This window comes from Tenrec ecaudatus, chromosome X, assembly GCF_050624435.1.
Source record: "Tenrec ecaudatus isolate mTenEca1 chromosome X, mTenEca1.hap1, whole genome shotgun sequence".
NCBI lineage: Eukaryota > Metazoa > Chordata > Mammalia > Afrosoricida > Tenrecidae > Tenrec > Tenrec ecaudatus.
Window position 1 is genome coordinate 1,287,109 of NC_134548.1, and position 144,179 is coordinate 1,431,287.

A 144,179-nucleotide genomic window follows, 5' to 3' on the forward strand; every position below is an offset into this window, starting at 1 on the left:
GACTCTGCACCCGCCGGCCTGTAACTGCAAGTCCATTCTGCAACCGACAAGGGCCCGTGGGGACCGCCTGCCCCCACGTGGTCACTCTCTGCAACTGCAGGACGGCGTGGCACAGCCTCCCACCATTTGAGGACAACACCTTGTCACCTGCCAGGTATCACCTGCGTGAGCGGTCACCTGAGTGGAGGGCCGTGGGCGTGGCCGCTGGCGTTGCAAACTAGAAAAAGAGCATGCGGCTGTCAGAACGGGCTAGTTCACGTGCACTGTTCATGTTCTAGGAGGAAAACACAACGATATTTGCATTAGGGTTGATTCAGACGCATGCTGACCCTATAGGCAGGACCCTATAGCGTTGCCCCTGTGTGATTCTGAGGTTGATCTTTAAAAGCAACACGCAAACCGCATTGACACGTCATGCACGTGTCTCACGAGTCAAAAGTCCCCTCGTATCACGGGGCGCGGCAGCACCACGTTCAAGTCTAGAGTGTTTTCTTCTCCTTTGTTTTTCATGTGTTTTGTAAGTGGTGGCAAATAGAGACACCGTAAGACAATCTCCAGGGGAACCCACAGTTGCTACGTGTATCATTAGGTGGCATCGATGACTCCGTTCTTGCTGTGCATCGATCGTTGATTCGCTATTCCAAATGACTCCAGCAACATTCACATACACTCCATGCCCCCCAAGCAAAAATTATTTTTCTGTCTCCAATGGAAGCCGTTGGTCGAGTTTGGCTTGTTGGATTTTTTTAAATCATTATATTGGGGACTCATATAACTCTTATCACAATCCATCCATCCATCGTGTCAAGCGCATTTGTGCATTTGTTGCCATCATCATTCCAAAAACATTTGCCTTCTACTAGGGCCCTTGGGATCAGCTTCTTGCTTTCTTTTTGAAAATTGTTTTGTTAATGTCGCACGTCAATACGGTTTGCGTGTTGTTTTTAAAGATCAACACCATCTGCGGTGCATTTCAGAGGATTGAGAGTGAAGGGGTGGAGATTAGCCTGTCAACTAGGTCAAAGCTTGAGGACCTCATTTGGAGGAGCTAAGGAGATCAATACCTCGCTGGAGGCAGGACGCAGGCTCAGTCCCTGTGAGACATTCCTGTTAAGAAGCCACACGGAGCTGCACTGACGGAGCCGGAGCCCTGGAGCTGGAGGAGCCACGTGGAGGCCACGCCGGCGCTGAGCTGCTTCCATGGCCACTGGATCCACAGACTCTGCACCCGCCGGCCTGTGACCCTCCTGCATTCGGCGACATTGCATGTGTTTCGTGAGTCTGAAGAGGAATTTATTCACTGGTATCGAGCATATGGGCCAATATCGGGCTTATGGACTTGACCTGCACTGGGATGTTTTCCCAATATTCAGTTGCTCTTGCATTAAAAGGTCTTTCTTAGACACACATGAGTCTCCCTGGATTTATTTCTCTAGTCTACCCAGACTCACGCACATAGCTTTTTAAAAAATCATTTCACTAGGGGCTCTTACAACTCTTATCACAATCCATACATGCACCAGTTGTGTAAAGCACATGTGTACATTCCTTGCCCTCATCATTCTCAAAGCATTTGCTCTCCACCCAAGCCCCTGCCATCAGCTCCTCATTTTCCCCTCCCTCCCTGCTCCCCCTCCCTCATGAACCCTTGATAACTTATAAATTATTGTTATTTTTCATATCTTACACCATCCGACATCACCCTTCACCCCCTTTATGTTGTGCTGCCCCCAGAGAGGAGGTCACATGTAGATCCTTGTAATCGGTTCCCCCTTTCCAACTCACTCACCCTCCACTCTCCCAGCATCGCCCCTCACACCCTTGGTCCTGAAGGTATCATCCACCCTGGATTCCCTGTACCTCCAGCCCTCATATGTACCAGTGTACAGCCTCTGTCCTATCCAGTCTTGTAGTGGGGGAGGAGGAAGTATTTAGAAACTAGAGGAAAGTTACATTTTTCATCGTTACTACGTCACACCCTGACTGGCTCGTCTTCTCCCCAAGACCCCTCTGTGAGGGGATCTCCAGTGGCCGACAAATGGGCTTTGGGTCTCCACTCTGCACTTCCCCCTTCATCCACTATGACATGATTTTTTGTTCTGATGATGCCTTATCCCTGGTCCCTTTGGCACCTCGTGATCGCACTGGCTGGTGTGCTTCTTCCATGTGGAATTTTTTGCTTCTGAGCTAGATGGCCGCTTGTTTACCTTCAAGCCTTTAAGACCCCAGACACTATCTCTTTTGATAGCCAGGCACCATCAGCTTTCTTCACCACATTTGCTTATGCACCTGCTTTGTCTTCAGCAGTTGTGTCGGGAAGGTGAGCATCATGGAATGCCAGTTTAATAGAAGAAAGTGTTCTTGCATTGAGGGAGTACTTGAGTGGAGGCCCAATGTTCACCTTAATACTAAACCTATGAATATATGCACATAGATCTATTTCCCCGTCCTCATATATAAATATATTTGTATAGGTACATGTCTTTATCTAGACCTCTATAAATGCCCGTTGCCTCCAAGCTCTTTCCTCTATTTCCTTTGACTTTCCTCCTGTCCCACTGTCATGCTCAGTCCCCACCAGGGTTTCAGTAATTCCTCTTGGTTACATTACCCTTGATCAAGCCCTACCAGGCCTCCCACACCCTCCTCACCAACAATTTGCATCACTTGTTGTTCCCTTGTCCCTGGGTTTATTAACAACTTCCTTACCCCTCACCTTCCCCATCTCAGTCCCCCCGGAATTGTCAGTCCTGTTGTTTTCTCCTACAGATGATTCATCCAGCCTGTCTTTTAGAGACAGACCTGCAGAGATTATAACATGCACAAAAACAAGACAGACCAAAGCCAAGCAACAAGATACAACAAAAGTCGGCGCTCGGAATCTTTACTGAAGTAGACAACCTCATTGCCCTCCCACTCTCACAAGCAAATAAACATTTGTGTCGGTCTGGGTTGACTAGAGAAGCCAATCCAGAGACACTCATATGTGTAAGAGAGAACATTATATCAAAGAGCAATTGGTTATTGAGAAAACATCCCAACCCAGATCAAGTCCGTAAGTCCGATATTACCCCATATGTCTAAGACCAATCTATAAATTCCTCTTCAGACTCCCGTAGCTCATGCATGATACCGAATGCAGGAAGATCACAGGCCGGCGGGTGCAGAGTCTTGTGGATCCAGTGGCCGTGGAAGCATCTCAGCGCCGGCGTGGTCTCCACGTGGCTCCTCCAGCTCCAGGGCTCTGGCTGCCTCGGTGTAGCTCCATGTGGCTTGTCAGCAAGAAGGTGAAGCAGAGAGAGTGTCTTCCACCTCCAGGGAGGAAGACAGGAGTTTCCAGAATCCTCAGGAGAAGGCCACGCCCACACAGAAGCCTCATTGGCTGTGGCACGATTGACAGGCCAAGCCCCACCCCTTTGCAAGTTGACAGCAGGTGATGTCCCTGCTACGGAGGTCTTCCTCTGCTTCACTGCCCTTGCACATTCCAAAGCAGGATGCCCTTTTCCAGGGACTGGTCTCTCCTGACAACCTGTCCAAAGTACATGAGACCCAGTCTCACCAGAGTCACTTCTCAGCAGCATCCTCCCTGTACTTTGTGCAAGATGTTTGCTCTCCCGGACGTCCACGCTGCTTTCCAAATCCTTCCCCTGCAACGTGATTCGAAGCCATCGATTCTTCTTCTGTCTTCTTTATTCAACGTCCAACCTTCACCCTTTGTCTTCAAAGAGACATCCGTGCTCTCTCACATTTTGAAGAGGTCTCGGGAAGCAAATTCATCCAAAGCGACAAATCATTTACTTTCTTAACTAGTGACTTTGAACGCAAGCAAGTTAAAATCCTTGACAACATGCATGTTCTCTCCAGTTACCACCATGCCATGTGTTGCTTCCCTGGCGGCCTGAGAGTCAGTTTGCTAACGGCAGGGTCTGCAGTTCAAGACCACCAGCCGTCCCAAGGCGGCAGAATGAGACTGTCTGCTCCTGTGAAGGTTGGCCGTTTGCGGAGTCACAGGGGGCAGTTGCACCCCATGCTTTAGGGTCTCTGTGCATTGGGCTGCTCTCAATAGCAATGCTTGCTTCTTTGGAAAAATACCAGTTAATGCAAAGCAAGAAATAGAAAGCAAAGTGGAGATTTCCATTATTCCAAAGATGGGGAGGTGTTGATGGGAACACAGGGATGATTTCTCGAAGGAACGCAGTGCACTGTTTGCCCCGGGCCTCGCGCGCGAATACCCAATGGGAACCTGGGTCAGTGAGCCAAGCCCAGGCCAGGCGGAACCACGGAGCCCAGCGGCCACCAGTTCAGGCGCCTCTGTTTCCGCACGGAGTCCTTCCGCTGTGACACCGACCGGTCCTCAAACCGGAACCGGAAGTGTGTGCTCGCGCTTTGGCTTCCCCCGCGCTGCGAAGACGCCGCGGAGCCGGGCGGCGCGTCTCGGGGCGCAGTCGGGGTGCCGCGCCCCCGTCGGGGGACCCCGGAAGCGGTGAGGCAGCGGGGCGCGGACGCGGGCGGGTGCTCCCGGGCCTGGGCGCGCGCGCGCCGCCCTCCTGCCGGGCCCCGCTTTGTCCGCCTTGGGCCCCGCCCCCCCACACGCCGGCCTTGGGGGGTCGCCATCGCGGCGGCCGGTCCCCCCCCCCCCGTTAGCCGAGGGCCCCCCCTTGCTGGTTCCTCGGGGCGACGCGTCTCCCGGGGATGCTGGTTCCCATGGCGACGCGTCCCCCCCTCCAGTCCCCCCCGCCCCCCCAACCTGCAGGGATTCCTGGTTTGCGTTGTTTCCCGGGGCGAGGAGCCAGCGCAGGAGGGGGCGGCCTTGGACGGGAGGGCGGACGCGGGGGTGCAGCGATCGCCTCCAGCTGCCGACGAGCCGGATCCCGGCGGGGCCCCCTGTGTTCCTGCAGCTGCGCCCACCGCCCTGCGCGGTTGCGGTTTTCCTGCGACCGGTGGCTGCGTGTCTCCCTGACTCTGTGTGTGTAATTGTGTGTGTGTGTGTGGGGGGTCTTTGTGGAAAGGCCCCTCTTACTTCCTGGCCCATTTTTGAAAAAGGTTTTTGCAGCTGGAAGCGGTTCTGTGTGTCCTGGATCCCCCCCCACCCCCAAAGCAGGATGATTCCCTGGGAGAGCCGGGAACTGTGCAAGCTGGAAACCTCTCAGGAAAGGGAGGCACCAAGGGATTGTGTTAAAATGAGCAACACCCCCTGCCGCCCCCCCAGGACCCATCATGAGAAGCCGTGCCAGGAGGGTGAGGGTGAGGTGGGGGGAGAATAGGGGGACCGATCACAATGATCCACACATAACCCCCTTCTTGGTGGGCGGACAGCAGAATAGTGGGTGAAGAGAGACATGGGTCAGGGGAAGACATGACGAAATAATAATAATTTACAAATTATCCAGGGTTCGTGCTGGAGGGAGGGGAAAAAATGAGCCGATACCAAAGGCTCACGTAGAAAGAAAGTGTTTTGAGAAGGATGGTGGCGACCTGTGTACACATGTGCTGGACACAATGGATCGATGGGTTGTGATAAGAGCCGTACGAGCCCTCAATAAAATGATTTTTTTTAATGCAAAATAAAATGAGCAAAGGAAAAGTCCTGTCCCTGTCCAGAGTGGGAATTCGAGAAAGGCAAGGCGGACCCGTTGCGTTCCGACAGCTTTCTTCCACTGGGTTGGTTGTCCTTTATTTTGCTGAGCAGATCCTTTGGATGAGCGAGGCTTGGTTTGCCTTTTATTGCTGGTGATATTGATAACGTAGGAGCCCTGGCAGCTTAGTGAATTTCACACCTCTAGGCAACCAAGGTCAGTGGTTCCAACCCACCCGCAGCTCCGAAGGGCAAAAGCTTTCTTCTATAAAAATTTATCTTTTTATAGAGTCAGGGTCTCAGCAAGTCGCAGGGGCGGTTCAGACTTGCCCTGCTGTGTTGTGGAGAGTCAAGGTCGATTCAACAGCAGTGAATTTGGTCTGGCTTCATTTGGCCGCTCCCTTACACAAGAATGTGTCGCTGAAAACGAGTGTTTGAAGACAACCAACGCTTTGTAAAAAATACTATCAACAAAACTCACGGGGTCGATTCTGACTCATGGCGGCTGTAAGAAAAACCATTTTACTGGGGGCTCTTACAGCTCTTACCCCAACCCATGCGTGCATCGTTGTGTCCAGCACATTAGGGCAGACGTTGCCATCATCATTCTCAAAACATTTTCTTTCTACTTGAGCCCTTGGTATCGGCTCATTTTTTTTCTCTTCCCTCCCTTAGGAACCCGTGATAATTTTTTTTTTTCATGTCTGATACCGACCGCTGTCTCCCCTCAAAGCGGCTTTTGCATCCCCCAAATCTCAAAAATGCTGAGAGTAAAAACCATCAGTGAGTGAGCACCATTTAGCGTCTCAACCTTGTTAGAAAAATTCGAGTCCTTTCTGCTCCTAGAGAGAGAGAGATAAGAGTTTGCTCTCTTTGGATGAAAGTTCCCTGCGGAGATGTGGAGCCCTGGTGGCTTCGTGGTTGTGTGTTAGCCTGTGGTCGGCAAGATCAGCAGTTCAAAACCACCAGCCAGCTGCTCCTCACAACCAAGAGGGGAGTTTCTACTCCAGTTAAAGTCTCGGAGATCCCCGACGGGCAGTTCTCTGTCCTGTCAGGGTTGCTGTCAGTCGGAGACAGGACTGGAAAGTGCACGGGCTTCTTATCAAACAAACCTCCGTTCAAAACTACTGGTTCAGAGTCTCCGATAACAACACGGTGTTCCGTCTCGCTTTCCTGGGGAGATGGCGTCGTGGTGGTCAGGGGCCAGGGCGTTTGTTCTAGCTCACAGGCCCCCCTCACCCCCCGTGCCTAATAGAAGGCAGCACTCTCCGATCCTGCGTGACGTCAGCGTTGCTATATTTGAGCGCCTGGCGGCGGTCACTATTGAATAACTCCCTCCTCTTACTGACCCCGTGCCAGGCGTGGTGTCCTCCCCAGGGGCAGGTCCCTCTTGATCCCATCTCCAAGGTAGGTGACGTTAAAGCCTCGCCCTCTCTGCTGCTCAGGGGCATTTGGTTGTAATTCCCTTCAGACAGATCTGTCTGTCCTTCCGGCAGTTCACATGGATTTCGCGCTGGGCTGCTAATCACGAGGTCAGCGGTTTGGGACCACCGGCCACTCCTTGGGGAAAAGAAGAGGCTTTTCTGCTTCCTTAAAGAGTTGCGGCTTTAGAAGCCCATGGGGTCGGCTCTGTGCCCTAGAGTCTCTGTGGATCGGAATCTCCTTGATGGCCATGAGAGAGAGAGAGAGAGTGTGTGTGTGTGTGTGTGTGTGGGTCTCGCTGCAGAGGGCTGGGAGCATGTGTGCAGTAGGTGGAAGGGGGTAGGAGCATCTTCGTGAAGAAGAATGAGGATGTCAATCTCTGAGCAAGAAAACCCCCAAGAGCAGCCGTCTCCCTCGATGAAAGGTTTCAGGGGAGGAGAGGAGCCCGTCCTCAGGGTGTAGGGTAGCCATGGTGAAACATACAACTTTCCTCTAGTTCCTAAATGCTTACTCCCCCCCCCCCACTATCATGATCCCAGTTCTACCTTACAAATCCGGCTAGACCAGAGCATGTACACTGTTACAGATAGGAACCGGAAACAGGGAATCCAGGACAGATAAGCCCCTCAGGACCAGTAATGACAGCAGAGATACCAGGAGGGGTGAGGAGAAGGTTGAGGGGAACGGGGGAGCCGATCACAATAATATACACATAACCCCCTCCCTGGGGGACAGACAACAGAAAAGTGGATGAAGGGAGACACAGGACAGTGCAAGACGTGAAAAAATAATTTTTAAATTATCAAGGGTTCGTGAGAGGAGCAGGGAGAGGAGAAAAATGAGGAGCTGATACCAAGGGCTCAAGTAGAAAGCAAATGTTTGGAGAATGATGATGGCAACAAATGTACAAACGTGCTCGACATGATGGACAGAAGGACGGATTGTGACAACTGTACGAGCCCCCAATAAAATGATTTTTTTTAAAGAAAGAAGTTTGGATTGAAGCAGAGCCAGCAAAGTATGGTTGGGGAGGGGGCTTCGTGTGAGCCCAGACGGAGGCAGCACAGCCTGTTTGGAACCAGGCTGACGATGCTGAGCCCTTTAGAGGCCCGTGGGCAGCCACTGATGACCACGCAGCACGTCCTGTGCTGCCAATAGGATTTGGGAACGATGACCATGAGGGAATGATGGCAGGCAGGAGCTTGTTAGGAGCAAGTGAAGACCAAGGGGAAACCTTTAAAAAACAAACCAAAACTCGGTGCCATCGAGCCGATGCAGACTCAGCCGACCGTGTAGGACAGGGTAGAACTGCCCCTGCGCGTTTCTGAGACTGTAACTCCCTTTTGATGTTGTTTGCTTGCTCTTTGCTCAGGATAAGACCCTGTTTGTGCCAGCGCAAAAGTACGCATCGAGCGTCAGTGGGAGAAGGCCCCGCCGACATCCAGAAAGCCAGGGAAGACTTATCCGTCATGGAATGACTAATCGATGCTTGCACCCCTACAGAGTCTGTCAGGAGGTCGGCTGGCCAAGCGTCAAGTTCGATCCAGCTGCACCAAGGTCTCAATGGTCTCCGCCTGCGCGCTGGGCTCCGTCAGACTGTGTCCTTTCCAGGTGGGTGAGGCTGTAACGTTTTTCCATCAGTACAAAGCCCTGTCTTTCTCCCTCAGAGCCCCTGGTGGTCTCGAACCTCCAAACTTGTGGATCTCAGCCCAACACATAAGCACTGCACCACCAGGATGCCGTGCGAAGGCCTCCATGGGGGGCTTGACTGTGGATCAGGGAGACCGTGCAGAGATGTCTGACGGATGCCGATGGTCCAGAGCGCGTCCGCTGACAGGATGGTGGTGCACAGAGCTGGAGCCTGGGCCGCACTGAATGCCTGCCATCCTTGCATGTCTGTGTGGGTGCCCAGGGCATCTTGTTACCACGTGGGTTTCCAAAGAGGCACCTGCTTTGTGCTGGAGAGTAAAGACACTACAAGCAAAACTACGGACGAGAATCAGGGAGTTGGACGAGAATCAGGGAGTCGTGGCGTCCAGGGTACCCATTGGCCGATTAACCTCCAGCTCAGCAGTTTGAAAGCACTCAGCACTCCGGAGGGGGGTGCAAGGGTAGGGAATGAGGCATTCTGCTCCAGTAAAGTGCTGCAGTCTTGGAAATCCACAGGGATCGCTCTACCCCGGGCTCTTGGTTGCTCTGAATCAGAATCGGCGTGACAGCAGAGAGGTTTTGTTTTGGTTTTTTCTCCGTATTAGAACACATGGAGCCCTGGTGGTCTGGGGTGGGGCTGCTAAGCACCAGGTCCGCAGTTGGAAACTACCAGCCGCCACCCAGGAAAAAGGCGGCGTTCCACTCCCTCAAAGCGTGTCAGTCTTGGAAACCCACTGGGGGGCGACCCTACCCTGCCCTGTCGGGTCGCTATAAGTCGGACTTGACCCGGTGGCTGGGAGCGATTCCAGAACCAGTCGCAGGAAGGACCTGGGAGGGAGGGAGAGAGAACATTTGCACGGAGACCCAGAAATGAAAGCATGGGCGTCGGATTAGGGGAGTAGGGGACACGCAGGGTGGAAAGAAATGGGAACCAGGTTGGAAAAAACCGGATCCTTCGAGAACATGCAACGGTTTTCTGGTTGACTATTGACTGATTGACTATTAGGTTCAGGAATCGTCTTGGTCAGTGAGAAGCTTAGAGACTGGCTGTGTCCTCGTTTGAGACAGGAACATGGGGCGCTCCCGGAAGAGGAAGAAAGTCCTGCTGACCGCACACCCCCGGGAGCAATTCCCTGACAGGTAGTGTAGAGCGGTGTGGGCTGCGTTCATTGCTCTTGAAAACCCACCTGTGGAGATCTCAGAGACGAGCAGAGATAAACTCGCAGACGCTCCTAAGAAAGAGCTTTCTAGAGAAGAGCAATTGAATATGGAGAAAACTTCCCAGCCCCGTGCAGGTCACGTCCATCAGTCTGATGTCAGCCCATCTGTCCAGTATCGATCTATAAATCCCTCTGCAGACGCAGGCACCTCATGCAATGACACGGATGCAGGGGGACCCCAGGCCGCCGGGTGCAGAGTCTGTGGGTCCAGTGGCCGTGGACGCGGGTCAGCGCCGGCGTGGCCTCCACGCGGTCCCTCAGCTCGGGGCTCCGCGTGGCTCCGCGTGTCTCCCAGGGCGGGAGCGTGTCCGCCTCCGGCGCGCGATGAGGCCATCGAGCTGCGAGCTGACTGACAGGCTGGACCGCACCCTTCGCACGTGGACTCCGCGTTACGTTGGGGGGGTTGGGGCGCAGGAGGGGCCCCCACGATTCCACGCGCCCCCCCGGAAGGCGGGCTGCGCTTCTCCAGCCTGACCAGGCCCGGCCGCTTCTGCTCTGGGAAACGGGGTTTGGGTTTCGCTGTGAGAACGAGACCCCGGAGGAAGCCCAGCGCCCGGCCTGCTCGCCCCTCACTGTGTCCTTTCCCCTTCCAGGTCCCGCCGGTGCCTCAGGGTCAGCTGGGGGGCCATCGGCTCATCCGGAGCCCTGAGGAAGGCGCGGACCGGACACGCTGCTTCTGCGCCTGCACCGCACCGCCCCCGGAAGTGACTTCGAAGACACGGACCTAACTCGCTGCTTCTGCGCATGTGTCACGCTGCCTCCGGAAGTGACTTCGAAGACACAGACCGGACTCGCTGGTACTGCGCCTGCGCCACACGGCTCCCGGAAGTTACTTTGAAGACAAGGATCGGACACGCTGTTTCTGCGCCTGCGCCATACCGCCCCCGGAAGTTACTTTGAAGACACGGACTGGATTCGCTGCTTCTGCGCATGAGCCACACGGCTCCCGGAAGTGACTTCGAAGACACGGACCGAACTCGCTGCTTCTGCGCCACACCGCCCCCGGAAGTGGCTTCGAAGACACAGACCGGACTCGCTGCTACTGCGCCTGCGCTACACGGCTCCGGGAAGTGGCTTCGAAGACACGGACCGGGCTTGCTGCTTCTGCGCATGCGCCCCACCACTCCCGGAAGTGGCTTCGAAGGCGTGGGGAGCAGACACGCTGCTTCCGGCCCTCGCTCCGCGCATGCGCCACACCGCCCCCGGAAGTGGCTGCAGAGAGCGTCCGGCATGGGGAGCGCCAGAGCGGTGAGTTCCCGGCAGAGCCTGGCTCCAGGCGGTGGGGATGGTGGCGGCCGCTGGGTGCCCGGAGGCTGTTGGCCCCGGGAAGGGACCAGGGGCCGCAGAGCGAGCAAGGGGCGGAGTCGCCGCCTGGGAAGCCCCGTGGGCTTGCACGGCCGCTCGTGGACTGGCTGCACGGGGCCCAGGGGCACCTGTCGAGGACGGGGGGGGGGGGGTCCCTGTAAGGCTGCGACGCGTGCGAGACACGAACCACACGACTCACAGGTCGCGGTGACCGTTCCAATGCTGTTCCTGCAAAGCCTCAACTCTTCGTGGCTTAAAGCCTGTGGCCTGAGCGCCTCCATCCATCAGGAAATGCTCCTCAGGCCACAGGACCGTGACAAGCTACGTCAATCACATCTGGATTCTTGGTTAAAAATCACACATCTTGCAGCCAAAGCGCTGAAGCACAAGGGTGATAGACGCAAGCCTCCTAACGGTAACGGAGCACTTTCCAACGAGGGCGCATTGTTCTCCCTGTGAAGCCAATAAATCATCAATACATTTCATTATCCAACATTACTTCACAGGCTTTGCTTGTCCTTCCTTAGGCTGCTCCTCTGGGGCTTTCACTTCTGGTTCTTACTCTTCCACTAAGTTCCCATAAACTAAACTCCCCAAAGTCTTTCTGTGCCCAGGTGTGAGTGGCCTCACAACAGGTAGCTTTGCTGCAGTGGACTTCAGACATCACGGAGGCCCTCCTCGTGCTAACCTTTCCGTAAAACTTAAACTACTAACAGGAACTTGTTCACCTTCTTTGTTAGCTATTCTTATGCCATTTTCATTACAAGCCCCTGTATGAGGTAAATCAGGGCCAGGAACTCTATTTCTCCTCGGGTGATTTCCTGGAGGGGGGTGCCGCATTTTACCCCCATGTGGTAAACAAGATAAGGAGGGGAAACCGTGGGAAGAGGATGATAAACTTTTTTAGAGTCTTGCACAAACGCTTCCAAACGAGCCTCTGAGATTTCTGTAGGTTTCGGTTGCAATAGCTCAGCCTGCTCAACATCTAACGTAAATTCCTTAAGGGGGGTTTCTGGCTTCCAGGTTCTAGTTTTATTATACAATACACTTTGCACGCAGTCAGGACGTGGATCTCTCAAAGCCACAGGAAGGGGAGTAACCTCAACTTTTGGGGAATCTTCCTCAGTTGACATCAGTTGTTTCCTAAAAGGGGAAGTGATCAAAATTATCAAGAATCAGAGAGCAGCTACAGTCATCAGTAATGATATCAGGCCAATAATTCCAAAAGGTTCACGGGAGAGACTTCCTTGGTGCAGCCTTCTTTGAACGCTCCTCCTCCATGCGCTGACTTTGTCAAGGCCCATGGTTGGAAGTGGTCTCGGCCACAGAGGGTCTCCAGGAGCCCGGATTGCCCTGATGGCAGTGAGTGAAGTGGTACTAAAGGTAGAAAGGTGGGATGCCTTCCCACCCCCTATCCCCCCAGTCCTTTTTTTTGTCTTCTGGAAATCTACTTGCCTTTCAGCTTTCGGGGAGAAGGACTTTCTGCTCCTGTGAAGAGCGCCAGTCTCAGAAACCCAGAGGGGCAGTTCTCCCTGTCCTGGAGGGTGGTTGTGTTAGTCTGCATTGACCAGAGAAATTCATAGACACTCGTGTGTAGAAGAAAGAGGTTTAAAAAAAAATAAAGTTTATACACAAGAGCAATTGAACATTGAGAAAACATCCCAGCCCAGTCTAGACCAACTCCATTAGTCCGATATTAGCCCATATGCCCGATACCAATCTATAAAGTTCTCCAGACTCATGCAGCCCATGCAATGATGCCGAATGCAGGAGGATCACATGCTCGATGATCACAGCCCTGGGGGTGGGAAGTCCTGTGGGTCCAGGGGTGTTTGTTGGAAGCCACTCAGCGCTGGCGTGGTCACCACGTGGCGCCTCCGGCTCAGACATCTGGCTGCATCAGGGCAGGTCCATGGGCTTCTCTGGCTCCCAGGGCTCAGGAGAGCGTCTCTCAGGGAGAGAGCAGAGATGTGTCTTGCATCTCCTAGGGGAAAATATAGGAGTTCCCAGAAGGCCATGTCCACACAGGCCTCATTGATTACATCCTTACAGGCCAGACTGAAATCCTCCCAGGTCCCAACCGACACCACGTGGTGTGACTTCCAGTCGATGAGAGCTGGCATGGCTCCAGGGCCTTCAGTCTGCAGTCTGAGTCGGGCAGGTGTGTGCAGAGCTGGGTCCCCAGCTGGGTCCCTGTCCCCTCACCTGCGTTTCCAGCTGGTGTTTATTGCCCGTAAACCTGGGGCAACAGAGTCGGCGTCTGAAAGGACAGCGGTCTCTCTCACTGGAGAAGCCCAACTTGGGGGCCGTGCGGTCTCGGTGCTGGGAGAGAATTGCTAAATGGCTGGATCTGTTTCCATTGAATTCTTTTCAATGTAACGGGCAGAAGCGACTCAACCCGGATGGCGCGGCGGGTTCCGAGCAGAGCTGCTAACGACCAGGTCAGCGGTTCGAAACCACCAGCCGCCCTGTGAGACACACGAGGCCCTGTGCTCCAGCAGAGTGACAGCCGGAGGATTGTCAGTGCAATGGAATGAAATTCCTCAAAGCCCAGAGGGATGCCTGTTTGCACGGATGTAAACGCAACCCTAAAGCGTCTTGGGCTGGTCCTTTGACCCCTGTGGCAGACAGCCTTGTACAGCACCCACCCTACACTGATGGATGCATCGCACGCAGAAGATTGGTGCCATCCTCACCGCAATCCAGTTCAGAAATTTTCTGAGCACACTCGATGTTGTGGGCTCCCCATTCCCCCGCACCCCAGCCTCCCATGCCATGCCCCTTAGGCGGTTACTGCCCTTACGGACCTACCTCTCCAGGATTTCATGTACAGGAAATCTTCCGAGGAGGTACCCCACCCCCCCCAAAAAAAGAGATTTCTACCCCCCCACACACAAAGCTGAATATTTAAACTTTTTTTACAGAACAACCTTATCACCTTCAAATTACGCTCCATTACACTTAATACAATTGCCAAGTCTGGGGGTTCTCACAACATTCCACTCATCAGTGTGTCCAGCATACATATGTTACCATTATCATTTCTGGGGGAAGCGGCCTATAAATCCAACCTTGGGATGGGTTCCCCCTTTCTCCCCCTACCCCTTCCCTGACCATGCCCCTATCCTGCTGGTATCATTACTGTCAAGATTGGTCCCGAGGGACTTATCTGTCCTGGATCCCCTGTGTTTCCAGCTCTGATCTGTACCAGTGCGCATGCTCTGATCTAGCTGGATTTGTAAGGCAGAATTGGGGTCCTGATAGTGGCGGGCAGGGAGCGGGGAGGAGGAAGCGAGCATTCAGGAACTAGAGTAATGATTTTGATTCGTCATTGCTACACTGCACCGTGGTTGAATCATCTCTTCCTTGTGGCCCTTCCGTAAGGGGATGTCCAGTTGCCTACAGATGGGCTACAGGTCTCCACTCCTGATAGGACTTTTTTTGTTCTGGGTCTTTGATGCCTGATAACTGATCCCTTCAACACCTCGTGATCACACAGGCTGGTGTGCTTCTTCCATGTGGATTTTGTTGCTTCTGAGCTAGACGGCTGCTTGTTTACCTGCAAACATTTAAGGTCCCAGATGCTGTATATTTTGATAGCTGGGCACCATCAGCTTTCTTCACCATACTTGCTTATTCACCCTCTTTGTCTTTAGCCATTGTGTCAGGAGGGTGAGCATCATGGAATACCTGTTTAATAGAGCAAAGTGTTCTTGCATTGAGGGAGTCCTTGAGTGGAGGCCCAATGTCTGTCCACCTGCTACCTTAATACTAAACCTATAAATACATGCACGTAGATCTATTTCCCCATCCTCACATGTAAATATTGAGTATGTACATGTCTTTCTCTAGACCTCTATAAATGCCCTTTGCCTCCTAGCTCTCTCCTCTATTTCCTTTAACTTTCCTCTTGGCCCACTATCATGCTCGACCATTCATTTGGGTTTTGGCAATTCTTCTCGGCTACGTTGCCCTTGATCAGGCGCCAACGCACCCCGCTCTCGACGTTTCCATTGTCCTTCTCGTTGTTGAGGGGCCCTGCTGGCCTAGGGGTGACAGGTTGGGCTTCGATCCACAAGGGCAGCAGTTTGAAACCACCGGCTACTCCGCTGGAGAAACGACTGGGGCTTTCCACCCCCATCAAGAGCTACCGTCTCGGGAACCCACAGGGCTTGCGACGAGTCGGCATTGACTCAGTGGCAGTGTTTGGATTTTGGTTTGCTCCCCATCTTCACACACACACACACACACACACACACACACACACACACACACATACACACGTGAGGAACCGTGGAAGCACTTAAAGCAGGAGAGTCCTCCTCTTTCTTTCAGTGTCGGGAAGCATCGTAGGAACCTTTAGCACAAACAGTATCGAAACGTGCTTCTCGGCTTCTCCTCCGGAAGGAGCGGTGCTCTTCCAAAGGGGGTGTTTCCATCCCTCGCAGCTCCCTGGAGAACTCTGCGCTCTGCCAGCTCCCCGGTCCCTGAGGGGCGCGGGCTCCTGGTTCTTAGAGAGAAGCCAGGACCAGGCCCTGCTAGATCAGGGCCACTTGCTGAAGGGGTAAGATTTCCCGGTGATATTCGCGTAGGACGGCATGGCCCTTGCTGCCCTTGAAGAGTGAGCGGATGCCTTGTGCCGATGGGAAAAACAATGGGAAACGCTTGGATACACCTTTCCTGGCTTTCTTGTTTCTCGCTGGGATAAGTTTTACTTTTCTTAAACATTCCTAACACTGGTCCCTCCTGATCATCTTGGGGCCTCGGACCTGCTTGAGAATAATTGTGCAGATGACGCTTCCTTCCCGAAGCCAAACCCACCGCCGTCAGGTGGATCCAGAGTCCCCTCGACTCCACAGCGCACAGGAGAGCTTCCCTGTGGCCTTCTTCACACCGAGTCTTCACGGCAGGAGCTGTCTTAACCCGCTGAGCCGACCTCTCTGCCGTCTGTGGAACTCAGTGAACAACCTTAGTTTCTGTTAGTATTTTGGGCATTTTTGTTTTGAAGGCGCCTTCATGAGACTGAGACCAGGGTCAGAGGCCCAGTCGGGCGCTGTCACTGATCGGATCACAGAGACACAGTCTGTTTTCATGCACGTGAGGACTGGGGCCCAAGTAGTCGTACTTTTTTTTTTTCTTTTTTTAAAAATCATTTTATTGGGGGCTCTTACAGCTCTTATCACAATCCATGCATCCATCCATTGTCAAGCACATTTGTACATTTGTTGCCATCATCATGCTCAAAACCAGAGTCTCACAATGTAGGCTCGGATACTACTCCCCCCTTCGATTTTGCATTATATGATTTATAGTCTTCATGACTGATGTTGGAATGCTTCTTCCATGTGTGCTTACTTAGCTGGCATCTAGTCGTACTTTTTTTAAAAGCTTTTTTTCTCAATATATTTTATAACCGTTTTATTGACACTTCATCCACCTATCATACAAAAGCAATAGCGCAATCATTTCGAGAGGAGCTGATCAATCAATACCACGGTCAATTTTTCCAGAACACTTTCTTCCTTGTACGGATGGTTACTAATGCAATTATCCTTTTCAATTGTGGCAAAAAGGTACCATACACAGGGGCACCGCGAGCCAGCTCCACAGAGGAGGGAGCTGGTGGGCTGGTTCTGCCTGACCACGTGGGGCCTCTGTCACACACCAGGGAGTCACGTGCTGTCATGCACGCGGAACCTCCGGAAGCTGCACGCTGGAGAACAGTGTCCGGAAAGCTGGTGTGCTTTTGCGCTCTGCATTTCACAGGCGACTTGACAGGCGCGCGGTCGGCACTGCCCCTTAGAAACCAGCGTTGACGCTGGCGTCTGTCGCCTTCAGCGTGCATGTGGTCACAACCACATGGGATTCACAGCCTCTTCTCAGCAGACACTGGGATCCCTGCTGCTCAAGCACAGTTCAGTTCTATCTCAGTGCCAGTTCTTGCTTGTTGGCTTTAATTTTGTGTCTTCTTAATCACTTTACTGGAGGCTCATTCAGCTCTTATCATAACCCACCCATCCATTGTGTCAAGCACATTTGAACATCTGTTGCCAGGGCATGTCGACATGCACGATTCTCCCAAGACGTACTATTTCCCCCCAGCAGGCGTGCCTATCCCCCGTTCTCACAGACGTTAACGTTTGACTGCTCCGATTCTTGGGTGACTGTCCGGGTGGGACACTGAGCCAACACAGGACACTGCCGCCCCCCTGCAGGAAACAGCACGGGGCAGCACATCCAAACCTACGGCTTCATCATTGCCCAGAGAGCCAGGCACCCTGCACAAAACTCTCTCCCTGTGCTCACACCAGCCATTCCCTCTGCTGGTGCGCCGGGTTCAACTGTTTGTTTCCGATGCCACGCAGGGCTCACGGGCCGCACCGACAATGGCGGGGGGGGGGGGCGGTTTACTCAGTCTCCCTCACTGCCAGGAGTCACGTCCCACCCTACGGGCCAGGGTAGACCTGCCCCCTTGGCTTGACCAGATGGTACCTCCTTGCACAGCAGTAGAAAACCTGGGTTTTCTACCCGAGGGCAGCCGATGGTTTTGAACACAGGTCTGCGGCCCAGCACACGGTCGCTACGTCACCAGGGCCCCCAGGGTGGATTTTCCGGGGCAGCTAGTCATTGACCACAAGGCAGCATCAGTAAAGAAGAGGGTACACTCACGACACAGTGTCCCTCCCGCCCTCAACCTCGTGGTTCCCCTAGATCTTTGCCACACAGTCTTGGCGTTGCCGCTCCTGTTCTGTCCCACCGTCTCGGCCTCCTTCTTGTCAACGATCTGGAAGGTGCTCTTCCCGTGGACCGTGGAACACGGTGCCGTGTTTAAGGAAGCGAGTGTAGTGGTGAGAGATGAGGCTGCTCGTGTGAGTCTGGGTGGACGAGAGAAACACATCCAGAGACACTAGTGTGCGTATAAGAGACCTTTCTATTAAAGAGCAATTGTACATTAAGAAAACAGCCCAGTCTAGTCCAGGTCAAGTCCATAAGTCTGATATTACCCCGTATCTCAATACCAGTCCATAAATCCCTCTGCAGACGCATGCACTTCATGCAATGACACGGATGCAGGAGGGTCACAGGCCGGCGGGTGCACAGTCTTGTGGATCCAGTGGCCGTGGAAGCAGCTCAGCGCCGGCGTGGCCTCCACGTGGCTCCTCCAGCTCCAGGGCTCGGGCTGCATCAGGGTCTCCATGGGGCTCGTCAGCAGGAAGACTGTGTTAGTCCGGGTGGACTAGAGAAACAAACTCAGGGAGGCTCATATGTGTGTACGGGAGAACTTTATATCAAAAAGTAATTGTTTATTTTGTTTATTAAACATCCAGATCAAGTCCGATATTATCCCATATGTGCGATACCATTCTATAAATTCCTGCACAAACCCCTGCAAAACATGCAACGACGCCAATTCCCGGGAGGGAGTGTGGGTCTGGCCTCCAGCCAGGTGTTTATGTCCATGGCGCCTCCAAATGGGGTCATCAAGCTGCGACCTGACTGACAGGCTGAACTCCACCCCTTCACACAAGTACTCTCCTTGGCATCAGATCATGTCCTGACCACACTGGTAGTTGTTCCGATCGGTAGAACCGTGGCAGAGAACACACCTTCTGTCGAGTGCCCAGAAATTCTCGGTTCTGCATCCGGGTTGGCGGTCCGTTGATGACCCAGAGCGTGTGGGCTGTTTCAGGGCTCCGTGGTCCCCGAGGACGTGGCCGTGGTCTTCAGCCGGGAGGAGTGGGCTCTGCTGGACCTCGCTCAGAAGAAGCTCTACAGGGACGTGATGATGGAGACGCTGACCAACCTGGACTCCGTAGGTAAGCATGGTGTGCGTGTCATCAATGCCTGTTCTTTCACAAACAAACGGTTTGATGCACCGCCTTCGTCGGTGTATTGGGGCCGCGGAATATGAAAACCCTGTTAAATCAGAGAGGCCTGGTCCCATGGATTTCCCAGGAACATAATGTTCCAGCTTTTAAAGTGAGTTTTCCTTCCTCCACTTAGCCTGAAGCACTTTAAATGTTGTGAGCGTCAACCTTGGCCTCTGTGCTAGTCCGGGTAGACTAGAGAAATTCATTGATGCTAAGAAAGAGCTTTATAGACAAAAGCAGTTGGGAGTTGAGAAAACATCCCAGCCCAGTCCAGATCAAGTCCATGAGTCTGATACCAGTCCGTAAATCCCTCTTCACACTCACGCAACACATGCAAGGATGCCGAGTGTGGGAGATCACAGGCCGGCGGGTAGTAGGTCTCGCGGGTCCAGGGGCGCTGGGGGAATCTCAGCGCTGGTGTGAGTCTCCACGTGGCTCCTCCAGCTCTCTGAGTGTCTCCAGAGCAGGAAAGGGACGGCAGAGAGTGTGGGTCTGGCCTCCAGTTACTGATCTCCATGGCGCCTCCCAGTGAGGTGATTGACAGGCTAGACCACCCCTCACTCAAGGTGACACGAGAGGAGTTCACTGCTGCAGCCTCCCAGACCACCTCGAGGGACTGACGGGTTGGGAACCTGCAGAGTTTCACAGTGCTAATTACAAGCGAGATTCCTTTGTTTGAATAATCCCACCTGTCTGGCTTTAAAGACCCTGAAGTGGAAAGACATTGGTTCACTCTCCGCAAAACTGTTTCTCGCTCTGCACCGGCGTTTCTGCATGAGCACCGTGCCAACGCCCCCTTTCGATTCCCTCGAGAACCAAAAAGATTAAATAAACCCCCTGCCACCGAGCCAGTGCTCCCTCACAGCTCCCCCCTGTGGGTTTCCAAGACAGCAACCATTAGCAGGAGAAGGGAGCCCAGTCCCTGTCCCGCAGAGCAGCTGGTGGCTCTGGATGCCGACCATGCGGATCACAGCCCAGCGCTCACTTTCCTAGAGAAGCAAGGGGGAAGGTCTGAGCACAGTGGGGGGAGGACTCCTCCAAAGCCGCTGTGCCGGGAAGCACAGCGAAGCAAGAGTTTGAAGCAGCAGCCCCGCGTGGAGGGAATTACTTCCAGACCAAGCAGACGGTGTCCTTAGGCGTGAGGACCCACCTCCACCAGCTGCTTCCCCGAGCTTCCTTCCTGACTTGAACGATGCTCTTTGTGGCTCTTTGCCATCGAACGTCACACCCGTGTTGTGTGCAGTGTGTGTCTTCCTCGCTCTCCCAGTTACCCTGTTTGTGCCGCCACCGTTGCCAAGCCTCGCAGAAGGATTTCCTCATAAGTTGTTTGTGAGCCCTGGACAGCGTGCCCCCGGGAAATGGAGCCGAGCCTCTGTCCATGGAGTCTTTCCTTCCCCCTGATAATTTTCCTTGTCCTTTCTTACTGGGAACCTCACCTTGGATTCCCGGAAGCAGTCTCTGGAGTGCGTGATGGTGGAGAAGAGTTATCCAGCGAGGAGAATGGCACGTGGTCCTCCTTGATAGGGGAAATCACCAAATCGCACAGCAGTAAAAGTGAGCCTGCAAACCGGGGGATGCATTTAAGGTGAGTATCATGCAAACAAGAGGAAACAATGTGTGTTGCTCTGGGTTCATTAAAGAAACCCACAGAAACTCATGTATACGAGGACTTTTAAATAAAGGGTAAGTGCACATCAAGAAAACATCCCAACCCAGTGCCGCCCAAGCCCACAAGTCCAACATTAACCCACAAAGTCCTCCTCCATCTCACAAAACACACGCAATGACGCCGACTGCAGGAGGAAAGCTGAGTCAGTGAGTGTGTCAGCATCTCAGCGCTGCAGGGTCTCCACACGGCTGCTCCAGCGCCCAGGGGTGCACTGGGGCAGGTCCATGTGGCTTCTCCTTGGGGGTGTCTTTCAGGAAGTGAGCCTTGCAAACTAAAGCAGGAAACTGACTAAGGCAGCTGCACCCTGGTCCGATCATCACAATGCAAGAGACCCAAGAACTAGAACAGCGAGGTTCCCTGAGCCATTTATCCCTCTGCCCTTCAATGAACCCCACGTTTGTCGGCCAGATTGGCACAATAAACTTAAACTGTATCATGGTGCCTTGGGACAAAGGTCCTGTAACAGTGACCTGCACACGCATACACGTGTTTACGTGTGATTTTGTGCATCCATCTGTCAGGGCTTGTTCCATTCACGACAGTTCAGCCAGAATCGAAATCAAATAGCGCCTAATAGCCAAGTCTTTTGCTGTCTATTGAACCAACTAGGAAACCGTCGGCAGTACCTGACTCAGAGACGGCAGCCAATCTTTTAGCTTCTAGCACGTGCTGTGAATTGTACTGTGCATGCTCCACAGTCTCACCAATCACGCAGCCTCCTGCAGGCATCCTGAGAGTTTCAGGAGGCTGGTGTTGGGAATGGGTCAGACTGGCTAGAGGGGTCGAGGCGTCAGGATGCGCCATTTTATAGACGTAAGTCGGACAGCAGGTGTTTGAAACATGCTTTCCTAAGACGTGGCGTTCAGAAGGACTCCGGTGAGAATTGCACAGGGAGAAAAAATAATGCACAGGCAGTGGTCGTGATTCTATTGGATGACGTCACCTACAGGGCACGCCAGGGGGACATACCGTGCACGTCCGTTCTGTTTTAACGGAATTTCTCTCCCAACAGCGTGCTGCCTGTTTCTAACAGAAGTTATCCAATAGAGAACCTCTGTGAAAGTCAAGGCAGTCAGTCCGGGGAAACCGAGAGCCGCCTTTCCAATCTGCCTGTGCTGCAAAGAAATCCTCGTGAAGGAAATCCCCTGGCCTGCGGTGAACGTGGGAAAGCCTTCACAGTTCAGTCGTTAGATAACCGTCCTCGTACCGGACCTCGCCCTGGACGCAGCATCTGTCGGTGCCAGGGATGTGGAGAAGCCTGCAGTTGCCCCTCTCAGCTAGCCTCTTCCGGGAGCATTCTGAATGGGAAAACCCCCCACAGATGTAAGGCATGTGGGAAGGACTGCATTCGTACGTCCACCCCTACAAATCCTGTGGCCACACTCGCTGGTGAGAAGTTCCCTGAAAGTCGCAAACGTCTGGAAGAATTCCACGGTTTATCCTCCTTCTGGACACATCAGAGTACATGCAAAGCCTATTGTCAACATTCCACCCCTCCCTCCCTGCGTGTACCTGAAAAACCTCACAAGAGAAATAAACTTTACGTGTGCAAGGAATGTGGGAAAGCTTTAAGTGACGCCTCGTCCCTGACTCAGCATATGCGAACCCACAGTGGGGAGAGGCCGTACACATGCACGGAATGTGGGAAAGCCTTCACCCAGCCCTCGAGCCTCACCATACACCGAAGAATCCACAGTGGGGAAAGGCCGTACGTGTGCAAGGAATGTGGGAAAGCCTTCCGGTGCGCCTCCCATCTCACCACGCACATAACCACTCACAGTGGGCGGAGGCCGTACAAGTGTCAGGAGTGTGAGAAAGCTTTCAGTCAGTCCTCATCCCTCACCCAGCACAAACGGACTCACAGTGGCGTGAAGCCCTACAAGTGTAAGGAATGTGGGAAACCCTTCAGGTGTTCATCCCACCTCAGTCGACACATGAAAACGCACAGCGGGCTGAGGCCTTGTGAGTGTAAGGAATGTGGGAAGTCTTTCATTGACTCCTCGGCCCTCAGCAAACACTTAAAAACTCACCGGGAGAGGCCTTATGAATGCAGGGCATGTGGGCGAACCTTGAGACAAGCCTCCAACCCCCCTGTATGTGGAAGAACGTACAGTGACGAGCGGCCTTACCAGTGTAAGGAATGTGGGAAAGCCTTTAGCCATTCCTCGCATCTGACTTCACACGTGAGAATCCACAGTTCGGAGAGGCCCTACATCTATAGGGAATGTGGGAAAGCCTTCAGGTGTTCCTATTGCCTCTCTGCGTAAGAAATTAACACGGAGACAGGCCTTCTGAGCATAAGGACCGTGGAAAAGCATCTAGTCGTTGCTGACACGCCACTACCAATGTCAGAACGCTCAGTGGAGAGGGGTCTCATGGATGTGTCAGATGTGGGACATTGTTCCGTGATTGCTCAGCACCCATTCAACATATAAGAGAGAAACCTGTGATTGTGAGGAGTGAACCCAAACAGTTCCTTATCCCTCCGTCCTCAGTGAGCCTGTGAGCAAAGAACTTACCGTGGGGAAGCCTGAGGAATGTAAGGAATGCTGACCCGTCTTCAGGTTCTCAGCCTTCCTCATGCTGCGGCCCTTTCATACAGCTCCTCATCTGGTGGTGACGCCCAACCGTCACATTATTTTCGTTGTTACTCCATCACTGTCATTTTGCTACTGTGATGAATCTGGCGGCCCTGTGAAAGGCCCCCCAAAGGGGTCGCAACCCACAGGTTGAGAACTGCTGGTCTAGAAGAGCTTAGAGTAGAAAGCAATAGGTTTTGGGGGTTGGGGAGATTTTGTTGGTTTTTTTACTGCCATCATTTCAAAAGGGAAGTTTCTGAATGTGTACAGTTAAAGAACTGATTTTTGAAGTGAGTGTGTGACCCTTATTAGCAGGAGGAAAAGGTCCTTATCAGTACTTTGTATCTGACTCAAGGGAGTGTGTCCTTGTGGTGAGGCCGTCTTCGTGCATGTGTGCGCTACCTTCTCATCGCACGACTGGTTGTGCTGCCTTAGTCTCTGATTATTACATTTAAGGCTATGCCGTCTGCTCTTGAGACAATGTGGTTTTATAACTTTCAGTGCCCTTGTTGGTGTCATTTTTGAAACAATTAAAGCTCCTCATTTTGTTTGTCTTGAGTGTTTTGTGTACTTGTGTAATGTATGGCCTTCCTTCTTCCCCTGTTGTAAGGGTAAATGCTTTATTTTTCTTCGTAAGTGTCAAGTTTCTCACAGGTTCTTCTCTGATACAGTCCAGATAACCTCCTTTGTGTCATCGCTTGATCGACTACTTTTTGTCTCCAATGACAACACCTGCCTATGATTATTGCTACTCCGGTGATTAGGAAATGGAGTTCTCCATTCCCATCTCTTCTCATTGGAATTCATCAAGAAGGGGCTTCCTCTTCCGTTCATCTCACTTATTAATTAAGATGTGTATAGCAGTACGGGAAATCAACAGATTACAAATGATTCTGTTTCTAAGTTGAAAATGTAGGTTAAGTCGGAACAGGTAAGTGTTTTTCATCGTACATCAGGGAGCTTCAAACAGCTCATGGAACAGGGGATTGAAAATATCCTAAAAAACTTCGGCAAACTTTTTGAACCGCCCCCCCATCCAATTTATACCAAACCAAAGCCTACTCTGATGCAGCTCATTTTGACTCAGAACAAACCTAGGTAGGCTTTTCAAGACTAGGAATCTTGACGGCAGCAGACAAGCTTATTTTTCTCCAAAGGCACGGCTGTGGGGTTTGAACCACCAGCCTTGTAGCCAAACATCAAACCCAAGGGCCGAGGGCTTCTAAATACAGCATGAAGCGTACCATTCTGCGTGTGGAATTGTAAGGACCTGCGTTCAGATACAAAGGAACACGTTTAACAGCAGTGCAGTTGAAATACTTTAGGGTGTTCGTTTACAAAGTAGCACTCACCAGCTAATTATGGGTCTTTGCTGCTGCAGTGCACCTGTCCCTCTCGGTCAGTGACGGGAGTCTCAGAGGTTGCATGCGTGGACACTGGGTATCAGGGACAGGGAAGAGCATGGGGGCGGGGCCAGACAGCCCCTGTGGCTCCAGCCAGTGAGAGCGAGTGACAGACAAGCATCTGATACCAATGGTCAACGGACGGTAGACTTGAGGCCCTATAGGAGGAGGCCTTAATTTCCAAAAGGCTGGACACAGATCAGGACCCCTGGTCGCATAAATGGTGGTGCATTGGGCCGAACGCACAAGGTCAGCAGTTCGAAACCAGGAGCCGCTGACCGGGTGGAAGGTGAGACTGTCTGCTCCTGTAGAGTTACTGTCTCAGAAACCCACAGGGCAAGTTCTCCCCTGTCCTGTGGGTTCGCAGTGAGTTAGTATCCACCCCACGGCAGTGAGTAAAACAGTTTGATTTGTTAACGACTGGCTGTATGTAAGTTAGACTCTTGCAGCCCAGGGACGTATAGAAAAAAAACCGTATTATTGTTTCCCGTTTTTGTTCAAATTGTTTGTGATCTGGTCATTAGTACTTAGAGATCTAAGTACCTTTATTCTTTAATAGCTTTAAAAACAAAAACAGAACATGGACCCTTGATCATCTGTGCATGATTTCTGGCCCACCCTCAAGGCATGTCTTGCCCTTTTTCTGTCCGAGGCCCAGCTTCAGACTTTTTCTCTATGACGCCCTAGTTCATTTTATTCAAGAATGATATTTACCAGCAATCATCTGAACATCCAGTGTGCCGATTGCTCCTGGGAGAACGTGTGCCCACAAATGACTAGACGGAATGTGCTGATTTGGAACTCAGCCATGGGTCTGCAGAGGGACAGGTAGCCATCTGCTACCCCACAGAGAAGCACCGTGGTGCCGCCCCACTCTGTGTGTGCTCGTGTTAGGTTTATAGATAGATATAGATGGGCATTTGTGTGTGTACACGCACACGCACATACAGAGATTTAAACTCATCTTAAAATGACCTTTCTGTAAATTCAGTGCATTATTGAACTCCAGCAGGCTTAGAAGATGGGAGCAGGGATCTCCAACGCTGAAACTGGTCTTCTTAGATGGAGAGAATGAACTCCCAGACTTTTACAAATTGGGTATCATTTTAACATCCAGCCTTGCAAACAAACATGCCTGCCTGACTGTCTGCCTGTTTGGCCACCTGTCTGTCTGAAGGATGTTGGTTTGACTTGTCCGTTCCCGCCGAGCCCCAGATAACAAGTGGAGGGAGATGCCTCTGTGAGGCACTGGTGTCAGAACTAGACAAAGACCAAGGACTTGAGACGACCGCACATTGCACTTGGCATGTGATGTGAGATGACTTAGCCTTGAGCTGAGCCAGTACATCGTTGATGCAGCAAAGCTCTGCGTGACGGTCAAAGGGAGGTCTTGCCGACTGTTGTGTTAGCGACCGGTGGACATCTTACTGACGTCGTCAAAGGGCTTGAAGCATACTCACGGCAAGGCCCCTACTGTTTGTAGTTAGCTTCAAACTCACTGCCATCGAGTCGATGCCAACTCGGCGACCCTGTAGAGCAAGGTCGAACTGCCCCTCTGGGTTTCTGAGACTATCACTCTCGATGGGAATAGAAACCCAACTCTTCCTCCCATGGACAGAGTCAGGACTCAGTTTTCAGTGAATGCTGGGAGGTGGGAGGGAAATAAGCAAGTACATTTAACAATAATCGGGCAAGGACTTACATAATTTTATGCCCTCGCCACACAAAAGATTCTGCTTCCACATCCCTATACTCTGTCGTGGAATAAACAGACCCTCCCCATGAGCTATGGGTCTCCTCCCGTCCTGATCCCTTGCACCGTCTCGTCTTTCTCAGCGTCTTTGGTGTCACCTCTGTCTTCACCCTGGACCCTCAGCACCCAATAGCTCCAATCTCATGCAGCCCTCTCCTCGTGCCGGCTCACCCCGCTTCATCCCCTTCTTTGGGAAGGTGCTAAAGCTGCCGGTGGTAGTTATACCATCTGGCGTCCACTTGAGAGGATTAGCAGTGAAGGGGTGGAGTCTGGCCTGACAAGATATTACCAATGAGGCCTGTGTGGGCGTGGCCTTCTGAGAATTCTGGGAACGCCTGCCTTTTCCTCCGTGGAGGTGGGAGACACTCTCTGCTCACTCCCTGAGAGGTGCTGTACTGACAGACACATGCTGCTACACCCAGGGAGCTGGAGAAGCCACATGGAGCTACCCTGATGCAACCAGACCTGTGGAGACGAAGAAGCCACCTGGAGATCCCTGTCAGCACTGAGATGCTTTCAACACCACTGGACCCACAGGACTGCCCCCCACCCACTGGCCCATCTTCCTGCATTCTCCGTCATTGCATGAGTTTCATGACTCTGAAGACGACTTTGTACATAGATTTCAGCCATATGGGCTGATATCAAACGTGTGCACTTGACCTGGACTGGGCTGGGATGTTTTCTCTATCCAATTGCTTTTATCTATAAAGCGCTTTATTATACACATGAGTATCCATGAATTTGTTTCTCTGGTCTACCCCAGACTAACAACACATGGCCCACGGTCTTGGCTGCAACTCACCCGCTCAACAGTCATGACGGAACCCACTGGCGTGTGATTGCGATTGACCCGAATACATCGATCACGTGGGGATGGACTGGAGTCCTCAGTATTGCACATCCCCTTGCCTCCACATGCAGTGGCTCTCCTTTAATGATCAGGATTCCAAGAGTCGTGGGGGCATGGTAGGTTACACGTTGGCCTGTTCACCTCAAGGTCAGCAGTTCAAAAGCATCAACTGATCCACAGGGAAAGATGCTTTCTACTCTCATAAAGAGTTACCATCTATTGATGAACCCCTCCATGACCCATCATGAGAGTAACAATACCAGGAGGGTAAGGGTAAGGTGGGGAAAACAGGGGGAATGAATCACAAGGATCTATATATAACCCCCTCCCGGGGGATGGACAACAGAAAAGTGGGTGAAGGGAGACACTGGCCAGGTTAAGATATAAAAATAATCTATAAATTACCAAGGGCACATGAGGGGGCAAGCAATGAGCTGATACCAAGGGCTCAAGTAGAAATAAAATGTTTTGAAACTGATGATGGCAACTTATGTACAAATGTGCTTGATGGATGGATGGATGGATTGTTGTAAGAGCTCCCAATTAGCAATGTAGCAGCAACGAATTACTAAACCCGAATGAGGGCTGAACATGAGGGTGGGACAAAAGGAAAGCATGAAAATATGTTTGTGTGTATATATATATATATATATATATATATATGAATAGATCTATACTCATATTTACATGACTAAGAATTAAGGTTGCAGATGGATATTGGACCTCGACTCAAGTACTCCCTCAACACACGAACACTTTGTTCTAACAATCCAGCACTTGGGGGGGCGGGGGGGGGTTTGGAAACAATCCAGCACTCTTTGATGCTCACATTCTCAACATGATCACTGAAGACAAAATGGGTGCATAAACAAATATGGTGAAGAAAGCTGATGGTGCCCGGCTATCAAAAGATATCCTGTCTAGGGTCTTACAGGCTTGAAGATAAGCAAGCTTCCATCTAGCTGAGAAGCAGCAAAGCCCACATGGAAGAAGCACACCAGCCCGTGTGATCATGAGGTGTCAATAGGATCAGGTATCAGGCATCAAAGACCCAGAACAAAATCATTCCAGGGGAGCATGGGGTGTAGATCCAATGCCCATCTGTAGACAACTGGACATCCCCTCACAGAGGGGTCACAGGGAAGAGATGAGCCAGTCAGGGTGCAGTGTAGAACCGATGAAACACATAATTTTCCTCTAGTTCTTTGGTGTTTCCTTCACCCCAATATCATGACCTCGAATCTACCTTACAGATCACATTAGACCAGAGCTTGCACGCTGCTACAGATAAGAGCCCTCAACACAGGGAACCCAGGACAGACAAACTCCTGAGGTCCAACAAGGAGAGTAGAGATACCAGGAGGATTAGGGGAGTGGTGGGGGAGAAAGGTGGAATTAATCACAAGGATCATCCTAGAACCCCCTTCCAGGGGGATTAAAAAAAAACCCAGAAGAGTGGGTTTGGGGAAACGGAGGACGATGTAAGATATGAAAATGATAATCTAGCTTATCAAGAGTTTTGGAGAGAGGGCGGGCGGGTGAGGAATAGAGAAGAATCGGGGAGCTGATATCAAGGGCTCAAGGGGGAAGAGAATGCTTTGAAAATGACGATGGCAAGCACACCAGCCAGTGCGATCACGAGGTGCCAAAGGGACCAGGTATAAGGCATCATGCAATATATATATATACATATATATGTATATATACATATACACATATACATATACAATATATATGTATGTATGTGTATATGTATATATGTGTATGTAGATATATGTATATATATATATATATGCCATATTGAATGAAGGGGGAAGTGCAGAGTGGAGACCCAAGGCCCAAGTGTCGGCCAATGGAGATCCCCTCATAGAGGGGCTTAGGAGAGGAGATGGGTTAATTAGGGTGTGAGGTAGTATCGATGAAGAACACAGCTTTCCCCCAGATCCTGGATGCTTCCTCCCCCCAACTACCATGACCCGAATTCTACCTTGCAGGGTTGGATAGGACAGAGGCTGTACACTGGTACATATGAGGGTTGGAGGTACAGGGAATCCAGGGTGGATGATACCTTCAGGACCAAGGGTGTGAGGGACGATCCTGGGAGAGTGTAGGGTGAGTGGGTTGGAAAGGGGGGACTGATTACAAGGATCCACATGTGACCTCCTCCCTGGGAGAGGGACAGCAGAGAAGGGGGGAAGGGAGACTCCGGATAGGGCAAGATATGACAAAATAACGAGGTATAAATTACCAAGGGCACATGAGGGAGGGGGGAAAGGGGAGGGAGGGGAAAAAAAAAAAGAGGACCTGATGCAAGGGGCTTAAGTGGAGAGCAAATGCCTTGAGAATGATTGGGGCAGGGAATGTATGGATGTGCTTTATACAATTGATGTATGTATATGTATGGATTGTGGTAAGAGTTGTATGAGTCCCTAATAAAATGTTTAAAAAGAAAATGACGATGGAAGCATAGGTGCAAAAGTGCTTGACACACATGATGAATGTCTGGATTGTGATAAGAGATGTAAGAGCCCCCAATAAAAGTATTTAAGGAAGAAAAAAAGAGCCCCCAATAAAATATTTTAAAAATATTTTTCAATTATTAAAAAATAAAAACTTACAATCTCGGAAACCCACAGGGTGGGTTCTAGCCGGCTTTATAGTTTCAGTGACTGAGTCCACTGGATGGCCGTCAATGAGGCCCCATCCGCATGGGAACAGGCTCCAAAGAGTTTTAGTTTTACCACAATCACAGCCCTCTGCTGTTTGACCACTGTCAGCCAGTATTCCGCTGGCTTTTAAACCCAGCAACCAATCCTGCCACTCTCCCGTTTGGCATCTGTGTTTCTACCTCACCTGCTTCGATGTTTCTATTTCAGTTTTGTCTGTTTATTCATTCATTTCACATCAAGACTTTCTATAAGGCGACCACTTCTGAGGACCCGCTGCTGTCATCCCACTGTGCCTTCTTCTACGCAGCCTTGGTGCTCCTGTCTGGCTCCTGGTACAGCACCGGCTGTGCTCCATCTCACTTGCTGCACAGAGCACCTCATGGGACAGAGCTTGTGAGTTTTCTGTTGTCTGTGCCTTTCAAGGGCCTCAGAGTTTGAAGCACAGAATGTGTGGGTGAACTCATTACTTAGAACACACCAAGGTCCTTTTTTAAAAAATCACTTTATTGGGAGCATAACATTCCTGAGTTCGAGCGCAACAAGCAGCACCGTACAATGGCTACCAGTCAGTCTCAACACATTTCTCTCTTCTTGGACTCCGTGATATCAGCTCCCTTTTATACCCTCCTCCTCCAGGAGGCATGATTACTATTATTTATTTTTTGCCGTGTCTCACGCCATCCAGCATATCCATTCACATACACAACTGTGGTTCACTCCCCTGGAGCGGGGGCTATAGAGTCATCAATGGACTCAGCTCCCCCTTCTCCCCTCGCCCCTCACTTCCTGTTCCCTCAAGGAGCCATTACTCCTGTTACTGTTTCTGAAGGGTTATCTATCTTGGCTTTCCTGTCTCGAGTGATCTTAATTCTACACATGAACACACAAAAGTCTAACATGATGAATGAGGCAAAGCGAATAAAAACCGTGACCGTCGGGCAGGAAATATTAAAGAACTAGAGGACAGTTATCTGTTTCATCAATGCCACACCGCACCCTGGATTTGTCACCCCTTCCATGTGGGCCCTCTGAGAGGGACTGTCCAATCATCTCGCAGGTGGATTTTGGTGTCCACTGCATCCATGGGCCTTCACATGGATTTGGTTGCTTGTTTGAGGAATGATACCTTTTCCTGCCAACCTTCAAGGTTCCTCTTGTGTCACCATCACACAGAACAGGGCCAGTCACACAGCAAGCAGTCCTTCGCTGAATGCGGACCGTATGAAATGATAAAGATCAGGATGAAAGGTGAGTGAAGTCCCGGTCACTCGGTGGGTCGTGCGTGGGGCTGCAACCCCAGGGCCAGCAGTTCGAAACCACCAACTACTCCTCAGGAGGGACACGAGGCTCTCTATTCCCGTCAAGAGCTGCATCCTCGGAATCTCACAGGGGCAGTCTTGCCCCTGTCCTGCAGAGTGGCCGCGTAGTGACCATTATTCTTCAGAAGCAATGTGCCTCTTGTGTGTGTCTCTCTTCTACTGAATGCCACTCACCTTCAATGAAGATCCAGTCGTTCAGGAGACGCGGACCACAAGGTGGACATGGATTCCCTCTGGGTTAGAATACAGGTCCAACACGGGCCTTTGGGATGAGGGGCCCTGTCCAGGTCGCTGGGCTGTGCGCTGATCTCTGCTACCCACAAGGTCGGCAGTTCAAACCCAAACCTTCCAACTTCTCTGCAGGAGAAAGATGACCTTTTTTTTCCTTTTTCTTTCCCGTCACGTTTTTATTTTTAAATCAGTTTATTAGTATTGCACCTTTCGGTTCCCCTAAAGATTCATTCTCAGAAACCCAAAGGGGATGTTCTATTCTGTCCCAAAAGGGGGTCACGGTGGCACGGAATCTGCTCTGTGGCAGCGAGTTTGGTTCTGGAACGTTTCGGGGTTTTGTTGGTCTTGAGAAAAAGAACCCCCAGGAAGCAATGATGGAATCCTTGGTGCTGGTCATGGCTGAATCTCAACAGATGGCTGATGGTAATAGTCTGTTTTTTAAGCAGCAGTTCTCCATAAGGTCGTTTGTCCTTGCTGTGCAGAATCCTCAGGGATGGCTTTCTTATCTAGAAAGATCCTCCTTCAAACAAATACCCACCTCCTGGACACACAAAAGCCAACTGTAATCCCTTGTCCTCAGGCAACTCTTAAAGTAGTCCAACACACCCCCTTACAGAAGGGTCTTAGGGAGCAGACGAGCCAGCAGGGCGCAGTATACCAACGATGAAACATACAACTTTCCTCTAGTTTTTAATGCTTTTTCTCTCCCCTCCCCCATCATGACCCCTCGACCTGACACATCCAGCAAGATCAAAGTGTGTACATGGATACAGATAAGAGCTGCAAACACAGGGAATCCAGGACAGATAAGCCCCTCATGACCAATAATGGGAGTAGTGATACCAGGAGGGGAAGTGGAAGGTTGGAGGGAGTTCCAAACTCATGACCATCACCGGGACTCTGACTCACAACAACCCCATATGACACACAACGGATTCTGGGGTCTCCAAGGCTGTAGACCTGCACAGGAGCAGAAAAGGCCATCTTTCTCCTACAGACCCAGGTGAAGTATTATGTCAATAAAACACTACAAGCACAATTGATGATGAAAAGAGCATATAAAGATTGTTAAAATTAAAACCAAAATTGTCTCCTGCACGTTCTCTACAATAAACTGGTTCTAGAACAATCAAAACACCTGTTCAACATACAGCACAAGCAGATCTACTGTGAACTCCAGTGATCCAGGGACTGACGCCTGGTTGCTGGTGAGATCTTGCCTTCAAGAGAACCCCCACCCCGCATCTTTGGAACCCTACATCAAGTGGACACCCCCCCCCCATTACCTTGTGGAAGAGTTGGAATTCCTCCAGCTTCACGGACAGGAGATCAAGTCTCCATTTCGTGCACCAGTATCCCACACCCTGAGTAACCATTCCCAGGGGATATTCTCCAGGCTTTTGCTTGTACGTATTTGAGAACTCGAGCAGGTCTTTATGTGTGTAGCGCACTTCTTCTTGGATAATCCTCTCAACCTCACCTGTAGGAGGTTTCTGAGACTTAATTTTAGTGACAGGTCTAGCGGAAATAATGGGTGGTGAGGGTGTGTCCTGGGTGCTCTCAGCAATATCTTGCGAGGCATCTTCCTCAGGTAATGCTACTGATGCAGCCCCACCTGGCACATCAACTTGAATAGTTTGGCTAATCTGCTCAGGTATTTCTAAGGGCTCAATATCCTCTTCTTCTGGATCATCAGCCCATATGTTCCCATCCCATGTTTCAGGGTCCCAACTTTTCCCAATTAATGCCCTTACTTTGGTTTCAGATACTACTCTAGATCTGCAATTCAGCTGCCGTTGTAATTCAGCCACTCGTATAATGAGACTCTGGACCTGGTTCTCAGCAATGTCAGCTCTTTTACTAGAGGAGAGAAGGCTCTCCTTTGTAGCACAGATGGAAGTTTTCAAATCTGTTAGTCTGCACCTGAGGCGTGCTTTTGAGGCTCTGAGATCATCCCTCTCCTTAATCACACTTTCCATCGTATGAAGGACCAGCCAACCAGCTTCCCTATACTTGTCATTATCACAAAACTCCTGGAACTTATCAAATATACGATTGTCTAGAGCAACTCCTTTATCCTGCACGTCATCTACTTTAGGTATTATCTTTGCTATTTCACTCCATGGATTAGTATGGGTAGTAGACGTATCCCCGTCAAGATTAAATAGGTTGGAAAACCAATTTAAGAAATCCATATTTATAGTTTATTTCTCTAGAAGCACTCCTGTACCAAATGTATTGGACAGGGTTCTCTAGAGAGACAAACCAGATTGCTAGTAATTATATATAAACATATTTATAAAGATAGATATATAATTCAAGAAATGAACCATTAAATTATATACAGATAGATAATACAAGAAATTAACAGTTAAATTATAAAGCAGTGAGACACCAGCAGTCCTTTAAGGCTTGAGAGCCGCCAGTTGCCAGTCCCCTTCTGTAGAGAGAGCTGGGCTATATATACCCAGGCAGCAAACAGCAAGGCAGGTCCCCAACTGTCAGTCCCCAGCTCCAGAGATGAACATTCCAATCGTGTGGGCTTAAAGGGACCTCAACTTACAGCGACACAGTCCACAGGCTAGGCATCCCACAGGTAGTGTACCCCTTTAACTGAGGCACAGAACAACAAAGGTGAGGCTCACCGAGCCATTTATCCCTCTGCCCTTCAGGTAATCCTACTTGTGTTTATCTGCCAGGCTGGCACAAACTATCACACTTACCCTCCCGACACAACTATTGAAGCCATGAAGATAAACGAGCATCCATCTAGCTCAGAAGCAACAAAGCCCACATGGAAGTAGCACACCAGCCTGTGTGTCCACAAGGTGTAGACGGGACCAGGTACCAGATATCAAAAAACGAGAAAGAATTATTGTAAATGAACTGAAGACCCAAAGCCCATCGGTAGGAAACTGGAAACCCCCTTACTTAAGGGTCGTGGTGAGGAGAGGAGCCAGTCAGGGTGCAGGGTATCAACGATGGAGCATACAACTTTCCTCTAGTTCTTAAATGCATACTCAGTGCACTATCATGATCCTAATTCGACCGTAAATATCTGGCAAAAGCAGAGAATGTACATGAGTACAGATAAGAACTGGAAACATAGAATACAGGACAGAGAATCTCTTCAGGACCAGTGGTGAGAGTGGCGATACCTGGACGGTGGAGGGAATTTGGGGTAAAGGGGGAACTGACTACAAGGATCGACATATAACCACCTACCTGGTTGATGTACAACAGAAAAGTATGTGAAGGAAGATGTTGCACAGTGTAAGATAAGAAAAAATTATAATATATAAAGTATCAAAGGTTCATGAGGGAGGGGGAGTTGGAGGAGGAGGAAAAATGAAGAGCTCATATCAAGGACTCAAGTAGAAAGAAAATGTTTTTAGAGTGAAGATGGCAACAAATGTACAAATGTGCTTCACACAATGGATGGACCTATGGATTCTGATAAGAATTGTATGAGCCCCCAATAAAATTATTTTAAAAAGGAGGGTCCTGAGAACCTCCACCCCCCTCTGCCTTCACCTTCCATCTGCTGACCCTGAGTGCTTCACAGCCCTGTGACGACCACCTGCACTGTACGCACTGTCCTGTGACCTCCTGCATTCTGCATCATGTGGTTGTGTGACTCTGAAGTTAGGACGAGTATCAGGACTAGTATCACACGCTAGTTGTGTGACTCTGAAGTTGGACTTCAGTTGCATTGGGCTGGGATGTGTCCTTGGTATGTAATTACTTCTTGATATAAACCTCTTTCTTACACGTGTGTCACTGGATTTGCTTCTCGAGTCAACCTCAGCCTAACACAATAAGGTATCAAAAATGTTCAATTATAGCACATTTATCAGGCTAAGGGAAGATGCACTGAAAACTGAAACGGGAGGAAAGAAAGAGGAAGTGCAGGATCCACTCCATTCGTCTGTCACCTAACCTCAGACACCTCTTAGAAAGAAAATCGTGACTAGACAACAAAAACGAATGACGACTATCAGAGAAGCTAAAATGTGTAAGAGTCCTTATGTAATTGTGATACATTCTTGATAATTCAAAGGATTCCCCTACTCTACAGGTACAACAATCCAGGAATCAGCAATACATCAAACCCCTCGCTCCTGTGCGGTGGAGAAGCACAATGGAGACACCAGCAACACAGTGGGGTCCAGAGCGGTGGCAGGGCCGAGAGTGAAAGCAGCAGCACTCACTGGACTCTTCAGACTGGACTTCACTGAACAGACGCACCAGAGCTGAGACTTGAGGCTGCAATGGGCACATCCAAAGGATCGCTGAGGAGAGATTTCCCAGACAGAGGAAACAGCCAGAGAACAAGCCTCAAGGTGGGAATTAGGCTCCTGTGTTCGAGGAAGAGCCAAGGGCTGGGCGTCACTGGAACAGACCGAGATGTGGAAGAGCAAGGGGAGAGGAACCTGACCTGTGATTTGTGGTCAGAGGACAGATATTCTCATTCTCGGGGACTTGTTGGAACTGAAGAGAGTCTGACTTCTTTCTCATCGGGGAGCAGAGCAAGGTAACATTTCAGAGCAGAAGAGGAAACTGATCACACAGCTGCCCAAGTATTGGTGTGTACAAAAGAGGCAGGAGGAACCCTTGAGTTATGGACAAAAGCAGGGAAAAAATTATAAGTTTAACCTGTGTGGGTGTCTAAAAAAGTTAAGAAACACAGATCCACATGACACGGCTAGAACCACACACCACATTTCCGATCATAAAGCAAGACTAGCAATAAACAGAGCCCACTGCAGAGTCAAGTAGAGAAGATCAAAGCGTAAATTTGACTTGAACCTTTAAAACTTTGGCAGCAGATTCCGACACCTGTGGGGGGAGGCCAGATGCTCAGACATCCCCCCAGAGTGAGATCAGTTACCAGACTCTATGGCAGGCCCCACTCCCTGCTGTCAAAGCCAATGGACGCCTGCAGCCATCTATCTGGTTCCAGCAGTGGGGCTTACACCCTACTGACAATGGCTCCTATGGAGATGTGGGGAATTAGGTCAAAGTTAAGCCGCCATCCTAAACTAGGACCTGTCCATCTTGTCACATGTAGAACCCCAATCCCTCCCCTTCCTATTGCCTGTGTATCCTTGGACCACCCATCTCTCCTTGCTGTATTGCTTATAGGACAGCCCCTTCCTGTGACGTAAGTCCTCACCTGTAATTAGGGGGCTTGCACGTCCCCAGAGAACATAAAAGGGCCCTGGGCTACCATTAAAGATCTCTCTCTCCCTCCACGTGGACCATCAGCGGGGCTGAGGTGAGCATGCTACCATGAATCGTGTATGACTCCATTTATTTCAATACTTCACTTCTATCTCTGATGCTCTCTGTAACTTTACTATGATCTTTTCTTGTTATCTCTGTACAATTGCACCTACCGGACCCGTAATGATGTGTTAGGGGCTGGCTCGCCCAGACACACACCCCCTTGGATGCGTGCTAGAACTGCTCTGGTGTCTGATAGTTTCTGTATTTGGGGTGGGTATTTTTTGTTTCCTTTTGGTTTGTTCAATGAGGGGGTGTTTGGTCAATGGGGTCACCCTCTTGAAGCTAAATTCAATCGTATTTTTTTTTTTGGTACAAGAAACCCAGACTACATGAGCCTATATCATAAATAGAAGTTTTTAGGGAGGAGGGGGTACAGTGTTGGTATCGAGGTGAAGTGGAGATGTCAAGCTCATGTGAAAAAGGAATGTTTGGGAGCTGACTGTGGAGCACACGTACAATTCTGCTCACATGAGTTTACTATGGAGTGATATATGTATTAATTCCCAATTAATACAATTTTTAAAAGGCAAGAAATACCCAAAACGGACAAAGACTAGCACAGGTGGCCCAGCACTCACCATTTCCTGGCTGCAGTTTGGAGGTCTAAGGGTGTGTGAATGGATTACATGGAGTTCGAGCCCCAAGCTAAGAAAAAGTCCTCCTTAGGTAATGGTGCTCCTCAATACTTGCCATCATGAGATCACTGAAGATATGGGGGCAATAGGGAAATGGAAAGAAACCAGAAGATGCCTGCCTCTCATGCTATCACACAGAATTGCATATGGCGGTCTTAAAGATTCGTCTAAAATCAAGCACCTGTCTAAGTCAGACATCAACTGTCCACCTGGAAGGACATCTAGGTGATGGTACAAGGATTGTGAATAATAAATTCATAATACAAAGGAAGAAAGAGTGTCCGAGTTTAAATTCTTGGCACAGCGTGCGGAGAAGACAATGGATGACAGTGGAAGACAAACGTCCATTTGTAGGATCCTCACCTGGATTAAATCTTCCCCGTGTCCTTTCAGACTGTCCTCTAGGGGTGTGAATAGCCTAGCTATCAGACAGAGAACAATTATGACAGTTATATAATCTGGTGTCCATTTGGGACTTGAGAGGATTTAGAGGGAAGGGTGGCGTCTAGTCTGTCAATCGGGGTGGCTATCTTACCTATGAGGCCTCTGTGGGCATGGCCTTCTCCTGAGAATCCTGGGAATTCCTGGATTTTCTCGTTGTTGGGACACAGACTGCCTCTCAGCTCACTCCTTTGGATAAGACACATGACACTATGCTGAGAGACCGCATGCCCTGGGACCTGGAGAAGCCACAGGGAAACCCCTGCAATTGCTGAGACCCTTCTACCACCACTGGATCCAAGGACTTTCTACACACTGGCCTGTGATCCTCCTGCACTCGGCATCACTGCATGTGTTTCTTGAGCCTGTGAGGACTTTATAGACATATGGGCTAACATTGGACTTCTAGGCTTCGAATGGACTGAGTTGAGATGCTTTCTTTTCGTTTTTAATAATTAATTATTGGTGGCTTGTATAAGTCTTATCACCATCCACACATATATTCATTGTATCAAGCACTTTTGTTTCCCTCATCATTTTCAAAACATTTGCTTTCTAATTGAGCTCACTTACCCTTCCCTCCGCACTCTGTCCCCCATGAACCCTTGGTAATTTATAAATTACTGTTTTTTCATATTTTACACCGTCTGATGTCTCCCTTCACCCACTTCTGTCTCTCTGACAGGAGGAGGTTACATGTACATCCTTGTAATCTCTTGGCCCTTTCTCGCTAACCTTCATTCCACCCTCCCAGTATCAGCATTCTCGCCAGTGGTCCTGAGGGGTTTATCCGTCCTGGATCCCCTGTGTTTCCAGTCCCTATCTGTACCAGTGTCCATCCTCCGGTCTAACCAGATTTGTAAGGTAGAACTGGGAACATGATAGTGATGGCCGTAGGAAGCAATTAGGAACTAGAGGAAAGTTGTATGTTTCGTTGTTGTAACATTGCACCCTGACTGGCTCATCTCCTCTCCATGACCATTCACTAAGTGTCCGGAGCCATGAGGCCCGGCCATTACTTGGAATTTATTAGCCTGAGCTCGGAGTATTCTTCCACCCCAGCCCTCGTGACAGAGCACTGCAGCTGTGTTTGACACACTTAGCTTGCTAGACATAGATATGGAAGTCTCTGTTCTGTGGTCAGCATTCCCAGGAAGTACCCAGCCTGTAAAGCTTAAGCAAACGTGGTGCGATGTTCTTTAGATAAGCACCTGCATCCTGCTCCCCCCTTTGCTGGCCCACATAAGCTGTAGCTCTTTACTCAATAGACGAGACTTGATCAGGCTATTGTCTTGTTTCCATTTCTCATGCCTCTTGTCACCACAATTCCCACTCCCTCCTCCAGGATCCGTGTTGAAGGTCCCACGGGACAGGACAAGTAAGGGGACGTCTAATTGCCTACAGATGGACTTTGGGTCTCCACTCTGCACTCCCTGTCATTCACAATGATGTGATGTTTTGTTCTGATGATGCCTCATACGGACGAAGCGATCTTAATTGTACACATGAACATAAAAAAATCTAACATGACTAATGAGGTAAAGCAAATAAAAACCGTAACCTTCATGGCAGGAAATATTAAAGAACTAGAGGACAGTTATCATGTTTCATCAGTGCCATACCGCACCCTGGATTTGTCATACCTTCCGTGCGGTCCTTCTGAGAGGGTCTGTCCAATCATCTCACAGGTGAGCTTTGGTGTCCACTGCATCCATGGGCCTACATCTTGATTTGGTTGTTTGTTTTAGGACCGATACCTTTTCCTGCCAACCTCCAAGTTTCCTCTTATGTCACCAGTACATAGAACAGGGCCGGTCACAACACAAGCAGTTATTCACTGAATGCGGACCAGCTGAAATGACAAAGATCAGGATGAAAGCTAAGTGGAGCCCGGGTCAATCGGTGGGTCGTGCGTGGGGCTGCCAACCCCAGGGCCAGCGGTTGGAAACCACCAAATACGCCTCAGGAGGGAGACGAGACTTTCTACTCCCGTAAAGAGCTGCATCCTCGGAATACCACAGAGACAGGCTTACCCCTGTCCTGCAGAGTGGCCGGTGTGTGTGTTGTGCAAGGAATGCAGAAGCAAACCCATACGTACCCAGTTGAGTACATTGCTTTTTGTGAATGTCACCTTCACTGCAGATCCACAGATGTTCCGGACACTCAGGCCACAAGGACATGGATTCCTTCTGGGTTAGAGTACAGGTTCAACATGGGCCTTTGGGATAAGGAGGAGCCCTGTGCAGATCGTTGGTCTGTGTGCTGATCTCTGCTACCCATAAAGTCGGCGGTTCAAACCCAAACCTTCTACCTGCTCTGCAGGAGAAAGACGAGCTTTTCTTTCCCCTCACATTTATTGTTAAATCATTTTATTGGCATTTGCAGTTTTCAGCTCCCTATAAAGATTTAAAGTCTCAGAAACCCAAAAGGGCCATCCTGTTCTGTCCCATGGGGGGCTCACCTTGGCTCAAAATCTGCTCTGCAGCAGTGAGTTTGGTTCTGGAAGGTTTTTTTTTTGGGGGGGGGGTTCTTGGTCTTGAGCAATGAGGGAATCCTTGGTGCCGGTCGTGGCTAAAGCTTAACAGAAGGCTGATGGTAATAATTTTTTGTTGTTTTGTTTTGTTTTTGAGCAGCCAACTCTCTACAAGGCTGTTTGTCCTTGCTGTGCAGAATCCTCAGGGATGACTTTCTTATCTAGAAAGATCCTCCTTTACACAAATATCCGCCTCCTAGGCACACAAAAAAAACCAACTGTAATCCCTTGTCCTCAGGCAACTCTTAAAATAGTCCAACACATCCCCTTACAGAAGGGTCTTGAGGAGGAGATGAGCCATAAAAGGGTGCAGTTTGTCACTAAGGAAACATACACGTTCCTCTGGTTCTTTAATAATTCCCCACTCCAGCTCCCCCACTGTCATGACCCCAATTCTACCTTACAAATCTGCCTAGGCCAGAGCAGCTACACTGGTACAGACGAGAGCTCACAACACCGGGAATCAGGACAGATGAACTCCTCAGGACCAATAATGAGAGTAGCAACACCAGGACAGAAAGGGGAAGGTTGGGATGGAAATGGAGAACCAATCACTACGATTCAGTGATTGACATCTAAGCCCACGCCCCCAGGGAGTCAGAAAACATAAAAGTGGGTGAAGGGAGACACTGGGTGGTGTGAACCTTTAAATTATAAATGGTCAAGGGATCACCAAGGAGGTAGAGTGGGAGAAATGAGCTAACACCAAGGTCTCAAGTAGAAGGAAATCTCTATGAGAATGATGTGGGCAACCAATGTGCAAATGTGCTTCACACCATGGATGGATGTATGGATTGTGATGAGTTGTATGAACACCCAAAAAATAATAAATAAAATGGTCCACACAGCCACAAAGACCACAGAAAGAAAGCAGGGTTTGGGACACGTGTAACCATCAGCCAGGTTCCAAAGCCAACTTCATGCATTAGTCAGACACTGCTGGGAGTTAGGCAGACTACTGGGAGGAATGGAGAGGATTTAACAGCCAAAAGATGTGAAAGGAACATGAAATTTCACAAGCATGGGGGAAGGTAAGCCCCTACATGGTACAAAAGATTGGGAACAATTCTGACCCTCCTGGGACTGGAGAGGAACAAAGCCTGTGAGATAAAATTCCAAGGGTGTGAGAAAAAATTGGACCCTCTGAACAGGTAAGTGTAAAATCCCGACACAACCCAGAGAAAGGAGACCTTTGAACTCCGAGATCACTAACCAACAAGAGATCTGGGAATAGCAGGAGTCAGGTTTACTCTTCCCACCTGTTTCCATGTCAACAGTGACTTATCCCATTCCGCTTAATGTTTCTCAGAGTGTCTTCCAAATTTCATAGCTCTGCTTCTGATTATGTGCATTTTGTCCTTACCTTGAAGGGTGTGAGACTTACCCTCTGCTGTTTATCCAATGATACTCAACCTGTCTACTCTCTCAAATGCGCAATAACCTCCTCTAAAATTGTGCGTCTGTTTCCGTAGAGAATTTGCAGTTCCCTCTTACAGGTGGTGATGTTTCCAGTGTCTCCCCTTCGTTTCTTGTGTACCCGATGATTTGTGGTTCCATGGTAGACATGGACTACCCACAGAGGATGCAGACACCTGCAGATGAGTGGAAGAGACCGGGGAACACCCTCACTGCACCAGAAAACAGGTACGTGAAACCCTCACTCAAGTATAAGCTGAGGGGATACTTTCAGAATAACAAATGTGCCGAAAACCTCAGCTTACATACGAGTATCTAGAGTATATCTCAATCGGAAAGAACTGAAGAAAAACGCAAGGCACAGGTTTCATGAGTGAAAGATTCTATTGGAAAAAAATATTCAACAATGTAGGAAACATCAGAAGAGGATGGAATCAAGGAATACCGAGGATGACTAGGCTAAAGGCTTGAACAGGTATGGAAGGAAGAAGTCTAAGACGCCCTGAAGGCAGTGGCCCCAATCCTCCAGGAACTGACAGGATACCAGTAAGGTGATAAAGCACCAGGAGCACTTATTAATCTGCCAGGAATCGAGGACAGAGCTTTATGGACAACTGACTGGAAGACGGCCATACTTACACCCATGCCAAAGACAGGTGACCACAGAACGTGCCAATTAGCAATAATGTCATAATTTCAATCAAAAGCAAATTTTTACTGATCGTAATTCTACGATGGTTGAAATGCCAGAAATCCGAACAGATCAGAAGAGGATGTCTCCTTTGGGCTATCACTGATGACATGAGGCATTTCTTGGCTCCAACCATCGAACACCAGAAAGATGCCTACCTGTATTTTACTGACTACGTACACGCATTCGATGGTGTACATCCTAACAAACTGTGGGTCAGCTTGAGGGAACTGGGAATTCCAGAATACCTTTGTGCTCCTGCACAACCTGTACAGAATCAAAAGGCAGTTGTTGGCAGGGGACAAGGCGTGAGGGAAGAGGGAAGGGACAAGGAAGGAGAGAGGGTGCGAAAATCAAAAACAAAACATATTCAGGGATGGGGGTATAATGAGATACTGTCCCTGATTGGATGCCATGGGCTGCATGACTACCCAGAATGCCTTTCTTTGTATATTTTAGATCTCACAACAAAAGCTTGCTGCCCTTGCAGTAAGCAGCCCAATGAATGAACATTGTGCCACCAGGGCACCCGTGGGGGCTGTGCGCTGGCCTGTTCACTGCATGGTCAGCAGTTTAAAGCTACAAGCTACGCTACGCAGGAAAAGATGATGCTTCTATTGCCAGAAAGAGTTTCAGTCGGATGGGGAGAAAATGGCAACCAGGTTGGACCCATCCCTCCGGAGCTCCTGATGCCAGACCAGAAAATCGGGAGGTAAGGCAAAGGAAACGGGAGGTAGAGACCTGAAATTCGAACTAGGATACCAGGGTTTCTCCTGAACCCCTTTTTGCGTGGGATTTCCACTCACTAAGCAAACCAAGAATGCTTTAAAGTACTCTAGCACTGGTGAGCCCACAGGCGCTGGCTGTGCCCTTGCCGGGAATAGTGATTTCTGCAGGCAGACAACCGAGAGAGGACAGAATCCCAAACACGTGGGAAACCTCACTCTGGAGCTCTCCATGTGGTTGGCTACCTTGAGCCCATGGCCAGTGGAGTGGTGGCAGGTAGCCATAATTTACAGTAAAAGAAAAAATATTGTATTACCTTAGGAAGATCATGGTGTGGGACAAAGTAAGCAGAAAGTTGGGAGTCCAGGGAGCAAATGTAGTTCCAATTGACCCAGAAGGAAATAACCCCCATATTAAACTGGATTTCTCCCTCTGAGGGCCAGCCTGACAGCCCCCAAATTGGAGCACATCATAAGCAAAAAAAAAAAAAAAGGTGAAATACATGAAATATATATGATTGGTTTAAAACTCAAACCCAAGTCTGGTTGCTCAGCTCCAAGGAGCACATAGGTGGAGGCTGGTAACATAAATCAGCATAAGAAGCAACCTAGATAAGGAACGCCAGCACTCAGCCACAGGGCCTGGCGCCTTTGAGCACAACAAAGACCTGCTGTAGCAAGAGTCAGCTTTAAACAGCCAAGAGCTGCAGCCCAGTGACTATGAGAGACAATTACATGAGTATATTCTAGCTGGCCAGGGAGATAAAAAAATAAAATCATCAGGCTCAAAGGGCTTGCTTTTTAACTTTTTTGTTTTCTCTTTGCCTCTTTCTTGGTCTCTCACATTCTACTGCTCACCTCCAGACCATTCTCTTAGCCTAGGTCATTTACACCTGCGCCACACCCAGCTAGGTGAGCTCCACCCTGTGTAGCTAGATATCCTAGGGAAAGCCCTGCTGACTCCCACCAGGGGATACTCTGCTCAATTTTTACCGGGCGATTCCTGCCTGTGTTAGCTGCTGCAGGAACCTCTGCCCAACCTCCAGAACACCAAAGCAGGCAACCCTTCTCGGTCACTCCCCTGAGAGGGAAGCCAAAGGAGGATAAAGTGGTAGATTAATTCCATAGTGAAATAAGCTATAGGCAGTTCGAAGAAGCACTCCTACAAGTCTCCCAGAGAGAGCCAGTGCTCTTCGACTCCCAGGAAAAATGACACCTGGCTCACCTAAAACCGCAATGAAAACAGCCATCAACCCCAACGACCTCAAAGGGAAAAAATAGGAGAAACAAAAGGCAATGCCAGAAGATGTACTGAACATAATGACATGCAGGGAGAAAGCAGACATTGAGCTGCCACAAAAAGAAATTTTCAGAATGCTACTTGGAGTCACAGAGGATATGAAGGAGACAATGAGAACAGAAATCTAGTAAGATCATCGGAGAAGCTGAAGAAAACTTAAATGCTATGCCTGATGCTATGAAGCAAAATAGCATTAGAATTATTGACTTACCGGAAGGAGACACAACAAAGTCATCTGCAACAATACTGAGAGAATTCAAGGGAAAAGCTTCCACAGCTCAGTGAATGAAGACCAGGCAACCATTCAGGAGGCTGAAAGAACCCCAGCTAGACTAAATCCCAAGAAGTAGTCACCAAGGCTCATAATAGTTAAACTATCCAACTTTGACAAAAAGGAGAAAATCATGAGAGCAGCCAGGGAAGAACAAGCAATCACATATAAAGGTTCCCAAATAAGAATATGCTCAGACCTATCAGCAGAAACTATGAAGAAGAGGACAGAGTGGAGTAACATATTAAAAACATTGAAGGAAACCAATGCAGAACCAAGAATACTCTACCAAGCCAAATTATTGATCAAGACAGATGGAGAAGAGTCTTCCCAGACAAGGAAAAACTCAAAGAATACGTTAGAAGAAACCCAGCCCTACAAAAGAGCCTTCCCGACCCAGTAGGGGCAGAGCAACACTCACCAAGTATAAAGAAAAGAGACCACCACATAGAAAAATCTCACCCAGAGGGTAAAAAATAGAAACCAGATCTAAAAATAGCATTGACTTACATATAGAAAGACTTCAAAGCTGCTGAGGTAAGTTTTAAAAATAAAAAAAGGCAAATGGCGCATAGGGAAAAAGCTACGGTACACGAATATTCAAGGGGTGAGGACCCAGGTGGTGTGGCGGGGACCAAACTAAATACAGGGATACACATGGTAGACAACTAAGAAAGGAGGTGGAGAAAGGAAAAAATGAAGAAAAAAAAAGGGTAGAGGTGGCACAGGGCACTAAGCCGCCCAAGGGGAGGATATTGTTTGCCTCCCCATAGGGAAAGCGGCACCAGACTTCAACCCGATGCTCCAAGATGTGAATGCAACATGCCGGCGTGGAGTGGGGAACCAGTGGAGAGGTCTGGGAGGCTGGCCACAGTACCAAATAGTAAGTGGATGCCTGTCCCTCCCCCAGAAGAATTTATTTCAAAGGACAGCATTGAATCTGTAGCTCCGGGAGAGGGACATATCTGATCCAAGCACTCGGGAGCAGATGACGGGGGAGTAGGAGTAGAGCACATCCTGGCCCACCAAGGCCTAAGGTCGATGACACCAATTAGAGCAGCCAGTCCACAGAGAGGACCACACGGCCAGCTCCACCATGAGACATGATGTCCCTCACTGACCCATGGCTCTGTAGGGGACAGCACTGGAGACACAGTATGGGAATTGCGCCCGACCTGATCCCACCATGCCGAGGAAGGCACTGGGAGAGTGCAGCGGAACAGCAAGGGAATGGAGTGGCAAGGTCCCCAGGGAATGCGGAAAGTGGACTTTGGGGCCAGGGCATGGTGCCCCAACAGACTGGACTGGAAAACACTCCTAAAGGCCAATAAACGGCCGTTGAAATAACTAGAAGCTTTTCTTTCTTGTTTTATTCTTCTGTCAGTGGTATGTGATGGTTGTTCTGTTGTATATAGTTGCTTGGTTTTGCTCTGTCTATATAAGATAGGCTGGACCTTGAAGTTAAACCCCAAACTATTAGGGCCATCAATGAGGGAATTGGGACTAACTTGAGAACTTTGGCGCAGGGAATACACAGGCTATCAGAAATAGGGAAAGACACAAACACAGAGGAGGCACAAATTGACGAATGGGATATACTGAAGATAAAACACTTGTGTACATCTAAAGAATTCACCAAGAGAGTAATAAGAGAGTCCACAGACTGGGAAAACATCTTTAGCAATGACACATCAGACAAAGGCCTTATTACTAAAATCTACAATACTCTGCTAGCTTCCAAAAAGAAAAAAACCAATAGCCCACTTGAAAGGTGGGCAAAGGACTTGAAAAGAAATTTTACAGGGACAGAAATTCGAATGGCCAACAAACATATGAGAAAATGTTCCCGATCTTTAGCCATAAGAGAAATACAAATTAAAACAACAATGAGGTACCACCTGACACCCTCAAAGGTAGCCCAATTCAAAAAATCAGAAAGCAACAAGTGTTGGAGGGGCTGTGGGGAGACAGGAACTCTCATCCACTGCTGGTGGGCCTGTAAATACGTACAGCCACTATGGAAATCAATCTGGCGATACCTAAAACAGATGGAAATAGAGTTACCATATGACCCAGCAATCTCCCTACTGGGCATATACACAGAAGAGGCAAGAAACAAACCAAGACCAGACATCTGTGCTCCAATGTTCATTGCGGCACAGTTCACATTTGTAAGGAGTTGGAAGCAACCCAAATTTCCATCAACTGACGATTGGATTAAAAAACTGCTATATACATACAATGGAGTACTACGCATCACTAAAAAGCAGTGATGAATGTATGAGGCACATAGCGGCATGGGAAGAACTGGAGGAAATCATGCTAAGCGAAGTAAGTCAGGCACAAAAGGACAAGTACAACATGAGCCCGCTGAGGTAAGCATTAAAAAATTTTTTAAAAAGCAAAAGTGGCATAGGGGAAAAAGCTACTGTATACCAACATTTTAGGGGTGAAGACTGTGTAGTATGGAAGAGACCAGACCAAAACCAGGGATGTACATGGTAGACAATGGTGGAGGAGGTGGGGAAAGGAAAACAAAAGGATGAATATAAGGAAGAAAAGGGTAGTGGGGTCATGGGGCACTAATCCACCCAAGGGGAGGGTATTGTTTATATCTCCACAGGGAAAGTGGGACCAGACTCCAACCCAGTGCCGCAAGGTGTGAATGCAATATCCCGGCGTGGAGTAGGGAACCAGTGGAGAGGTCTGGGAGGCTGGCCCCAGCACCATAAATTAAGTGGATTCCTGCCCCTCCCCTGAAAAGAATTTGTTCCAAAGGACGACATTGATTCTGCAGTTCCTGGAGATGGACATATCTGATCAGAGCACACGGGAGCAGATGAAGGGGCAGGAGGAGAGAGTGGAGCACAGCCTGGCCCACCAGGCCGTGAGGATGATGTTCCTGATTAGAGCAGCCAGTCCACAGAGAGAACAACATGGCTGGCCCCACTATGAGACATGATGCCCCTCAGTGACTAAGGGCGATACAGTGGACTGCACCGGAGACACAGTGTGGGAATTGTACCTGACCTGATCCCACCACACCGAGGCAAATCACTGGGGGAGTGCAGCGGAACAGCAAGGGAATGGAGTGGCAAGGTCCCCAGGGAATGCTGAAAGTGGACTTTGGGGCCAGGGCGTGGTGCCCCAACAGACTGGACTGGAAAACGCTCCTAAGGGCCAGCAAACGATCCCTGAACTAACTACAAGCTTTTCTCTTGTGAACTGTTTTGTTCTGTTCTTTGTCAGTGGTTTGTTTTGGTTGTTTTGTTGTCTGGTTGTATACTGTTGCTTTGTGTTCCTCTGTCTAGTTTCCGTGCATGTTAGTGACTCCACAGGTCTGTCTGAATAGGACAGGCTGGATGAACTATCTGGATGAAAAACAACGGGACCGACAGTTCCGGGGGGACTTGGGGTGGGGGGTATGGGGGTAAGGAAGTGGTGTTAACAAACACAGGGACAAGGGAAAAACATGGGACCCCAAATGGTAGAGAAGGGGGAGTGGCAGGCCTGGTGGGAAATGATCAAGGGTAAGGTTGCTTAGAGAAGAGGTATACTCTAGCCCAGGTGGCGATGAAGCATGGTAGTAGGGCAGGAGGAAAGTCAAGGGAGATGGAGGAAAGAGCTAGGAGTCAAAGGGCATTTATGGAGGTCTAGACAGACAGGTACATGCAAATATATATAGGAGGATGGGGAAATAGATCTATGTGTCTATATTTATAGGTCAAGTATTAAGGTGGCGGAAGGCCCTTGGGCCTCTACTCAAACACTCCCTCAATGCATGAATACTTTCTTTTATTAAATTGGAACTCTATGATGCTCACTCTCCCGATATAACTGCTGAAGCCAAAGTGGATGAACAAGTAAATCTGGTGAAGAAAGCTGATGGTGCCTGGCTATCAAAAGAGATAGTGACTGGGGTCTTAAAGGCTTGAAGATGCACAAGCAGCCATCTAGCTCAGAAGCAACAAAGTCCACATGGAAGAACACACCAGCCTGTGTGATCGAGTGGTCCCGAAGGGATCAGTTACCAGGCATCAAAAAACAAAAAATCGTATCATTGACTGCACACCTCCATGATAGGATCGCTGAAGACAAATGGGTGCATAAGCAAATGTGGTGAAGAAAGTTGATGGTGCCCGGCTATCAAAAGAGATAGTGTCTGGGGTCTTAAAGGCTTGAAGGTGAACAAGCGGCCATCTCGCTCAGAAACAAATAAGCCCACATGGAAGAAGCACACCGGCCAGTGCGATCACGAGGTGCCAAGGGACCAGGTATAAGGCATCATGCAAAAAAAAAAAAAAAAGATATAAGTGTGTGTATGTATGTGTACATATGTTTATATGTATATATGTATGTATATATGTATATATATCATATTAAATGAAGGGGGAAGTGCAGAGTGGAGACCCAAGGCCCAAGTGTCGACCAATGGAGATCCCCTCATAGAGGGGTTTAGGAGAGGAGATGGGTTAATTAGGGTGTGAGGTAGTATCGATGAAGAACACAGCTTTCCCCCGGATCCTGGATGCTTCCTCCCCCCAACTACCATGATCCGAATTCTACCTTGCAGGGCTGGATAGGACAGAGGCTGTACACTGGTGCATATGAGGGTTGGAGGTACAGGGAATCCAGGGTGGATGATACCTTCAGGATCAAGGGTGTGAGGGACGATGCTGGGAGAGTGGAGGGTGAGTGGGTTGGAAAGGGGGAACTGATTACAAGGATCCACATGTGACCTCTTCCCTGGGAGAGGGACAGCAGAGAAGGGGGGAAGGGAGACTCCGGATAGTGCAAGATATGACAAAACAACGATGTATAAATTACCAAGGGCATATGAGGGAGGGGGGAAGGGGGAGGGAGGAGGGGAAAAAAAGAGGACCTGATGCAAGGGGCTTAAGTGGAGAGCAAATGCCTTGAGAATGATTGGGGCAGGGAATGTATGGATGTGCTTTATACAATTGATGTATGTATATGTATGGACTGTGATAAGAGTTGTATGAGCCCCTAATAAATTGTTTTTAAAAAAAGATAGGCTGGATGAACTATCTGGCGGAAGAACAATGGGACTGACAGTTCCAGGGGGACATGGGATAGGGGAAGGTGGGGGGAAAGGGAATGGTGTTAACAAGTCCAGGAACAAGGGAAAAAATGTCCCAAATTGGTGGTGGGGTGTGTGTGGCTGGCATGGTAGGTCATGATCAAGGGTAATGCAACTAAGAGGTAGAGCTGAAACCCAGGTGGATATGGAGCATGATAGTGGGACAGGAGGAAAGTCAAGGGAAATAGATGAAAGAGATGTGAGGCAAAAGACATTTATAGAGGTCTAGACAACGACGTACATATGCAAATATATATATACGAGGATGGGTCCAGGTAGCTCAGAAGCAACAAAGTCCACGTGGAAAAAGAACACCAAGCTGTGCAATCACGAGGTGTCGAAGGTATAAGGCATCATCAGAACAAATAAATCTTACCCTAGAGAATAAAAAGGGGAAATGCAGAGTAGAGATCACAGCCCATTTTTCAGCCACTAGAGATCCCCTAGCAGAGGAGTCTAGGGGTGGAGATGAGTCAGTGAGGGTGCGCTGTACCACCGAGGAAGAATACAGCTTTCCTCTAGTTCCTAAATGCTTCCACCACCCACCCCGCTTCCCCCGCCTATTGTGATCCGAATTCTACCTTGCAAGTCTGGATAGAGCAGAGGAGGTACACTGGTGCAGACAGGAGCTGGAAGCACAGGGAATCCAGGGCGGATGATACCTTCAGGACCAGAGGTGTGAGTGGCAATAATGGGAGGGTAGAGGGAGAGGGGGCTGGAAAGAAGGAACCAATTACAAGGATCTACGAGTGATCTCCCTGGGGGACAGACAACAGGAAAGGGGGTGAAGGGAGACGTCAGACAGGGCAAGATATGACAAAATAATTATTTATAAATTATCAAGGGCTTATGAGGGAGGGGGAAGCAGGAAAGGAGGGGAAAAAAGAGGACCTTATGCAAAAGGCTTAAGTGAAGAGCAAATGCTTTGAAAATGACGAGAAAAACTGTACAGACGTGCTTTACACAACTGATGTATTGATTGTGATGAGTTGTATGAGCCCCTAATAAAAGGTTAAAAAAAAACCCAGCCCTACAAAAGAACCTACCTGACACGAAGCACAAATAAAAGATATCACCACACATAAAGCATCCTCACCCAGAGGGCAAAAAACAGAAAACAGACCTAAAGATAGCATTGACTTATATATGGTAAGACTTCAAAGGCTGCTGAGGCATTAAAAAAGAAAAATGAAAAAAGGCAAATTGGGGGATAGGGAAAAAGCAATGGTATACAAATATTCCTGGGGGGAGGACCAGGTGGTGTGGTGGGGAGCAGACCGAATACAGGGATACACACGGTAGACAACTGAAAAAGAAGGCAGGGAAAGGAAAAAATAATAAAAAAGAAAACGGTAGAGGGGCACAGGGCAGTGAGCCACCCAAGGGGAGGGTATAGTTTGTGTCTCCACAGGGAAAGAGGGATCAGACTTCAACCCGATGCTCCAAGATGTGAAGGCAACATGCTGGCGTGGAGTGGTTAACCAGTGGAGAGGTTTGAGGGGCCAGCCCCAACCCCAACTACTAAGGGGACATCTGCCCCTTGCCTCAGAAGAATTTATATCAAAGGACAGCAAAGCATCTACAGCTCTGTAATAGGGACATATCTGATGAGAGGATATGGGAGATGAAGAGGGAGGAGAGTGGAGCACAGCATGGCCAGGGGGTTGATGGTACCAATTAGGACAGCCAGTCGACTGAGAGGACAACATGGCCGGCCCCACTATGAGACAAGATGACCCTCACTGAATGATTCATAACCCCACAAGCGACAACACCGGAGACACAGGGAATTGTACCTGATTGGATCTGACACACCGAGGCAAAACATCAAGGGTAGTGCAACAGAACAGCAAGGGAATGGAGCAGCAAAGTCCCCAGGGAAAGCTGAAGGTGGACTTCGGGGCCAGGGCGTGGTGCCCCAACAGACTGGACTGGAAAACACTCCGAAAGACCAACAAACAATCCTTAAACTAACTACAAGCTTTTCTTTCTTGTGTTGTTTTGGTTATTGGTCTGATATTTTGTTGTATATTGTTGCTTGGTTGTGCTCTGTATTGTTTCTGTGCATGTTACTATCTCCGCAGGTCTAAGACAGGCTGGATGAAAAATCAGAGGAGAAAACTGGACCGATAGTTACATGGGGACATGGGATAGGGGGAGGTGGGGGGAAAGGTAGTGGTGTTAATAAACCCAGGGACAAGGGAACAACATGCGATCTAAATCTGTGGTGAGAAGGGTGTGGGGGGCCTGTTTGGGCATGATCAAGGGTAATGTAACTAAGGAATTACTGAAACCCTGGTGGGACTGAGCATGATAGTTGGACAGGAGGGAAGTCAAAGGAAATAGAGGAAAGAGCTGGGAGGCAGAGGACATTTATAGAGGTCTAGATAAAGACATGTACATATGCAAATATATTTATACATGAGAATGGGGAAAAATATCTATGTGCATATATTTATAAGATTAGTATTAAAGTAGCAGAGGGAGATCAGGCCTCCACTCATTGGCATTCTATGGTGCTCACCTTCCCGACACAACCGCTGAAGACAAAGTGGGTGAACAACTTCAATGTGATGAAGACAGGTGATCGTGCCCGGCTATCAAAAGAGAGCGTCTGAGGTCTTAAAGGCAAACAAGCGGTCTTCTAGCTCAGAAGCAACAAAGCCCACATGGAAGAAGCACACCAGCCTGTGTGACGACGAGGTGCTGAAGGGATCAGACATCAAAGAACAAAAAAAATCATATTTTTGCTCACTTCCTGATATGATCGCTGACAAATGGGTGCATAAGCAAATGAGGCGAAGAATGGATCAGGTAACATGACAACAAAAATCTTACCATAGTGCATGAGGGGGGGAATGCGAAGTGGAGACCCAAAGCCCATTTGTAGGCCACTGGACATCCCCTTACGGAAGGGTCGAGACAGGCTGCGACATAGCAATGATAAATAATACAACTATCCTCTAGTTCCTAAATGCTTCCTTTCCCCACCGCCGACTGTCAAGATCCGAATCCTACCTTTTAAACCTGAATAGACCAGAGGAGGTACACTGGCACAGATGGGAACTGGAAACACAGGGAAGCCAGGGCAAATGAACCTTTCAGGACCATTGGTGTGAGTGGCAACACTGGGAGGGCATAAGGAGGGTGGGTTGGAAAGGGGGAACCTATTTCAAGGATCTGCATGTGACATTCACCCTGGGGAACATACAACAGAAAAGTGGGGGGGAGACGTGGGACAGAACAAGATATAACAAAATAATAATTTTTAAATCATCAGGGATTCATGAGGGAGGGGGAGTGGAAAAAATTAGGACCTGATGCCAGGGGCTTGGAAGGACAGCATGTTTTGAGAATCAAGAGGGCAATGCATGTACAAATGGACTTTACACAATTGATGTATGCATGGATTGTGATGGGAGGTGAGTCCCTAATAAAATAATTTTTAAAAAATAAAAAAAAATGAGTTCCCCACTCCACAGGGCAGTTCAAGATTGTTCTGCAGTGTCACCGTGAATAAGTCGCCTATGTGGCAGTGAGTGTGCTACAAAGATACACATACATACACACAAAAATACTTAAGTACATACACATAAATATATACACGTACATACACAAAAATATATAAAACCTACACAGGTACACACACAGACATATATATACATATACATATTTGAACACTAAGAATCTTTTGTGTTTTTCAAAAAATAATCACGTTCTTCAAAGCACCCGACTCTTCACCTATCAGGTCTACAGTGTTCAGGATTGATATAAATAGGAAAAGGAAAACTAAGACAAATTTGGATGATTTTTGTGGCCAACAAGCTGGTTTTAAGCAAAACAATTATCTGTCTTCCAGACGCGTATCACATCACTGTTGAAACCTAAACTACTGAAGTCCGTTGGGTGATGACTCGCACAGGGACTCCACAGGCAGAGAAGACGTGCCTCATAAGATCGTACAGGCTTTAAAATCATTTTGTATGGTCACTGCACCATCTTTCTTCTTGAAGTGCCTGGTGGGTATAAAATGCTGGCTTTTCCATGAGCACCCTGATAGCTACTGCACCATGCCATCTTGCTGCCATTGAGCTAATGCAAGCCCGTGGGTTTCTGACACTGAAGCCGTTTACAGTAGACAACCAGTCTTTCTCCCGCAGTGATACTGGTACTTCCCACCTGCAGGACATGAAGATCAAAGCCCAACATGTGGCCACTACATCACCACAGCCCTTTATTTTAATGTGAAAGATGATTCAACACATCTGGGTGCATCTCTGCAATCTTCCTAATGCACCGAACCTGTCATTACAATCGAACTGGAGGAGCTGACACCAAGGGCTCCAGGAGAAAGAAAAAGGTTTAGAAAATGACGGTGGTCACATACGGACAGACGTGCTAGATAAGATTGATGTATGGGTTGTGATAAAAGCTGTAAGAGTCCCCAATAATCTATTTAAAAAAATCAAACTATAATTAGTTCATTCCCACATAGGAGGGACTTTAACTTACAGATAGACGAAGAAGAATGTGTTCATAATATGGAGGATGCCGGTACTGAATTTCTCAGAAACACCAGCACTCCAATTCATAAGTATTTGAACAAACAAGTAAAAAGAACACTCCATTAAGAAAACATACCACAAAAAACATACCACAAATCATATACTCAATAGGTATCAATGGATACTACAATTCATAGGATCAGATATGAAGAAAACCAAATATGTGAATACCTCAAAATATAATAGTGATAATTATATTAAAAGTCGAAATAATAGCATGGAAAGTCATCATATATAAAAGTGAAAGAAAATACTCTTGAATCAAACACAAGGTCAATGTAATTAATTACATTCAAGTTTTAATTATTGGTTAAGGGGATTTTCTGAAGCATTCTTGTTAAAAGCCAAAGATATGAAGAAATAGGTTAAAATCCACAAAATGGCATTTATCTTCAAGGCACAAAATACTTTAAATCTTCTGGGAATCAACATTCCTTTCTTACTAAGAAACACTGCTAATACAACACTTGGTGATTTATGTTTGAAATGATAGTAGCAAGCAGGAGACCTCGGATTTTCAATCTCTCAACTATAAGTTCTTGAAATGATGTAAAAATCTTCTCCCAGTCCTTATATTCTTAAGACCTCGCTCCTGTAAGTTGTGATACCAAAAGTGGTGTCAGACCTTAAGGATCTCCCACAATACTTAGGGCTTCTCTTTGCTGTGAATTTCTCTGTGTCTTCTGAGGTTAGAGGATTGCCTAAATACTTTGCCGCAGTCTTCACATGCATAAGGCATTTCCCCACTGTGATTTCTCAGATGGATCTTTAGCGTAGAGGAAGAAATGAATGCTTTCCCACACTGTTGACATTCATAAGGCTTCTCTCCACTATGGGTTCTTAGATGGACAGTGAGAGCTGAAGACTTAGCAAAGCCTTTGCCACATTTACACTCAAATGGCTTTTTTCCACTGTGTATTCTTTTGTGCCTTCTGAAAGCAGTGGAATCCCTAAAAGGCTTCCCGCATTCTTTACATGCATAAGATCTTTCTCCACTATGAGTTCTCTTATGTGCAGTCAGGTGTGTGGCTTCTCTAAAGGCTTTCCCAGGAACTCTGAATTTATGTGGTTTCTCTCCACTGTGGGTCCTTATATGTATCTTGAGGGCAGGTTGAGAAACAAAGGCCCTCCTACATTCCTTGCATTTGTAAGGCTTCTCCCCACTGTGAATTCGCAAATGTGTGTTAAGGTTGAAAGATCGATTAAAGGTTTTCCCACACTCTTTACATTCATAAAGCCTTACTCCAATATGAGTTCTTCTATGTACCCAGAGAGCTGAGGACTGTCTGAAGGTTTTACCACATTTCTCACACAGATACGGCCTGTCTCCACTGTGAGTTCGCATGTGTGCAGTGAGACCTGAGGAATAGGTAAAAGCTTTCCCACATTCCCCGCATTTAAAATGTTTCTCGCCACTGTGAATTCTTTTATGCAGAGCTAGGCCTGAAGAAGAAACAAACTGCTTCCCACATTGTTTACATTCATAAGGTTTCTCTCCACTGTGAGTCCTTTTATGAATATTCAAGTTTGAAGATTGACTAAATGTTTTCCCGCACTGATTACATTGATAAGGCTTCTCTCCACTGTGAATTTTTTGATGACAAGCAAGGTTTGATGAGCAATAGAAAGCTTTCCCACATTCTCTACATTGAAAAGGTCTTTCTTCACTGTGGGTTTTTAAATGTGCATTGAGGGTTGAAGAAGTTTTGAAACCTTTCCCACATTCTCTACATTTATAAGGCCTTTCTTGACTGTGGGTCTTTAAATGTGCCCTGAGGGTTGAAGTATATTTGAAAGATTTCCCACATTCTCTACATTCATAAGGCCTTTCCTCACTGTGGGTCTTTAAATGTTCACTGAGGGCTGAGGAAAATTTGAAAGCTTTCCGACATTCTGTACATTCATAAGGCCTTTCTTCACTGTGCATTTTTAAATGTTCACTGAGGGATGAGGTAAATTTGAAAGCTTTCCCACATTCTCTGCATTCATAAGACCTTTCTTCACTGTGGGATTTTAAATGTACCCTGAGGATTGAGGAATATCTGAAAGCTTTCCCACACTGCTTACATTCAAAAGGTTTCTCTGCACTATGAGTTCTTGAGTGTCTGGTGAGGGCTGCAGGAACCCTAAAGACTTTTCCACATTCTTTACAACCATGCCGTTCCACACCAGTGAGTTCCATCACAGGAGTTTCATGGGCAGACACACAAGGGGCATCCTTCTTCTGATCCTGACATGTAAGAGGGTACCTCCCTTTACGAGTCCTTACAGGAGTGCTTAAGTGACAAAGACACCTGCAGGATTCTCCACATTCCTTACACGGACAGGTGGTACATTCAGTGTGACATCGAATGTGCTGGCTATGAGATGCCTGATCCACGAACGCTTTTCCACAAGTACAGCATTCAAAACGATTGGGTTGGGGAGCATTTCTTTGTGGCACATCAAGACATGGAAGCTGGCCAAAGGGCTTCTCACAAGGATAGCCTCCATTTCCTTCAGCACCACTCTTTGCTTTATGGATCCTGTTAAAAACAGGCAGCATACAGTGAGAAAGACATATGTCCGCCTTTCACGACGACCAGACACGGTTACTGTGTATGGTATTTACGCCAACTCATCTCATGTTAAATGGGCTAAATGATCTGCCAGAAATGCAACAACTTCAATCACGGTTTTTCAAAAGTGAGACTTTCACATTATTGCGCTCAAGGGAAATGTTTCAAATATTCAATACATTAAATTCATGGATATATTTTTATTATAAAAACCATATGAATACTTCATTTCATGTCTAGTCTTTTCTTCAGGATCCTGAATCCCCGGGGAATCATAGCAGAAAGTGTACTACTGCCAGGATGCTGGAGAGGGACACATTCCAAGTAGCAAAAGCTGCCACCGTTTTTGGACAGGACAGCAAGGAATGTTTCTTTCATGGGTCACTATCTGATGAGAAACAAATCTGGTTGCTATGGAACATCTACTCTATCCTCATTTAGGCTGGGAGTCAATCGTAATTGGGGACTCACTAGAAGCTGATTTGAAGTCATGATATGCAAAGTTCATGGAAATATTCCATAACTTTTTATACCAATGTTCTGTGAACTTTTTGAATCCTAATCATAGAATCAGAAATTGTTTTTCTTGATACCTTGTGAATTTTCTCCCAGGTACTGGCTACCATTGCATGGATGGTACTCACCTCAAAAGCCTAACATGGTATCTCCGCTGGTCTTTACTGCCACGTGACTGCAAGATTTCCCCTAACATGGGGGATCCGGAGTTACTGAGCATGAATGCTGCCAGAATATGTTCAATGGATAACTTTCCTCCATCATTAAATCTTCCACAACCTGATACAGTAATACAGGTTGAGAATCACAATACAAAGCAAAAAGAAAGGATCAAGAATGAGAAAAAACAAGAACAAATAACTCATAAACAAAGATAGACCTGGCCACATTTTTGAAATTTCACCATGTTAGGAAGGTTTAAAATAACTTATGAGGAAATACTACCACGAAGATTGAGAGTGATGGAGACACAAGGAGCTGCAATTACAGATCTACATAGAAAGACAGTGTCCAAAATATATATGCAACTCTTGAAGGGGAGGCAGGGTCTCACGACAAAGAAGTGAGGTTTGCTCATCAGAGCAGTGTGCTCAGCCATCGGTGGGCCTTTGTCCACCCAACACATACATACTGATCTGTAAACTGCTGGACTCAAGTCTACTTCCCAACCTGCAATGCTGGTTATCCCAAAGTTCCCTCCTTTCATCCTGCTTCTTCTGCAGTATCCCTGGATAAAGCTGATCTCCATGGTCCTTGCTACTCTGGGAAAACGAGCAGGTATAGTGGGAATTGTACCTGTCACCAATGCATTCACTGCAACATTGCAGTGCAGAACAATGGACATTTTCCCAACACAAACAAATACTTCGCTCTTCACTCTCGGAAGATGGGCAGCTGTATGTTTACTTACAGCAAAATACTCAGGCAAACTTTAACAGAAAAAAGAAACATTTCAACAGTGTCTTTAAACAAAAGGGTTCCAGAAGGAACCACATGGTTTGCAAATGCACACACCTACACTGTTTCCTTCATGAAGGGCTCTTGTACCAGGGTCTTTAATTGCCACAGGGAGAAAGGAGCACACAATAAAACTTTAGGTTCATGGGGAAACCAGGATAGTGAGCTTGTCAAGGGGCTGTAACGTGTATTTAAAATCGCATTTCCACTCACTCATTCTCTCTCTCACTCACTCTCTCAACTAACTCTAACTCACCCACTCACTCATTCTCTCACTCTAAATCACTCTCTCACTCACTCACTCACTTATTCTCTCACTCACTCACTCTTACTCTAACTCACTCTCACTTACTCACTCACTCACTCTAACTCACTCACTCACTCTCACTCTCTCTCTTACTCACTCTCACTCTAACTCACCCAACTCACTGTAACTCACTCTCTCACTCACACACTCACTCACTCATTCTCTCACTCATTCACTCTCTTACTCTAACTCACTCACTCACTCACTCACTCACTCTTACTCTAACTCACTCACTCACTCTCACTTACTCACTGACTCTCTCACTCACTCACTTACTCTAACTCACTCACTCACTATCTCACTCACTCATTCACTCTCTCTCTTACTCACTCTCACTCTAACTCACCCACTCACTCTAACTCACTCTCTCACTCACTCTCTCTCACTCACTCACTCATTCTCTCACTCATTCACTCTCTTACTCTAACTCACTCACTCACTCATTCTCTCACTCACTCTTACTCTAACTCACTCACTCACTCACTCATTCTCTCACTCACTCTAACTCACTCACTCACTCTCTCTCATTCACTCACTCTCACTCACTCAAACAAAAAATAAATAAAATAAAATCGCATTTCCATTCTTCAGCGCAAATACTCAAACAAATGGCAACAGTGAAATATTGTTATTTACTGAGGGTAGGGATGAACCATTCTTACCTATTGAAGCTAGATTTTCCAACGTTTCCACCATCACATCTTGGTAGACTTTCTTCTGATAAGGATCAAGCAAATCCCACTCTTCCTGGCTAAAGACCACGATCACATCCTCAATGTCCACTGGATCCTAAAACAACCACGCATTCAAGATGAACACGGTATCATGTGTTCAAATGTTACAAGAACAAATAGCGAGGCTGACAGTTCTGGGGAAGGAGAATTCAGAAAAACGTAACACAAAATTCTGAGTTCTATCAAGGGATGCTGGATACAGTACAGACACAGTCTCATCCTCCCACAAATTGCCAATGACATCTTGCACCACAGCTTTCCAGCACAGTGACATCCCCTTTCCTCTGACTGTGACCCACTGCAGTTGTCCTCCCCTCTTTTTATAGTCAGGGACAAAGTGCAAGTTTCACATGTCCGTGAAGAGTGACACTGGTGAACTCAGGGGCAGTGCTACTCTGTCCTCCAGGTTGACACTAAGTTGCACAGAAAGAAGGCATGACCTTGAAGAGATAGAGAATAATCTATAAACACTCAAAACTAAGCTGCAAGATAAAAATGGGATGGAATATACGAGACCTGTGGGACAATCTTCAAAGGGAGCGATCCTCTCATTCAGAAGATCGCAAAGGAAAGACAACACAGATGCCCAGCAGTCAGGAAAGGTCATAACACCTGAGAAATTTAGAAAATTAACTATGCTCACCAAATCAGATTCAAGAAGTTCAGGAAACACAATCAAAGCTAAATTCAAAAAAATCAATTGAGTGCTACATGAAGACTACACATAATCTAACAGAAAACACTAGTGGAAGGTTGGCATACTAGGTTACTGAATTGCTAACTGCCAGGTCAACAGTTCAAAACTAACAGATGCTTCAGGGAAGATAGATGAGGTTTTCCATTCCTGTAAAAACCAGCAGCCCTGCAATCTCACAGCAGCAATTCCACCCTGTCCCATAGATTCTCTGTCATTCCTGACTCGGTGGTAGTGATAATTCATTGAAGAGGATGCTTAAGAAACCATGGAAGCAAAATGCAAGTGGCATGAAGCATATAATCTTTAGGATAGTGAGGAAACAAGACAAGTTGAAATTCTGTATCCAGCACAATTACCCTTTTGGAGAAGGCAGTGAAAATAAAAACAAGCATTATTGACAATGATAAAAATACAGTGTAAGCATCATGCATTGCTGTCTAGAATGAAGAAAGAAACAGCAGCTGTCCAAGATTTGGCAGTTCCTAAAAACAAAGGTTGACAACAGAATGACCCAGCAATCTCTAGGCAAATACACAAAAGATCTCAAAGCAGAGTATCATGTACAACCACTGAGGAAAGTGATATGGGACTATCTCTAACCGCTGGGGATAGAAACGCCATGGGCCAGCTGTATCTCTACTGGGCATTTACTCTAACGAATGAGGGAGCCTTAACAAGCACAGATCAGCACTCCCATGTTCCTCACAGCAATGTTTACGGCAGCAAGAAGCTCGAAACAGCCTGGATGCTCATCAGTTGACCAATGAATACAGGTATTATTATGTATACACAATGGAATACTACATGGCTAGACCTGGAAAACATTACTCTAAATCATTCACGAAGGATAAATAATGCCTGAGATCAAGACTAGCAGGATAAAAGCAGGACAGACCTGGTTCTCGCATACCAAAAAGAATACACAGTAGGGATTCCCGGGGGTGGGAGGGAACAGATAGGAAGGTAAAGGAACAGACCAGAAGGTAGACCAGGACTGACTCTGGTAAAAGGGAGGATGAATCCTGGTTAGCATCAGACTTAGGGACTTCAGGTGGCCTGGGCTGGGATGCCTTCTGGATATAAGACTGTTTCTTAATTTAAAAAAAAAGTGTTTTATACATACACGAGTGAGCACTGGGTTTGTTTCTCCAGACAACGCAGCCCAATACAGCCTCCTTTGATCACAGACCTGCCCGACCTGGGCAAGTGTGATTTACTCTACGTACACAAGGCTAGTAGCCAGTACAAAATCACCTGACATAAACCCTCATTTCAACAGGCTTAATAAGAAAAAGCATATGAACATATCAACTCTGGCAGAGAGATTACTTAACAAGGTCCAACACCTGTTCAAAATAAAAGTAATTAGCAAAGTGGGCAAAGAGTTTAATGGCTTCCTAATGAAAAAGAACATCTACCCAAACCCTACCACTGACATCAAGTTTACGAGCAAAAAACCAGATTTATCTGGAGAAGATGGGAAAGAAGGCAAGGCGTGTCCCAACTCACCACTACAACCTGACACTGTGCGAGAAGTCTGGGGTAATGAAAGAAAACAATAAAGGAAGTAAGGCAAACAGACTTTCACGGAAAACTCTAAACAATCGATAAAAATAATCATGAAATCAGTATTCATATTAAACTTCCTGTACAAAACATTAATGTCCAGTTCAATCTGCATGCAATTTAGCATACCAGATAGCAATTAAGCAATTGTCATTTGTAACTCAAAACACACAAGCATTTACACGGGTAACACCAAAAACGAAATACTCTAGAGGTCAGAAAACAAGGTAAGAAAATGGCAAAGCTAATGAATGAACTCAAAGGTCAGACTAACAGGAGACAAAAAACTATTTCCTTGAGGTGATTTCCACCCAGAAATATGTGGCTAGTGGGTTGTATTAACACTTAGGGGTCACCTCAAATCTTGTGATTCAAAAAAGTTACTACGCTTTATTCATCATTGTATTGGTAGCTCTTACCGATGTGTTAATTTTCCACAATTCAAAGACATGAACACAATTTCACAATGGCTACTGCAATCTGTTTCACACCATTTTTCTGTCTTCTTGAACTCTTTCCTATCAGCCCCCCTTTGTCCCCTCCCTGTCCTTCAATCAAATTATGATGGAGACTTGGAACCTTCTGTTAGGTTGTTTCTAAACCAATTACTTCACTGTTTCTCTTTAGTGAAAAGTGTCTTCCTTAAGAAGCATACACAAACTTTCTCCAAGGAGAGAGAGTGGTCCCATGAGGAGAGGCCACAACACAGTAGGGTATGTAAGTATATGGGCACACAAATACATGACTGATGGCCGTAGACATAGGTAGAAATCTGCAGTGAGCTTTTTTTGTTTCTGTGGGGAAAGGGTTTTTGGGTTTTTTTTGTTAAACTTTTATTGCTTATGTGTACCTGGTCCGACCAACTTTACTAAATTTGAATGTTGAAATGGCTATTTATTTATTATTATCTCCACCGACATCAATTTGCACAAACTCGTTAACAAAGGCAATAAAAGAGTTCTATCCCCTGCTTTGGGGATGTTAACTGCACTGAGTGGCCTTCCTTCCAGAAGAAAGGATGTTGAAAATCAAAGACACCTGGAAATTAGTCTGATGGAAGAGGCACATCTCTAATCAGAGCACACGGGAGCAAATGAATGTGGAGGAAGAAGTGGAGACCATCCTGGCCCAGCAGGCCTGGAGGACAATATCCCCTCTCCGAACAGCCAATGCAGAGTGGGCTGTATGGCGGATTTCACTATGAGACACGATGTCCGTCGCTGACCCAAGGGGGACACATGATGAACCAGGGTTTGGATTGGACCTGTGTGCTGACCGGACCACAGTGAGGCACAACACTGAGGGCAGAAGGGGCGGGGGGAGCAGAGCAAGGAGCTGCCAAGGGAGTACGAAGAATAGACTTTGGGGCCAGAGCGTGGTAACCAGTCTGACTCAACGGGAGGATACTCCTAGAGGTCAAAATCGGACCTTGAGCAATTTACAGGTTTTTCTTTTTAAAAATTAATGAATTTTTATTATTTTGGTTACTGGTTTTCATTTTTGTTGTCATTGTACTCTCCTTTGTTGCTTTGTCTTGCTACGCCTTGTTTTTTTGGTGCATATCATTACATCTGCAGTTCCACCTAGATAAGATGTGCTCGATGAAGAGTCTGGAGGAGAAAACAATGGGACCTACGGATCTGGAGGGACATGGGAGAGGGGGAGGCGGGGTAAGAGGACGGTGTTGACCAATCCAGGGACAGAGGCAAACCAAGTGATACAAAGTTACTGGCAAGGAGGGTCTGAGAGGCCTGGTAGGGATTGATCAGGGCATTGCAACTGAGAGCAATTACTGGAATCCAAATGCAGGTTGAGCATGACAGTGGGACAAAAGGAATTCATGAATAAGGAGGGTCCAGAGAGCTGCCGAACCTACTTCCTCTGACTGAGAAAGTGCAGGGTGAGGAAGGATTTCAACGTGATTGGGTTGTGAACCAACTCCACTTGACTTCAAACAGGGAGTGCAACGCTGGGCTTCCTGAGGACAGTTCTGGGCGGAGGACCTTGAGGTGAAGTAGGAGAGCGCCACTGTACAAGGCCCCAGGCTGTCCTGATGGTCACGATCTGAGATCTTTGATCATCTCTCTGAATGATACAATTCACTAGCCTGCAGATTGTGAGTCACCAGCAGATAAGAGGAAAGAGGAATAAGTGCTTCATTTTTGTATTATTATTTCTGGGCTGTCCTCATGAGATTCAAACACGTGAACATCATCAGAGCTGATCCAGGTAAGACAAAACAGACCATCTCATTTGCCGGCAGTGTTCTAAGGATAAAACAAAACGACCAATGCTCAGGAATCACTGACATTCAACGATGTGGTTGTAAAGTTCACCGGGGAGGAATAGGTGCTCGTGAACCCTGCTCAGAAGACTCTATATCAGGATGTGATGTTGGAGAACTATCACAACCTGGTTTCCATCGGTGAGGACAATTCTGAAGTCACTGGCTTTTCCTATCTAAGGTGCTAGAATCTAGCAGTGTCTGTGCTGTTCTGAAAGAGGTCAATTCTCATTGCATCCTCTGGTCCTAAGTTAGTGGGTAACGTCCTCTACCCTTGAGAGAACACCTTTTACTTTGTTCCTTTGGACATGAGTTTCCTAGAAATACAACATTCTGCAGGCTTTATGATCCTTAGGTAAATTTTTGTGTGTCTGATTCTGTAACTGCTCATGAACAGGTTATCGAGTTAACACCCCAGTAGCTTTTACTTAATTGGAACAAGGAGAACAGTGCTCTGTATTAGAAACAAGCTATAGTGCGGAAGAGAGCTGATGGTATCCACCTATCAAAGGATATAGTGTCTGGAGTCTTAAAGGCTAAAAGGTAAACAAGCGACCATCTAGTTCAAAAGCAATAAAGCCCACATGGAAGAAGCAAAACAACCTGTGACACCACGAGGTGTCAAAGGGATCAGGTATCAGGCATCATCAGAAAAAAAAATCTTGATAGTGAATGAGGGAGGGAGCGTGCAGTGGAGACCCAAAGCCCATTTGTAGGCTACTGGACATCACCTAACAAAAGGTTCTGGGGAGGAGACAAGCCGGTCAGGGAACAATGTGGCAACGATAAAAAATACAACTTTCCTCTAGTTCCTAAATGTTTGCACCAATCCCCACTATCATGATCCCAATTCTACCTTGCAAATCTGGCTAGACCAGAGGATGGACACTGGTAGGGGTAGGAACTGGAAACACAGGGAATCCAAGGTGGACGATCCATCCCTACAGTACAAGTGGTGTGCATGGTGATAATGGGAGTCTGGAGGGAGGGTGGGTTGGAAAGCAGGAACTGATTACAAGGATCTACCTGTGAGCTCCTCCCTGGGGGACTGACAAACAGAAAAGTGGGTGAAGGGAGATGTAGGTCAGGGAAAATTATGACAAAATAATAATTTATAAATTATCAATGGTTCATGAGGAAGGGGAAAAATGAGGAGCTGGTGCCAGGTGCTTAAGTGGAGAGCAAATGTTTTGAGAATGATGAGGGCAATGAATGTAAAATGTGCTTTACACAATTGATGTATGTATGGATTGTGATAAGAGTTCTATGAGCCCCTAATAAAAAGATTAACAACAAGAAAAAGAGAAAACAGAAAAAAAGAGACAGGCTATAGTGGACTTTTTCAGGTGTGTGGTCAAAATACCTTAAGAAGAACTGGCCAGGGTGATTGATTCAACTGGTAGACCACACAGCCATGATAGGTATGGCTGATGCATGAAAGTGTGTACGTCTTATTCGAATGTGAGAACTTTTCGCAGAAGTTGAGAGAAGTACTCCTGTAGCTCTTCTGAGATTACATTTCTATTTATTTGATTTACACTACCGTATGTTTGGTTCCATAGTGTTCTTTCTTGAAGATTCTCAAACCTTTACCTCTTTTATGTTCTTCCACCTTAGTATGAAAGCCCATCTTGGACCTCCACTCAAGGCCTTACTCAATGCAAGAACACTTTGTTCTATTAAATAGGCATTCCATGATGCAAAGCTTCTGAAAGAATCGCTGAAGACAAATATGTGCATAAGTAAATGTGGTAAAGAAAACTGATGGTAGAACAACATGGCTGGCCCCACTATGAGACATGATGCCAATCAGTGACTAAGGGCGACACAGGGGACAGCACCGGAGACACAGTGTGGGAATTGCACCTGACCTGATCCCACCACACCGAGGCAAATCACTGGGGGAGTGCAGCGGAACAGCAAGGGAATGGAGTGGCAAGGTCCCCAGGGAATGCTGAAAGTGGACTTTGGGGCCAGGGTGTGGTGCCCCAACAGACTGGACTGAAAAACGCTCCTAAGGGCCAGCAAACGATCCCTGAACTAACTACAAGCATTTCTCTTGTGAACTGTTTTGTTCTGTTCTTTGTCAGTGGTTTGTTTTTGTTGTTTTGTTGTCTGGGTGTATACTGTTGCTTAGTTTTCCTCTGTCTTGTTTTCGTGCATGTTAGTGTCTCCACAGGTCTGTCTGAATAGGAGAGGCTGGATGAACTATCTGGAGGGAAAACAACGGGACCGACAGTTCCAGGGGGACTTGGGGTGGGGGGGTAGGAGGCGTAAGGAAGTGGTGTTAACAAACCCAGGGACAAGGGAAAAACATGGGACCCCAAAGGGTAGAGAAGGCGGAGTGGCAGGCCTGGTGGGGAATGATCAAGGGTAAGGTTGCTTAGAGAAGAGGTATACTCTAGCCCAGGTGGCGACGAAGCATGGTAGTAGGGCATGAGGAAAGCCAAGGGAGATGGAGGAAAGAGCTAGGAGTCAAAGGGCATTCATGGAGGTCTAGACAAAGACATGTACATGCAAATATATATAGGAGGATGGGGAAATAGATCTATGTGTCTATATTTATAGGTCAAGTATTAAGGTGGCGGAAGGATCTTGGGTCTCTACTCAAACACTCCCTCAATGCATGAATACCTTCTTTTATTAAATTGGAACTCTATGATGCTCACTCTCCCGACACAATGGCTGGAGCCAAAGTGGGTGAACAAGTAAATGTGGTGAAGAAAGCTGATGGTGCCCGGCTATCAAAAGAGATAGTGACTGGGGTCTTAAAGGTTTGAAGATAAACAAGCGGCCATCTAGCTCAGAAGCAACAAAGCCCACATGGAAGAACACACCAGCCTGTGTGATCGAGTGGTCCCAAAGGGATCAGTTACCAGGCATCAAAAAACAAAAAATCATATCATTGACTGCACACCTCCATGATAGGATCGCTGAAGACAAATGGGTACATAAGCAAATGTGGTGAAGAAAACTGATGGTGCCCGGCTATCAAAAGAGATAGTGTCTGGGGTCTTAAAGGCTTGAAGGTGAACAAGTGGCCATCTAGCTCAGAAGCAAAAAAGCCCACATGGAAGAAGCACACCGGCCTGTGCGATCACGAGGTGCCAAGGGACCAGGTATAAGGCATCATGCAAAAAAACAACGATATAAGTGTGTGTATGTATGTGAACATATGTGTATATGTATATGTATATATATACCATATTAAATGAAGGGGGAAGTGCAGAGTGGAGACCCAAGGCCCAAGTGTCGACCAATGGAGATCCCCTCATAGAGGCGTTTAGGAGAGGAGATGGGTTAATTAGGGTGCGAGGTAGTACGGATGAAGAACACAGCTTTCGCCCAGATCCTGGATGCTTCCTCCCCCCAACTACCATGATCCGAATTCTACCTTGCAGGCCTGGATAGGACAGAGGCTGTACACTGGTACATATGAGGGCTGGAGGTACAGGGAATCCAGGGTGGACGATACCTTCAGGACCAAAGGGTGTGAGGGACGATGCTGGGAGATTGGAGGGTGAGTGGGTTGGAAAGGGGGAACTGATTACAAGGATCCACATGTGACCTCTTCCTTGGGAGAGGGACAGCAGAGAAGGGGGGAAGGGAGACTCCGGATAGGGCAAGATATGACTAAATAACGATGTATAAATTACCAAGGGCACATGAGGGAGGGGGGAAAGGGGAGGGAGGGAAAAAAAAAAGAGGACCTGATGCAAGGGGCTTAAGTGGAGAGCAAATGCCTTGAGAATGATTGGGGCGGGGAATGTGCGGATGTGCTTTATACAATTGATGTATGTATATGTATGGATGGTGATAAGAGTTGTATGAGTCCCTAATAAAATGTAAAAAAAGAAAAGAGGAGAAAAAATGATTAGGGCAAAGACCGTACAGATGTGCTTTATACAACTGATGTATGTATATGTATGAACTGTGATAAGAATTGTATGAGCCCCAATAAATTGTTAAAATTAAAAAATAAATAAATAAAATAAAATGTAAAAAAAAAAAAAAAGAAAACTGATGGTGCTCGGCTATGAAAAGATATAGCATCTGGGGTCTTAAAGGCTTGAAGATAAACAAGCGGCCATCTAGCTCAGAAGCAATAAAGCCCACATGGAAGAAGCACATCAGCCTATGTGACCACGAGGTGTAGAAAGGACCAAGTACCAGGCATCAAAGAACAAAAAATCTTGGGGATGGACAACAGAAAAGGGGGTGAAGGGAGACGTCAGACAGGGCAAGATATGACCAAATAATTTATAAATTATCAAGGGCTCATGAGGGAGGGGGTATTAGGGAGGGAGGGGAAAAGAGGACCTGAGGCAAAGAGCTTAAGTGGAGAGCAAATGCTTTGAAAATGATGAGGGCAAAGAATGTACAGATGTGCTTTACACAACTGATGTATGTATGGATTGTGATGAGTTGTATGAGTCCCTAATAAAATGTTTGAAAAAAGAAAAGAACAAAAAAATCCTATCATTATAAATGAGGGTGAGTGCAGAGTGGAGACCCAAAGTCCATCTGTAGGCAACTGGAAACCCATTACAGAAGGGTCGGGGGAGGAGAGGAGCCAGTCAGGTTTCAGGGTACCAAAGATGAAACATACAACTTTCCTCTATTTCTTTTTTTTAAAGGTTTTATTAGGGGCTCATACAACTCTTATAACAATCCATGCATATACATACATCAATTGTATAAAGCACATCTGTACATTCTTTGCCCTAATCATTTTCAAAGCATTTGCTCTATTGTTCAAGTGCATAACATACTAACCCACTACATGAACCCAATTCTACATTATAAATCTGGCTAGACCAGAAGATGTACACTGGTACAGATAGGAACTGGAAACACAGGGAATCCAGGACAGATGATCCCTTCAGGAACACTGGTGAGAGTGGCTCTACCTGGAGGGTGGACGGAAGGTGGTGTAGAAAGGGGGAACTGATTACAAGATCTACATATAACCTCCTGCCTGGGGGATGGACAACAGAAAAGTGGGTGAAGGGAGATGTCAGACAGTGTAAGATAACACAAAATAAGAATTTACAAATTATCAAGGGATCATGAGGGAGAGGGAGCATGGAGGGGGAAAATGAGGAGCTGATACCAAGGGCTCAAATAGAAAGAAAATGCTATGAGAATGATGATGGCAACAAATGTGCTTGACACAATGGATGGATGGATTTTGATAAGAACTGTATGAGCCCCCAATAAAATGATTTTTTAAAAAAGGAGGGTCCTGAGAACATCCATCCCACTCTGCCTTCATCTTCCAGCTCGCTGACTGATTCCAGAGACCTGCAATTACCACCTCCACTGTACCCACTGTCCTGTGACAACCTGCATTCTGCATCATGTGGCTGTGTGACTCTGAAGTTAGGACTAGTATCGGACTTATGGACTTGGTTGGACTGGGCTGGGATGCTTTCTTGGTATGTAATTACTTCTTGATAGAAAACTCTTACACATATGTGAGTGTCACTGAATTTGTTTCTCTAGTCAACCCACCCTAACACAATAAGGTATCAAAAATGATCAATTACAGCACATTTATCAAACTAAGATAAGATGTACTGAAAACTGAAACGGGAGGAAAGAGGAAGAAGTAGTTCATGGGAACTCTGCAGGACCCCCTCCATTTTATTGTCAACTAACCTCAGACACGTCCTAGAAAGAAAATAGTGACTAGAAAACAAAAGTGAATGACAGATTTTCAGAGAAGCTAAAATGTGCAAGAGAGTCCGTATGTAATAGTGATATATTCTTGAAAATTCAAAGGATTCCCTTACTCTACAGGTAGGGAGATCAACCATCCAAGAATCAGCAATACATTAAATCTCCCGCTCGTGTAAGGCAGAGAAGCACAATGGAGACACCAGCAACACAGCGGGGTCCAGAGCGGTGGCAGGGCCGAGAGTGAAAGCAGCAGCACTCACTGGACTCCTCAGACTGGACTTCACCAAACAGACGCTCCAGAGCTGAGACATGAGGCTGTGAAGGGCTGATCCAGAGGATCTCTGAGGAGAGATTTCGCAGACAGAGGAAACAGCCAGAGAACAAGCCTCAAGATGGGAAGGCGTCTTGTGTGTTTCAGGAAGAGCCAAAGGCTAGGTGTCACTGGAACAGACCGAGATGTGGAAGAACGAGAGGAGAAGAACCTGACTGCTGATTTGGGGGTCAGAGGACAGATATTCGCGGGAACTTTTTGGAACTGGAGAGTGTGACTTCTTTCTCATCAGGGTGCAGAGCAAGGTCACCTTTCTGAACAGAAGAGGAAAGTGATCGGACAGCTGTCTAAGAAGTGGTGTGTACAAAAGAGAAAAAGAGACAGGAAGAAGCCTTGAATTGTAGGCAAAACCAGGTAAGGCTCTTTTGCTGTGGTCTCTCTCTCAATCCTTTCTTTCCCCTTCCCCCCTCTCTCCCCTCTTTCTCTTCTCTTCTCTATCACCTTCTTCTGTCCTTAATAAAAACCCATTTGGATGACCAAAAAAAAAAAAAAAACTCACACACACACACAAAAAAACAAGGTAAGAAATGATACTTTAACCTGTGCCAGTGTCTAAAAATGCTCAGAAAGACGGATCCACAGCACACAGCTAGGCCCACACACCATTTAAGATCCAGCCTCACTCATAAGCAAAGAATAGGACTAAACAGAGTCCACTGCAGAGTAGAGAAGATAAAAGCATAAATTTGATATGAACAGGTTAAAACTTTGGTAGACCTCCCCCCCCCCCACCTCTGATGCATGCTAGAACTGCTCTGGTTTCCAACATTTTCTGTACTTGGGTTTGTTTGTTTTCTGTACATATGAGGGTATATCTCAGAGGCGTTTGGTCACTGGGGAGACCCTCTTGAAGTTGTGTCATATGTGATATCGTTTTTTGGCACATGAAACACAGAAGGCATGAGCCTACATAGTAAATAGATTTAGGGGGGAGTGGGGTACAGTGTTGGTGATGAAGTGAAGGGAAGAGGTCAATAAGTCCATGTAGAAAAGGAATATTTGGAAATTGATGTGGTGCAAACGTACAATTCTGCTCACATGATTGAACTATGGACTGATATATCTATTAATTCCCAATTAATACAATTTTTTAAGTGAAGAAATACTCAAAACATAAACAGACTAACACAGGTGCCCCAACACTCACTAGCTTGTGTGACCACGAGGTGCCCAAGGGATCAGGTATCATCAGAAAAAAATTCATCAGAGTGAATGAGTGGGGGAGACCGGAGTGGAGACCCAAAGCCTCTTTGTAGGCTACCGGACATCCTGGACATGCCTTGCATAAAGGTGTCAGAGAGGAGACGAGCCAGATAGGGTGCGATGTAGCAACGATGAAAAATACAACTTTCCTCTACTTCTTAAATGCTTCCTCACACCCCCAACTATAATGATCCCAATTCTACCTTGCAAGTCTGGCTAGACCAGAGGATGTACACTGGTAGAGAAAGGAACTGGAAACACAGGGAATCCGGGGTGGATGATCCCTTTCGTATCAGTGGTGTCAGTGGTGATACTGGGAGGATGGAGGGAGGGTGGGTTGGAATGCTGGAACCGATTACAAGGATCTACATGTGACCTCCTCTCTGGGGGACGGACAACAGAAAAGTGAGTGAAGGAAGACGTTTGACAGGGCAAGATATGACAAAATAATTTATAAATAAAGGGTTCATGAGGGAGGGCAAATTTAAGGAGTTGGTGCCAGGGGCTTAAGTGAATAGCAAATGTTTTGAGAATTAGAAGGGTAATGACTGTAAAAATATGCTTTACACAATTGATGTATGGATTGTGATGAGAGTTGCATGAGTCCCTAATAAAAAGATTAACCAGAAAAAAAAGGGGGGGGGGAAACAGAGGAAAAAATAAACAGGCTACAGTGGACTTTTTCAGGTGTGTGGTCAAATACCTTAAGCGGAATTGGCCAGGGTGGTTGATTCAACTGGTAGGAGACCACACAGCCATGATAGGCATCCGCTAATGCATAAAAGTGTGTACTTCTTATTAGAATGTGATAACTCACTTTTCATGGAAGCTGAAAGAAGTACTCAACTGTAGCTCTGTAGCTCTTCTGAGCTTACATTTCCATTTATGTGATTCACACTACTGTATGTTTGGATCCATAATGTTCTTTCTTGAAGATTCTCAACCTTTCCTTCTTTTACGTTCTTCTACTTTACTATGAATGTCCATCCATTCAAGTCCTTACTCAATGGAAGAATACCTTGTTCTATTAAATTGGAATTCCATGATGCACAACGTCCTGACACAATCACTGAAGACAAATGTGGTGAAGAAAACTGATGGTGCCTGGCTATGAAAAGACACAGGGTCTTGGGTCTTAAAGGCTTGAAGGTGAACAAGCGGCCATCTAGCTCAGAAGCAACAAAGCCCACATGGAAGAAGCACAGCAGCCTGTGTGACCATGAGGTGGCGAAGGGACCAGGTACCAGGCATCAAAGAACAAAAGATCATATCATTTTAATTGTGTGAGTGCGTGCTAGAACTGCTCTGGTTTCTACCATTTTCTATATTTCCCTTTGCTTTTTGTCTGTACACATAAGGGTGTATCTCAGAGGTGTCTGGTCACTGGATTCACCCTCTTGAAGCTGTGTCACATGTGAATTCATTCTTTGGTACATGAAACACAGAAGGCATTAACCTATATATTAAACACAAGGTCTTAGGGGGGAGGGTGACACAGTGTTGGTAACGAGGGAAAGGGGAGATGTCAAAATGTCCATATAGAAAAGGAATATTTGGGAAATGATTGTGGTGCAAACATACAATTCTGCACACATGATTGAACTATGGACTGATATATGTATTAATTCTGAATTAACACATTTTTTCTAAGTAAAGAAATACTCAAAACACACAAAAAGACTAGCGCAGGTGCCCCAGCACTCACCATTTCCGGGCTGCAGTTTGGAGGTCTAAGGGTATGTAGTCTCTACGGTCAAGAAGCCCCTTCAGGAGGAGGGATGGAAGGGGAGGCAGAGCACAGGGCAGGCTGGAGTGAGATGAGGAATGTTTCGTCCACACAGAGGTCAGAGCACTTGAAGTCCTTCCTTCAGACTGACAGATGTGCAAGATGAACGCCCATGTCCCCAGTTACCTGGGATGGACAGGGTCTCCTGCACCACAGAGAGAGCTGAAATCGAAGCAACACAAGGAGACAGAGGTGAGTAAGCAGCAGGCAGCAACAAGTGTTTGGTTTCACACAGTTTCCGGCACTGCACCACCCTGGGGACATGTGCACTGAAGGCAGAAGAGAACAGGCTCCAGCCCCCAAGGGAAATCCCGCTTTCTTCATTTCCAATTAACATAACTAATCATCATCCATCTCCCAGGACTTCCTACATTGACTGTTTTACTGTGTAAAATAATCATTAGAAATGTAGAGGAACTTTTTCAAAACTATAATTCGGCTGTCTTAGCACCCACTAAAGGATTTTGAGTAGTCTCTTGATACATGATTCGCATCTGACCCTTGATTCTAATGTTCACTCTTATGACATTGAGAATATACACACAGACTTCAAAATCCTTCACACTTATGTGATTCTTTGTTGTTCAATCTGGAGAATTCCATCCCACACAGCTCTCACCCACATTAGGTTCATGACTCGCATAAACCCTCACCACCTACATTAGGATTTCTCCTAAACATGGCAGTGTGGATCACAAACACTGGAAATGACTATACTGTTTCTCACATGCCACTGATGAAAATGTGTGGTTCACAACCAAAGAAATTCTACAAAGTATTAAATTGGGATATAGTCTTAGATGTATAATCCTATTTTCAACCCACGTTTCTTAAACCTTACGTGTTGTAAAGTCGCACAGTCCTTCAAGGAAGGGGGTACATTCCGCACCATCCCCAGTTTACCTGACCCGCAGGATGAATTCTTCCCTGGGTGCCTGGTCTGGGTCAGGAGCAGTCCTCACAAGTCCAAGGACAGGAAACACAGCAAACAAAGCGGGGCCACCTTCAGGTCGCGGCCTGTACCCGAGACCACGCCCTTGACGGAAGTCACACCTGATTTTGAGTCCAGGCCGTGAACACCCGAGATAAGCGTCCAGTCAGTTAACGTTCCTAGTTGACTCCTTGTCTGGAAGCCGCCCACGATCCCTACCTCACACTGCACTTCCGTGCGTTACAGCAGGCGCCGTGCGGACCTGCTCCAACTGCTGCCCCTCCGACCGGCGGAGGCGGCCTTCCTGAGGGGGCTCCGCGTGACGGGCCGAGGGGGGAGGGGAGGCCACGTGACGGAGCGCGCGCCACTCTGAGGACCGAACACGACGTTAAAAGAGAAAGAAAAGCAAGGGCCCCGCGTGGGGACTGCGGGGCGCGCACGGGGACGGGGCGCAGGCCGTCAGCCCGGGGTCCGGACGCTGCACGTGTCTCCACACGCGGGGCGCCGGCAGAGACGCCGAGACCGCGCGGAGACGGGCGACCCCCGCCCGGCGGGCTGCGGACGGGCGCGCAGGGGGCGCTGGGGACCCGGGAGGACGCGGAGGGCGCCCTCGGGCCGCGGCAGGGGCTGCGGGACCCCGGACGGGGCGCTGGGACCCCGGGAAAACTCACCTCAGACGCGCGCGGAGAAGCGCGACCAAGCGCGCGGCCTTTCAGGGAAGAGCACTTCCGCTTCCGGTGCGAGGTGCCTCGGGCTTGAGCTTCCGGGCGGGAACAAGGCGTGTCCGTAAGCAAGTGGTGAAAACCACAGAAGGTGCAGAGAGCCAGTGCAGCTGGAAAAGATTTGTTGGCTTCAAACTCAGACTCAGCGCGGAGGGGCCACACCAGGCTCTGTCGAGTAGCGAGTGTGGACCCCGAGCTTCCCCTGGGACAAGCTTTTATAGGCCGACCTGTGATAGTAAGCCTAAATAGAGCCATTTTATATTAAGCAATCATTCTGCACCAGTCCTAAGTGCAACCTCAGGCCTTATAGCATTTTCAAAACAAAAAAAATAAAGATAAAAGCCCAACTAGCGCCTTGTTCCTAAAACCAGCAAAAGACTATCCTGTACCAGGAAATTGTGCAACCGCAAAGTCGGTTTGCTCAGTTGGACTGTTTAACCGCAAGTTCTGCTTCTGTACCAGCCTGCTTGCACAGTATAGCAATCTAATGAAATCTTATAAAAACCCAAGTCTGTAAGCAGGAGGGACCCGCCAGCCAATTTTTTTTTTCCTTTCAGGCTGCTGGTCCCTGTGCAAGTTCTTCTTTTTTACCCAGTACTCTACAGACTTTTTTAAAATTCATGGTTTCCATTGTTTTGCTACTATAGAAATTGCTGCAGTAAACGTGGAAATGCAGATGTCTGTTCACGTCTTGTTCTTTCATTCTTTAGGGTATAAACCTAGTAGAGATTCTAGGATCACAGGTATTTGTATTCGCATTTGTTTAAGGTAGCGTCAGACTGTTTCCCATAATACTGGTTCAATTCTGCAATCCCCCCAACAATCCTCTCCAGCATTTATTTCTGTATCTTTAAATATTGTTAAGAGTGTCAGTGTGAAGTAGTATCCCACTATTGTATTTATCTTCTGACATTTCTTCATATGATTGGTGACAGCCTGAATGTCATCTTTAGTAAGTTCATGCCTTGTGGCCATTTTTAAATGAAGTACGGTAATTTGTATTTTTCTTATTAAGGTGTTGTGGTTTTCTGTACATTATTGACTTTAGTTCTTTAACTGATATGCCATCCCCAAATAGTTCTGCTCTGTCTGTGGGTTCTCCTTTTAGTCTTTTGATGAAGTCATTTGATGTACAGAAATGTCATATTTTTAGAAAGTTCAGGCACACTCCCTGTGAGACATTCCTGTTGAGAAGACACATTAAAAAAAAAAAAGACAGTTCCAGTTCGCTATCATCTCATTTTCACATACATCCAGCACAGCTTCATCCAGTTGCATAGTTTAACAACGAACCCTTTTAATAGCTATATCTAAAGTGAACTCTCTTACCAATTCTTCACAGTCCAGACACTAGCTGCTTAGAAGACATGTCTATTTAAATGTGCTCCAAGAGCATTTTGAATCCATTTGTTCAAAATGAAGTTTTCTTCTTCATAATCCTGGGCTTTGCCCTCTGTTCTAAACCTCAGTGACTGATATTATCATCCACCAGTGCCTGGAAAGCATCTTTATTTCTCTCTCTTTCACTTTTCATTCAGACTGTCATGGAATTCGATCAACTTTATACTTTAGGAGAGTATTTTCCTAGAAGAGAACACAGCATGATGGAAGACAACAGATGGGAATAAAAGTAGTACATGATGGAAGACAACAGATGGGAATAAAAGTAGTACGCAGAGCAGACCAGCCTGACAGAGGAGTATTTTATTAAGGTCATCCTGAAAAGTAACTGAACTTTAGGTAGAAGAATACCTCAGAAGAGAACTTAAAAGCCCTAGAGGACCTCAGAGTTGAAGTGCTCACAGAAACCATCAACATTAGGCAGGTGTAGGAAATGTCATTTCAAGCAGCACTAAAAAATACCAGTCAGATGAGACATTGAATGGCAAGTCAGAGCAACTATTACCTTCACTATTAAGAGTAACCATTTTTTTGAAAATTTGGTTACAGCTAAGAGTTCAAGGAGTCTAACCTTCAATTTAAATTTGAATGCAATTGCTATTTTAAAAATATTAAGTTAGTTCTCATGGAAGCAGGCAAATTGAATTTAGTTCTGTTACTGTACTGGCAATTTAGCTAGAAGTCAACCATGTTGAAAATAACTGCAAGAATGACATGGTCTGATTGAAAGTTCTCATGAACTAATTTCTTAAGCATAGCCGCCATTTAAATGGACTATATTGATTATTTATATGTTAAATATGTAGACTATGCAATTATTGTTTTCAGTTATACTATGTTCTATATTTATATATGTTCTATATATTTTAAATAACTTAATTGAAATGTGATGATTTCTCAAATATCTCAATCCATGTCTCACATATTTTAAATGAAACATTATAATTTAGCCACTATATGAAATTTACATATTGATAAATATGGCAATACTAATTTTTATTTGGCTCAGAAATTAATTCAGAGTGAATGTTTATCGCCCACCCCCACTCCAAGCCCTCTGCTGCTGTGTATTCAGTCAATAGTAAATAACGGGGAAGTATATACCAGGAAGCTCTCTATATATGCCTTGTTTCAAAGGAAAAATAACAATATTAAAGTAAGTTCCAGGAAATGATTTGAAAATAAACTTTGGATTTATGAAGCAGAGGCTTCAAAGAATGGAAGCAAAGCCAAGTTTATTTGTTGAAAGTGCCAAGAATCTGAGTGCTGGATTTTAGTTTTCCATTTACGAAATGCAAAGAGACCATGAGTTTCAGCACAGTAACTGAGAAACAAAAAGCATGTATGGATTGTGATAAGAGTTGTATGAGCCCCTCACAAAACGATTTTAAAAAATGGTAAAACAAAAAGTTTTCATGCTGTCATCATTGCTATTCATCTAGTGTTGAAGATCTTAACCAAGGCAATAAGAAAAACGAGATAAAATACTAGAAAATAAGAATTAAAACCATCATTATTTTTAGATGAACAAACGTGTGCTTATAAATATTAAGAGTTCGAAAAGGGGCCGCAGCGGCCGGAGCAGGATGGGCTGGAGCCGGGAGGGAGCTAAGCATCGCGGACAGCGAGCGAGATGCAGCACCGAGCCTTCCTCCTCCTCGCCCTCCTCGCCCTCCTGGCGCTCACTTCCGCGGCGGCCAAAAAGAAAGACAAGGTGAAGAAGGGCGGCCCGGGCAGCCCGTGCGGGCCTGGGGGCCCTGCACCCCCAGCAGCAAGGACTGCGGCGTGGGTTTCCGTGAGGGCACCTGGGGACCCAGACCCAGCGTATCCGGTGCAGAGTACCCTGCAACTGGAAGAAGGAGTTTGGAGCCGACTGTAAGTACAAGTTTGAGAACTGGGGGGCGTGCGATGGGGGCACAGGCACCAAGGCCCACCAGGGCACCCTGAAGAAGGCGCGGTATAATGCCCAGTGCCAGGACACCATCCTCGTGATGAAGCCTTGCACCCCTTAGACCAAAGCCAAGGCCAAAGCCAAGAAGGGGAAGGACTAGAGGCCAGGTCTGGATGCCCGCGCCCCCTGGCCTGCCCCTTCAGAGATGTCACCCACCAGTGCCTTTGTCTCACTCGTTAGCTTTATCAAACACACCGGCCTCTCCCCTGCCCCCCACACTCCCCACCCCACCCCCACACACACTCCAAGTGGAGAGGGACTAGGGTTGGTTTCTGGAACGCTCCAGGCTCCTCCCAAACGGATTTCACTCGTGCACGCTCCCCACAACCTTTTGTACTTCCCCACATGGCGCCATTACTAAGAAGCAAATAAACCGTTTTCTGTCCCCCCCCCCCCAAAAAAAAGAGTTCACCAAGGTGGCTGGATACAAATCCTCAGTAATAATTAATAAGAAAATGTCACAGAAGGAAAAAAAATTCCTGTTTGTAAGCATCACACAGCCCATAGAGTACTTAGGAATTAATCTAAGAAGAAACAATGATTTACATGAAGAACTTTTACTTAAAAATTCAATACATTATTTTAATAAATGTACAGACGTTCTATGTTTCTAGATAAGAACTTAATATTATAAAGATAATGGCACACACCCCCACCCCCACTGAGTAATCTCTAAATCCAAGGCAATCTCAATGATAACAGTGACAGGATTTTTCATGGAACTCAACACACTACTTCTCAAGTTTTCATGAAATAAAAAATAACAAAGAAACTTAAGAGGGGAAAAATGAGGTGGATAAATTGCTTTACCGTAAATGAAAACCTATAATGTCACAGTAATTACAATAATGCTTGACTAGAACAAGAATAAGCAAACAGATGAATGAAATAGAATACAGTCCGGAATCTGAATTTAGTGTATGATAAAGATGGGACTTTAAAATAAAATCATTTTATTAGGGGCTCATACAACTCTTATCATAATCCATACATACATCAATTGTATAAAGTACATTTGTAAATTTGTTACCCTTATCATTCTCGAAACAAGATGGAACTTGTAAACAGAAAATGAAAGAAAACTCAAAAGATCATTTGAGACAGTAAGCAATCCAAAAGGAAAACTTAAAGTAAACTTCACATCATACTCAAGAAATTAAATTCCAGATTAATTCAAGGTCTAGAAAAAGTATCATAAGACAATCATACATTTGTACTCATAGGTAGGAAATAACTAGACACCACAAAGAAAAAAATACCTTATGAAATAGAAAATAAAAATTCCTCCTAGTACAAAGCCGGGAGAGTTTGCCATATATACCACAGACAAAGTTTTGATAATTATAATACATAGTTTCTGCAAACATGTGATGATTAAGTGGGTAGAGAAAATGACAGGATAAAAATAATTTTTAGAAGAAAAATGCAAATGGTCCAGTAAATATTCAAAAAAATGCTCATTCTGTGATGCTTACCTCCCCCCAACACTATCGCTGAAGACAAAATGGGCACATAAGCAAATGTGAAGAAAGCTGATGGTGCCCAGCTATCAAAAGATATTGCATCTGGGATCTTAAAGGCTTGAAATTAAATAAGCAGTCATCTAGCAGAGGAGCAAGAAGCCCACATGGATGAAGCACACCAGGATCAGGTAGCAGGCATCAAAAGACTCAAACAAAACAAAAAACATATTGCTGAGAATCAGGGGTGTTGGAACAGAGACCCCAAACCCATCTGTAGACAATAGGACATCCCCTCACAGAAGGGTCACAAGGAAGGGATGAGTCAACCAGGGCGCAGTATAGCACTGATGAAACACACAATATTCCTCTGGTTCTTTGAGACTTCCTCACCACCACCACCACCACTATCATAACCCCAGTCTTGCCTTTCAGTCTGGCTATACCAGAGCTTGTACATTGGTTCATATAAGAGCTCAGGATACATGGAATCCAGGTCAGATACAGCCCTCAGGAACAGGGGGATCCCCCCTCCCCCCAGGAGACAAACAACAGAAACATGAGTGAAGGGAGAAAATTAGTATAAGATATGAAAATAATAATTTATCAAGGGGTGAAGAGGGGAGGGGGAGAGAAAAGAGCTGATATCAAGGACTCAAATAGAAAGTAAATGTTTAGAAAATGATGGTGGCAACATATGTACAAATATGCTTGATACAATTGATTGTATGGATTGTTATAAGAGCTGTAAGAGCCCCAATAAAATGATCTCTTTTTAAAAATGCTCAATCTCACTCATACTTAAAACCAAACCCACTGCCATTGCGTCAATTCTGACTCACAATGACCCCATATAGGATTTCCCAGGCTGTGAATCTTTATAAGAACAGACAACCTCATCTTTCTTTTATGGAGTGGCTAATGGTTTTGAACCATCAACCTTGTGATTAGTTCAATGCTTACCTGACAGTGTCACCTGGCCTCATTTCACTAGCACTTCTCAACCTGTGAGACATGATCCATTTGGGGGTTGAATGACCCTTTCACAGGGGTCACCTGATTTATAACAGTAGCAAAATGACAGTGATGAAGTAGCAATGAAAATGTTATGGGTGGGGGGTCACCACAACATGAGGAACTGTATTAAAGGGTCGTGGCATTATAAAAGTTGAAAACCACTGTCCTGTAGGATCGCTGAGTTGGAATCAACTCAATGGCATTGAATGAGGAAGTGAAGGAGTAGGGAAATATAAGCGAAACTAAAGAAGAATTATTAATATTATTTTTGCCTATCAAATTTGAAAAAGTTAAAGGATATGTATAATGCTGACAAAGGTGCTGGGAATGTAAATGACCACATCCTTTTTAGAGAACAAATTGGCAAGATCTACCTGATTTTTAAGTATACATAATTTTTGTTAGTATACATAATTTTTGTCAATTCCACTTCAAGTCACTCATTACACACACACACACACACACACACACACAGATAAGTAAAAAGTATTGCTATAGGGGTCTAATTCATACACTATGGTATATTCTAACAAATTATGCTTAGAGATATCTCTGTGATCAGTGGATATGTTCATAAGAAAGAAGTACACAGTCATAAATGTAAAACTCAATTACAAAGAAAAAATACTGTAACCACAGCCTGGGTTTTAAAAAAAAAAACAACATTATTCCAGGAGCCCTCTCTCAATCACTGCTTCCGTATTTCTCAGGTTCTCCAGCATCCAAGGCTATGCTGCCCAGGCAAACTCAACTAGCCTGGAATAGGAGAAGTGTCCTAGGCAGTGGTTTTCAACCTTCCTAATTCCTCGACCCTTTCATACAGTTCCTTATGTTGTGGTGACACCGAACCATAAAATTATTTTCGCTGCTACTTCATCACTGTCATTTTGTTACTGGTATGAATCGGGCAACCCCTGTGTAAGAGTTGTTCTACCCCCCAAAGGGGTCGTGACCCACAGGTTGAGAACCGCTGTCCTAGAGCCCCAAGTAAAAACACCTAGAGGCCAAGGGGAAACATGTCAATAACATCCTGGTCTACCCTCCAAGATGAGAGTGCCAGGCCAGTGCCAAGGTGGGATGCCAATGTTTACGAAAGGCGGGACGCAACAACACATAAAGGTAGGATTTTAAAATGATGATGGCAACAAATGTACAAGATTGCTTGACACAATGGATGGGTGGATTGTGATAAAAGTTGTACAAGCCTCCAATAAGACAATTTAAATAATAATAATAAAAACCCGCAGGATTTTAAATTTCCTTGAGTCACTTTCTTTCAGTCTCCCTCCACTGTTGCCCTTGGGGAAATGACAGGCCAACTGCCACTGCAGGAAGGAGACTAGGAGGCAGGAAACCTCCATGCAAAAGAGAATCACCCATTTCTTCCCGCATCCTGGGATGGTGGAAAGCAACCGAGTCTGGGGAAGAGAGATTGCAAAATGGAGGGGCAGGGCAGAATGTTAGTTGTCTTCATGGATAGCAGATATTTGGGGTTTTCATGGGATGAGAACTTTTAATACAGGAATTGTCCTCCACAACACAGACTACAGCCCCAAGTGACAAGTTCGATTCTTTTGGTGAACTCTGAAAAAGTATTACACCCCATGTAGAAGGCTAAGAAAATTGTGATTACATAGAAAATAATAACATTGTCTTCTGTTAAAAAGAGAGGTAAAAAAAAAAAGAGAGAGGTATGCACCCTGAGCCTTCCCAGGGCACAGAGCTTCTTAGTTAATCATCATATTTGTGGTAATAAAACAAGTCGTGGGCTGAATTTAAAACAGTGTTGCAATCTGAGAAACAAGCAAGATCACCAGGGTAATGTAATTGTTTACATAATTGTTTCTTCTATTTCTCAAATATGATGGAGGTACACAATCCGCAATAAATTTTTGTTAATTCCCCCTTTCACACCTATCTTTTTTTCCACAGCCAATGTGTTCCTTTCTTCTCTAAAAAGTTAGGGGGAAAGCCTGCTGCATCCTCCCCTCTTCTTCCAATCGCCATCTTTAATGCTCCGTTGCAGTCTCCACAAGGCAGCAGGGAAAAGCACTTCCATGCGGACAAGGTAGAATCCTCTTCCTGGGGCAAAGGGAGGGGCAGACCTCACCAAGAAAGTGTGTGCTTTCCCAGGCCCTAGTCAGTTAATCTTGGAGAGCACACACCCCAATATAAAAGCTCAATATTTTAATGTGTCACCTACAGGCTCTTAGTGTTGGTATTAAAGAAAAGAAATTAATTTTCTCATAGTCCTGGAAGTCAGCGGTTCTTAACCTGTGGGTCACAACCCCTTTGGGAGTCGAACGACCCTTCACAGGGGGTCCCCCAATTCATAACAGTAGCATAATTGCAGTGATGAAGTAGCAACAAAAGTAATGTTATGGTTGGGGGTTCACCACAACATGAGGAACTGTATAAAAGTTTTGACATCAGGAAGGTTGAGAACCCCTGCTGGAAGCTAATGGACAAATTAGAGGGTCAACAGAATAGATTCCTCCCTTGTGCTAATCTGCTCTTTTTATGACCCAGAAATTATTAGATTTGGATGGTACCCAACTTGAATTAGAGGGAAGTTGTATGTTTCATCGGGGCTATACTGCACCCTGTCTCGTGTCTTCCTTGTGACTATTCTGTAAGGGGATGTCCAGTTGCTTACAGATAGGCTTTAGGTCTCCACCAAACACTCCCCGTCATTCACAATGATATGATTTTTTGTTCTGGGTCTTTGATGCCTGATACCTGATCCCATTGGCACCTCATGATCACACAGGCTGGTGTGCTTCTTCCACGTGAGCTTTGTGCTCCTCAGCTAGATGGCCACTATTTTACCTTTAAGCCACCAAAGGGCACTCCAGGAAGAAGCAGCACAGGAACTACTGCAAAAGCAATTCAGAAGAATAAATCTCAAGTAACTCAATGAATGGAGAAAATGATTGAGGATAAGAGTTTGGAAAAAGAAAGGAAAAGCTGTAGAACTTGGGAAAACACTTCAAGAGTAATGTGATAAGACAAACGAAAAATTAGAAACCCTATGAAAACTCCAAACATGCAGTTAACGTGCTGAAAAAGAAAAAAAAGGAAACTCCAAACAGAAGCCCAAATGATTACTACTAAGATATTAGAATTAGATAAGACTTTGAAAGTGCAAGAATATGGAATTAAAGCAAAGGAAGGCAAAGTAAGTGAGCTTGATGACAAATCTCTTGATAGAAATCTATGAGAAGAACGATCAATAAAATAGAGCCAAACAATCTGAAGAAAGTCTAAGAATTATGAGACTATCCAAAGGATTCGAAAAGGCAGGACCTGGTAGGCATTCCAGAACAGGAACACACAAAAAAGGGAACAGAGAAGATAGTCTTAAGATTGGGAGAAAACCTCCCTACCATCATAAAAGAAGAAAAAACATCTAAAAGAAAACCAAACAGGAGAGAGTCCCGGAAAAAAGATTTACCACAACATACCACAGTCAAACTGCAATATGAGGGAAATGAAAAATCCTGAGAGCATCTCAGGGAAAGAAAGAAAAATCCCTAAAAAGGGGAATCAATAAGAATAAGCTCAGATTTTTCAATAGAAATTGTGCAGTCAAGAAGACATGGAATGAGAAATAAATCTCTTTTTTTTAATGATATAGAATTTATTAATAAAACAGACCTGATTTTTAAAACTTTTAAAATGCTTTTGGTGCTCTGTGTTTTACTTAAGAAGACAATCTATATCCACTATTCTTGGGGGTGGGGTGGGGTTTGGTGATAAATAAAATCTTTTTTAAAAAAACAACTGCCAACAAGACCCTTATATCAAGCAAAATTATTCTTCATATGTGGGAGAGAAATAAGGGCATTTTCAGGTAAGGAGAAATTTAAAAGATTTTGTAAAAACAAGATCAAATTTATAAAAAATACCGAGGAAATCAGAAAGTAGAAAAAACAATAGAAAGAATCGACCAGACAAGAAGTTGGTCCTTTGAAAGGATTAACAAAATCGACAAACCACCAGCAAACATAACAAAGAATAAGGAGATGAAAATATCTTGCCCGTCCTCTCCTCCCTCTCTCCGTTTCTCTGCCACCCCGAGTGTGCTGGTGCTCCGACTTCACCATGTCGTCTCATAAGGCTTTCAGGATCAAGAGATTCCTGGCCAAGAAACAGAAGCAGAATTGGCCCATTCCCCAGTGGATTCGAATGAAAACCGGTAATAAAATCAGGTACAACTCCAAGAGAAGACACTGGAGAAGAACCAAGCTGGGGCTGTAAGGAGCCCCCTGAAGGGTGGCACGCATGGCCGCATTTTCCCAGGCTCAAATTTTGTCCCCATCTGATGACTTGAACTTCTATTGGCAAATAATCTGGTTTATTCCTTGGTTTTTTGCTTCCTAATCAAGTTTAACAATAAATGATGTAAGGCTGTTGGTGTGAAAAAAAAAAGAAAATATCATGAATGACAAAGGAAATGGATGATATCACAACTGCACCAACCAAAATAGAAAAGACAATAGCAATACTATGAAACATTATAATCCAACACATTTGAAAACCTAGAACAAATGGGCTAATTTCTAAAACACAGTACGTACCTAAATCAGGAAAGAGTGATGCAGAAAATCTCAACACACCCATAAAAAAGGAAGAAACCGATCAGGTTATTTAAAAACTCAAAAACAAACAAACAAAAAACCCCAATAAAAAAAGTCCAGGGCCAGATGATTTTACTGGGGAATTTACGAAGCATTCAGAGAAGAGTTGGTTCCAATCCAGAATATAGAAAAGGACAGCAAACTCCTGGATAATTTTTCTGAAGGGAGTAAAACCCTGATACGCAAACCAGGCAAATACATTACCAGAATAGAAAATTATCAAACAATATCCTTTATGGCTATAAATACGAAAATTCTCAGTAAAATTCTTCCCAAGGGAATCCAACAAAATTTCAAATATGTATCTTGATCAAGTGAATATAGCATACAAAGTATGCAAAGATGGTTCAACACTAGAAAACAATCCCTGTAATACACCATGTAAATAAAACAAAGGAGAAGAGTCACATGGCCAGATATAAACTATGCAGAAAAGCATTTCACAAAATCCAATACCTATTCCTGATAAAAACCCTCAACAAAACGGAAATAAAGGGAAAGCCGACAGCCAGTATCTCACTCAATAGGGAGAAACTGAGAAGAGGGACCGGACAAGGATGCCCTTTATTACTGCTCTCATTCAATATTGTTCTGAATGTTTTAGCCAGGGCTTTTAGACAACAAAAAGAAATCAAAGGTTTCCAAATTGAGAAAGAAGAAATAAAACACTATTTGCAGATGATATGATTCTACAAGTAGAAAACATCAAAGATGCAACAAGAAAATTGTTGGAAACAACTGAAAAATTCAGCAACATTGTTGGGTGCAAGATGGATCAGATTCCTGCACAGTAACAACGAGAACTCTGAAAAGGAAATCAAGGAAACAATACCATTTATACTAGTTACCCCAAAGATGACATACCTAAAAATAGAGTTGTACAAAGAAAGCTACACTACTAAAATAAACCAAAAGAGACGTACAAATATGGAGAAGTATTCCATATTCCTGGATAGGAATATTTAACATTGTGAAAAATGTCAATACCACCTAAGCAATCTATAAATATAATGCAATTCTGATCCAGATTCCAGATTCATTCTTTGAAAAGATGGGGGAAATTTAAAAAAATAAACAATAAAAAAAGATGGAAAAACTAATCACCAACTTTATATAGAAAAGAAAGAGACCAGGTAAGAAAAGCATGACTACAGAAGAACAACGTAGAAGGCCTTCCAACCTTAAAAACATCTACATATTCAAAACATCTTAGTATTGGTTATAGCAATGGCTATATAGACCAATGGAATAGAATAGAGAACACAGAAATAAATCCATCTACCTCCAAACAACTGATTTTTTTTTTACAAAGGGTCTAAATACATCAAATGGAGAATAGACACCACCACCATCATGATCCCAATTCTACCTTACAGATCTGGCTAGACCAGAGGATGAACACTGGTACAGATAGGAACTGGAAACACAGGGAATCCAGGACAGATGATCCCTCAGGACCAATAATGAGAGTAGTGAGACCAGGAGGGTAAGGGGAAGGTGGAGGGAGAAAAGGGGAAGCAATCACAATGATCTACATATAACCCCTTCAAAGGAGGATGGACAACAGAAAAGTGGGTGAAGGGAGACACTGAACAACATAAGACATGAAAAAATATATAAATTATCCAGGGTTCATGAAGGAGGGAGGGTGGAAAAATTGAGCTGATACCAAGGGCCTAGTAGCAAGAAAATGTTTTGAGAATGATGATGGCAGCAAATGTACAAATGTGCTTGACACAATGGATGGATGTATGGATTGTGATAAGAGCTGTAAGAGCCCCAGTAAAATGATTTTTTAAATGGACACCCCCTTACAGAAAGGTCTCGGGAAGGAGATGAGCCAGTCAGGGTGCAGGGTAGCAATGATGAAACATACAACTTTCCTCTACTTCTTACATGCTTCCCCCACCCCACTATCATGATCCCAATTCTACCTTACAAACTCGGCTAGATCAGAGGATGCACACTGGTACAGATAGCAACTGGAAGCACAGGGAATCCAGGATGGATGTTCCCTTCAGAACCAGTGGTGAGGGAGTTGATACTGGGACAGGGGAGGGAAAGTGGGGTAAAAAGGGGAAACTAATTGCAAGGATCAACATGTCACCTCCTCCCCATGGGACGGACAACATAAAACTGGGTGAAGAGACACGTCGGACAGTGTAAGATATGACAATAATAATTTATAAATTATCAAAGTCTCATGAGGGAGGGGGGAGAAAGGAGGGAGGGGAAAATGAGGAGCTGATATCAAGGACTCAAGCAGAAAGAAAATAATTTGTAGGCCACTGGACATCCCCTTACAAAATGGTCTTGGGGAGGAGATGAACCAGTCAGGGTGTGTTGTAGCAGCGATGAAACATACACCTTTTCCCTAATTCCTAAATGCTTCCTACCCTCCCCCACTACTATCATGATCCTAATTCTATCTTACAAATCTGGGTAGACCAGCGGATGTGCACTGGTACAAATAGGAACTGGAAACACAGGGAATCCAGGGAGGATGATCCTTTCAGGACATTACCTACTACCAGACACATACAGGTTCCCTGCTCATACGAACACATTACCTACTACCAGACATACACAGGATCCCTTCTCATCGGAACATATTACCTGCTCCCAGACACACGTCAGCAGCTATTAGAAACACATTACATGTTCCCAGACTTACACCGGTTCCCTGCGCATAGGAACGCATTACGCGATACTGGGAGGGTTGAGGGAGGGTGAGTTGGAAAGGGGGAACTGATTACAAGGATCTACATATAACCTACTCCCTGGGGGACAGACAACATAAAAGTGGGTAAAGGGAGACATCGGACAGGGCAAGATATGACAAAAAAAATTTATAAATTATCAGGGATTCATGAGGAAGGTGGGAGCAGGGAGCGAGGGTGGAAAATGAGGACCTGATGGCAGGGGCTTAGGTGGAGCGCAAATGCTTTGAGAATGATGAGGGCAATGAATGTACAAATGTACTTTACACAATTGAAGCATGTATGGATTGTGATAAGAGTTGTATGAGCCCCTAATAAAATGATAAAAAATAAAACCAACAAATTAAAAAAAAACAGGAAAAGATGAGTAATACAACTGAAAATGGGCAGAAGACATGAACAGACATTTCTCCAAAGAGAAGCACTCCCATGCCTTGCGGCTAACTACAAAGAAGATCTCTAGGCAGTTGAGGAACGTGAAGAAATGCTTGGAATCCCTAGTCATTTCAGAAATGCACATCAAAACAATGAGATAGCACTTTACCCTAGCACTGAGACAGTCAAGTAAAAAACCAGAAAATTACAAATGCTGGAATGTACGGATGTGCTTTATACAATTGATGTATGTATAAGCCCCTAATAAAATGTTTTTTGAAAAAAAAACAAATGCTGGAGAGGATGTGGTGAGATGGGAACACTCATACCCTACTGATGGGACTGCGAAACAGTATAACCACTGTGCAAGGCAGTATGGCACTTTCTCCAGCCCCTCCTCACGACAAAAATGCCATAGGCATATGCCCTAACGAAACCAGAAACAAAGAGCAGACAATTACACCCTTGTTCATCACAGTACTATTCAGAACAGGAAGAAGCTGGAAACAACCAACATGCCCATCGGTGGAAGCATGGATAAAGAAAACACGATCCAGACACTCCATGGAAGATTATGCATCACTAAAGAATAAGGATGAAAATGAAATATTCCATGGCATGAATGGATTTATGCTGAGTGAAATTAGCCAATCACAAAAGGACAAATATTGTATGAGACCACAGTTCTAAAGGAAAATACTAATATAAATCATGCCCAAAAAAACAACAACAAATTTTGATGGTTACTAGGTGGGGAGCGATAAATAATAGGAGAGAGGAGAGAGGCCCAATTTGTTGAAGGGGAAGACAGTATGGTTAGAAGACAGATGGAAAAAAAGGTTAGGGTGTGGGGCAAGCTAATGGGAGGGCTGACAAATTGTTAAAGTTGAAGAATATTTTTAAATGATATATAAAGCTCCACCTAATTCACAATTAAGTTTTTTTAAGCTTCTTCACATTAGCATACACGTCAAGAATTATCTCCTGCTAATTATGTGTTGGCCTCCTAGCTCCCATAGCTCTAAACGTAAGAGCAGTTCTTGGAGAGGGACATCATGCTTGGTATAGTGAAGAGGCAGTGAAAAAGAGGAAGGTCCTCCACGAGGATGACATGGATTACACAGCTGCTCCGACAATGGGTTCAGACAGAGGAACAATGGCGAGGATGGTGCTGGGCTGGCAGTATTTCATCTTGTCGGTCCACGTGGGTTGGAGTCGGAACTGACTCTATGGCTCCTAACCACCAAAATAAATACCCGTAAAAAGGAGCTGCAGTGATGCTGTGGATTAGACCCTGGCTTCTAACCCCAGGTTAGACTAGAATAGGTTCAAACTCACAGGCGTTTCACACAAGGAAGATGAGTTTGTCTGCCTCCATAAAAATGTAGTTTCCGAAAACCTACACAGGACCACTACGAGTTGGAATCCTTGAATCTAGTCTCATGCAATGAAACTGCTTGTCACAATGTAATCTAGTACAAATAGTTGAGGTCATGCCAGTGTGGGGTGGATCCTATACCTAATCATTTTTTAGTTGTTAAAAAAAATGAGACTGACTACAGAGCCTACTGGGCTCTTAACCACAAGCTCAGCAATGCAAACCCTGCAGCAGGTGAAACGTGAGGCTCGTAGGGTCACTCTTAGTCAGAATTGACTGTGCAGTGTAAACTGTGGCTGCGGGTGCATCAGACGCTCGCAGGCCCTGGGCCCAGGACTGGTGCAGAAGCTGATGGGCTGCGGCTGACTGACACACCTCCAGCGGTTGGCAGGCTACCCCCACAGGGGACTGAAGCCATTGAACCTGACCAGGCTGGCGAGTCTGGGGGAAGGGGCAGAGAGGGCAGGATAGGGATGGCACGGGATTCTGTAGGGTCTTGTTCAGAGGTTTTGGGGCGGGGCAGGTGACAACATGAGTTACTACCCTGGGTGACACCAACCCCAATGATAGTGCTGTAGAAGGAACTGTATCAGGAAGAATTACTACCCTGGGTGACACCAACCCCAGTGACAGTGCTGTAGGAGGAACTGTATCAGGAAGCACAGTTCTGTGTTATAGCCACCCACTCACGGCATTTGCATCACAGCTATTGGAAACTGAGACAGTCCTAGAGGACAAGTCATTCCAGGCTTCCCAGAACAAAGAAAATCGATAAGCACCATGCCTTTCCACCTACATTTTATTTGAGAAGAGTCTGAAATATGAAATAAATGTTAGTTTTCAATGGTGGGTGTAACTGCTGCATGAGGCTTTCTGAAATAGACAATCAGCATCTTTTGTATCTCAAAGAGGAACAGCAGTCAAGTTGGTATACTGAGCCTACTCTGCAGCAGATGGGCTTCTCCAGGAAGCTAGCTCTTTGGAGGAAATGAGTGTGCATATTATTAGAAAGTGCTCTCCTCTATGGATGCAAGAGGAAGGAAGGAGGACTAGGGAGAGGACGGAACTGAGCTACAAGGTGGACTTCACGGCATTCTCGGCCAATCCTACCGAGTTCTGAGGGTGGGGTGATCTCACTGCAATTTCCACTTGCAATGTGGGGGCAGGCCTTTATATCTCCTATGGTCAATTATGAAATCAATCTGCTCGATCCCGGCAGAAAAGGGAAACTGAACACTCAAGACTTTCCTCAAATATAGGCAATAAATTGAAGAAAGCTGATGGTGCCCGGCTATCAAAAGAGATAGTGACTGGGGTCTTAAAGGCTTGAAGAGAAACAAGCGGCCATCTAGCTCAGAAGCAACAAAGTCCACATGGAAGAACACACCAGCCTGAGTGAGCGAGTGGTCCCAAAGGGATCAGTTACCAGGCATCAAAGAACAAAAACTCATATCATTGACTGCACACCTCCATGATAGGATCGCTGAAGACAAATGGGTGCATAAGCAAATGTGGTGAAGAAAGCTGATGGTGCCCGGCTATCAAAAGAGATAGTGTCTGGGGTCTTAAAGGCTTGAAGGTGAACAAGCGGCCATCTAGCTCAGAAGCAAATAAGCCCACATGGAAGAAGCACACCGGCCAGTGCGATCACGAGGTGCCCAAGGGACCAGGTATAAGGCATCATGAAAAAAAAAAAAAAAGATGTAAGTGTGTGTATATATGTGTATATATGTGTATATGTATATATGTATGTATATATGTGTACATATATATCATATTAAATGAAGGGGGAAGTGCAGAGTGGAGACCCAAGGCCCAAGTGTCGACCAATGGAGATCCCCTCATAGAGGGGTTTAGGAGAGGAGATGGGTTAATTAGGGTGTGAGATAGTATCGATGAAGAACACAGCTTTCCCCCGGATCCTGGATGCTTCCTCCCCCCAACTACCATGATCCGAATTCTACCTTGCAGGGCTGGATAGGACAGAGGCTGTACACTGGTGCATATGAGGGTTGGAGGTACAGGGAATCCAGGGTGGATGATACCTTCAGGACCAAGGGTGTGAGGGACGATGCTGGGAGAGTGGAGGGTGAGTGGGTTGGAAAGGGGGAACTGATTACAAGGATCCACATGTGACCTCTTCCCTGGGAGAGGGACAGCAGAGAAGGGGGGAAGGGAGACTCCGGATAGGGCAAGATATGACAAAACAACGATGTATAAATTACCAAGGGCATATGAGGGAGGGGGGAATGGGGAGGGAGGAGGGGAAAAAAAAGAGGACCTGATGCAAGGGGCTTAAGTGGAGAGCAAATGCCTTGAGAATGATTGGGGCAGGGAATGTATGGATGTGCTTTATACAATTGATGTATGTATATGTATGGATTGTGGTAAGAGTTGTTTGAGTCCCTAATAAAATGTAAAAGAAGAAAAGAGAAAAAAATGATTAGGGCAAAGACTGTACAGATGTGCTTTATACAATTGATGTATGTATATGTGTGAACTGTGAAAAGAATTGTATGAGCCTCAATAAATTGTTAAAATTAAAAAAAAATAAAATAAAATAAATGACATGAAAAAAAAAAAGAAGAAAAGAGAAAAAAATGATTAGGGCAAAGACTGTACAGATGTGCTTTATACAATTGATGTATGTATATGTATGAACTGTGAAAAGAATTGTATGAGCCCCAATAAATTGTTTAAAAAAAAATATATAGGCAATAAATGTAAATCCTTGTTTGCAACTAATCTCTGTTAGCTCCCATGATCCAGTGGCTGCACACTTACTTTCAAAGAGGCTCCATCTCCACTGTTTTTATTTTTTTTTAAATAATCAAATCATTTTATTGGGGGCTTGTACAACTCTTATCATAATCCATCCATCCATCCATTGTGTCAAGCACTTTTGTACATTTGTCACCGTCATCAGTCTCAAAACATTTGCTTTCTTTTTTTTAAATAAAAAAACATACGACTTTTTTTTCCATCTTGTCTCCCACCCCCCAAAAAAAAAACATACAACTCTTATCACAATCCATACATACATCAATTGAGCAAAGCACCCTTATACATTCGTTGCTGTTTATATTTCTCCAGTTGTCTTTTAGATCAGAATCAAAGTTTCACGCAGGGTGATTTCTATAGCTGGACGTGCTAACTTTACAAGATATGGAACCTCCCAAGGAAGCTCCTTCTTCCTCCCTTCTCTGAATCTTCTTCATTTCACCACACCACTCCTTGCTTGGTAGACAGCGAACAGAGCCAGGCGTTGAAGTTGGCCAGAGCTGCTTTTCCATTCTAGCTCTGACGTTTCTAGTCGATTAATCTTGGGCAAACTACAGAAGTTGGTTAAAGTTGGTAACACTTCTCAAGAAATCTTACTTCATGACAAAATAACGATGTATAAATTACCAAGGGCACATGAGGGAGGGGGAAAGGGGAGGGAGGGGAAAAAAAAAGAGGACCTGATGCAAGGGGCTTAAGTGGAGAGCAAATGCCTTGAGAATGATTGGGGCAGGGAATGTATGGATGTGCTTTATACAATTGATGTATGTATATGTATATGTATGGATGGTGATAAGAGTTGTATGAGTCCCTAATAAAATGTAAAAAAAAGAAAAGAGGAGAAAAAAATGATTAGGGCAAAGACTGTACAGATGTGCTTTATACAATTGATGTATGTATATGTATGAACTGTGATAAGAATTGTATGAGCCCCAATAAATTGTTAAAATAAAAATAAAATTAAAAAAAAAAAGAAATCATACTTCATAGGGCTGTGACTGACCTCCAACAGAAACCCCGTGCAAGTGCCCAAACAGTGCCTAATGTTCAGAACGCGCGCATCGTCCTCTCCCCGGCCAAGGCAGAAAGGGGCCACAGGCTTTTGGGAGTAATGTTGAGGTGGACCTTGGTCTCGGTGACTATCATATCTGTTTGTACCATTATATTTTTCTCAAATTCAACTTCACCATTCTCACTGCGGTCAGTCCCGCAGGATGAATTCCTCCTCAGGTGTCTGGACCGTGGCGGGAGCAGTACTCACCCCAACTCCCAAGTCCCCGTGGCCGGAAGCACAGGAAACAAAACGGTGTGGGCTTCAGGTCGGGGACTCTAACCGAGACAAGGTCCCTTTGTGGAAGTCACACCTGATTTTGAGTCGAGGCAGTGAAACACCTTAGATAGGTCTCCAGTGATGTAATTTTCCTGGTTGATTACTTCTGTGCAATGCCCCCGCCCCCGCCCCCACCCCGCACTTCCGCGAACTACAGGGAGCGCAGTACAGACAGACCTACTCCAACTTCTGCGCCTGTGACGTGCTGACTCACCCTTCCTGACAGAGTTCCACATTTCAGACGGAGGAGGGGGGGCACGTGACTGGATGGGCACCATGCTGAGGACCGAAGGCAGCGTAAGAAACAAACAAAGACGCAAAGGAAGGAAAGCAACCAAAAAAGAAAAATAAAGGAAAAGGGCCCCCGGCGTGGGGACTGCGGGGCGCGCACGGGGACCGGGGCGCAGGCCGTCAGCCCGGGGTCCGGACGCTGCACGTGTCTCCACACGCGGGGCGCCGGCAGAGACGCCGAGACCGCGCGGAGACGGGCGACCCCCGCCCGGCGGGCTGCGGACGGGCGCGCAGGGGGCGCTGGGGACCCGGGAGGACGCGGAGGGCGCCCTCGGGCCGCGGCAGGGGCTGCGGGACCCCGGACGGGGCGCTGGGACGCCGGGAAAACTCACCTCAGACGCGCGCGGCGGCCTCTCAGGGAAGAGCACTTCCGCTTCCGGTCGCGAGGTGCCCCCGGCTTGAACTTCCGGCCGGGAGCGCGGCGAGTCCTAAGCAGGTTGTCGAACCAACAGGAAGGACGGAGGCCGAGTGCAGCTCCAAGAGGTTTGTTGGCTTCAAACTCACACTCAGCGCCGAGGGTCCACACCGGGCTCTGTCGAGTAGCGAGTGTGGACCCCGAGCTTCCCCTGGGACACGCTTTTATAGGCCGAACCCACACACGTGTCCTTTATTTAAACAGAAAAGTGGACCTTGCATTATCTTTAGCTTGCAGTTTTCCCACAAAGCTGCTGGGCCCGCACGTGGATTTGCTAAAAGAAGCTACAAAGCACTGAAGCGGAATATCTTGCAACGAGACTAAACTTTGGCACATGTGTCGCCGACCGTTCTTATTTCATATCAAGACTCAATAAAAACTTGTTCATCCCCAAAGCGTTTTGAGTCCTCACTGAGGGGTCCTTTGATTCGCCTTCTGTTTAGATCCACACACTCAAACCAAAGCGAACGCAGTGTACACCCCGCCCCCGGAAAACGAAAGCAAGTCTTATTCAAGGGCCAGACCACAGACAGGGATGTACTCACAGTATCTGGAAGCTTTCAAATGTCCCATGGCCCTCAGTGTACGTTCCCCAATCACAGTGAAGAAAGCCCTTATGAAAGTAAGGAAAATGTGAGAGCTTTTAAGTGTAAGGTTAGCCCTCACTAGACATATGAGAACGCACAGGGATGAGAGACCTTATGAATGTAAAGAATGTGCAAAAGGCTTGAAGATTAAACCTGTTAGTCTGTGTGATCACAGGACAGAGGGAGGGAAGTCTTGTGGATCCAGTGGTAGTGTAATCATCTCAGCGTTGGCGTGGGTCTCCACATAGCTCCTTCAACTCCAGGGCTCTAGCATAGCTCCATGTGTTTTGCCCACAGGGATGTCTCACAGGGAGTGTGGGTGTGCGGGGGTCCAGCAAGTGAATTATCTCCTTGGCAGCTCCAAATGAGGACAGCAAACTGAGACCTGATTGGCAGGCTAACCTCCACCGTTCATGTTTACGTCCCAAATTGACCACAGGTGATGTCTCGACCACCATGGGAGAGAGGAGAAAGGATGGTCACCAGAAAAGGACATCATGCCTGGTAAATGGAGTGTCCGCAAAAGAAAAAGAGGTAGCCCCTGGGTAACACGGATTCATAATGTCAATGCAACCAGGAGCTCCAACATAGGCGGAATTGTGAGGATGGCACTGTCTCCTTGTCTGGTACACGGATCATGATGAGACAGGATCAGCTATGCAGCCCCTAGCAATAACAACAACAACCAGAGTAGGCCTCCTAGGCAAGTCGTGTGCTACGGAATACAGGGACATTCAACTCAGTCTTTCTGAAGGCCCATGACATTCTTTGTGGGCCTCACCAGAAAGGTTGTGTATGGAAACCCCACTAAGTGAATTTAGCAATTACTCCAGCTCCCTTTGGTAGCAGATTTAAGGAGCTGAGAATCTCCACAGCACTGAAAGCTGAAATGCCCTGGTGCTAGATCCCACAACAAAAGTTTGCTGCCCTTGCAGTGAGCAGCCCAAGGAATAACCACTGTGCCACCAGGGCACCCGTGGGGGCTGTGCGCTGGGCTGCTCACTGCATGGTCAGCTGTTTAAAGCTACCAGCTGAGCCACACAGGGAAGATGATGTTTCTACTGCCATACAGAGTCTTAGAAACCCACAGGGGAAGTTCAACGTTGTCCTTTAGTGTCACCATGAGTCATCTTGGAGTCCATTGCAGTGAGTTTGTTATATAGATACATATACATACACACGAAAAAATACATATACACACTTACATACACACAAAAAATACGTAAACATACAACCATATTTATACATACACGTACATATATATACATATACACATACATATACAAATGCCAATTTTTTTTTATTTTTCAAAAATAAATACAATAAAAAAATTTAAAAGACAGAAATGTCACATTCTTAACAGCCCCCAGCCTGTTCACCTATCAGATCTACACAGTTGAAACCTAAACTGCTGAAGTCCGTTGTTGGGTGATGACTCGCACAGGGACTCCACAGGCAGAGAAGACGTGCCTCATAGGATCGTGCAGTTTTAAAAATAATTTCGTGTGTTCACTGCACCATCTTTCTTCTTGAAGTGCCTGGTGGGTATAAAATGCTGGCTTTTCCATGAGCACCCTGATATCTAATGCACCATGCCACCTTGCTGACATTGAGCCAATGTGAGCCCGTGGGTTTCTGACGCTGAAACCGTTTACGGGAGTAGACAACCAGTCTTTCTCCCTCCATGATGCTGGTGCTATCCACCTGCAGGACATGAAGATCGAAGCCCAACATGCGGCCACTGCATCACCACGGCCCTTTATTTTAATGTGAAAGATGATTCAACACATCTGGGTGCATCTCTGCAATCTTCGTAATGCACCCAATTCTGTCATTAGAATCAACCTGGAGGAGCTCACACCAAGGGCTCCAGGAGAAAGAAAAGGCTTTGAAAATCATGGTAGTCACATATGTACAGACGTGCTGGATAAAATTGATGTATGGGTTGTGACAAAATATGTAAGAGCCCCCAATAAAGTGATCTATAAGAGAAACAAGTAAACAAATTGTAATCACTTCATTGCCATATAGTAGGGACTTTAACTTACAGCTAGACGGAGAAAGAAGAATTTGTTCATAATAAGGGGGATGCTGACACTGATTTAGTAAAAAATACCAGAACTCTAACTGATAAACATTTGACAAAAAAGAACATTCCATTAAGAAAAAATACCACTCGAAGAAAGCTGATGGTGCCCAGCTATCAATAAGGATAGCGTCTGGGGTCTTAAAGGCTTGAAGGTGAACAAGTGGTCATCTAGCTCAGAAGCAACAAAGCCCACACGGAAGAAGCACATCAGCCTGTGGGATCACGAGGTGTCAAAGGGATCAGGTATCAAGCATCATCAGAACAACAAAAAAAAAACACCTTATTATAGTGAATGAGGGGGTGGGGTGTGCAGAGTGGAGTCCCAAAGCCCATTTGTTGGCCACTGGAAATCCCCTTGCAGACGGGTCTAAGGGAGGAGAGGAGCTAGTCAAGAGGCAATGTAGCAACGATGAAAAATACAACTTTCCTCTAATTCCTAAATGCTTTCTCCCCGCCCCCTTGAGCGAAGGCCCAATGTCCTTCGGCTACCTTAATACTGAACCTATAAATATATGCACATAGATATATTCCCCATCCTCATATATAAATATATTTGCATATGTGCATGTCTTTACCTAGAACTCTATAAATACCCTTTGCCTCCCAGCTCTTTCCTCTGTTTCCTTTGACTTTCCTCCTGTCCCACTATCGTGCTCCGTCCCCACCAGGGTTTCAGCAATTCCTTATGGTTACATTACCCTTGATCATGCCCTACCAGGCTTCCCGCACCCTCCTCACCACCAACTTGGATCACTTGTTCCCATGTCCCTGGTTTGTTAACACCACTACCTTTCTTTTACCCCCACCTCCCCCTCTCCCATGTGCTCCTGGAACTGTTGGTCCCCTTGTTTTCTCTTCCAGATTGTTCATCCAGCCTCATTTATTTAGACAGACCTGTGGAGATTATAACATGCACAAAAACAAGACAGAGTAAAACCAAGCAATAATATACAACAAAACAACAAACGATGACAAACAAAACAAGAAAAACAGCTTATAGTTAGTTCAAGGATTGCCTTTTGGCCTTTAGGAGTGTTTTCCAGTCCAGTCTGTTGGGGCATCACATCCTGGTCCCAAAGTCCACCTTCACCATTCCCTGGGGACCTCAATGCTCTGTTCCCTTGTTCTTCTGTTGCACCCCCTTAGTGTTTTGCTTCGGTGTGGTGGGATCAGATCAGGTGCAATCCCCACACTGTCTCTGGTTTTGTCCACTGTAGGGCCATGGGTCAGTGAGGGGCATCATGTCTCAGCCATGTGGTCCTCTGTATGGACTGGCTGCTCCACTCTCTCCTCCTCCCCCTTCACCTGCACCCAAGTGCTCCCATCAGATATGTCCATCTCCAGGAGCTGCAGATTCAATGCCGTCCTTTGAAATTAATTCTTCTGGGGGGAGGGGCAGGAGTCCACTTAGTTGGCATTGGGGCCGGTCCCCCACCAAACACTTTCCCACATTTCTGACATCCATAAAGTCCTTCTCCACTATGAATTATTACATTTCTTAAGGTGTGACTGATATCCAAAGACTTTCCCACGTTCCTTACCTCCAGAAAGATTTTTTCCCATGGTGAAGTCGTAGACCGAGAAGGTTTTGCAACATTCCTTACGGTCATGAGGCCTCTCTGCCGGATGAGTACACATTTCTTGAGTGAGGGAGTGAGGGAGGCATATCATCTCTCCCAGGTGTCCAAAGGGAAGAGTAATCACAGGAATCATTTCTGAATTGGGCCCATTCATAGCATTTCTCACCATTGCTCAATCTTGCAGGATTCCTAATGATTGCTAAGTGACTGAAATCCTTCCCACACACATTTTGAATAAGGGATTTCTCTCTATAAGAGTGCTTACTGGAGTGGCTTGCATAGAGTGAGAACTATGGTCTTCTCTACAGAGACCCCCGCTATAGGTATTGCATCCTGGGTGAGAGCTGATACGGTGACGGTATGATGAGGGAGCACTGAAGATTGTCCCCCACACGCACAGCATCAAAACAGATCTTCTTCTGGAAGACTGCCTCGTATCGCACTTAGATCTGGAATCCGGCTAGAGGTTGTCCCACAATGATTGTCTTCAGTACGTTCACAGAGTTTCTCTAAGGAACATTTCTATTAAAAATAAGGGGGAAAGTATTGCACATGCATTTGCCTTAGGTCCAACATTACCAAACACAATGAGCTTGCGTGTCATAATTTGTGTCCTGTCTCATGGAATCAGTCGGTTAACAGCATTAACATCATTCTTCTCATAAAAACTTCTTATTATGTTGATGTGTTTTTCAAATAGTCAACATCAATTGGTGAAAATGTTTTCCTGTCTCAGCGATACAATCACTGAAGACAAATGTGTGCATAAGCAAATGTGGTGAAGAAAGCTGATGGTGCCCGGCTATCAAAAGGCATAGCGTCTGGGGTCTTAAAGACTTGAAAATAAACAAGCGGCCATCTAGCTGAGAAGCAACAAAGCCCACATGGAAGAAGCACACCAGCCTGTGTGATTACTATGTGCCGAAGGGATCATTTACCAGGCAGCAAAGAACAAAAAATCATATTATTGTGAATGAGGGGGAGTGCGGAGTGGGGACACAAAACCCATCTGTAGGCAACTGGACATCCCTTTACAGAAGGGTTGTGGGGAGGAGACGAGCCAGTCAGGGTGCAGTGTAGCAACGATGAAACATACCACTTTCCTCTAGTTCCTAATTCATTCCTCCATCTGCCACTATCATGATCCCAATTCACCTTAAAAATCTGCCTAGACCAGAGGATGTACAGTTACAGATAGGAACTGAAAACACAGGGAATACAGGACGGAGGATCCCTTCAGGACCAGTGATGAAAGTGGCGATACCAGGAGAGTGGAGGGTAGGTGGGGTGGAAAGGGGCTATCAATTATAAAGATCTACATATAACCACCTCCCTGAGGGATGGATGTCCGGAGCCATGAGGCCCAGCCATTACTTGGAATTTATTAGCCTGAGCTCTGGGCATTCTTCTACCCCAGCCTACGTGACAGCACTGCAGCTGTAAAGCTTGAGCAAACAAGGTGTGATGCTCTTTAGATAAGCACCTATGTCCTGCTTCCCCTTGATTGGGTAAAAGATTGTCTTTGCCTCCACTTGATTTGCATAAACATGCCACTCCGCACACCTGGTTGAAGATTGTAAGCTGGCAGGGCGTGCTCCCCCGAGCTCCCTGATTGGTCTATCACCAAAGTAGCCTAATTTGCATGTGCGACGGATGCTTCCCCCATTGCTGGCCTATATAAGCTGTAACCCTTTGTTCAATGAACCAGACTTGATCAGGACACTGTCTTGTCTCCATTCTCGGGGTCTCTTGTCCCCCTAATGCCCACTCTCTCCTCCAGGATCCACGGTGAAGTTCCTGCGGGACGGGACAGAAGGATAACAGAAAAGTGGGTGAATGGAGATGTCGGAAAGTGTAAGATATGACAAAACAATAATTTATAAATTATTAAGGGTCCATGAGGTTGGGGAGAGCGGGAAGGGAGGGGGTAAAATGAGGAGCTGATGCCAGGGGCTTAGGCAGAGAGCAAATATTTAGAGAATGGCGAGCGTAATGAATGCACAAATGTGCTTTACACAGTTGATGCATGTATAGATTGTGATAGTTGTATGAGCTAATAAAGTGATTTTTTTAAAAAAGAAAATGTTTTCCTGTGAAGAATCTTTTTTTTTTTAATTTTAACAATTTATTAGGGGCTCATACAATTCTTATCACAGTTCATACATATACATACATCAATTGTATAAAGCACATCTGTACAGTCTTTGCCCTAATCATTTTTTCTCTCTTTTCTTTTTTTACATTTTATTAGGGACTCATACAACTCTTATCACAATCCATACATATACATACATCAATTGTATAAAGCACATCCATACATTCCCTGCCCCAATCATTCTCAAAGCATTTGCTCTCCACTTAAGCCGTTTGCATCAGGTTCTCTTTTTTTTCCCCTCCCTCCCCATTCCCCCCGTGAAAATTCTTTTAAAAAAATTTTTTTAATCGTTTTATTAGGGGCTCATACAACTCATCACAATCCACACATAAAACACATCTGTACATTCTTTGCCCTAATCATTTTTTCTTTTTTTACATTTTATTAGGGGTTCCTGTAAAGATTCTATTAACACATCACATCTAAGATAACGTACACACACACACGACACACACACAGACATATTCCTACCCACCCAAGGTTTGAGTTAGTTCATAACAATAGAACAATTTTCAATGCACATGAGGACAACTTAGGCATATGACTCCTGAAACGATCAGGATCCAAGACGGCTTGTGATTCCCATCGACCTTTGGAAGGTGGCCCACCTTGTGAGAGGAGCAGATGATCACTGATTTAAGTGGCTACTGATGGCTGTCTGATCTGGAGTCAAAATCCAAAGGGAAACACATTTGGCCACTATGTAATGTTAAACTGCCCTCCTCCCCACCAACAGTTTCTGGACTGTTACACACAGTTTGGAAGGGATGGTTTTTAATGTCGTGACACTTCAGGACTCTCTCCTGAGGCAATGCTACCTTCTAGAAATGACACTCACTTCCAATGTCTCCCCTGCTTGCTATGCTGCGCATCACTGACTTGCAATTTTGGAGCTTTTGAATAATTTGGGGTCATTCTTGAAGAACTGCTGTGTTGGTTCACCGCATACTTTTCCTCCATCATTAACATTTTGAGACACTGATGCAGTAATCAAAGTCAAGGTTAAATATGCAAAATACAAAGGAAAAGAATTATTAGGGCCGAAGGTCTGGTGACGAAGAGACAAAAAGCCACATTCTGCTGTTTGTCACATGGCAATAGATGAAAAGTTATCCTGATGAAATATTTCCCGTTGGATTGATGGTGACACACTGCAGTGAATAGGGATCCTTTGCAGAGTTAAACAGAAAGAGACTGAAAATAACACACATGATGTTATGGATCACAGGTGTGAGTGCCTTCCTAGATTTCACAGCAAGCTCTGGTGTCTGTGGTTGTGTTCCAGGACAAAGCTAACACTCAAGCCACCTGATTCAAACGCAGACCATTCCAGGTAGGAGGAATCTATAATAAAATCCTTACTTTCCATGTGTTTGGCCACACAGTTGTCTTGGAAGAGGACCATTCTCCACTGTCCTAAGAATTGCTCACATTCTGGGAATACAATGGGTAAAATTGACGTGGTACTCTGAGACCGAAACAACATTGGGGAAGGCATTCCAGAGAATCAACTCCCCATGTCATGCCCTGAGGTCATTACCCCTCCATTCCTATCCCTCTGCATTTGCCAATCCCGGATTTCATGTGCAGAAGATTATCTTCAAGACCAGCAGGAAGCCAGCAGTTAAAAAAAAAAAAAGACAGTGACAAGACAGAGGAAAGCCTCAATGGAGAAGAAACCAGAACACATTAAAAATGGAAACAATTTAAACGTGGGTCCAACGGGAGATGAAATGACCAAATGCTACATTTCAGCCTAACTACATCTACCCTAGCCAACATTACATTGCTGTGTTTGTTCAGGTAGACTAGAGAAGCAAATCCATAGAAACCCATATGTGTACAAGACAGTTTTATATAAACGGTAATTGTACATTAAGAAAGCATCCCAACCCACTTCATTCCAAGCCCATAAGTCTGATATTTGAGGGGACCAGTCCTGCTGCATGACATTGAAGACAGAGTCGAAGGATGCCTGGCTGGCTTCAAAGAAGCTGGACGGTGGGAGTTGGCTGCCCAAACCCGCTCTCGATATGTATTTAGACTTGTTTAATTGACCTTGCCATCATTATTTGGAGTGCTTTGGGGCAAGATTCTAAAAAGCTTTATCATCCTCTGCCCACGGGTTTTCCCTTTCCTTATCTTGGTTACCGCATAGGGGGCAGAATACGGCATCCCCCCTCCAGCAAATAACCCAAAGAGAAATAGAGTTCCTGGCCCTGATGTACCTTATACGAGGGCTTACAATGAAAATGGCATAAGAATAGTTAACAAAGAAAGGTGTACAAGTTCCTTTTAGTAGTTTAAGTTTTATGGAATGGTTAGCAAGAAGAGGGCCTCCGTGATGTCTGAAGTCCACTGAAGCAAAGCTACCTATTGTGAGGCAACTCATACCTTGGTACAGAAAGACTTTTGGAAGTTTAATTTATGGGAACTTAGTGGGAAAGTAAGAACAAGAAATGAAAGCCCTAGAGGAACAGCCTAAGAAAGAACAGAAAGAACAGCCAAAGCCTGTCAAGTAATTTTTGATAATGAAATGTATTAATGCTTTATTGGTTTCATAGTTATAACAATGCGCCCTAGTTGGATGAAGTGTGCTCAGTTATTGTTAGAAGGTTTATGTCTATCACCCTTGTATGACAAAGTTTTAGCTTCAAGATGTACTAATTTTTAACCAAGAATCATGATGTCATTGATGTAACTTGTTACATAAGCTTTAAGCCAAGAAAAAGAATATATAAGTTGAAGCTCTGCATGAATAAAATTGGAACAGTCACTGCAACCTGAGTTGTGTGATTTCTGTCTCCCAATCATCGAAGCCTTACCCAGCTAGCGGGGGACCCAAAGCCACTGCAGCTGGACTGAGGCAGATATTAGCCCAGATGTCTATAAATTTCTCTTCAGACTCAGGAAACACATGCAATGATGCGAATGCAGGAGGAGCAAAGGCCAGAGGGTAGAAAGTCCTTGGATGCTGTGGTGGTACAAACATCTCAGCACTAGCAGGGGTCACTGCGAGTCGGCAGCGCCTGGATGGCAGGGAGTTTGGCTGACTCAATGGCTGTGCTTGAGATGGGCAGGTACCCTGATTCATGTTCTATTGTGTGCAGTGGACAAACCAGCCATTCTTCGTGTGGTTTGCACCTGTGTCCCGAGCTCGGACTGCTAAACATTCTAGAGCCGTGGACGGGTCGCAGATGTATGGGCCCACATCACATGTTGGGTCTCTACGAGACTGAGCCCCAAAAAGAGCAGAGTAAACCCACACCAACCACGACGTTCTGGTTCCAGCCCCATCAGCCTGCAACTCTGTGAGACGAAAACTCAATGTATGAAAATCCCTTTACTCTGTGCTCCCCCTTTTTTGTCACTATTTTTTCTCTCAAAGAAATGTATAAAATTGCATCGACAAGAACCTCAAGGCTGCTGTCTCTCAACCCACCACTGGGGAGAGGCAACTGCCAGCAGCTGTGACCTTGACCTTTTAGTAGAAATCAACTCCCTTGTCCTTCCTGTGAGTGCGTGCCTGTCTGTCCAGCGGCCCCACAGTAAGAGGTGCGAGCTCAGGGCGCAGGGTCTAAAGTGCGGTCGCTTTGGTTTGAGTGTTTGATCTAAACACAAGGGGAACCAATGAACCCCGCGGTCACGAATCAAAACGCTCTGGGGACCAGGAAGTTTAAATTCAATCTGGATCCGAAATAAGAACGGAGGGCGACAGGATGTTCCCAAACTCGCACAAAGGTCCGTCTCGTTGCAAGATATCCCGCCTCTGTGCTTTGCAGCTTCTTTTAGCAAATCCACGTGCGGGCCCAGCACCTTTGTGGAAAACTGCAAGCTAAAGATAACGCAAGGTCCACTTTTCTGTTTAAATAAAGGACACGTGTGTGGGTTCGGCCTATAAAAGCGTGTCCCAGGGGAAGCTCGGGGTCCACACTCGCTACTCGACAGAGCCTGGTGTGGACCCTCGGCTCTGAGTGTGAGTTTGAAGCCAACAAACCTCTTGGAGCTGCACTCGGCCTCCGTTCTTCCTGTTGGTTCCACAACCTGCTTAGGACTCGCCGCGCTCCCGCCCGGAAGTTCAAGCCGGGGGCACCTCGCGACCGGAAGCGGAAGTGCTCTTCCTTGCGAGGCCGCCGCGCTTGGTCGCGCTTCTCCGCGCGCGTCTGAGGTGAGTTTTCCCGGCGTCCCAGCGCCCCGTCCGGGGTCCCGCAGCCCCTGCCGAGCCCGAGGGCGCCCTCCGCGTCCTCCCGGGTCCCCAGCGCCCCCTGCGCGCCCGTCCGCAGCCCGCCGGGCGGGGGTCGCCCGTCTCCGCGCGGTCTCGGCGTCTCTGCCGGCGCCCCGCGTGTGGAGACACGTGCAGCGTCCGGACCCCGGGCTGACGGCCTGCGCCCCGGTCCCCGTGCGCGCCCCGCAGTCCCCACGCGGGGCCCTTGCTTTTCTTTCTCTTTTAACGTCGTGTTCGGTCCTCAGAGTGGCGCGCGCTCCGTCACGTGGCCTCCCCTCCCCCCTCGGCCCGTCACGCGGAGCCCCCTCAGGAAGGCCGCCTCCGCCGGTCGGAGGGGCAGCAGTTGGAGCAGGTCCGCACGGCGCCTGCTGTAACGCACGGAAGTGCAGTGTGAGGTAGGGATCGTGGGCGGCTTCCAGACAAGGAGTCAACTAGGAGCGTTAACTGACTGGACGCTTATCTCAGGTGTTCACGGCCTGGACTCAAAATCAGGTGTGACTTCCGTCAAGGGCGTGGTCTCGGGTACAGGCCGCGACCTGAAGGTGACACCGCTTTGTTTGCTGTGTCTCCTGTCCTTGGACTTGTGAGGACTGCTCCTGACCCAGACCAGGCACCCAGGGAAGAATTCATCCTGCGGGTCAGGTAAACTGAGGATGGTGCGGAATGTACCCCCTTCCTTGAAGGACTGTGCGAATTTACAACACGTAAGGTTTAAGAAACGTGGGTTGAAAATAAGATTATACATCTAAGACTATATCCCAATTTCAGGCGGAACGCATCTACACAGAGTCATACTTTGTGGAATTTCTTTGTGAACTACACGTTTTCATCAAGGGCATGTGAGAAACAATATTGCCATTTCTAGTGTTTCTGATACAGACTGCCATGTTTATTAGAAACCCGAATGTAGGTGGTGAGGGTTCATAGAAGTCATGATGCACTTAGTGTGGGTGAGATCTGTGGTGCATGGAATTCTCCAGATTGAACTGCAGAGAATCACATCTTTATGAGGTTAGAGGTTTTGTGAAATTGAACCGTGTATTCTCAATGTCAGAAGAGTGAATATTAGCATCAAGGGTTACATAGGGATCATGTGTCAAGGAAGTAATCAAAATCCTTCAATGGATGCAAGGACAGGTAAATTATTGTGTTGAAAAAGTACATCAACATTTCTAATCATTATTTTACAAACTAAAACAGTGCTGTAGGAAACTCTGGGATATGGACCAGGTTTAGATTGGGAAATTGGAAATGAAGAAAGCAGGATTTCATCTGGGGGTTGGAGCCTGTTCTGCCTTCAGTGCAAATGTCCCCAAGGTGGAGCAGTGCTGGAACCTGGGAGGAAACCAAACACTTGTTGCTGCCTGCTGCTTACTCACCTCTGTCTCCTCCCTGTGCTGCTTCCATTTCTGCTCACCCTGTGGAGCAGGGACCTGACCATTCATCTTGCACATCTGCCAGTTTGAAGGAAGGACTTCAAGTGCTGTGACCTGTGTGTGGACGGAACATTCCTCATCTGACTCCAGACTGCCTGGTGCTCTGCCTCCCACTCCACTCCTCCCTCTGAAGGGCCTTCGTGACTGTAGAGAGCACACACCCTTAGACCTCCAAACTGCAGCCAGGAAATGGTGAGTGCTGGGCCACCTGTGCTAGTCTTTGTCCGTTTTTTGGTATTTCTTGCCTTTACAAAATTGTATTAATTGGGAATTAATACATATATCACTCCATAGTAAACTCATGTGAGCAGAATTGTACATGTGCTTGAGTCAGTTTCCAAACATTCCGTTTTCACATGAGCTTGACATCTCCACTTCACCTCGTCACCAACACTGTACCCCCTCCTCCCTAAAAAGTTCTATTTACGGTATAGGCTCATGTAGTCTGGGTTTCTTGTACCAAAAAAACGAAATACCATGTAATTTAGCTTCAAGAGGGTGAGCCCATTGACCAAACACCACCTCATTGAACAAACCAAAAGGAAACAAAAAATACCCACCCAAAATACAGAAAATATGGGACACCAGAGCAGTTCTAGCACTCATCCAAGGGGGTGTGGGAATCTGCTGCCAAAGTTTTAACTGTTCAAGTCAAGTTTATGCTTTCATCTTCTCTACTTGACTCTGCAGTGGGCTCTGTTTAGTGCTAGTCTTGCTTTATGAGTGTGGCTGGATTGGAAACATGGTGTGTGGGCCCAGCTGTGAGCTGTGGATCCATGTTTCTGAAATTTTTTAGACACCAGCACAAGTTAAACTGTCATCATTTCTTCCCTGGTTTTGTCCATAACTCAAGGGTTCCTCCTGCCTCTTTTGTACACACCAATACTTGGGCAGCTGTGTGATCAGTTTCCTCTTCTGCTCTGAAATGTTACCTTGCTCTGCTCCCCGATGAGAAAGAAGTCAGACTCTCTTCAGTTCCAACAAGTCCCCGAGAATGAGAATATCTGTCCTCTGACCACAAATCACAGGTCAGGTTCCTCTCCCCTTGCTCTTTCACATCTCGGTCTGTTCCAGTGACGCCCAGCCCTTGGCTCTTCCTCGAACACACGAGACTCATTCCCACCTTGAGGCTTGTTCTCTGGCTGTTTTCCTCTGTCTGGGAAATCTCTCCTCAGCGATCCTTTGGATGTGCGCATTGCAGCCTCAAGTCTCAGCTCTGGTGCGTCTGTTCAGTGAAGTCCAGTCTGAAGAGTCCAGTGAGTGCTGCTGCTTTCACTCTCGGCCCTGCCACCGCTCTGGACCCTGCTGTGTTGCTGGTGTCTCCATTGTGCTTCTCCACCGCACAGGAGCGAGGGGTTTGATGTATTGCTGATTCCTGGATTGTTGTACCTGTAGAGTAGGGGAATCCTTTGAATTATCAAGAATGTATCACAATTACATAAGGACTCTTACACATTTTAGCTTCTCTGACAGTCTGTCATTCGTTTTTGTTGTCTAGTTTTCTTTCCTCCCATTTCAGTTTTCAGTGCATCTTGCCTTAGCCTGACAAATGTGCTATAATTGAACATTTTTGATACCTTATTGTGTTAGGCTGGGTTGACTCGAGAAGCAAATCCAGTGACACACATGTGTACGAAAGAGGTTTACATCAAGTAATTACATACCAAGGACACATCCCAGCCCAATCCAACTGAAGTCCGTAAGTCTAGTCCTAACTTCAGAGTCACACAACTAGTGTGTGATACTAGTCCTGATACTCGTCCTAACTTCAGAGTCACACAACCACATGATGCAGAATGCAGGAGGTCATAGGACAGTGGGTACAGTGGAGCTGGTAATTGCAGGTCTCTGGAATCTGGGTCAGCAGCTGGAAGGTGAAGGCGGAGGGGATGGAGGTTCTCAAGACCCTTCTTTTTTTAAATCACTTTTGGGGGCTTGTACAATTCTTATCACAATCCATACATCCATCCATTGTGTTAAGCACATTTGTACATTTGTTGCCATCTTCACTCTCAAAACATTTTCTTTCTACTTGAGCCCTTGATATCAGCTCCTCATTTTTCCTCCTCCCTTCCAACTCCCCCTCCCTCATGAACCTTTGATACTTTATATATTATAATTTTGTCTTATCTTACACTGTGCAACATGTCCCTTCACATACTTTTCTGATGTACATCAACCAGGGAGGTGGTTATATGTCGATCCTTGTAGTCAGTTCCCTCTTTACCCCAAATTCCCTCCACCGTCCAGGTATTGCCACTCTCACCACTGGTCCTGAAGAGATCCTCTGTCCTGTATTCTATGTTTCCAGTTCTTATCTGTACTCATGTACATTTTCAGGTTTAGCCAGATTTGTATAGTCGAATTGGGATCATGATAGTGGGCTGAGTATGCATTTAAGAACTAGAGGAAAGTTGTATGCTCCATCGTTGATACCCTGCACCCTGACTGGCTCCTCTCCTCACCACGACCCTTAAGTAAGGGGGTTTCCAGTTTCCTACTGATGGGCTTTGGGCCTTTATTCTGCGCTCACCCTCATTTACCATAATTATTTCTTGTCCTTTGATGTCTGGTACCAGGTTCCATGTACAGCTCATGGACACACAGGCTGGTGTGATACTTCCATATGGGCTTTGTTTCTTGTGAGCTAGATGGCCACTTGTTTACCTTCAAGCTTGTGAAACCCCATATGCTATATCTTTTCATAGCCAGGCACCATCAGTGTTCTTCACCACGTTTGCTTCCACACCTGATTTGTCTTCAGCGATTGTGTCCAGAAGGTGTGCATCATGGAATGCCAATTAAATAGAACAAGGTGGTCTTGCATTCAGTAAGTACTGGAGTGGATGTCCAAGGTGGACTTTCATAGTAAGTTAGAGGAACAGAAAAGAGGGAAACTTTTGAGAATCTTCAAGAAAGAAAATTGTGGAACCAAACACACAACAGTGTAAATCAAATAAAATGAAATGTCATCGCAGAAGACCTTCAGGAGTACTTCTCTAAACTTCCACAAAAAGTGAATTCTCACATAACACATAAGAAAGGAAGAACCAATGACTTCAGAATTCTCCTCACCGAAGGAAACCCGGTTGTGATAGTTCTCCACCATCACATCCTGATAGAGAGTCTTCTTAGAAGAGTTCAGGAGCAGCCATTCCTCCAAGGTGAAGTTTATAGCTACATCATTGAGTGTCAGCGATTCCTGAGCATTGGTGATTTTGTTTTGTCCATGAAACAGTGCGGGCAAATGAGACATTCTATTTTTGTCTTGCCTGGATCAGCTCTAATGATGTTCACAAATTTGAATCTCTCATGAGGACAGTCCAGAAATAATAATGCAAAAGTGCGACTCTTCTTCCTCTTTCCCCTAAGCTGCTGGTGACTCAGACTCTGCAGGCTAGTAACTTGGATCATTCAGGGAGATGATCAAAGACCTCAGATCATGACCATCAGGACAGCCTAGGCCCTTGTACACTGGCGCTCTCCTACTTCCCCTCAATCTCCTCCGCCCAGCACTGTCCTCAGGAAGCCGAGGGTTGCTCTTCCCATTTGGAGTCAGGTAGATTTGGTTCACAACCCAGTCACAAGTTGGCTTCCTTCCCCTTGTGATACTTCAGTGTGCAAGACAGTAGTAAGAGATTTCTAGCTCTCTAGACTGGACCATGTTTCTCTGGCAAATCTTTGCTTCTCGTGCGACACTCACTGCACCTTGTCGGTGAGAGGAATTGTACTTGACAGTTATCTGGACTCTCCTTATTAGACGTCCACATCCACTAGGAGCCTCCATCAGACTGTGTGTTAGTCTGGGTAGGGTACAGAACCAAATTCATAGACATATGTGTATTAGAAAGAGTTTAATATAAAGGATAATTGTACATTAAGAAAGCCCCAACCCACTGCAGACTAAGTCTGTAAGTCTGATAACAATCTCTTAAGTCCTCTTCAGATTCAAGAAACACATGCAACGACGCCAAGTTCAGGAGCATTACAGGATAGTGGTTGGGAAGTCCTGTGGATCCGGTGGCGTTGTAAGCCTCTCAGAGTTGGTAGAGCCCTCCAGCTGGCCTCTGCAGCGCCCAGGGCTGCATCAGGATAAATACATGTGGCTTCTCCTCAGGCATGTCTCACAGGACTTGAGCCTTCTCAGTAGAGTCTCCAAGTGAGCGAGCAGAGAGAGGCAGTACCTTTCTCCTGGCATGAAATCCCAGAGTATTCCCAGAATCCTCAGAGGAAGTCCATGCCCACATAGGCTTTATTGCTTTTGACTTGATTGACAGACTAAGTTCCACGCCTTCACTCTTCGAGTTCCAAATTGACATCTGATTGTGTACCAGATTATGACACCAGAGTAACTACCGCAGATCTTGACTTGATTGACAGGCTAAACTACCCCTGGATTTTCATATATGTTCAAATTGACATGAAAATATGTAACAACCAGTTGTCAGCAAAAAGGTAGAATGTAAATCCAGGCAGCTTCTCTGTGTAGCACACTTCTTAGGATATGACAAATGCAAAACTTTATGGATTCCTCTTGTCCCTTTATCGTGCTCACCCTTCATTGCGGTTTGAGTAATTTCTCTTGGTTACATTGCCTTGCGGAATCCCAGCAGGCCTCTCACATCCTCCTTGTCACTAATTTAGGATCACTTGTTGCTCCCTTGTTCCCTGGTTGGTAAAGACAACTCCTTTTCCTCCCCCTCCCCCGTGTCCCCTCGGATCCATGGGTCACCGTTGTGTTCTCCTCCAGACTGTCCATCCAGCTTATCTAGAAAGACCTGCAGAGATAATAATGTGCACAAAACAAAGGAGGCATAGCTGGACAAAGCAAGGAGAACACAAAGATGAGAAAGAGAACCAATTACCAAAATAACAATCATTAAATTTAAAAATGTAAAAAGAAAAACCTGTAAATAGGTGAAGGTCTGGTGTTTTTTTTTTTACCTCTAGGAGTGTCCTCCAGTCGAGTCCGATGGGGTACCACTCACTCTCTGGTCCCAAAGTTATCCTATGCACTCCCGTGGGATTTCCCTCCTCTGCTCTGCCCTCTGTTCTGTCGCACACCCTTTGCCTCGGTGTCGCGGGGACAGTCCAGGCCAGTCCTGACACTGAGAGTCCAGTGTTGCCTCCCTTAGGGCCCTGGCCAGCGAGGGACTATGGGTCACATAATGGGATCAGCCATATGATCTACTCTGTGCATTGGGTGTTCGGAGCAGGGATATCATCCTCCAGGCCTGGACATCTTCCCCATTCCTTTGCTCCTGTGCTGTGATCAGGCATTTCCCTCTCCCCTAGCTGTAGCTTCAGTGCCGTCCTCTATAGTAAATTCTTCTGGGAGGATTGGCCCTTGTCCACGAGCCAGGCATTGGGGCCAAGCCCTCGGGCCCCTCCACTGGCTCCCCTCTCCATTCCGCCCCAGTGCATTCACATCCCAGAACACCGGATTGAAGTCTGGTCCCTCTTTCCCTGTGGAGATACAAACAATACCTTCCCCTTGGGTTGGTTAGTGTCCTATTCCCTGCTACACATTTCTACCCCTTTTTTATTCATTTCCTTTTTATTTGTCCACCATATGTACCCCTGCAGTTGGTCTGGCTCCTGCTATACTACCTGGACCTCACCCCTGGAGTGTTTGTACTACAATCGTTTGCTCCTTTTCATTTATTTTCTTGTTTTAAAATATAAACTTTCCTCAGTGGACTCATGCTGTTATTGCCCTTTTGTGCTTGCTTTACTTCATTTAGCATCATTTCCTCCAGTTCGCCCATGCGTCCATGTTTCATGAGTTCATCACTGCTTTTTAGCGATGCATAGTGTGTACGTACCACAGTTTTTTAATCCATTTGTGTTTTGATGGGAATTTGGGTTTTCCATCTCCTTGCAATTGTGAACTATGCCGAAATGAACATTGGAGCACAGATGTTTGCCTGTGGTTTGTTTCTTGCCTCTTCTGGTTATATGCCCAATAGGGGGATTTCTGGGTCGTATGGTAGCTCAATTTCCATCTGTTTTAGAAATCAGATCAATTTCCATAGTGGCTGTACATACCTACATGTCTGCCAGCAGTGAATGAGAGATTCTATCTAACCATAGCCCCTGCAAAACTGGTTGCTTTCTGATATTTTTAATTGGGCTATCTTTGAGGGTGTTAGGTGGTATCTCATAGTTATTTAAATTTGCATTTCTTGTATGGTTAAAGATTCGGAACATTTTCTCATCTGTATATTGGCCGTTCGGATTTCAGACGGAAACTTCTGTTCAGGTCTTTTGCCCACCTCCTCAGTGGGCAATTAGATCTTTCATTGTAAGCTTGCAAAGTATTGTAGATTTTAGTGTTAAGGCCTTAGTCTGAACGTCATTGCTAAAGATGTTTTCCCAGTCAGTGGACTCTCTTCATGAATTCTTTCATTGTGCACAGGTGACTTATCTTCAGTATATCCGACTTGTCTATTTGTGACTCCTCTGTGTTTGTATCCTTCCCTATTTCCGATAGCCTATGTATTCCCTGTGCCAAGGTTCTCAGGTTTGTCCCAATTCCCTCATCATTGGCCGTAATAGTTTGGGGTTTTACCGCGAGGTCTGTGATCCATCTTGAGTTTATTCTTGTGAATGGAGTGAGGTAAGGGTCTTGCTTCATTTTTCTGCAGGTAGATACCGTTTTTTTCTAGAACCATTTTTTGAAGAGGACATCTCCTTCACATTTGATTTGGGGGGAGGGGGTTATCAAAAACCAGCTGCCTGTGTTCTGATGTTCTGTTTCTGGGATTCAGCTGTTTTCCATTGGTCTGAATATCTGTCGTTGTACCCGTACTACACTGTTTTGACTCCTGTGGCCATATAATCTGTGCTGAAGTCAGGTAATGCAAGCCCTCCCACTTTGTCCTTCTTCTTGAGGAGTTCAATGGTAATTCTGGGTTTCTTGAACCCTTCCATATGAAGTTGGTAACCAGTTTTTCCAATTCTTTGAAGAAGGATGGTGGTATTTGTTTTGGGATAGCATTAAACTTGTATAGTGCCTTGGGTGGAAATGACATCTTTACTATATTAAGTCTTCCACTTCCCGAGCATGGGCTGTTCTTCCATTTGTTCAGGTCACTCTTGGTTTCTTGTCGTAGTGTTTTATAATTTTCCTTGTACACAGCTTTCATTTTCTTAATCACGTATATCCCTAGATATTTCAATTTGTGCATGGCTATGGTAAAGGGTACTGCCTTTTTAATGGTCTCTTCTGTGATCTTCTGTGATGTGTGTAGCAGACCGTAGACTTCTGTTTGTTGATCTTGTATCCTGCCAATCTGCCATGTTCCTCTATTGCTTATAACACTCCACTTGTGGAGTTGTGGGGATTTTCGATGTGTAGAATCATATAATCTGTGAATAATGATAATTTCGCCTCTCCTTTTCCAATAGAGAATTGTTCATCCTTTAATTGTTTGCCCTTCTTTTCTGCACTGTCCTTCTGTTACTTTTCAGCCTTATGGCACAGTGATCGAAGAGAGACGTCTGTGTAATCTCTCTTGTGTTTGAATTTACTCAAGTTCAACTTGTGTCCCAGCATGTGGTCTAACTTCAAGTATATGTCACGTGGATTTGAAAAGAATGCGAATGGTTTTGCATTTGTGTGGACAGCTCTGAAAATATCCATTAAGCCAAGTCATCTAATTGGTTCTGTTCTTATATGTAGCCTCCCTGGAGGTTGGGTAGATGTTCCTGTAGCAGTGTTGAGCCCCACCAGTGATGAGCAGGAGTTTCCCCCAGTCACTTGTAGGGCCTCGGGGTTTAGGCTGGAGTTCCCCCAGGCGTTTGAAGGGGAGACCCCTGCTGCTTGGTGTATGGAAGAGGACTGGTGTAATTTCCCCAGCTGTGTGTTTAGCCAACAAAAGCGGGGTGGAGAGGGACCTCCCCTAGTTGGGCAGAGTTTCCCTAGGCAGATGGTAGTGTCCTGGAGGCAGATAGTATCTTGTGAAAGGAAAGAGAGAAAGAGAAGGAAACAGACCGGAGCAAAAGGGCCAAGCACACTAACACCCACTCCCACACTCCAAAAATGCACAGACTAAACAAGTGAAAACAATGAAAAAGGAAAACTGAATCTGCCGTGACTGTGGCCGGAAGTAGAGAAGAGGTCGAAATAAAGGCTAAGGAAGGACAAAAACAAAAAAGAACGGGAAAAGATGAAAAAAGAAGGTGAAGGAGAGAAAATTTAAAAAGCAGATAGAGAGAGCCGAACGCCATGCTGTGCCGTGTGGAACACTGTCTCATGCTGTGTGCAGGACTGTCTTAGGGGGAAGGTTGTAACTCTCCTCACTGGGTGGACAGGCAGAGTAGGGGTCTGGGAACCTGTTGAGGCATGTGGAAGGAAAGCGGGAGAGGAGAGAATCATAAGAGCAGAGAGAGACCAGGGAGAAGAAAGAGAAAGAAGGGGAAAACTGCTCATTAAGAATGGCTGTGATGTTAAAAGAAGGGAGAGAGAGAGAATGAGGAAATACGTAGCTCAGCTGGATTGCCTGAATGTGGGACCAGAGAGATTTAAATTTAAACCCTGCCCCACAAAGGGCGGAATTACCCTCGTTGGCAAGATCACCTTAGAGGTCCGGCAGGTTTCTTCAGCAGTGCGGCACACTGTAGATGGTTGTCACAGCTTCCTTGTACGGTGTGCATCACTCCCACAGAGGGCAGGCTGGAGTTCCCCCTGCTATTTGGGTTGATTTGCCCTAGATGCAGGGTATGACCTGGAGTCAAGTAGTGACGTTTCATAGGAAAGAGAGGGTGTGAAGAGGGAAAACGTAGAAAGAGAAAACAAACAAAACATGAGCCTGTTTATACCAACTGTGGTGGGAAACAGAAGGGCAACAAAAGAAAGAAAGAAGAAATAGAGTGGTAAGCGCCCTGTTTCCCCAAATATAAGACAGTGTCTTCTATTAATTTTTGATCCGAAAGATGTGCTAGGTCTTATTTTCAAGGGCTGTCTTATTTTTCCATGAAGAATACCCTATACACATTTATTTTTTATTTTATTAAGAGACCTCGCACATCCTGTCTGCTCTGGCAGCTCTACGTCCAACAATGAGCTGTGTGGTGGCGGCTGCCGGCACTGTCCAAAATCCAGAGTTATGATAGCTTCAGGGGGGCTTATTTTCGGGGAGGTCTTATTTTGGGGGGTCTCATATTTTAGCGAGAGGCAAAACTGTAAATAGGTCTTATTTGGGGGGATGTCTTAGTTTCGGGGAAACGGGGTAAGGAGATAACTGAGACTTGATCACCTGTCGGTGAAGCTGGAGGAATTCCAAATCTTCCTCAATGTAGTGGGGGGGGGGGTGTCCACTTGATGTAGGGTTCCAAAGATGCGGGGTGGGGCTTCTCTTGAAGGCAAGATCTCACTAGCGGGCCAGGCATCAGTCCCACCACGGTACTGAATGCTGGAGTTCACTGGCATATCTGCCTTGTGCTGTATGTCTAGCAGGCGATTTGATTGTTCTAGAACCACTTTATTGTAGAAAATGTGCAGAAGACATTTTTGGTTTTAATTGTAACCATCTTTATGTTTGTTTCATCATCGATTGTGCTTGTAGTGTTTTATTGACATAATACCTCACCTGGGGCTGCAGGAGAAAGATGGCCTTTTCTGCTCCTGTGCAGGTCTACAGCCTTGGAAACCCCCAGAGTCAGTTGTGTGTCATATGGGGTTGCTGTGAGTCAGAGTCCCTGTGATGGTCATGAGTTTGGAACTCCAGGTCACCTCAGTGTTCTCATCTGCTGTCTTCTAGGTGTTTGCTTGTTGTGCACTGAACTTTGTCTTGAGTTAATGTTGTCAAAACCTGTAAAATGTCTGCATATCTCCTTTTCTTTGTTTTGCTTAGAGATGTACCTAAACACCATTTATTGGAAAGATGATTTTTTTTCTCTCTGGGATGTTCCTTGATCTTTACTGAGAGACCAGCTGATTTGATTATTGGTTCTTTCTTGCATTTTATTGAGATCTTTCTCGTAGCACAGCCTTTCTGTTAGCACAGCCCCGTTCTCTCATTCACGGTAGCTGCAGCTGTCATGGGCCACTGGTCAGCATCTGGCCCCTTACTTACAGCTTCGATACCGCGTGCCTTGTCCTCCCTTTTCTCTTTCCAAGAAAGGTTCTACAAAGTGTCATTTGAATTTGATCGGAACTGCATCGATAGTATAGATCATGTTACAGAATAATTGGCATCTCAACATCTGAATTTTCTCATTCGTGAACATCGACCAGCTCTCCTGTGATTCGCTTTAAAACTTTTACTGTGACTTGGGTGAAGGTGTATGTAGCGGATTCAACCTCTTTGTTGCAACCCCCTCAAGGCACTGTCACCAGTGACCCCTCTTTCTCCCTGTTTCCAGGCCTCCTTCTGTCCTAACCCTCTGAACCTTGAGTAAATGCTGCCCTTTTGATCTTAAATGGTTGATTTCTCTAATGCTGAGTGTAGTTCAGTTCCAGACCAAAGGGTTGTAGTATTGGGGGCCCCACAACTCTCAATCCAACTCGAAAGCCTGGTGCCTTTGTAATCTGGAATTTTGTTCCACATTTCTGTCCCACTCAATCCAAAGCCCTCTGTGGTAGTTACATCATCTCCTATCGACGTGCAGGAAGGGGTGGAATCTACCCTGTCAATCAGGTCACAGCCAATGAGGCCTGTGTGGGCGTGGCCTTCTTCTGAGGATTCTGGCAACTCTTGTCTTCCTCCCAGAAGGCAGGACACTCTCTCTCTGCTACACATTCCTGATCACAAGTCACACTGAGTGTCCCACCCCACCTACTATCCAATAAAGGAGCTTTCTCTCGGTTCCTAAGGCCATCTATGTGTTTGCCCATGGTCTTAAGCAACACCTGTGAAAGGGTTGTTCGAACCCAGAGGGGTTGCCACCCACAGCTTGAGAACGGCTGCTCTAACACAAGCCCTTTCAAGTAGTTGTTAGTGGTCGCTGGCACCCTCCTGCTCTGGGAGACTGAGGCCTGCAGGGTCTGTTAGTCTGTCGGACTAATTTCCAGGGGTCTTTGGTTTTTGCCATCCTTTCCACTGGAAGGAAAGACCCCTCAGTGCAATTTATACGGCCCTTGGCAAGATTTTCGACCTGAGTCACTACTCCCCAGAGCAGGCGATAGAGCTCTTGTATTGTCTTTGTGAACAAGTTTGTGCACATTGCCGTCGGTGGAGATAAGATTTTCTGAAATAGCCTTTTCAACATTCAAATTTAGTAAACTTTGTCGGGCCAAGCACACACAAGCAAAAAATGAGTACTTCTTTTGTTTTCAGTAGGATACTGAAGGTTAACCAATAAAAGGATAAAGAATCCTTTTCCCCCAAAGACATAATAAAGACCCCTCATATTTATACCACCTCTACGGCCATCAGTCATGTATTTGTGTGCCCACATACTTAAAGACCCTACTGTGTTGTGGCTTCTTGACTTGGGACAGCTCTCTCTCCTTGGAGAAAATTTGTGTATGCTTCTTAAGTAAGACACTTGTCACTAAAGAGAAACAGTGAAGTAGTTGATTTACAAAGATCCTACGAGAAGGTTCCAAGTCTTCATCATAATTTGATTGAAGGACAGGGAGGGGACCAAGGGGAGCTGATAGCAAAGCGTTCAAGAATACAGAAAAATGGTTTGAAACAGATTGTAGAAGCCATTGTGCAATTATGTTAATCTCTTTGGATTATGAAATGTTAAGATATCTGTAAGAGCTACCAATAAAATGATGAATAAAAAAATACTAACTTGTTTGAATCACACGGTTTGAAGTGAACCTAAGTGTTACCTTAATACAACCGACTAGCCACATATTTCTGGGCTGAAATCACCTCAAGGAAATAGTTTTTTGTCTCCTGTTAGTCAGACCTTTGAGTTTATTCATTAGTTTTGCCATTTTCTTACTTTTTTTAAGCTCTAGAGCATTTCGTTTCTGTTGTTACCTGTGTAAATGCTTCTGTGTTTTGAGTTACAAATGGCAATTGCTTACTTGCTATCTGGTATTCTAAATTACATACAGATTCACCTGGATATTAATGTTTTATATCGAGTTTGATAGGAATATTGATTTCATGATTATTTTTATCGGTTGTTTAGAGTTTTCCTATGAACAATCATTACATCTTAAAACAAAGGCAACTTACTTTTTTCCAGGAAAGCCTGTTTGCTTTTCATCCGTTGTTGTTGTCTTTCTTTACCCCAGACTTCTCGTACAGTGTCAGGTTGTAGTGGTGAGTTGGGACACCTTACCTTGTTTCCCCATCTTAGTCAGAAAAATCTGGTTTCTTGCTCATGAAGTTGATGTCAGCTGTAGGGTTTGGGCAAATGTTCTTTTTCATTATTAATCCATTAAACTCTTAGCCCACTTTGGTAATTATTTTTATTTTGAACAGATGCTGGATTTTGCTAAGTTATCTCTCTGCCTGAGCTGACGTGTTCCTGTGCTTTTTCCTATTAAGCCTGTTGAAATGAGGGGTTACGTCAGGTGATTTTGTACAGGCTACTAGCCTTTTGCACTTGCTGTAAATCACACTTGCCCAGGGCGCGCAGGTCCGTGATCAAAGGAGGTTGTATTGGGCTGGGTTGTCTAGAGAAACAAACCCAGTGCTCACTCAAGTTTATGTATAAAATAGAGCTTTTTTTTTTTTTTTTTTTAAATGAAGAAGCATCATATATCAAGAAGGCATTCCAGCCCAGGTCTGGTGCTAACCAGGATTCATCCTCCCTTTTACCAGAGTCAGTCCTGGTCCACCTTCTGGTCTGTTCATTTACCTTCCTATGTTTTCCCTTCCATCCCCGGGAATCCATACTCTGTATTGTTTTTGGTATGTGAGAACCAGGTCTGTCCCAGTTTTATCCTGATAGTCGTGGTCTCATACAATATTTATTCTTTGTGAATCACTTAGAATAATGTTCTCGAGTTCTAGCCTTGGTATGAGGTGTTCCATTTTTTCATCCTTTTTCAGTCATGTATAATATTCCATTGTGTATCCATACCAATACCTGTATACATTCTTCTTAGTGAGCATCTGGCTGTTTCCAGCTTCTTGCTGCTGTACATACTGCTGCAGTGAACATGGGAGTGCTGATCTGTTCTTGTTAAGGCTCCTTCATTCATTAGAGTAAATACCCAGCAGAGGTACAGCTGGCCCTTGGCGTGTCTATTACCAATGGTTAGAGATAGTCCTATATCACTTTCCTCAATGGTTGTACATGATATTCTGGTTTGAGTTCTTTTGTGTATTTGCCTAGAGATTGCTGGGTCATTCTGTTGTCAAGTCTCATTGATTGAGTGGAAAGTTACAGCTTAAATAGGCCAGGGAAAGGGAAACAAGCCGCTGGTGTTTCCCTGAGAACAATAAATGGGGGAAGCTAGCCGCAGGTGTTTCCCTGAAAATAATAGTGGGGGAAGCAAGATGCAGACGCTTCCCTGAGAGCAGTAGTGGGGGAAACAAGATGCAGGTGCTTATATATAATCATTACACACCTGCTTACCCAAGGTTGCAAGCAGAGTTCATTCCAGGAATAGTGACTGCAGAACAGAATCCTGCAGACAGACAGAGACTTCCTTATCTGTGTCTGGCAAGATAAGTATGTCAAACACAGCTGCAGTGCTCTGTCACGAAGGCTGGGGTGGAAGAATATCCAGAGCTCAGGCTAATAAATTCCAAGTAAAGGCCGGGCCTCATGGCTCCAGACAGGTCACAAACAGAGGAAAGTTGATGTTACTGTGCTAGAAATCTGAGATACAAGATGTCTTCAGAGAGGAAGTGGATGTTGTTGTTGGGAGAATGAGTCTGGTAGCTGTAGCCCCAGCACACCTTGATAGAACTCGGGATCTTTGAACACGTGACACCTTGCTCATCTTGAATGCGTGGTTGTTTTAGGATCCAGTGGACATTGAGGATGTGATCGTGGTCTTTAGCCAGGAAGAGTGGGCTCTGCTTGATCCTTCTCAGAAGAAAGTCTACCGAGATGTTATGGTGAAAACTTTGGAAAATCTAGCCTCAGTAGGTAAGAATGGTTAATCCCTCCCCTCAGTAAATAACAATGTTTCATTGGAGCCATTTGTTCTAGTATTTAGTCTGAGGAATGGAAATGAATTTTTTAATAAAAGTCACAAGGCCCCTGGACAAGTTCATTATCCTGGTTTCCTCATGAACCTAAAGTTTCATTGTGTGCTCCTTTCTCCAAGTGGCAATAAAGAACTTTGGACCAAGAGCCCTTCATGAAGGATACAGCATAGGTGTCTGCCTTTGCATCCCTTGTGGTTCCTTCTAATGCCCCGTGGGGGACAGGATCACCCTTTTATTTAAAAACACGGTTGTGATATTCCCTGCGTCTGCTACAAGTTTGTTTGATTCTTGCTGTAAGTAAACACAGCTACCCATTTTCCAAGACTGAAAAGCAAAGTGTTTTCCTTTGTGTTCGAGAAATGTCCACTGTTCTTCACTGCATTCCTGCAGTGAATGCATTGGTGACAGGTATAATTCCAGCTATAGCTGCTCATTTTCCCAGAGTAGCAAGGACCTTGGAGATCAGCTTTATCCCGGGATACTGCAGAGGGAGCACCAGGAAAGGAGGGAATCTTTGGATGACGGCATTGCAGGGTGGGAAGTGGTCTTGAGTAGAGCCATTTACAGATCAGCATGTGGTGGGAGGACAAAGGCCCACCGATGGCTGAGCACACTGCTTTGATGAGCAGGCCTCTCACCTGTGTGTCCTGAGACCCTGTCTCCCCTTCAAAGGTTGCATGTATGTTGTGGACACTGCCTTTCTATGTAGTTGTCTAATTGCAGCAGTTTATGTCTCCATCACTCTGAATCTTTGTGGAAATATTTCCTCATAAATTATTTTCAACCTTCCTAACATGGTGAAATTGCAAAAATGTGGCCAGGTCTATCTTTACCTATGAATTATTTTTTGTTGTTGTTTTTTCATTCTTGATCATTTCTCTTTGCTGTTTATTGTGACTCCCAATCTGTTTTACTGTATCAGGCTCTGGAAGACTTAATGATGGAGAAAAGTTATCCATTGAACATATTTTGGCAACATTCATGCACAGTAACACCTGGTCCCCCATGTTACGGGAAATCTTGGCGTCATGTGGCAGGAAAGACCAGCAGAGAGATCAGGGGAGGCGTTTGAGGTGAGTATGATCCATGCAAGGATAGACGGTGCCTGGCCGAAAAAAACATAATTTACCAAGAAAATCTATTTCTTTGGGATTCAAAAAGTTCACATAGAATTGGATTTAGAAGCTATGGCGTATCTCCATGAACTTTTGGATGCCCATTTGTATACCATGGCTTCAGATCAGCTTCTAGTGGATAATCAATTACATCTGCTGAGCAGCCTAAATGAGGATAGCATGCATGCTCCATAGCAACCAGATTTGTTTCCCATCAGATTTTGACATGCCATCATTGCTTCTCCTGGTCAAAAGGTGTGGGAGATTTTGCTACTTAGATTACGTTTCACTCTCCATCATACTGGCAGTAATACAGTTTCTGGAATAATTCCCCAAGGATTCAGGAAACTGACAGAACAGGTTAGACATGAAACGATGTAGTCAGAGAGTTTTTACAATAAAAATATTTTCATAAATTTAACATACTGAGTATTTGAAACACATCCCTTGAGATCAATAATGTGAAAGTGTCACTTTTGGAAAAACAGTGATTGAAATGGTAACATTTCTGGCAGATAATTTAACCCATTAAAAATGAGATGTGTTGGCGTAAATCCCATTCACAGTCACCGTGTCTGGTCGTCGTGAAAGGTGGACCTATGTCTTTCTCACTGTATGCTGCCTGTTTTTAACAGGATCCATAAAGTAAAGAGCGTTGCTGAAGGGGATGGAGGCTATCCTTGTGAGAAGCCCTTTGGCCAGCTTCCATGTCTTGATGTGCCACTAAGAAATGCTCCCCAACCCAATCGTTTTGAATGCTGTACTTGTGGAAAAGCGTTCGTGGATCAGACATCTCATAGTCAGCACATTCGATGTCACACTGAATGTACCACCTGTCCGTGTAAGGAATGTGGAGAATCCTGCAGGTGCCTTTGTCACTTAAGCACTCCTGTGACTAGAGGGAGGAGCCCTCTTACATGTCAGGATCGGGAGAAGGATGCCCCTTGTCTCTCTGCCCATGAAACTCCTGTGACGGAACTCACTGGTGTGGAACGGCATGGTTGTAAAGAACGTGGAAAAGTCTTTAGGGTTCCCGCAGACCTCACCGGACACTCAAGAACTCATAGTGCAGAGAAAACTCTTGAATGTAAGCACTGTGGGAAAGCTTTCAGATATTCCTCAACCCTCAGTAAACATTTAAAATCCCACAGTGAAGAAAGGCCTTATCACTGTACAGAATGTGGGAAAGCTTTCAAACGCAAATTAAACCTCAGTACACATTTAAAAACCCACAGTGAAGAAAGGCCTTATGAATGCAGAGAATGTGGGAAAACTTTCAAATTTTCCTCAATCCTCAGTAAACATTTAAAATCCCACAGTGAGGAAAGGCCTTATGAATGCAGAGAATGTGGGAAAGCTTTCAAATATCCCGCAGTCCTCAGTGAACATTTAAAGACCCACAGTGAGGAAAGGCCTTATGAATGTAGGGAATGTGGGAAAGCTTTCAAATGTGCTTCAGCCCTCGGTAAACATTTAAAAACCCACAGTGAAGAAAGGCCTTATGAATGCAGAGAATGTGGGAAAGGTTTCCGTACTTCATCACACCTATCTTCACATCGAATGACTCATACTGGAGAAAAACCGTATCAATGTAAGCAGTGTGGGAAGCTGTTTCGTCAGTCTTCAAGTCTGAATACTCATAAAAGAACTCACAGTGGAGAGAAGCCTTATGAATGTAAAGAATGTGGGAAAGCCTTCCGTATTTCATCACAGCTTGCTTATCATCGAAAAATTCACAGCGGAGAGATACCGTATCAATGTAAGCAGTGCGGGAAACTGTTTCGTCAATCTTCAGGCTTCGTTTTGCATAAAAGAACTCACAGTGGAGAGAAACTTTTTGAATGTAAACTATGTGGGAAACACTTTGTTTCTTCTTCAGCCCTAGCTCTGCATAGAAGAATTCACAGTGGGGAGAAACATTTTAAATGTAGGGAATGTGGGAAAGCTTTTACCTGTTCCTTTAGTCTCTCTGCACACATGCGAACTCACAGTAGAGACAGGCCGTATCTGTGTCAGGAATGTGGTAAAACCTTCACACAGCCCTCAACTCTCAGTGCACATAGAATAATTCATATTGGAGTTCGACATGAATGTAAAGAGTGTGGGAAAACCTTTCATCGATCTTTCAACCTTGACAGACATTTGCGGATTCACAGTGGGGAGAAGCCTTACAAATGCAAGGCATGTGGGAGGGCCTTTGTTTTTGAGCCTGCCCTGAAGAAACATATATTAAACCATAGGGATTCCACTGCTTTCAGGAGGCACAATACTCACAGTGGAATAAAGCCTTTTGAGTGTAAACAATGTGGCAAAGGCTTTGCTTGGTCTTCAACTCTCACTATCCATCTAAGAACCCATAGTGGGGAGAAGCCTTATGAATGTCAACAGTGTGGGAAAGCGTTCATTTCTTCCTCTACGCTAAAGATCCATCTGAGAATTCACAGCAAGGAAATGCCTTATGCATGTGAAGACTGTGGCAAAGTCTTCAGGTACTCCTCTAACCTCAGAAGACACAGGAAAATTCACAGGAAGGAGAAGCCCTAAGTATTGTTGCATAAGCTTACGGTCTGACACCACCAGCTGTGTCAGAATGTACAGTAGAGAGGTGTTAATATACGGTCTGGGAGATTTTGACATCAGGCATCACGTTCAAGAATAATTTTAGAGATTGAAAATAAGAGGTTTCTTGCTTGCTACTATCATTTTCAAACAAATCACCAAGTGTATTAACAAACAGTGTTTCTTAGTAAAGGAATGTTGATTCCAAGAAGAGTTAATGTGCCTTGAAGATCATGTTTTGTGGATTTTAAACTAAATATTTCTTCATGTCTTTGGCTATTAACTACAATGCTTCTGAAAATAACCTTAACTGAAAGAAAGAGGACTTTTATTCTTTACTATTTTCACTGATGCTGTTTTTACTATCATTAGAATGTTTTGTTGTTAAGTATATTGATCTTGGGTGTGATTCAAGAGTATTTTTTCACTTTTGTATAGGATGACTTTCCTTCCATGCTATTCTTTTGACTTTGAAAATAAAATATTTTTTGAGTGTATGGTATTTTGAGATTCGCAAACTTGGTTTTCTTCATATCTGATCCTATGAATTGTACTATCTATTCATACATATTCACTATATAATTAGTGGTATGTTTTCTTAAAAAATAATTTATTGGGAACTCTTAAAACTTTTTTTTCTCTTTTTAATCATTTTGTTAGGGGCTCATACTACTCTTATCTCAATCCATACATACATCAATTGTGTAAAACACACCTGCATATTAATTGTCCTCATTCTCACAACATTCGCTCTCCACTTAAGCCCATGGCATCAAGTCTTCCTTTTTTCCCCTTCCTTACCCGCTCTCCCGCCCTCATGAGCCCTTGATAATTCATAAATTATTACTTTGTCATATTGGCCTGCTTGGCACAATAAACTACCTCATATGTAGTGTAGAAAAGGACCTTGTGAATGTAAGGAATGTGGGATAGCTTTTGGATGTTTGCATTCCCTTAATAAGCATCTAGTAACTCACAGTGGAGGGAGACCTTATGAACGTAGGGAACGTGGGAAAACCTTTCGTTCTAATTGCCTTCCTGAACTCCTAAGAGCACAGGGCAAGTGACGCTAAGAATGTGAGCAGAGAGTTAAAAAAAAAGAATGTGAGCACAGAGTGGAAGCTTCTCTATTCCTCACACCTTTGTACATCGCAGTATCCACAGTGAAATGAGGTATGCAGGAGAGCTTTTCACAAGCCTCATCCAGGACTAAGCATCAAAGTATCCACAGTCATGTGAAGCTTTTAAGTGTGAGAAATGGAGAGCCTTTGTCACACAGCCTCCCTCACCAAACATGGATGCCTCACCATGGAGAGAAACCTCATGCATGTAAAGAATGTCGGAGAGTTTTCACTTGATTTCTCACATCTGTACACCTAAAGCAGCTCACGGTGGGCAGAGGCCTTTTCAACATCATCAGTCTGGGAATGCCCATAGAAGTGTCTCACACATTCCTACAGATTTGAGAATCCAAACCCCAGGGGCCCTTACACATGTTAGGGACACAGGACAGCTTTCCAATAGGTCAAATCCTGCATTATACAGAAAAGAACTTAGATTGTGGAGGAACCTGACGAAGGTAAGGAATGTGGGGCTGTCTTTTATCCTTCAGTCCTCAGTAAACACCAGTAACTGCACTGTAGACGAAAACGTCATGAAGGAAAGCAGGTGGAAAATCCTGTAGCCATTGTTGACAGCTTGCTTCACTTGTAAGTGTTGAGATTCCTGGACGTTTATACTGGGGATTTTCCATAGTAAGAAAGGGTGCTACTTCACAGGGATCCGTGGAACTGCGTTGTATCATCAGGGGAAATGTCTGTTTTATTTTAACTTCAGTGTTCACCTCTAGAACCTGTGGAAGGAATGCCCTTAGTATGATGAATATTCTTATCTCCACAAAATTTGGGAAACCTCTTGCTAGTGTAATTGGGGCTGTAGTCATTTTTCAAATGTCGTGGGGTCCACAGCACAGCAGGGCAGCAGATGGCTAGTAACATCTGTGGATTCACCTGGCCTGACTGAAGCCTACAAAGATCCTCGGAAAGCATCTAGTAGCATGCACAGCTCCTAGGCATGCAAAAGAGGCTCTGTCTGTGCCTTCTACCAGAGAGCATTGGAATGATCTGGCTGATCTACTCAGTGGGGTCCCTCTTTTTAAGAGTGGTTTGCAGGCAATGTCTGTACTCTGGGACAAGGTGTCTGGCTTGAGCCCAAGTCAGGCGACATCTGTGCCTCAAGCTGGCTGCACTGTGATGCAGAAGGTGGTGTTCAGCTCCAGAGGAAAGGAGAAAACAGTGCCCCTGAGTTAGTATTTGCATTTCCCCAATGCACCCTTATGTTCACCAGGGTGTGTTAGAGTGGGTGGAGGAGCAATCTTAGTTCACTTTGTAAGGCCAGGAATAACTTCCCGAGGTCAGCCTGTGGGTCTGTCTTGTGGCCTGATTTGAGGGTGGGGGTCTCACGTGTGTGAAAACTCACCAGATAAACACTTTCTGCTGGATCAACCCGAGAAACCCTCTCTTGGCTGATGTGTTCTCCCACAAACTGTAATTCTAGGTGAGCCTCAGGAGTTAGCTCCCTAGGAGTATTTAGCAGAGGGGTCCTTTCAGGGGTCAGACAAATGTTGGAGCACATCTGTGGGAAGGACGAAGAATTGGTATCTCCCAGTAGTGCTTCAAAATCATCTAATGGTTTCCGATGCTCTATCCTAATTTCAAGTTTTCTGTCTGTTGCTCTTCCTAAGTATGCCTCAGGGCTGGTTGTCTGGATCTTAGCAGGGGCAGCTACTAATCCTGCCTGAGAGACAGCCTCACTGATGTGAATATAAGCTTGTATCAGTTCATTGTCAGGATCCGCTATTAAGATGTCATCCATTAAAAAAAAAGATAACGTCCATATAATAATGGGTGATAGAAGCTCTTGGAACGCTTCCTAAGGAGTTAGAAACCTTTCCTACAAATATACTGACACGCGGGGTGCTACTCCCCATGCCGTGAGTGAAGGTTCACATTTAGGATCTTTTTGTTGGCCCCTATTGATCCATTCTGGAACAGTGAAAGGGATCTTCTCATAGCAGGATTAGGTGGGCGGTATAAGAAAATCCTTTGAAATCATACTTGGTGGGGCGATCTGGGTGGAGGGTCCCCTTGGGCTGTAAGATGGAATTAACTGCCCTTAAATCTAAAAGGGTATGCCATTTGCCAGATTTCATTTTAATTCCAAGGGGTTTGCGTTCCGTTTCAAAGTGGTAGGGTTTAGCACCTTTATATTCTAAGTATCAAACTAGTGGCTGTTCAGCGGCAATATCTTCACCCTGAGACAAGCAGTTTTCTTCACAATATTTTTAAATCATTTTATTAGGGGCTCATACAACTTTTTTGTTTGTTTCTTTTTTTATTAAAAACATTTACACATTTTATTAGGTACTCTTACATCTTTTATCACAATCCATACATCAGTTGTACATTTTGAACATTCTTTGCACATGTGTACATTCTTTGCCCTCATCTTTTTCGAATCATTTGTTCTCCACTTAAGCCCTTTCCATCAGGACCTCTTGTTTTTCCCCCTCCCTTCCCCACAACATGTTTTTAACATCCTCAAGCTCAATTTTAAGACAAAGCAATTTCAATCTTGGGTGCACATACCATGTGCTCTTACTGCAAACTGCCTCACGTGACATGTGATGAAGTAGTTCAGGGAGGCATGCTTAAGGCTGTATGACGGAGTCATACAGGTAAATGCTACCCACCTTACTGTCAGGTTGCAACCCTGTTTCCAATTACATGACTGTGGCTATGGATTTAGGTACTACCAAGTACACTATTTGGATTTTTAAATATATATATATACTATGATTTAGTAGCAATTGAGGTTCCCGAATTTAAACCCTTGGCAGCAAGACCCAAGCTCCCTCATTGGCAATTAGCATGCTAGAGTCAGGTGTTCAATCACCAGCCCAAATGACACTGCCCTTGTGATTGTCACCTTTGACAGAATGAAAGAGAAGGAAGCTGTGCCATGTGCAGGAGGGACGTGGCACCAGGAAGAAGACACCACAAGAAGATACAAAAGTTGCCACATGCAGCCTTCAACGTCTTGTCCCATCCTCCTTCATACCCACCCCAGGTCATCTCTTTAACCTGCCTCCGGGAACACCAACCTTCATTGTAGATTCTCTTTGCTTCTGTTTCACTGCGAAACAGTTAAGAACTGGTGCTATATTTCAAGTCCTCTGTTTTAATGACAGACACAAGTCTCAGACTAAGGCTTCCAAGAAAGCTGGCCTGACCTACTGACTTTGGCCTGTGCAGTGTTCATGTGAGTGACTTCCCCAAAGAAGGTGGCCCATCAATTCCGAAAACTATTTAAAAAAATCATTTTATTGGGGGCTCATACAACTCTTATCACGATCCATACATCCATCCAGTGTGTCCAGCACATTTGTATATTTGTTGCCATCGTCATTCTCAAAACATTTGCCTTGTACTTGAGCCCTTGGCATCAGCTTGTCATTTCCCTCCGCCTCCCCCCGGCTCCCTGCTCCCCTTTGCTCATGAACCCTATATAATTTATAAATTATTATTTCGTCATATCTTACACTGTCTGACATCTCCCTTCACCCACTTTTCTGTTGTCCATCCTCCAGAGAGGAGGTTATATGTGGACCCTTGTAATCGGTTCCCTTCAAAACTATTTTTTTAATCACTAAAAGTTTCTTTGTTTAATTCAAGTTCTGACTGTTCCCGTAACGTCTTTCCTCTCATGGTTTCCCTGGCGAGCACATTCATAGTCTTCAGGTTCCTCTCAAATCCCTCTCGCCTTTTCTTGGGTTGTCATTGGCCTCCTCTGCTAGTTTGTTTCTGAAGTTTCTGAAACCTTTGCTTCCTCTCTGGAAACGGTTTTCCCCACTCAATAGCATTCTGGTTTTTCCTTGGAGTTTTTCTCCTCATCTAACCCTTCCCAGGGTCCCCACCGGCTGTGCCGCTGTGCCACTGCCACCTCACCCCACCTTCCACATGGGGGTCCTCCAGGGAGAAGTACCTGCATCCCATGATCCAGAGTGTCCGACCCCTGGCACCGCCTCTGCTGCCACCATCCTGGCTCAGGTGTGAGCGTGTACAAAGGAGAATCTAGCGGGGTGGAGGTGAGTCACTAGATTTGCTGGTGAAGGTCCTTGCGGAACAGGCTGGGCTGTGGCTGCCTGTGTTCACTTGTCTTTATTCAGGAACCAGAATGTTCTATTCCATATCGTGCCGGTGAAGGGTCATTTGTCCTGCCAAAAGGGTCACAACCCACAAGTTGAGAACCATTTTTCTAAGGGAATCTTCTAAACCATAACAGTTATAAGTAGGATGGGCTCGAGGGTGAAGGATTTCCTTGTTTGCTTTTTTCCCAAGCCTCCTCTTTTAGAACCCATTTTCCTCCTCATCTTTCAGGGAGGCCTAGATAGCCTAGCCCAACATTGTAACACATCTCCTCTCTGTAGATTTAGAGGCATAAGCATGACTACAGGCTTAACTAAACCAGACTGACATTCAGGGCCTGGTACACTGTAGGATTTTCTCATTTTGCCATATTCTTTCCTGGCTAACTTCTGCTCCCTGCACGTTGAATTCAGGAGCAGTTAGTGGCCAAGCCTTTAACTGCTGTAGATGAGTCAGGACGGTGACGACATCGGCCCCCAAATCTTAAAGCCCGAAAACCTCCTTCCTTCCATTAATAGTTCCATACAGGAGTGCTCTTCTCTCTCCATGACAGGGCTCCAGAATACTCCCAGCCCAAAGGGCAAGTCTGATGGATCCTTGGATGCTTGCTCCTGAGTGGAGTTTGTCTTGCCACGTGGAATAGGAGGGAGTAGACTAACTGACCAACGTGACCCCCGTCTTCAGAACCCAGAGGATTTTAGTTTTAATTACAGATTTGTGTTCCCCTTCATAATTTTGATCAAGACATTGAGTAACCCTGTGAGGATCTTGATATCCTAAACAAAAGTCCTACTGATCCTTCTGGCAGGGGGCCCCACTCCCAGGCGCTAACAGATTCTGGGACACTCCCGGTACGAAGTGAACCTCCTTTTGGCTTGTTAGGTCTACAATCAGGGTCCTTCTGGCAGGCGGGGGTGGGGGTGGGGGGCTGAGGAATAGGGCTGGGTGAGGTCTAGGGCATTGTGGGTAGAGTTGGGCAGAAATTGTACCCTCCAGTCTCTGATGGGAGCTCAGAGCTTGTCACACCCCATTTCACGACTGGGCTGTGTTAATGAATGGAGCCACTTCTCGGCTGACCTTTGAGAAATGCTTACTTGCCCAATGGTTTCTTGTTTTTGCAGCAGGGACACAGACTGAGCTCTCCTGAGCCTGGTCCCCATCTGTTTCTAGCTGCAGGGCTGGGCTATGGCCGCTGCCGGCATTCACTTTGAAAATGCCGGATCTGTCCAAAATTAGACCTTTTCCTTTGGCTTTTGTATAATTGTCCACAGTAGGAAGCAAAAGGTCAGCTTTATATGTTTCAGGTGCGACTCCCCTGCCAATCTCAATATAGTTTTGTAAGGGTCGGATTTAAGGTGGGCCATCTGGACTCGCATGACCATAAGCTAATGTCTGCAGCAGACTTTCTGCGGCATCTGCCTTACTTATGTTTTTATGGGCTGCCTTCTGCCAACTGGACACAAACTCGACATAAGATTCCTTGTTAACGTAGGTCTATGGCCATGTAACTAGGCCACTTAGTTTCCCCATGGAACTGTTCTGTCCCAAGCTCGGAAAAAAATATCAAGTCTAAGTCTTTGGGCCAACCCCTGCTCGGGAATTTGCAACTGTGCCTTAAGATGACAAAGTCGCCATTTCTGAGCAACTGACTTACCCCTACAGGCACACCTTGCTTGCTCCACATTTCTGTGAGCCTGCGTCTCAGCTCCCTTGTCCCAGCAGGTACCTGATTGTAAATAGTCCAGGAGGAAAGCTTCAGTCAAAGTGCTGCAGTCTGCAGGTAGAAGACGCTCCGCCTCTCCCACAGGTTGGATCACACCAGGATCAAACGGGGAGGCCCCTCCATACTTTGAAACTGCCTGCTAGATACATATTAATAATTTTAAAGGGAAAGCACTATAATGGTGTTCTTCAGATACCCGGGGATTGTCTGCCTTCAGTGGCCCATCAACCACAAAGACAGGGAAGCTCTTATGGTCTCTGAATCCCCCTTGTCTGCTCGCCTTTCTCCCTAGTCTTGAAAGCACGGGTACCTTGAGGCTTTAATGGCCTGGATCTCTTCTTTAGAATCATCTTCCTCTTTGGCCTCATTGCCCTTGGGCTCCAGGGGGTGCAATTGCTGGCTTGCAGAGGCTCAGGTCATAAGGTCCTGTTGTGATGCAGAAATCTTGAGTGCTAAGTCAGTCTCTGCACCTCTGATTTTCTTCAATGTTTGCACGCCGCATACCTTGCAGAGAGGCTTTGGTCCGAGTTTGTAAGCTTGGCAAATTTACACACGATATCTAACTGCACGGATGACCCACCCCCTTTGTAAATTTGAAATTGGCATATTTTATTGTCATAAAAAACAAGCCTAGCAAGGTAAACAAGCGGCCATCTCTAGCTCAGAGGTTACAAAGCCCATATGGAAGAAGCACACAAACCTTTGTGATCACAAGGTGTCCAAGGGATCAGGTATCAGGCATCATCGGAGTGGAGACCCAAAGCCCGTTTGTAGGCCACTGGACATCCCCTTACAGAAGGGTCTCAGGAAGAGATGAGCCAGACAGGGTGTGATGTAGCAAGGATGAAAAATATAACTTTCCACTAGTTCCTAAATGCTTCCACACCACCCCCTCCCCCCACTATCATGATCCCAATTCTACCTTGCAAGGCTAGCTAGACCAGAGGATGGACACTGGTACAGACATGAACTAGAAACACAGGGAATCAAGGATAGAAGGTTTCCCTTCAGGACCAGTGGTGTGGGTGGTGATACTGGGAGGATACAGGAAGGATGGGTTGGAAAGGGGGGATCAATTACAAGGATCTAATCCTGACCTCCTCCCTGGGGGACAGACAAGAGAAAAGTGGGTGAAGAGAGATGTTGGGCCAGATATGATAAAATAATTATTTATAAATTATCAAGGGTTCGTGAGGGTGGATGGAGTATAGAGGGAGGGGTAATAATGAGGAACTAATGCTAGGGGCTTAAGTGGAGAGCAAATGTTTTGAGAATGATGAGGGCACTGAATATGCAGATGTGCTTTACACAACTGATGTATGTATAGATGGTGATAAGAGTTACATGAGCCCCTAATAAAACGATTTTTTTAAAAGCCTAGGAAGTCTAGAGTCTGCCACCTTTTGTTTTGCAACATTGAGAAAGTCATTTAATCAAGTTAATGTCAAAATCCAAATTGGTGACGTATAAATTACCAACGGCACATGAGGGAGGGGGGAAAGGGGAGGGAGGGGGAAAAAAAGAGGACCTGATGCAAGGGGCTTAAGTGGAGAGCAAATGCCTTGAGAATGATTGGGGCAGGGAATGTATGGATGTGCTTTATACAATTGATGTATGTATATGTATGGATTGTGATAAGAGTTGTATGGGTCCCTAATAAAATGTAAAAAAAGAAAAGAGGAGAAAAAACGATTAGGGCAAAGACTGTACAGATGTGCTTTATACAATTGATGTATGTATATGTATGAACTGTGATAAGAATTGTATGAGCCCCTAATAAATTGTTAAAATTAAAAAAAAAAGAAAGAAAAAATCCAAATTGGTTACATGAGGATATCAATTGCTGTTTTCAGGTATGTTTCAAGGGATAAATGGGATAGTACATATAGAAATAATCGGAAGATATCAGATATATGAAGGCAGTGAATTCTCATGATTCTAGATTGGCTTTCATCACATTGTAATATACTTCACACCAATATCTAAAAATAATAAACACTAAATACGTATCATAACCTACAGGAAATGGGCAGATATGTGCTAAGTGATACAAACGATTTGTACAAGTATTGAGTGTTCGCTATTTGAATCCACCTAGTAGTACCTTGAAGAAAGGCCCAATGGTATTATCACGGATGAAAATAGATGTAACATGTAACTATGAAGGGTACATATTAATTCCAAATTCCGATTTCCTTTTTATCATTCACAGAAGTATTTTCTGTCATATATTTGATGGAGCTGTTACTAACTATATACAAGGGACCCTGGTGACACAAGGGTTAAATGATTCAACTGCAACAAGCATATTCTTTTATTTCATATTTTTTAGTATATTCTTATAAAATCAATAGTATTTTAATGAGTGGTTCTAAAGTCATGTTTTTTTAATTTAAAAGAATGCTATGTTGTAAATTAGATTGGGGTTGACATAACAGATCATAAATTTATACATTTTGATTCAACTCACATTTTGCAATCCCTTCAACTATCATCACTTATCCTACTTCTTCCCTGTGTTTCCTGCTTCCTTTTTTGGGAGGGGACTTGATTGATTTTTTTAAAAAATCTTAGCAATCCTGAGCTTTTTAGGGGAACACTTCATGGTAAGTATTGGTCATTTAAGAGACAAAGGGTGGCCATTACTCTTTAAGAATAAGCGACCAAAGAGGCTGACTTGTCTTAGAGGTAGACCTCCTTATACTGTGTACTTGAGAAGCCAGTCACCTGTAGGAGACAGCTTTCTAGGAGCAGTTTAATGCAGGGTTCTTAGGGAGAGAACTTTCTTCCTGGAGGACACATGCACCCGGGCATGTGCATGATCTGCAATCTCCTCACTAGTGCCAGTGGGTCAAGGCCTGTGGCAATGAGTGTGGAGGGCAGGCCACGTACACTTTTTCCAGGTCCTTAGTTCCCCACACCATCCAAATAAATACACTTGGCTGTTGAACAAAGAGACACACGTCTGCTTCCAGTTTCTCAGACTGTTCTGTCAATCAGGAGGGCGTCCCTGTGGTATGCAAACAGGTGAGCATGAGGCTTACTGGCTCCCACTTATGTTTACGATATTGCCATTAGAGACGAGCTGATGGCCATGCAGCACACTCCCACTCATGGATCCTCTAGGGCTTAGCCATAACTTGGTTTTCCTCAAGGTGTGCATAACTGAAATTCTGATTTCCACCATCTAGGATAGGTTTCAGATCGGGAACACTTTGTATTCCCATTTGCTGAGTTGAACTGATAGGAAGGGATTTATTTGCCCCTTACAAATGTTTAGAATTCTCTACGTTTCCAGTTTAGAATTTTTTCCATGGTTGGTCAGAAACTAAGAATCGGGTGTCTGACCTCAAGTAGACCTAGTAGCAGAGAAAGGTTCCCTTCTTGCAGGCAAACACAAGACCAGGTGAATCTGAAGGGACACATGAAATAAAACGCAGATTGTGCGTATAATCTTGCAAACACTGTGGGAAAAAAGTGCTCTGTATGCTTTTATGTGAGAACTGAATGACAGGCTGATGACGACAGAACTGGCATGCACCCACTCTGGGGGGGGGGTAGCGGGACCCCCACAACTAATCACGGGTTCAGTAAGTGCAATTGTACAGTTGAGATATATAAAGATTATACTAAAGACATAGGAGAGATGGGAGAGAGTAAAATGAAGAAGTCAGACATATTTCATAGTAGTAAGCTCACCTCCTGGACAGCCATGATCTCAACAACCAGGTAGTCGCACAGTGCGGGAAGAGGGGGCAGGAGAAAGTCTCTGGCCAAGGCCCATATATACTTTTGGAGTGAATACAGGTAATCATACACGTCACAGGACGGGCCTGTAATCAGGAACACGTGTGACAGGACGGACGGGAATGAGCTAGGGGTGCACATCTAGTAGGAAGGAGAGGGCCTAGGGGCATACATATGACAAGATGGGTGGACCCTAAACTCAATACAGCAGCCTAACCTTGGGCATCCTTGAGTGGGCTAGGCCTCCCTGGGCTCTGCTTCAGGGAAACAATCCACTATCCTTATCAGAAGGGAGTGAGCCCTATTTAGAGTCTGAAGGACTATACAGTCTGATTGCTCTGGATGGCTGGTAACCATTAGGGAAAGTAACCTCTGACCTATTTTTGTTGACCTCCAAGTGTATGGTCATTTACCACGTACAGCAAGCAGCTAGGTTTGGCCTACATTTGGGGGAGGCACTCCACTATGAACTTATCCACGGGGGAACCAGTAAGCTCCACCCATCCCTACTACCATGTGATTGTAAGGTGCCTGAGACACATTTTGTTCACATGCTCACATGCACTCTCCCAGAGGTAAAGGGCTAAGCCACATTTTCATTTAATCATGGAAAATCTTCCAAAGAGATGCAGCATGTCCACTCTGGAGGTTACAGAGGACACCTGGGGCAATTTAAACAATTTAAAAATTATTCAAGGAATATCCATATATTTTTACAAATGAATGCAATCACTATTATTTGAATAATATCCTTTAAATGAAACAAGGATAGTTTTATTTACATTTTTCAATTTTGGGAGGTGAACACAGAGGTGCAGGAGGGCGATAGAGGTCAGACAGGAATGAAAAGGGAGAAAGGCTTATTGAAGCAAGGAGAAAATTCCCGGGTAAATTCCACCTCCTAAAGAGCTAGGGTAGGCAAGTTGCAGCATGTCAGTGAGGCGGTGGGATCTATACAGGGTGTGAAACAAGGACAAGTGGGTCCATAAGGGGAATGGAGTTTCCTGTGTTGCAGCTACAGGTGTCCCATCAGGAAATTGTCTGTTAGTAAACCATCTTGTTTCCAACAGGCTAACTTCTTGGAATGCTGAGGGAAGGGGTTGTGTGGACCCTGCCAGGGGACATAAGCTCCTGAGAGGCTGGAGGAAGGGGGCTGCCTGTCTGGACTGCTGAGAGCACCATATAACTTCCTTGCAAGGCAATGAACTACCTTGCATGATGTTGAACCACCTCAAAAGAAACAAACAGAAGAAACTCCACTTTAGAAAAGAAATAAAGTATGACCTTAGGGCCCAGCCAAGAAGTTCGACCATCGCCAAGAATCAACAGCTGGTCCAAGGTGCCACCTCCATAGTGTGCAGAACCCCCCATAAGACTTGGCTGAACCTGACCACAGTCCAAATGCCAGCCAATACACCGAAAGTGTGGAGAAACCCGGTAAGACTTGACTGGGCCAGTGAATACGTCAAACCGCCAGCCAAGCTGTCCATTTAAGCCTGGGTAGAGACACTGACTTTTCAGAGAGCTAGGAACCAAGGAGCCATCAACTCCTGCTCTCTCCAACTCTACCCAGGTGAGCACATGGATGAAGGCAAAGCTTGCTGGGACTGTGAGGCTAGAATGATACGTGTGCAGAGTGCTGTTATGAAGCCCTTATGCTCACACTTGCTCCAAAACTTTTAACCTTAATAGTTTGAGTTATTTTAGATGGTTTGATGTCTGTTTGCAGTGAATAAACCGAGCATTCGCAAATGTGTAAGAGCGTTAAGTAATTACTGATCGTGCTGCTCATGACATGGACTCAGTACAAAAACATTTTACTTCCAAACCACATATACATATTACAAGAGCCACGGAATGGCTTTTGAGCTGCAGCTTGCAGACCCCTGGTCTAGGGGAACGTTCCTTGTTTCTAAAGGGCACATTCAAATGGTGGGAGCTGTGTGTTGCAGCACCACAAATGGTCAAGCCCCTGTCTAATTAGTGACTAAGCTCATTCTTGGGTCTCTGACACATTTCTAATGTGTCTCAGGCTATAACTCTGTGCCAGTGCGTCTTATCTCAGCTTATAAATCTAGGAACTATGTCTCAGGACACCATTGGAGGCCTGACCTCAAGCTACACATTTAGCAGGATTGCGATCTCCAGACCCATATGTATTCTCCTAGTAGGCAGAATGCCCATTCCCTTAAGAAACAGAATATTCATTATTAACAAGCCCTGTGTTCATTCCATTCGCAGAAAGACTATTCATTCTTAGCAAGCAAAATATTCATTCCTTTAATTGGCAAGAGCCCTTGTCAATGAGTTTAAGTTATGGAGCATTGATGGGAAACTGAGTCATCTTCACAAGCCGCTTAACCTTTTACCAAGGGGCAATCAACAGATGGCAAAGAAAAATATTTTCACGTCCAAGGAGCTCTTTGATTTCTGAATCTGCTTTGGGGGTAACTCATGCATTACACAAACAAGAAAGGCAACTAAATTTTCTAAAGATATAAGTGAGAGACAAAATCGGAGACGCAGAGCAGAGGTAGAATTCTGCCAGGAACGTGAAGTTAAGAAAGGCTTTACTGAAGCAGGGAAAGAATCCCCAGGCAGATTACATGACCCAATAAGTTAGGTCAGGGAAGTCAGGCCTGGGGTGAGCAGTGGGATCTAAACAGGGCTTTCTGATGCTGCAGCTGCAAGACCTTGAGTCAAGATGTGGTCTGTGAATAAATCATCGAGTTTATCCCAGACCTGCTTGCTGGAATGCTTGGGGAAGAGGCTGTGTGGGCCCTGTCAGGAGAAGCTCCTTGGAATGCAGGAGGCGGGGATTGCAAAGTCCAGCAGGTCATCCGTCTTTCTGAGACGCTGCAGGCAGGGGCTGCATGGCCGGGCCCTGCCCCATCAGGGAGCACTATGGACAGCCTGAGGCTGACTAAGCCTCAAGAGGGAACACGGAACCATGGAATCGGTCCTCGGCCCCCTGTGTTTCCGCCCGGAACGTCTCTCCTGACGCACCGTACGATAGCCACACCGGAAGCGGAAGGGCTCCGGACTCTTCCCGCGGGTTCTCCCTGCGGCTCCGGTGCGTGTCCCGCGTCCGCGGTCCGCGCGGGTCTGAGGGACCGGGGTCCCCCTCACGCCGCCGTCCGCGGGGTCCCCCCCGCCCCCCCGGATCCGCCCCGGGGCCCGAGCGCAGCGACGCGACGCCGAGGAGCCGCCAGCGGTGAGGAGGCCCCGGGTCCGGTCCGGGCCCTGAGGGGCGGCTGGGGGCGGGGGGGTCGGGCGGCCTCGGGGGCGAGCGTGCGGGTCCCGCGCGGGCTGCGGGGGGCGGGGGGCGGAGCGGACAGGCCGGTCGTTGAACGAACCGAAGGAGCAGAGACCGGGTGCAGCGTGAGGAGGATTAAGGGGTCCACCCCCAGACTCGGCGCTGAGGGACCGGGGACACGCGCGTACGGGCGCCTCACACACTGGTGTCTCTCTAAAGCTGAGGAACTTTGCGTTGTGTGTAGCTTGCACCCGCGTGGGGTTTTTTCCAGAAAGCTGTTCGCACCTGTCGGTTTTCTGAGACGCGGCGGAGGCAGAGCGTCTGCGGTTCGCTGGCATTCAGAGTCTCCCGCGCACTGTTACCTGCTGTGCTTACTGCAAACAGAGACCCTTTCGCTTATCTCGGTCGCAATCAGGCTCCGGGTGGACACGTCCTCGGGCCGGGGGCGGGGTGCAAACTGGTTGAGGAAGACATTGATTTCTGTGGAGCTTCAGACCCTTCGCATTTTTCTCCCTTGGCTGCAGGATTGGTGAAGTGAAAAAGGAATGTATCTGAGAGGAGAAGCCAGAGACACTAAGCTCAGACAGAATTAGCCAGGAATGTGAAGTTAAGAAAGGTTTAAAAAAAAAAAAAAAGAAAGGTTTTAATGAGGCAGGAGAGGAACTCCCTCGGCCAGTCCTCGAACCCACGCGCGCCAGGTCGAGGAAGCCCTGCCTGACAGTGAGTCCGTGGGACTTATAAAGGGTCCGAGTGCGGATGAGAGGAAGGAGGCTTTCAGTGGTGCAGCTGCAAGGCCTTGGGTCAGGATGGTGGTCTGTGAATGAACCATCTTGCTTTTGCAAACCTGCTTTTTGGAATGCTGGGGGAGGAGGCTGTGCACCCTGCCAGGCCGGAGAAGCTCCTTGGAATGCTAGAGGAAGGGGTTGCATGGTCCGGGCCAGCCGAAACAATATTAAAAAATCTAAGGCTGTAAGGAACGAAATGAGTGAAAGTCTGCCATCGTTGAAGTTGGAAAATGAAACCTACAAACACACCGTGCAATGGTGTTTCTAAGAGACTCATTCGAGGAGGCGATTGTGTGGATGGAGATGTTTCAGAGGGCCTGCATTCATGGCGAGGCCATTCCTTCAGTCCCAGGCTACAGAGATCAGTGAAAGAAGCTGATGCTTCGGTGTCAGGTTGGATTATTTGGGATGTCCTGGGTAGATTGATATATGCACTTGTATTCAGGAAGTCTAACGTATGGCTTCAGATTCCACAGAGTGAACAAGCGCCTAGTCTTTACTGGACATAAGCAAGCTAGAACTCAGAAAATGAACGAATAACATGAAGTGCTACTACAGAAAATGATAGATGTGTGAAGATTAGGAGACAGAAAATATTCAGCTACAACCAAAAAGTCCAAGTTTAGAAGTCAGGCGGAGGCAGGGTGAGAAAAATGGCAACAGCCTGTTTCCTTAGGGGGAACCTAAATGTTTTTCTGATTTACTTGTTGTTTTATTATCAAGGGTGACGAAACAAAACGACAGCATAGGCAAGGATGTGCCAGCGTTTGAGAACCAAGTGAGGAGAAAGGTGAAGGGACGACAGAAATGTTCACTGTGAAACGCGTAGGAGTCTCACATACGCATTGAGACGCTCGACACGAATTTAAAGGTGTAATTAGAGCATCGTGGAAGGGCTTCACCTCCTGAAAGGAAAGATGAAGGTGTGCGCATGTTCTTTGTCACCTGGACCGTGATCAGCTCTATGTTCACGTGTTGTCAGGTTGCAGCCCAGAGCCTAAAACTGAAAACACGATTTCCTGCTCTCTCAGCACCGTCTGCTTTCCTTTAACTCTCCCTACTGGTCTCAAGTGTTCTGCAGGGACCACCTTGTACAGCAGTGCACCCAGGAAGGATTTCCACATCTCTGCGGTGTGCAGGAACGCAATTCATCCACCTTGAAAGTTCCTCTCTGCACTGCCGGTCCTCCTCCTGAAGTCGCTCCTTGGGCTGAGAGAGCACATTGTCCTAGACACCCAGGATGACCAGCAAGAAAATGGTGAGTTCTACAGCCAACATGGCTGTTCTTACCATAAGTCTGCGAGCCCTGGTTTTTGTGCGTACAGCTGTGGGCATGTGGTTCCTCAGTGAAACAAAAAGGCAAAGAGTCAGCAAAGCCCTCAGCCCTCAGACGAACTGTTAGGTCCGTTTCGATAGTTGGATGGAGTCTTGGATTTGTAGTGGTGAGCTCTGGAGAAAGAATGTGCTTTCCACTCCCACGGACAGTTACAGTCTCGGACACTCAAAGGGGGACGTTCTACCCTGTCCTACAAGGTCTGCCTATCGTTCTACTACCCTATCCTGTAGAGTTGCTATGAGTTTTAATCAACAGAATGAAGTTAGGTTTCTTTTATTGAGTGTTTTGTAGGCACTGGACATTTCTTGCGTCTTTTATAACTTAAAACAGTTGCATATCCAGTACAGTTTTGGTACAAGACCAAAGATTGGTACGTTGTGGGAAGGAACCAGAATGGACATTTATAAATAGGTATCTTCAAAATTTGGATGCCTGAGACCACCTGTCACCCTTATGTGACCCCACCCTGGGTCCCTGTGGGGTCATGACCCCCACATGCTCACCTTCTGCTGTTTCTGCTGTCGGAGACCAGAATCTGGAAATGGAGACATCGAGGCTGTGAATGGGAACGTGGTCTTCAGAGACAATCTCTTAGCTCAACAGGTTTCTTTTGAGAGTGGTGTTTTTTATGGGGGTTTTCAAGGCTTAACACTGGGTGTGTGATTCCAAACTGCTCCAGTGAGGTGGTGTCTTGGGTTGGAGAAGTGAGGTCGGATGTTGAGCATCCTGTCGGTGGGATTGTCCTTGGATGGGTTGTCCCTTGGTGTCATCACAGGTGTGAGACCAGAACGATCAGTCTAACGGGGTTCAGTGTGTGGCCTCCAGGCTGGTTTCTGTTTGTGTGGGATTGCTCTTGCCCTGAGAGTGTGGAAACCAATGATACCTAATGAGGGTCCTTATCTTCCCCGTTAGGCCTCCATCCTTGGTGTTTATATGTAATCCATGTACTTCATGACTCTTCCTTCCCTTTAGTCTTTTTTTAAAAATCATTTTATTAGGGGCTCATACATCTCTTATCACAATCCATGCATATATCAATTGTGTAAAACTCTTTTGTACATTCATTGCCCTCATCATTCTCAAAACATTGCTCTCCCCCTAAGCCTCTGATATCAGCTCTTCATTTTTCCCCTACCTCACCGTTCCCCCTACCTCATGAACCATCGATAAAATATGTTATTTTTTGTCATACTTACCTGGCAGGGGAGATACTATGATCATGAAGCTGGTTTTCCCAGGGTGAGGCTTATCCATTGTTCTCCAGATGTGCTGACCCCTGTGATTTTCCCAATAATGGAAAACTTGACTGCATGATTTGTGGTTGTTGTGGAATGTGTTTGAGCTCTCCCTTGTTTAGATAAAAAGAATAAGAAAAATATATACTATATTGTCATATCTTGCCCTGTCCAGCGTCTCCCTTCACCCACTTTTCTGTTGTTCACCCCCCTTGTATTCAGTTCCCTCTTTCCAATCCACTCTCCCTCCACCCTCCCGGTATCGCCCCTCATACCACTGGCACTGAAGGGATCATCTGCCCTGCATTCACTGTGTTTCCAGTTTCTATCTGTACCAGTGTGCATCCTCTGGTCTAGCCAGACTTGCAAGGTCGAATTGGGATGATAGGGAGGGTGGGAGGGCATTTAGGAACTAGAGGAAAGTTGTATTTTTCATCGTTGCTACATTGCACCCTGTCTGGCTCGTCTCCTCCACGAAACCCCTCTGCAAGGGGATCTCCAGTGGCCTACAAATGGGCTTTGGGTCTCGACTCCTCATCCCCCCCCCCCCACTTCATTCACTATGGTAAGATTTTTTGTTCTGACGATGCCTTGTACCTGATCTCTTCGACGACACCTCGTGGTCACACAGGCTGGTGTGCTTCTTCCATGTGAGCTTTGTTGCTTCTGAGCTAGATGGCCGCTTGTTTAATTCAAGCCCTGAAGACTCCAGACAGGATCTCTTTTGCTACCCTGGCACCATCAGCTTTCTTCACCACATATGCTTCGCACCCCTTTGTCTTCAGCAATCCTATCAGGGAGGTGAGCACACAGTGATAAGAATTTTTGTTCTCGGGCGGGAGCGGGGAGGGAGGGGGAAAAAAAGAGGACCTGATGCAAAGGGCTTAAGTGGAGAGCAAATGCTTTGAGAATGATTGGAGAAGGGAATGTATGGATGTGCTTTATACAATTGATGTATGTATGTGTATGGATTGTGATAGGAATTGTATGAGTCCCTAATAAAATGCAAAATAAATAAATAAATAAAATTTTAAAAATTTAAAAAAGAGAGATAACATTGGTGATGTCAGATGAGTCGTGACTGAAAACTGAGAATATTACACAAAAAAAAGAATTTTTGTTCTGATGATGTCTGATACCTGATCCCTTCAACACCTCCTGATTACACAGGCTGGTGTGTTCTTCCATGTGGGCATTGCTGCTTCTGAGCTAGATGGCTGCTTGTTTCCCTTTAAACCTTTAATACCCAAGACACTATCTCTTTTGATAGCTGGGCACCATCAGCTGTTTTCACCACATTTGCTTATTCACCCACTTTGTCTTCACCGGTAGTGTCAGGAAGGTGAGCATCATGGAATGCCAATGTAATAGAAGTGTTCTTGCAGTGAGGGAGTTCTTGAGTGGAGGCACAATATCCTTCTGCTATCTTAGTACTAAACCTTTAAATATATGCATATAGATCTACTTCCCCATCCGCATATGTAAATTTATTTGCATATGCACATGTTTTATCTAGACCCATATAAATGCCCTTTGCCTCCCAGCTCTTTCCTCTATTTCCTTTGACTTCCCTCCTGTCCCACTATCATGCTCAGTCCCCACCAGGGTTTCAGCAAGTCCTCTTCCTTACATTACTCTTGATCGTGCCCTATCAGGCCTCCCACACCCACCTCACCACCAATTTGGATCATTTGTTGTCTTGTCCCAGGGTTTTTAACACCACAAACTTTCCCCCTACCTCTCCCACTCCCATGTCCCACCCAGAACTGTTGGTCCCTTTCTTTTCTCCTCCAGATTGTTCATCCAACCTATTTTATTTAGACAGACCTCAGGGGATAACAGCATGCACAAAAACAAGACAGCAAAGCCGAGCAACAATATACCAAAGAAACCAAGAAGAACAAACCAGTGACAAAAAATACAACAAGAAAGGAAAGCTTGTAGTTAGATTAAGGACTGTTTTTTGACCTTTTGGAGTGTTTTCCAGTCCAGTCTATTGGGGCACCACGCCCTGGCCCCAAAGTCCACCTTCAGCATTCACTGTGGACCTCGCCACTCCATTCCCTTGCTGTTCTGTTGCACCCCCTTAGTTGTCTGCAGGATCAGATCAGGTGCAATTCCCACACTGTGTCTCTGGTGTTGTTCCCTATGGGGCTATGGGTCAGTGAGGGACGTCTTGTCTCATCATGGGGCCGGCCATGTGGTCTTCTCTGTGGACTGGCTGCTCTCATTGGGAACATCGTCCTCACAGCATGGTGGCCCCATAGTCTTTTTATTATAAACTTAGGCGATAAATACTCTCTTCTGTAGCTGTACTATGTGAAGGGTGCGCATTTGTATTTAAAGTCCTGGCATTGCAGTTTTAGCATGTTACCACTGAGAATGTCAATGCAGGAAGATTAACTTTTCAAATCAGAGTAGAAGCGATGTAAAAATTACTCCAAAAGTTTACTGAAATCTTAGATTCTTCAAGATTCTGGTGATCCTTAAGGTGAGCCTTAAGGCATGTTAGAACTTTAGAAACTTTTAAGCTATTTTGAAATTACTTTT

General features: G+C 46.0%; 4 protein-coding genes, 1 non-coding gene and 1 pseudogene across 14 annotated transcripts in view; 5 read left to right on the forward strand and 1 right to left on the reverse strand.

Annotated features, from left to right (window-relative positions):
- The first annotated feature begins 4,360 nt into the window (after window positions 1-4,360).
- On the forward strand, window positions 4,361-28,769 carry LOC142433052 (uncharacterized). 5 transcript variants are annotated; one of them, XM_075538171.1, is made up of 6 exons: window positions 4,361-4,483; window positions 8,370-8,608; window positions 10,461-11,115; window positions 18,863-18,989; window positions 20,496-20,628; window positions 27,214-28,769. In XM_075538171.1, the coding sequence occupies exons 3-6, from the start codon at window positions 10,798-10,800 to the stop codon at window positions 27,287-27,289; spliced, it is 654 nt and encodes a 217-aa protein (XP_075394286.1). In that variant the 5' UTR covers window positions 4,361-4,483; window positions 8,370-8,608; window positions 10,461-10,797; the 3' UTR covers window positions 27,290-28,769. The 5 variants fall into 5 exon arrangements, with proteins under 5 accessions (XP_075394286.1, XP_075394282.1, XP_075394284.1 ...); XM_075538167.1 differs by lacking the exon at window positions 27,214-28,769 and adding an exon at window positions 21,725-23,854; XM_075538169.1 differs by lacking the exon at window positions 27,214-28,769 and adding an exon at window positions 21,725-23,853 and having other exon boundaries at window positions 20,499-20,628.
- Window positions 28,770-30,427: 1,658 nt separating this feature from the next.
- On the reverse strand, window positions 30,428-74,866 carry LOC142433056 (uncharacterized). 4 transcript variants are annotated; one of them, XR_012781073.1, is made up of 5 exons: window positions 74,011-74,866; window positions 73,027-73,269; window positions 59,487-59,613; window positions 57,689-57,839; window positions 30,428-39,736 (listed from the first exon to the last, which is right to left on the reverse strand). XR_012781073.1 is itself a non-coding variant. In XM_075538173.1 (5 exons), the coding sequence occupies exons 2-5, from the start codon at window positions 73,027-73,029 to the stop codon at window positions 55,133-55,135; spliced, it is 2,160 nt and encodes a 719-aa protein (XP_075394288.1). In that variant the 5' UTR covers window positions 73,030-73,269; window positions 74,011-74,866; the 3' UTR covers window positions 54,800-55,132. The 4 variants fall into 4 exon arrangements, 2 of the variants coding, with proteins under 2 accessions (XP_075394288.1, XP_075394289.1); XR_012781074.1 differs by lacking the exon at window positions 30,428-39,736 and adding an exon at window positions 52,445-52,627; XM_075538173.1 differs by lacking the exon at window positions 30,428-39,736 and adding an exon at window positions 54,800-57,011.
- A 2,860-nt stretch (window positions 74,867-77,726) lies between these two features.
- Window positions 77,727-78,493, forward strand: LOC142433924 (midkine pseudogene; annotated as a pseudogene).
- A 26,720-nt stretch (window positions 78,494-105,213) lies between these two features.
- On the forward strand, window positions 105,214-124,792 carry LOC142434388 (uncharacterized). Its single transcript, XM_075539109.1, has 4 exons — window positions 105,214-106,783; window positions 120,478-120,604; window positions 121,589-121,739; window positions 122,417-124,792. The coding sequence occupies exons 1-4, from the start codon at window positions 106,781-106,783 to the stop codon at window positions 124,323-124,325; spliced, it is 2,190 nt and encodes a 729-aa protein (XP_075395224.1). The 5' UTR covers window positions 105,214-106,780; the 3' UTR covers window positions 124,326-124,792.
- A 13,280-nt stretch (window positions 124,793-138,072) lies between these two features.
- The window catches only part of LOC142434121 (uncharacterized), a 13,554-nt gene continuing 7,447 nt past the window's right edge, over window positions 138,073-144,179 (forward strand). Inside the window, exons 1-2 of one of the 3 annotated variants that reach the window (XM_075538800.1) lie at window positions 138,073-138,231; window positions 139,782-140,316. In XM_075538800.1, coding sequence (XP_075394915.1) covers window positions 140,299-140,316 — 18 coding nt within the window. In that variant the 5' untranslated portion in view covers window positions 138,073-138,231; window positions 139,782-140,298. Of the gene's footprint in view, window positions 138,232-138,299; window positions 140,317-144,179 lie in introns of those variants that run through there. The other 2 variants (XM_075538803.1, XM_075538801.1) reach the window with 2 other exon arrangements.
- Window positions 141,583-141,746, forward strand: LOC142435107 (U1 spliceosomal RNA). Its single transcript, XR_012781254.1, has one exon. It is a non-coding gene; the product is annotated as a U1 spliceosomal RNA (small nuclear RNA).

Coding starts and splice junctions, on each gene's coding strand:
- LOC142433052 (XM_075538167.1), top strand. CDS start 10,798: ATGAGCCACACGGCTCCCGGAAGTGACTTCGAAGACACGGACCGAACT. Junction 11,116..18,862: donor GCATGGGGAGCGCCAGAGCG/GTGAGTTCCCGG, acceptor GGGCTGTTTCAG/GGCTCCGTGGTCCCCGAGGA. Junction 20,629..21,724: donor AACCGGGGGATGCATTTAAG/GTGAGTATCATG, acceptor CTCTCCCAACAG/CGTGCTGCCTGTTTCTAACA.
- LOC142433056 (XM_075538173.1), bottom strand. Junction 57,840..59,486: donor GGAAAATCTAGCTTCAATAG/GTAAGAATGGTT, acceptor TTACTGTATCAG/GTTGTGGAAGATTTAATGAT. Junction 57,012..57,688: donor TACCATGTTAGGCTTTTGAG/GTGAGTACCATC, acceptor TGTTTTTAACAG/GATCCATAAAGCAAAGAGTG.
- LOC142434388 (XM_075539109.1), top strand. Junction 120,605..121,588: donor GGAAAATCTAGCCTCAGTAG/GTAAGAATGGTT, acceptor TTACTGTATCAG/GCTCTGGAAGACTTAATGAT. Junction 121,740..122,416: donor GATCAGGGGAGGCGTTTGAG/GTGAGTATGATC, acceptor TGTTTTTAACAG/GATCCATAAAGTAAAGAGCG.